The following is a 113,580-nucleotide window of genomic DNA, read 5'->3' on the forward strand; positions in this document are numbered from 1 at the left end:
AACTAAAAATTCCAATTTTCAGTAAACATACATCTTCAAAGGAGTTCACATCAGCGCCCCAAGATGCCTCACAACACATCCCAATCGTGTATTGGAAACATCTCCCGATGACAAGTATAGGAGATATTCTCAATGCACACTGAGATGTGCATGTGGGGCATTGATGTAATCTCTCTTCGTAGATTGTTTTAGATGCTGAAATGAGGACTTTAATTTTTAAACAAAAAACTATGTGGGATTGAGATATTAGTTGGAGTCAATGATTAAAGTATCGGCATTCGGTATCATATCGGGCAACTCAGATACAAATATGGATACGCGTTGAAAACACATGGATACAGACAAAAAATATGAAAACACATGGATACGCTAGGGAAATACATACAAATTCCACAAACATATTAATAACACTAAACTTAAGATTAAAATAGTCATAAATAGTATTTAAATACATAAAGATGTATATTTTAATGGTATATATGAAGAAATATATTACAATTAATACACCAAGATATATCATATAATTTTATTTATAATTTGCTGCCAAACACAAACAGGGCCTAAAATAAATTAAAGTGTTGCTTGGCACTAGGCCACATCACATTTTCAAGTTTCAACCTCGAAATGAATTAAATATGAGCACATCAGCCCTTTTGCTAAAATGAAAAACATCACATTATTCACATGATCTGCTTTTTTACATTCATCATTGGTGGATCTACATTTAATGAAGCAGGGACTCTTTAAAGCTAAAAAACGGTGCCAACACCTTGAAAGCATGGTATCAATCCACTCATTAGGACTATTTCCCATGCTTGTATGTTAAATTGATGGGGCGATATTCCTGATGTGTGGTTGAATCCCCTGCTCTTAGGATGTTCACACGGCTTTTTCCATGCTTTTCAAAACCGGACCAGACCGGATGGTCGGATCAAAAAAATCGGGAACTGGTCAGGTGATCAGTTCTGTTTTTACCCAAAACTAGATTTATTCTAAAAAAACATTGATTTGGTCAACAAACCATATACCTGGGCGATTGAACCGTTCAATGGTTTTGGTAGTTTTTAATTTTTTAAATTTTTAATATTTTTTTGTTAGAACGGGCCAACTGTTCGACCCGGAAACCAGACCCTTGACCAGTTCGTTGTCCGGGTTGGTTTTAAAAACCTTGGTTTTTGCTTTTAGGAGATCCCATCTCCATTTAATTGGAGGTTTCCAAGAAAGTATTGTCAAGAGTCTAAGACACTAAACATATGCACCTATTATATTTTAATTATTATATCAATTATTTTTTTTATTTTACTATTTTAATTTTTTAACATTAATAAAAATTTAAATAAATGTTAAATTCTCAAATGCAAATTAAAATATCAATTAATAATTTATAAAATTATAATCTTAACTCAAAGTATATCAAATTTGTTAAAATTTCTTATATATCATATAAAAATTCATAATTTTTAATTACTAAAATAATTCTTCTATTATTAATATTTATATTTATATAGGTTATATGAAATAAAAAATCATTTTTTGAAATAAATTAAATTAGTGGATTTGATAGATTCTATTTAATATTATATTTTTCAATATTTTTATTTTTTGTAAATAATAAATATGTTTTTATTACTTATTGATGTAAATTAAAATATTAATTAATAAATTGTAAAAATGTATAAACATTTTAAGATGCATACCATCTGCAAATTTATAAATTTTAAAGATTTAAAATAATTATTCTACTATTAATATTTTATTTGTATAAATTTCTTGATATTAAAAGCCATAATTTTATTAAATTTGGATTTTATAGTTTATTTGATATTAGTTTATAAAGTACTATTTTTGAATATTATTGCTTTGAATAGTTTTTTTGGTAATGGCTTTGAATAGTTAGAGTTAAATATAAACAAATGTTCTTTTTAAGTTGCATTTAGATACAAACTTTATAAAATGTATTTTATATCACTAATTACCACAAGATGAAGTGTGGTTGGGTGGTTTAAATCGCTGCGAAGGGTTAACGTGCTTTATTGATGCATATCGGTCGATACAATATGATACCAGTTGATATACATCCATATCGATTTGATATGAACAACATATGGGATACATTTCTATTCGTAGCATATCCCGTACTGCTACTGACCGATATTTAAATCCTTGGTTGGAGTTAGGAGGGAATTCCAAGACGGAATACATGCATAGTGGTAGCAAAAGAACACAACATAGACTTAGGAGATGGGGGGCGGGACCATCCCGAATTAGTTGTTGCAAAAAAGACCATATATCCACAATTTCTAATTTCTTCCCCTACTCTTTGGAGAATAGTAAAAAGGTAGTTAAAAAACCTTGCAAGCTTGGGATTTAGAGCAAAGTAGGAAGAGCATAGAAACCTGCAATCTCATCATCTTACAAATGCTTAGTTTAGGTAGGGGTGAGCAAATGGGTAGGTTATACTCAGAATCGAATGGAACCAACCTCGAATCGGCCTTGAATTAATTCATGGAACCGACTTCCATCGAGGTCGGCTACAGGGTCTAGAGGTTTACCCTACCCGAACCGACCTTGAAACCGAACTTGCTTTGAAATAAACCCCAAGTATTTTTAAGGATGTGAAGATTTGAGCCCAAACACTCATGGTTATAAAAGCCATGGTCTCACTTGGCCATCAAGTTACTTAAGTGATTTGATCATTTGTTTTCATTTTAATATTTGTATGTATATAATAAATAATGTAAAAGGTAATATTTACAAAATTTAAATTATAATGACAAATTTTCAACCATATATTAATATATTATGATAACCTACATATTAAATTACTCAATTTAATCAATAAAGATAATATAAGTTTTAAACTATATATTATCATTATTAGAAATCAAGTTTTTGAAGGACATGTTTCATTTTTTTTTCTTGAAGGCCGAGAGTAAAGAAAAAACAGGTTTCACCGGTAGACCTTGAAACCAACCCTAGAATCGCCAAGGCCAGAATCAACCTTCATAGGGTAGGTTACGGTTCCAAAAACATGGAACCTACCCTATAAGGCTCAATTCTAGGTTATGCCATGGAACCGAACCGACCCAACCCATGCTCACCCCTAAGTTTAGGGTCTTGATTTGATTGGCTGCACTTTGTAGACCGGTTTATGGGTCAGGTAGCCCAATGGGCTAGCCCAACCAATTCATTCTTTATCAGGTTTGGACATAATTTTAGACTTATGGGTTTGGACTCAAAGCATTAGGCTCGACTATTTTTTTTTTTTCAAGTTAGGCTTGATAGTTCTTAATTAAGCCCAACTCAAGCTTGAGCCCAGCCTAATAATATCATATATATATATATTAATAATATATTTTAGGGGTTTTTATAGTTCAGTCCACCCCTAGGGTGAAGCTAAAATTTCTAGGGGTTTTTATAGGGAGCTACTAATAGACTAGGGGGGGCTGCAATTCAAATTTCTGAGATAGATTGCAGTCCACTTATCCCTATATTTATTTTAATATATTTGCTAGCCCTAATCCATTTCCTTCCAGCGGCTGATGGTACCCATCCACAGCGACAAGCACCTCACCCACGCTACCAGCAGCACTTTACCCATCTCTCCACCATAGGTGGATGAGTTGTAAAAATGAATTCTAATGTACTAAAGAGATTATGTACTTGAATTGTAAGACATAGTTGCATTTATTATCTCCATTCACCAAAGATATTTCACTGTGTATGAAAGAAAACAACTCAGTTTTGCATCATGACTGATTCGACCAATATTTCTAAGATTTTGATATTTATATATTAGCAAGCTATCTTGTGACGTTATCACCCTAATCCCTAAAGCTTTTATATAATCCTTCTTAGTTTTCCATTTTCCAGTTCAATGTGATCATGGTTTGGTTCTTTAATTTCCAAGCTTTAGAATCCTCTCAAATCAAGCTATCTTTATACCTCACCTTTGAAGTACAAATGGTACAACAACAAGCATAATGGTCATGTTGCCAGTTTTGAGAGGAGAGTCACTCGAGGATTGTTTGGTCATGACAAATGTATAGATACCCTTTGAATCCATCATACCATGGTTTTTGAACTGCTGTTGACTCAAAAGGTTGAACCATTTGGCTTGAGAACTGTTTAGGAAATTGGTTCCGTTCTACCTCAAATCTGGTCCTTAGCCAAAAACTATTGAATTGGTTAACGATCTGTTGATTCAGATAGTCGAACCATATCAACCTGTTCGATGATTTTTAGCCATTTTTTATTTTTTAATTTTTTATCAGAATAGGCCATTTATTCGAATCAAATGGTCATACTGTTAACCCAAAAACCGGTGGCCAGAATAGTTCTGGACCTTTTGGTTTCGGGTCGCTTTTTAAAACATTGCACCATACTGTATGTCACCCTTTGAATCAGGCATGGATAAAAAGCACAAGGAGGCCTCTTTTGGGCATCATACTGAACCTGGTAACATGAAGAGCAAACAAAGTGTTACAAAAATGCAACTCTTTTGGTGTTTTGCATCAGCTTCTATACGTAAGATACTGTCCTCCAACTTCATGGGACAGGTCTTACTCCGAAACTCATATCCTTGTTGCACTCAGATTTCAAAATGGTTAAGCAAATGATACCACCCAGATTTTGGGTGCTTTTAACTTATTTCTTTGTTTTGATACAAAATACATATACTGCACTAAGATCATGGTTTTTAAAACCGATTCAGAGATCGAATCGGTCAGGGGTTCGTTATCGGGTCAAATGGTTCAACCGTTTGAACCGAATGGTCGGTCCATTCTGACAAAACAATAAAAAATTTAAAAAAATAAAAAATAAAAACAGTCAAAACTGTTCAAACAGTTAACTGCCCGGGTCAGCGGTTTACTAACCAAAATCAACGATTTTTTTAGAAAATCCGATTTTGGGGAAAATCAAAACCGGTCACCTGACCAGTTCTTGGTTTTTCTGGTCTGGTCGTTCGGTTCGGTCCGATTTTGAAAACCACGACTAAGATAGTTGCATTATGTGCACCGAAATGCAGCAGCTGAATACTTCTTTAGGCTGTTTTTGGTTATAATGCAATTTTATTTGTACTATTATATTATAAATGCATGGGAGTGCAAATATAAAAAATGCAAATTTTTGTTTAATTTTATTTTAGATTTTATTTTATTCTGCTTCATGTCTTAATTTACTTCATCAAATAAAATAAGTTAAAATTTGAAACAAAAATAGATTAGAATTTACACTCAAATCACTTGTACTGTTATTGTTTTGCATCAATGCAAAATTATTTGCGTTGCAACCAAACACAGCCTTAATGGTTGATTTGGTTCAGTTATCTCAAAGACGATCATTTGTTCTTAAAATGGTTGTAGATTTTCTGTAGTGAAACGACATTTTGGACATGTAATACAAAATTTATATTCTATAACCAGTATGAACCTCTTTAATTGTCCAGAGAGCAGGTTTTTGGCCAAATGTGACATGCTGTCAGTACTTGCCTTGCATTAATGTATTTAGGTTGTCCAAGCTCCAGTGGAAGCTTCATGGCTCCTTTCAAGTTTCAAGCATCCCTCGTCACTTTATCAGTAACGGGACAGGTTTATTTTATTTTATTTTTTGTTCAGATAAATAAAACAAGCACACTACTAACAGAAAGAGGCAATAAATGGTTCAATACAGCGAGGTCTGCTCCAACTAAAAGACATAAGATGAGAAGTTCTTAACTAACTGAGCTATACAATGAGAAAAAAAAAAAGAACTCCCCGCAAGTGTTAATAACATCTATACAGTTAAAACAGTCCAAGAGAGCTGAGGTGATCCAGTATCCAAAAAAACCTATCAACAGATTTCACATAAAAAAGGATCAGAATAGAATTCCACTTATGATCTCTAGCCATCTCCAACGCCGATTTCACACCAAAAAGGGATTGCCTGAGCAAAACATCTTGCCACCTGCAGCCTGAATGAAAGATTTATCCGAATTAAAAACACATAAACCAAAAGAGATCCCCACTCCCTGGATCACACCCCCATCACATCTAACGGTGGCTTCAAAGAAATTCATAGGACAGATAAACCCAATTGTCTGAAGTAATTGAAGTAGGGGCCTGGAACTTCAGCAACAAATCAGAAGGAGCAGTCAATTCCACAAAAATATTTTCCTAACTGGAGATAGAATCCAAAGCACAGACCTCAGTATTATTAAAAATTAAATCATTTCCAACCATCCAAATGAAATAAAAAAGCTATAGCCAACCAATTTAAAAATCTTTTCAATATCTTAATTTGACTTAGCCTGTTCAAGATCTTCGTAAAAAAAAAAAAAAAATCCATAAAAAGAGTCACATTCCAGATGATTTAGAGCCAAACCCCAAGGAGAAGCAAACAACAGAGCCTTCACAAAACGGACAAAAACAGAACAAATGGAGGATAGACTCCTCTTCAGCCTTGCAACACAAGCACACTCAATTATCATTTAAACCAAAATCAGCTAACCTAGCTTTAGTACAAATAAAACCCCTGGTTAATCATCACAGAAAAGTTCGAATTTTGGAGGGATCAATTTCCATATTTTCCTGCCAACTCTCAACAATTTTTCATCCAGACTAGTATTAAGGCTATGTTTGGTTTCCCTGTATTTCCCTTCCTTTCCCTACCTTTTCCTTCAAACCAAACATAGCCTGAGTCTTCCAGACACGTTGGGCACATGTTTTCATTTGGCCTTGTTTGGAAAATGTAGAACCAACAAAGGGATCTCAGTTTACCAGAATATGAGAATCAATACATCACTTTCATAGTTTAAAGTTTAAACTTTAAACAAGTGAGACCATATCTGAACTTACCTGTAAATGATCTTGTTGACATCCTTCCTCATGTCAGTTGATTAATTCTGTGTCTTGGTTGGTCTTAGGGGCCACCATGGTTCTCTGAAACATCCCAGTATATGCACAACTACATCCAATAACATACGTTTCAACTCAGCTTCTAGGAAAATTGGTGATAGGATCTCAGTGAAATGTGAACAAACCAGTGGTGTGTTTGCATTTCATCCAATAGCAGATTTTTCTCCTGGATATGGACCTATCCTTAAGCATTTTTTTGCCAAGTGGCTGCTCTCAGACGCAAACCCGTTTTCTCAAATTTGTACTTTACCATTACACCAAGCAATGACCCCTCGTTGTGTTCATGTTCAAAAGAAAACTGTAAAAATGTAGGCAGGAAATGATCTCTATTCTCGGCTCAGATAGGCTAAGATTTCCTTTTCAATCAGGGCACGAGTCTTCGTTTTCCAATTTTAATAGTATATCTCTCAAGTTCCATATGAACCCGTATCGATTCTGTACCTATTGATCAAGGGGCTATTTGATTATGGCTTAAGTGGCCGAAATAACTCTTCCTCTGTTTCTTCGGTACTTTCTTCAGAGATAAATTATTAATGATTTGATGAATATAACTTGCAGGTTGATAGGATTTTATCAAATGTCAAGATCATCACAGAACTTGGACCTACAAGTTTTATTCCTTGAATTCGCCGTTCTGAAACTAGAAACAAGATAAAGTGAAAATATTTCTGTATTTATGTTTCTTATGGTCCTCAAATGGTTTCAACTTTCAACTACTTGTTTGCTTACTAGTGGTCCTTTTTATTTGTTTTGTCATTCTGTAGATTTTGGATTTCCAATCGGCAATTGCAGTTTGCAAAAACAGAGGCAGTTGAAGAATATGAAACGCTTGCCTCTTGTTAAGAGTTAAGAGCTGCACTGGGACCTTCAAAGTTCGTGACTGGATCAGGTGAGATGCTCTTCTGAAGTTTGTTCTCTGACAGTGGAAGGTTCGGCCTAGCTAGAACATACAAATGTTTCGGTTTCTTTACTAAATTTTGCACTCTTAAAATTTGGTTGTAAGACAACACCACCCGTTGTATATTAGTAAAAAGGAAAAGAAAGAAAGAAAAAGAAATAAGAGAGGAAAAACAAAAGAAGAACATGGTCGCCGAATGAGGCGAACAATACAGAGCAGATAAGCCTAACAAAAGACAAGAAACAGAAATCCCGGTCTCTAACAGATACAAATCAATCAACAGCAATTTTCAGCTGTTTGTCGTTGAATATCTTAACAAGGAGGAAGATCAGCTGGAGGAGGCTCTAAAGACTGCAACTCCCCGACTCCATTCTCTACCAGGAAGGCCATAGCCAATCCCCAGGTGATGTGAATGTCCAAGTGACAATGCATCAGCCAAACTCCTGTTTTTTTTTTTTTTTTCCCAAATAAAATAAATGAACACATCAGATTGGTGGAACTATAATTGAAGATACAGAGGAGGTAATACCAAATAAGAACATAATTAGAGTTGGTGTTTTACCTGGATTATCAGCAACAAATCTGATCACTGCCCATCCATTCACTGGAACTGCAACAGTATTCCTCATTGGTGGATCGACAAGATTGAACTTAGCCGTGTCAGTTTGCGGATTGAAATTCCCAAAGCCCTCTGCAACAATGTAGAAATCATATCCATGGATATGAATTGGGTGGTTCTCGGCTGAGAAGATACTTGTACCCTGTAATACAAGTTGCACCCTCGAACCAAACTTGAGTTTGTACACCTTGGTTCCTGGAACAGGCTGCCATAGCGCTCGGCTGACGTTGCCGGTGTAGTCGAACTGAACTGGTGGGACAGCAGGGAAGTCGGTGGTGTAAACTCCTGGGATGCCTTGTTGGTAAGCTTGCAGTATAGAGAAGTTGGATGGGAGCACGAAAGAGACATTATTCATGCTAGCAGTAAAGCGGGTGCCATTTGGGCCTTGACATCTACTCCGGCTGAACCTGGGTGGACAGTTGAAGAGGCCTAGGCCTACCGTGAAGAAAAGGTTCTCATCAATGTCGGTGGGGACATCAACCTTGGATGGACTCTTGAGTCCGGCTGCGAAGGCGGTGGCTGTGGGAGTGTCGTTGTAGGCAGGCAACAACGGGAAGACGGGTTGCACGGACAACCCCTTCTTCGGGCAGGGGGCACTCTTGTACTCAAGGATGGCAGTGGGGGTGGTGTTATCGAATGCTGCATTCTGAGCACTCTGGTAAGCACGCGCAGCTATGTAGTATCGGCCGGGTGGCTGATTGGTGTTGATGAGGACGTCAGTGGTCTGGCCCGGTCCCAGCATCAGGACCGAGGTGGTGAAAGGTTTTGTATAGGAAGCATCGGCGGCAACGACAGTCATCTGGTGGTTGGCAACGGTGAAGAAGAGCTCTTGATTTAATGCCGCGTTAATGACTCTGAGAAGGTTGGTCTCGCCGGAGTCCACCGGAATTATCACAGTATCTGCATGGTAATCACTGGTCAGATCAGTAAGCTTTCGTTTTGACTTGCTACCCACAAAATTCTTAAAAACAGCAGCAACAACAATAAGTGGAGCAATGGATGTGTGATCCACCCAGAGGGGTACCTTGCTGACCTCTGGGTGGGGGCTTGGATTGGCCACATCATCCTTCCACGTGGTAAAATATGGCAGGTAATGTCATGAAGCTCCTTAATTACTTAATTGCTCGGACTAGAGATATAGAAAAAGAACCCCAATCAAGTCATACCTTATTTAGGCCATATATATATAATATGAAGGGATGATATGGCAGATTTGAACTGCCCTAAGGGAACTTTTTTGTATTTGCCAACTGTCAAGTCTTTCGGTCCACGTCAGCTTAATTTGTGCTCCACATTGTATAGGTGGTGTTCCCAACAAATATTAACTCTTCAAAGTTTGAAACAAATTAATTGCCTTAACTTTTTGTTTCTCTACTTTTTATATCTTTTTTCCCCAAACCAAACCAAATCCTATATAGTGACAAATGAGCTTCAATCGGCCCCCAAGCCAGTCTATGAAAATGAAATATATTATTTTATGAAACAACTGCAAAAGGTCTACGTGTACTTAGTACTCACTAGTTACTAGTTACTACTTAATATAAAAAAGAAAAAGAAAAAAAAAACGTCTACGGGGTCAGTAGCTGGTTATTAGTTAGTGAGAAATTAAAAACAGACCTTGGGCGGAGCAGTTGTAGAGGTCACCGGGTTGACCATTGATGGTATATGCATCAGACACATTTGGAGCTGCTCCTGTTCGGGTTGCTTGCCGCACGACGTCAATGGGGTTGGCATCCCACCATTCACCTGCTCATCATACACTCAATTGACCACCCTGATCACTTCAATTATCATTTCAGTATGAAATTAATTATGAAATCCTAGCTACTTATCTCTGTCATCAGTCCGAGCCCATCAAAGTTATAATATAACCAGAGTGATTAGTTCCTTTAATATGAGAACCAAATAGAAGATAGAGAATTGAACTACATATATGTTACGTACCAAGAAGAATGGGTGCTTCACGCCTGGGCTTAGTGAATGGGTAGGAAGAACCCAGTCTGGGGTAGATAATTAGAGCTCCATAAACAGTGGCTCTGAGCCATGAACTATGAGCATGCCACCACAGTGTTCCTTCTTGTCCCTCGATCGTGAACCGATAAGTGTATCGTCCTCCTGGTTGGATGGGGCACTGAGTAACAAATTCTGGCCCATCCGCCCACCCAGTTCGCATTTGACGAATGCCATGCCTGAAGGAGAAGAAGAAGACAGACAGACAGACAGACAGAAGAATAAGAAATAGATTATCACTGTGATTATATGTGTATGAGTACTTATGCAAGGTGGCATTTACCAGTGGAGCGTAACATTGTATCTGGCTCGGTTTACAACGTTGATGACTAGTGTGTCCCCATTTCTTACTTCCAAGGTTGGCCCTGGATATTGTCCATTAACCGTAATTATGTTGTGGGTTTTGCACAGCCTCTTCACTGGCGTTGCTTGAACCTGTTTCAATTCAATTATCAGAAAAATACTATGTTTTACTGCAACAAGAAGAAGAAGAAGAAGAAGAAGAAGACATACAACGAAGTCATGGTAATGAGTTTCTGGGTTCGCCAAGGACACGGGCTCAGAAGCAAAGAGGAGTAGAAGGCCTAGAAAGAAGCACCATGGCTTGACACTGATGTAAAATTCCATCCTTTACTAAGTCCTTGTATTGAAGGAAAGGTAAGGTGGTAATGCAGGAGAGACTAAGAAAGGCTCCTTTATATGACATTAAAATAGGGAGGAAAGAGAGTGGTTTTGAGGTTGGCAGATTAGGTTTTGATTTTTAAGGCATGGTTAAATCCTAGGGGAGTTGGTGCACCCACTAGCCTATCAGAAGTTGAGAATTTCATTAGTTCTTGCCTCAGAAGTCTTCCAAATGGGTTGGATTTCAATTTTCAACAAAACATAATTATTATTATTTTTTATTCCATTGATGTAGGTATAGTCTTTATTTTTGGTAATTGATGAACAATATTTTTTCACTTGAGCCTTCCTTTGGTCACAGACAAAAGAATGAAATCTTATTCATCACTTTCTACTCTTATGTCAAGCAGAGAATATATATATATATATATAGTCAAAGTCATTTTTCATTTTTAAAAGAAATTAACCTCTCCATTCTCACACCTGCGGTTTGTTGAATTGGATGTGGTTGAGGTGATATCTGGTTAAATTAATAAGGGAGCAAAAGCAATCTTAAATTAATTAATTTTTTTTTCTTTTATTTTTGCTTTCAAGTGCCATTTTGGCCTTTTCATTTGCATGGATGGTATAGATTAAAAGAGGGAGAACCTCCAAGGTCTGAAGTGAAATTAAATCCTCCACACATTATAATTTGAGTCTGATCTGATGCCAACCATCATCAATAGGATTAGGTTTGAATTGATCATGCATGGCCCACCAAATCATAGTTGGGACCGTCCAACCTACAGGCATCTAAACAGGAACAACTTCATAAACTCAACTTAGCTTTATCGTGTTGAGTGTTCATATTGTTAACAAATAACAACTTAGCTTTATGGTTGCCTTTCAAATGATAAGTCTAGTGGGTTAGGTTATACGTAGACCTAGCACAAAGCTTGGACTAAAGACTCTCCGTCTATATTAAACAATAGCCGCGTCATTGTCTCGACCTTCATCCTTTTATTTTGGTATATACATAATTATTCGGTTACAGGTAATTAAGCAGTTAAGCTAACAACTTTTACATTGATTAATTTACCATAAACACGCTTAATTAATACGCTAAAAGTCTTAAGATTGATGGAATGCGTTAAGTCAATAGCACTTTAACATCTAGGACCATAATAGATAATTTATCGACTGTCATTAGAAAGTTGAAAACTTTGTTCTTTATGGAGATTAACATATTTGAACAGGCCAATCTGAACCAAGCTTCAATGGGTTGTATGACCTTATGGCATTGTGGGCTACATTATTTTACCTTCCATGGTTTAATTTGAGTTCCAACGAGTTCACATCTGTGCCCGCTCTGTATTGGAAATATTTTTCGATGATGACATTATCATTTTTGATACTATCATCGGAAGATATTCTCAATACACGGCGGGGATGTGCTATAGAACACTGTAGGGCCCTTATGGGGCATCTGAAATCGGCTGCAACATGAAAGCCACTGATCTCATCCATATCATTTTGGGCTATCTAATAGAGTTGAGATCTGCAACCCACAAAACATTACAGTCCCATATCAGAAACATTTCTTCATGAATGACTACATATAAAGTCGGCGTTCCTGTGGGCTTTAAGGATGCTTGAATTGAAAAAATGAGCAATAAATTCAAGCCCAAAGAGATTTTTTTTTTTTTCAGGCAAATGAGAAGCCCCAATTGGTCTTTAAAGTCAATACGCCATACGTTAAACATGATGGTAGCAAAATTTCAAAGGAATGATAAGAAGAGAAATCGAAAATTCTGATCTTAAGTTTCTTACAGCCCAAGTAAACATGATTTTCTCTTCAAAAACTGCTTTAGGGTGTTTCTGCAAAGTGAGTGGCAACCGTTAAATCTCTTCCCTTGAAAGGAAGTTTAGATTGAGAGAGAGAGAGAGAGAGTTAGGATTAGTTGGGTGAACAAGAATAGAAATAAATAACAATTAGGTAAGAAAATGAAAGTTCGTTATCGACTTGAAATTGAGGTTCTGAAAAAGGAAACAGTGAAAATGTGATGTCTGTCTTGCAACTTTTTCCACTTATCTTTCCTTTCTGGTGGTGGTTAGGCTCCCATCTCGCATGCTTTATTTTTCTAACAATCTACTTCACAATTTCAAGATAAAAATCCACAACGAAGCACCAGAAAAGATTTCCTAGTTTGCTAACTTAACTAACACACACACATTCATTAGCTAACAATATTTTCATCCGTACAGTGTTTTTAAGGGTCCTACCACGCTACCACCATGATGGAATATGGTCATTAGGTCATGCTTTTTAGGTTACAATTTAGTGAATAGAGGAGTGCTAACTTAGCAAGAACGATGATGAATGTTTAGAGGTAGCCATCCTGTACTTAAATCCCTCAACTTTGTTTGTGAGAAACACCTCTTTGAACTTTAAGATTACAGTACTTTGCCCTCTTACCAATTAATGGGATTGATTTGAAGATAAAAATTATGAAACGCATTCAAGATTCTATGTACTGATAAGTGATAACAACACATATCTAAGTGATGAAAATAACCATTCTGAAATATAAATCGTTGTAATGGTGTTGCCAAACCCACCATTCTCAAGGTTTTTTCAAGATGAAAGGAAATTTGAAGGACATCAGAGAAATAGGATTTTAAAATAACCAAGTTAAAACGATAAAATGATCTCATAAATTAATATAAGAGTAGTTTGGAGTTTTTGATACGTCTCCGTATCAGTTTTGCACAACTTCGAGCGCGTGCGGACTCCGGGAGAAGAAGAATAGAAGGGAAGGGACGAACAACGAATGAAAGAGGGAAGGAGATTATTATTATTATGCTAGCTTGATCTTCCAATACAATCATAGCTATTTAAATACTTCCACAAAGCATCCTTCCTTAATTAACTCACTGGTAATAAAAGTAAATCTCTCCTAAAATGTTTCTAACGACTCTATGATTGACAAGGGAATCTTCATTGCTCCTGATTATTAGCTAGCCATCCATGCATAGTCCATTCAGTCATAAATATAATTTCCATCCATCCATTTCATGCGGCCTGAGCGTCTGACTTGGGGATCTTCTTGTTGATTGAGTTCCTGAATGATTGGCGTATCATTCTCCTCCTCTAGTGAAGCCACCTTGTCCTCAAGGTGGAGGGTCAGATAGAATCGCTTGAGTGACTCGAGAGGTTTCCAGGTAGCGTCATCCGGCGAAGCATCACTCCATTGCACTAGTGCTTGGTCTTCGGTACGGTTGCCCTTCAGGATCTGTCTTCTGGCGCAAATAGCAACCGGAATCGCAACCGGTTTACTGTTGTGGGCTTCTGGTGGAAGCGACCGCGGGGCCTTTGTGCCTTCACCCGGAACGGTTTTAACGCCGAAACGTGGAAGACATGATGGATTTTGGAGCCTTCCGGTAATTCCAATCAATAAGCTACTCTACCAATTCGCTCAAGCACCTTGAAGGGACCATAATACTTTTTCGCAAGTTTATGTGAGTAACGTTGCGCTACTGAAGTCTGTCGGTAGGGTTGGAGCTTAACCAAAACTTGGGTGCCGAGTTCCAAGAGTAATTCACGTCGCTTCCGGTTGGCTTTTTGCTCCATGCGGTGTTGTGCCTCACGAAGGTTGGCTTTCAAGGTTCTAAGTAACTGATCACGTTCTTCCAAAAGCTCATCTAAGGCATGAACTGTTGTCGAGTGCTTTACGTACCGAGGAATGACCGGTGGTAGATGACCGTACAAGGCTTGGTATGGTGTCATCTTGATGCCGCTGTGATAGCCGGTGTTATAGCTAAATTCCGTCCACCCCAAGAACTCATACCATGTCTTCGGTTGGTCTTGGGTGAATGCCCTTAAGTACTGTTCCAGCCCCCGATTCACAACTTCGGACTGGCCATCGGTTTGCAGGTGGTAGGTAGTGCTGTGGTGTAACATTGTCCCACTTAACTCAAAAGGCTTGCCCCAGAATTTGCTCATGAAGATGGAGTCACGGTCTGAGACAATAGAGCTGGGAAAACCATGTAACTTGACCACCATGGTAGAGAATAACTCGGCTGCCTTTGCTGCCGTTACATTTGTCGGAAGAGCTCCGAAGTGGGCATACTTCGTTAAACAGTCCACCACGACCATAATGACGGTGTAACCATGCGACAAGGGTAGGGCAACCACAAAATCCATTGTTAAGTCATCCCAAACTTGTGCTGGAATTGGAAGGGGTTGGAGTAACTCGGCCGGCGCTTGCGTGGAGGTCTTGATTTGCTGACACACAAGGCACTCCGCAATGAAGGACTCGACATCACGCCGCATCCTGGGCTAGTAAAAATTGGCCGACAACCTGACCCAGGTCTGTTTCACACCGGTGTGCCTGACCATCGGCATTGCATGGAATTCGTGTAATAAACCAGACTTGAGAGATGATGAGGGACTAATGTAGAGCCTGTCTTTGTAGAAAAGAATCCCATCTTTAACGGTAAAGCTAGGAGGTAGTGAACCAGCCGCCATTTGTTGGTGTAGGTGTACCATATCCGGCAGTGTATGGTTTTCACTTCGTAATGTGTTGAGGAACTCCAGGATGGGGCTGCTTGCGATCATCATTAGCGTGGATGGTCCATCGGTTGAGGGCTCATCTTCGTGCACCCTTGATAGTGCATCGGCAACCTTATTGGCACAACCCGGTTTGTATTCAATTTGGAAGTGGAAACCGAGTAGCTTACGGACATAAGCCTGTTGGTTCGGCGCTTGAACCACCTGTTGCTGCAGTTCTTTAAGGCTTCGGTGGTCTGTCCTGATAATAAAAAAACGGCCCAACAAGTATTGTCTCCATTTTTGCACGACTTCAACGATCGCATGCAATTCCTTGTGGTACATTGATGCCGCTCGCATTCTGATTCCCAGCTTCTTACTAAAGAAAGCGATCGGACGGTTTTCTTGCATTAATACAGCGCCCACACCGGCGTTTGAGGCATCCGTTTCAATGACAAACGGTAGTTCAAAATTTGGGAGTCTAAGAACGGGTGCACTGGATAGAGCATTCTTCAGTGCGATGAATGCTTCCTCGGCTAACTCAGTCCAACAGAATGCGTCCTTCTTAAGCAACTCTGTTAACGGTGCCGCGATGCTTGCATAGCCCTGGATAAATCAACGATAATAACCGGTAAGTCCCAAAAATCCACGGAGTTGTTTTAATGTAGTGATAGCTGGCCATTGGAGCATGGCTTCCACCTTCTTGGGATCGGCATGGACACCCCGACTGTCGACAACGTGGCTTAAATAGTCAATTGACTCCCGAAAAAAATGACACTTAGATAGCTTGATGTAGAACTGTTGAGAGGCTAAACAGTCCAAAACTTGTTGGAGATGGAAGACATGAGACTCCTCATCAATGCTATAAATTAGGATGTCATCGAAGAACACCACGACGAACTTTCGCAAGAAAGGGGCTAGTGTCCGGTTCATGGCGGCTTGAAACGTTGAAGGAGCGTTAGATAGTCCAAATGGCATCACCAAGAATTCGTAATGGCCCTCATGAGTCCGGAAAGCCGTTTTGTAAATGTCCTTGTCGTGAATCCGAATTTGGTGATAGCCGGCTCGCAAGTCCAATTTAGTAAACACAGTTGCGCCTCCAAGCTCATCAAATAGCTCATCAATAGTGGGAATAGGGAATTTGTCTTTGATGGTTGCGGCATTTAAAGCGTGATAATCCACACAAATCTGTATGTACCATCTTTCTTCTTGACCAAGAGGACTGGTGATGAAAAAGGGCTATGGCTTGGGCGTATAATCCCCTGGTCTAACATCTCGTGCACGAGCTTCTCCATCTCTGTTTTTTGGAATTGCGGGTACTGATAAGGGTGGACGTTCACTGGGCGCGAGCCCAACAAGAGATGGATGCGGTGAGCTTGAAAATGATGAGGGGGTAGGCTGGTGGGTGGTCTGAAAATGTCTTCATAATGCTGCAAAACCTGGAGGACAGTCTTCGGCAATCCTTCTGGGAAGGATATATCTGATGCCGCCTTCTCCTGTGTACTGTCCTGTTGCAACTGGTACAACTCATACGCAACGACGATCTTGTCGTGGGACACCAAAGCTTGTAATTGGTTGAAAGAAAGTCGTTTCGGAGCTAGCGTGGCATCTCCTTGTAAGACCACCGTTTGACCATGCCATTGAAACTCCATAGAAAGGGCTGCGAAGTCCTGAGCAACAATCCCTAATCCTTGCAACCATTGTATACCCAAGACGATGTCCGACCCATGGATCGGTAAAACGAACAGGACTACCGGAAAAGAAAAGCCTTGCATGTGAAGTGGAACCTCTGGGCATTGGCGATCACAAACCAAAAAGTCCCCATTGCCAATATAAACCTTAAATGAGGAAATGGGGGTAGTGTGCAACTGAAGTTTCTCCGCCAATCGGGGTTGAATGAGATTGTGCGTGCTGCCGCTGTCGATGAGGACATGAACTCGATGACTATTAATGTCGCCCCATATCCGCAAAGAACGAGGGCTTCTTGGGCCGGCCATGGAGTTGAGGCTTGAGAGGTCACTGGTTATGACGGGGTCATCTTCCCTCGTACTACCGTTGTCATCTTGAGCATCTGGCTCAACCTCCTCGTCTTCAGAGATTAGAAGCATAAAGGATTTGCCGTGACATTTATGATTAGCGGACCACTTTTGTTCACAATTAAAGCACAAGTCCCGTTGACACCGTTCTTGCATCTCACTGGGGGTTAACCTTCGAATGGGTATATTCGGTGTATTGGGTGGTGTTGGACGGTTGGTGTTTTGCCTCGGCGGTGGAAGCGCTGGTAAGGCAGGAGGTGGTGGAGTGGGTTGTAACGCCGGCTTTTGGCTCGTGGATGAATCTGTGATAATCTGTATCGGTTGTGAGGACCGTTGCTGCCAGCGTGGGCCTGAAGGGTAGGGTATCTGTGAACCTTCATATTAATCTTCAAATAGGCAGGCTAAAGAAAAGGCCTCGTTCAAGGATTTTGGTCGGGCGATCAACAATTCCTGCTGCAGCAATGGTTTTAGTCCAGATATAAAAAGTGAGATTAACAAAGACTTCGAGATACCCGCGACACGATTCATAAGTCTCTCAAATTCTGCCTGGTATGCACTCACCGATCCACGTTGAATGAGTTTTGAAAGTGCCCCCTGATAATCCTCAAACTGAGACGGGCCGAACCACTCCGAGGCCATTCCTTCAAGATGGAACGCCACAATCTGAATCCGTTGATCTTCTGCGGTACCGACGAAGTAATATTGTTGAATACGGAAAATCCATGTGAAGGGATCAGTGCCATCGAAACGAGGAACGTCGAGTTGCAACGATCTGTTGGTGTCGTGAGCATTGGTTGAGAGCGGCCGGGATGGATGGTGTGTTGACAGAGGCATGGGCAACCTGCTGGAAGAACCGCTGCTGGTGGTTTCTAGTTCCTTACCACGGACTTGAGATTGTAGTTGACCGATCTGTTGTTGCATGGCATCAATCGACGCTTTCTGAGATGCGTATTGGTCCTGCATGGACTGTATCTGCACATTGAGCGAATCAAATTGCTGTTTCATAGCAGCCATAAAATTTTCTTGCATGGTTTGAAGGATTTTGGTTTGATCAAACATGGTTTCGGATGTTCAGGTTTACGCCCTCTCAATGAGAGCACCAATTTGATACGTCTCCATATCAGTTTTGCACAACTTTGAGCGCGTGTGGACTCCGGGAGAAGAAGAATAGATGGGAAGGGACGAACAACGAATGAAAGAGGGAAGGAGATTATTATTATTATGCTAACTTGATCTTCCAATACAATCATAGCTATTTAAATACTTCCACAAAGCATCCTTCCTTAATTAACTCACTGGTAATAAAAGTAAATCTCTCCTAAAATGTTTCTAACGACTCTATGATTGACAAGGGAATCTTCATTGCTCCTGATTATTAGCTAGCCATCCATGCATAGTCCATTCAGTCATAAATATAATTTCCATCCATCCATTTCGCTGGTTTCCTTATGCGGCCTGAGCGTCTGACTTGGGGATCTTCTTGTTGATTGAGTTCCTGAATGATTGATGTATCAGTTTTATAAATGTTTAAACGAATGTTTCATGAAGTTAACGAACGAAATGCCAACAATAGGGGCACCCGTCTAAATCAAAATCAATTTTTTTGGAGTGATTTGATTTAATGGATCTGCTCCTCACAGATGAGCGCCTCACAAGCACATCCACCTTTGCATTGGGAACATTTCCCATGAATAATAACTTCTAAGTACGGGAGATGTTCCCAATGCATGGTAGGATGTGCGTATAAGATCGGTGTGAGGCGCATTATGTGAGGAGCAGATTCAGTCTCGTTGAATTGAACCAGAGTACCCATTGGATTGGGTTGGATTGAACCAATATCCAGCCCATTGGTAGAAGATAAAAATACAGGTGTTAATGGACCAGATTTTGGCTGGAACCAATCTAAATTAAACTGAACTTGAACAAACTGGATGGTCCAAACATTGATTTGAATTGGTCCAAAATGGTCCAGAGTATTCACCAGATTGAATTGGACCAGGTCCATCTACAATGATTTCATATTGGACCAGATCAGATTGGACCAAATCCAATGCAATTGACACCCCTAACCTCAATTATCTTCAATACTCGGTACATTCTAGACTAAACCTATGCAAGAAAGGGACATTTTGGTAATTGACCAAACGGTGCAGGAGAATGCCATCTCCATGAACTTTCCTCTTCAAAATCTACTTATTGCTTGTGTCGTCTACTGATACTGGATGGTGGTGAATGATTGTGAGTTGTGACAAACTAATAAGAAGGTATTTTGATACTCTTCTAGAAGAAACCATAACCCAATCTAAGTCCTGTTTTCTATAATGTTGGCTTAAATTGGAAATATATCATGATGATGCAGCCATGTAGGGCGTGTTTGGCAACTTTGAAAAAATTGGGCTCTGTACCTCAAGAACTACTTTTTTGTTTTAAAAAATGACTGGAGTCTGCAGAATTTTCAATTTTTCCATTCAACATCCTGTGATTAGTTAAAAAAAAGGATTTTTTTTTCTGAAAAAGTAAGCATCCTTTGTGATTTTAGAACTGTAAGGCATAAAGAATGATCAAAATATCAAAATGTATTAATACCATACATATTTATTTTTGAGATATAATATAAAGGTTTTCTTGGTTTCAATTGTTCTAAAAGTAACATTACATGATATGAGATTTAAAGGGGGTGTTTGAGAACATGGTTGGTTCTTTTTTTTTTTAAAAACAAAAACAACTATTATATCAGTAAAATTATTTTGTATTTATAGACCATGGTTTTTAAAATCAACCTGATGATCGAACTAGACAGGGGTCCAGTTACCGGTTCGAACCCGAACGATCGGCCCATTCTGACAAAAAAATTAAAAAATTAAAAAATTGAAAAACAGTCAAAACCGTTCAAACGGTTTGAATGATTAACTGGCCGGTTCAACGGTTTATTGACCAAAATCAATGACTTTTGGGGAAAAAGCGGTTTAGGGAAAAAACAGAACCGGTTCCTAGCTTTTCCAGTCCGGCCATCCGGTCCCCAGTTTTGAAAACCATGTTATAGACCCCTTCCGTTACTTTTTAGTGGACAGTAGCCTTAAATAACTATTATGCCCATACTAATTTCTCCAATGTAGATTTTTTTTTTCTAATTTCAATTTTACCCTTGAATATTTAATATGAGTAAATATGTTTTAGTATTTCATTTTTTACCACATAAACAAACCCATTTTCGGGTAAAGAGAGGTTTAAGAGTTTTTTTTAAGGTTTAAAAGTATTTTAGTCTATATGAGGGTATAATTGGCATTATAACATGTTTAGGTTCTTGACATCAGCAGTTGCAGTTAGATTTTTGACGGTGAAGTAACAGGAGTCTATAAGTCCCTTTATCCCCAAAAGTCAGGGTAGGTAGGTTTGAGTGCAGGTCATAGTTGAGGGAAGTTTTCTATCAAACAAACCAAGATAGCTTTAAGGGACTTACCCTACTTTTTATGCAAATGCTAGAGTAAATCTCATTATACACAATGGTGCAAACAGCAAATCTGGGCTTATGATCTTACCCAAAAAAAAAAAAAAAAAATTCTGGGCTTATGAATTTCATAGTTTGACATCACCCGACTCACTTCCCTCTCTATAAGATTTATGCTTCTCCTACATTGCAGTGCTTTTCTGTAATAGGTTCATCTATTGGCCCAGTTAGGAAGGAGTGTAAAAACAAATATGTAAATTAGGAAACCTTGTATTTTGTATTATTTTATATGTATTTATACAATACATATTTGTATTGTACTCTATCCAAACTGAGCCATTAGAATTTAGAAATGGTTTGTTTTTGGATGCCACTCTTCTAAATAGTAAATATAACCATGGTAATAACTAAGGGGATGTTTGGAACCGTGGCCGTTTTTCAAAAAAATGGTGCCACGTCGGATCCACATAAGCGTTTCAACAAATACCCATGTATCTCATTGTTTGGTTCAGCCGATTATTAAAAAATCAGGCATGCCTCGAAAATCGGGACCCCACCAATGCATGAAAACCATTTCCCCCAACGGTTGATTGATGTGTATCCTATGTGGTGCTTATCTGTTAGCACATAAATGAAAAACGGTGATGAAAATCATCTTACCAAACAGCATAGTGTTGGAAGCATGAACATTTTTTGTGAAAAACAGGTCTTGGAAGCATGAACATTTTTTCTTGAAAATTGGTCCCAAAAAACACCCACACTTCCAAACACCATGTAAAATGATGAAACTTTGTCCCTCTATTCTCTTTTGTTTGAAAGTTTGTTCTCTTTATTCAAGGCATCACAAATGACTCCAGTTTTCCGAGACATATCATCTTGGCAATGAGTGTCAACGAGTCAGGCTCTCTCTTACACCAAGACATGAAAACGGTTTCCAGCCACCAGTGTGGCCCGAAGAAATATGAAGCAATTGACTTTCATTAGTTCTTCTATAGAAGGGATCTAATAAAAGCTCGTTTAGAACCCATTTGAGAGGGCTACAGTTTTTATAATTGATTGAGCTGTATTGACTTAGCCGCAAAATATTTACCACCTGAACCAACATTATTCATGGGAGATGTTCCCAATGCACGGTGAGATGTGCATGTGAGGTGGTCGGTGTGAGGCGCCCTGTGTGTGGAGCAGATCCCAATTCCTGCGTGAAAGCCCTCCCAAACGAGCATTCAATGAAACTTGAATTTCTGACGACCCTAAATTTTAAAATATATAAAGCGAATGATTTCTATAGAAGGGATTTCCTTGCCTTGGGCATAGGCCACGCCATAGTAGGTGAAGCAAGCAATTCATCACCGGTTTTCCTATCCTCAATAATCAGTAATCAGCATTGTATTTATTGCAGAGTAAAGTCATTTCCTACCCAAGAGTAGCACCAGCCAGGGCTGCGAACGCACTGGGCCGGCAACCACTAAGTAAAGTTAGATCCACTCCGATCTCTGATAGAAACCATTCGTGGAAAGTGAAAATCAGGCTCTACACAATGGACACACCAAATCAGAGATTCAGAACTCAGAAGCAAGCACATCGGTGAACCACCATCTGACGCGAGTTTTTATTCATAAGATTTCGTCTGTCTCGACTCCAGGACCCCAGGTTCAGCGGTGGTGTGGAACGGTGGATGAAGAGCGAGGACATCTCCCGTCCAAGCAGCACGGCTGATCTGGGCATCAGGTTTCCGTGTGCTCGAACCTGATCTTGCCATCATCCATTAAAAAGGACACAAGGGAGAAAATAGAAAACACCTCAGAAGTATATGCAATAAAGTAGAAAGATGGTTCCACCATGAGTATGCATACTTTGCCCGTAGAGAAATCCCTTCATCTCCACAAAACGTGGGCCTGATCTTGTACGTTGCACATGGTCATACTTAACGACGAATTTATTCTTTCGAATCCACTAGAACAAATTAAAGGCCCAAACTTCAACAAAGCCTCGGGCTAAATTTTATGATGAACAAATCCTTCACAATCTTCTCGAGTTGGAAAAATGCCTAAACAAACACATTGATATTTATTTAGTATATATTTTCTCTGCAATCTAGTGGAACAAAAAACGCCGAGAAATCATTTGGAGTGAACAAAATGAAAAGAAATAAGGCACCACCAATCTAATCAACCTCAAAATTACAATGAAATGTCCTGATGAAAAGCAATTAAAAACAAAATATGCAAAAGAAAAGAAATAATGGAACACAAATTACACAACTCAAATGGCAATGCCCACTTTGGTGGGGGAGAAGATTGCAGAACCAGATTTGCCACCCTGAAGTTGCGAAAACATTGGTGGATCAAGCTGTAAACTGGATAGCTCTTATGAACACTAGTGAGAATCTGCATTCATGATGTCATTAACTATATTTGTTGTTTCAATGCCTCCAACAGCTTCAGCTTTGATTCACATATTTTAAGAAACTCAGAAAGTACTGTACATTGGCCAGTTATTATTTTCCTTGCAACATCAACCGGACTCCATGATTGCAATGCCTGGCAAATCCGATCACCAACTTCAAGGTTACCTGCAGAAGAAGCCAAAGACTCTAGAATCTGGAAAACCAGCCCAGGTCCTTCACCAAGTCCTTTTCTCTGGAGAGGAGATAACAGAGTATCCAGATTTTCATCCTCTTGCCTGTGTATTTGCTCCTTCAACCATGTTGTGACCTCCTGTATTGCATCATGCAATGATAGAATCGAACTATGTATTGCCTGACACATTGGAGAGTTTACCTGATCTGCAGGACCACTTTTCTTCTTTTTCTTGCCAGATGGGAGCATGGATCGAACACAAGATTGAATTACAAGACTGTACCAAGTCAGTGGTTCTGTTACCATCTGTACCAAAATTGGTAAATCAACTCCAGGAGATTTTCTAACTGGTTGCATCATTCTCAGCCCCTCGAGGATATATTTCTGAACCAGGTTATTGACTAGGTGCCATGAACTTGGCAAGGATCTCTCTCCAACTAGCACCTCAAGCTCTTGGGAGCTTAAGTTCCATGCATGCAAAAACACCGCAAAGTTCATCCACTCAACCACGTCCAAACTAAATGCCTGTCTCAGATTACACCAGTATAAAAGTAAATGTTTGTTAAATGAGAATCTAGATCATTGCTCTGAAAGCATTTTACTACCAAATGATCTACTAAAGCACATTCTGTAAATAAGAACCAAGCAAAGAATAAAATATCAATAAATTCACAAACCAAATTCCATAAAAATTAATAAAGAATGGGAAAGACAAAAACTTGGAAATCCATCAGAAAGCAACTCAGAAATTAAGAAAATATGGAAGAACAAGGTGCCAAAATTTCTCAAAGCTTTGACATACATGCAACTAAACAGTGTTCAATCAATTAAAAAATTATGTTATTATATTATCAATTTAGAGAGCAACTGTAAAATTAAAAACAGATTAGTTAAAACATGTTTTAAAATGCAGATGTGTGACGCGAGGCATTCCACTACCTAGAGGTGTGAGGCGTAGATCAGGACGTAAGAGGCTTAGCACTAGTTGAAAGGGGGGGTCTTGTCAAAGCGTAGGCGAGTGAGTGAGCCGGGGCGGGACTAAGTCCACGAATAAGCTTAAAAATTATCAGAAAACATCCCCTAAAGAAGCAGGTGGAAAGAAGAGCTCTCATCCTGAGTCCCATCTCCACTGGCCCTGTAAAAGCTTCCCAAGCATTGGCCTTGGATTCCATCTAAATGAGTTTATCACTTTAGAAGCTAAAGCCCTAACCTCTGCAATGTGATTCCAATGTGTCCAGATGTGTTAGAATTTGGAATCATTATGCATCTATCCTATAACAATCTGTCATAATGAATCTATCAAATCTTATGCATAGAAACATCCAGCAAAAGGCTTAACCATTTGATACAAGGTAGGTCGATGTCATGTAGCCAAAGTAGGATAAAAAAAGCATTGAAACAGCTCCACGTTTTATCGAGAGAAAAGAAAGCATTTCCCATAACTATCATCGTTACTATTGCCCAGTAAAACCAAAGCCCACCTGTAATGTTGGCACTCCCATAGAGTTGTCAACAGTATTCCATTGTCAAAGCCTGAGACTAAGATCTGATTCAGTTAAATCAGATTAGGATATCAAGTATCAGATCTGTCTTTAATCACATCAGACAAGGATTTCCCCAATCCAATGTTTTTAAAATCGTGTGATTCATATCGAATCGGCCCCAAAACGATTCAAATCGTATGTCCTAATTATTTTTTAAATTAATCGTGCGATTTATGTTCAAATCGTTGTATAAAATCGTAAATCACGATTCAGAACCGATTTTAACAATTAGAACCAAAACATAATTTAAGATAAAAAGACTATTTAGTCCTCTACTCTTTTAAAAGCTACACATTTACATCAAGGGGCAGCATTATCATTTTGTTTTTATTAACTTAAATAGCCTCTTTAATCAATCAAAAGATGCTTACTACTTTCAAAGGAAATTCTTGGGCGGAAGACTGGAAGAGACGAAACCCTCAATTGAAGCTCCAACCCTCATCCCCTTGTTTGCATAAAGGTAAGGCGTTCTCTTTTTTTTTTTTTTTTTAATTTCTTCTTCTTCTTCTTCTTCTTCTTCTTCTTCTTCTTCTTCTTTCGACACAACGGGCTCTCTGCTCCATTTCTTTCTTCTTCTTCTTTTGACGCAAAACAGGGGCTCTGCCCCATTTCTTTCATTCTTCTGGTCCTTTTGCATGGAAGGTTTTTTTTCCTGATTTCTATTATTTTCTTAGTTGTAAATGAAACGGGTAAGGTCCAAACCCTTCTTATTTTGACGCAAAACATTTCTTCTATTCTGTTTTTGCATGAATTTTTTGCAATGAAAACAGGGGCTCCGCCCAATTGCATTTTCCTCTTTTTTTTGCTTCATTTTTTTCCTTTTTCTTTTGTACACAAACACAGGGGCTTCAACCCTCTTATACTTTTCTCTTTTTCTGATGCAAAACAAGGTCTCACCCCCATTTTTCTCCATCTTATTTTTGACCCATGTTATGTTTTAACTATTTCATAAGACTTGATTTTATCTATGTGTCATATTTTAATTTTTAAGTTGTGTTCTTCTTGTTAGGTGTCCTTTTGTTTACAAATGGTTGGAGGCAACGAAAGAATAGGGCATCTTTGCTGAACACTGAAGAACTATATATTCCTTATTGATCAGTGAGATTTCTTTGTTAGCATCAGTGTATAAGTCTTTATTTATGTTGGTTTAGTGGATATGGTTAGGCTTATGATTTGGCTATATTTGTAATTTATTATACTTGTCCACATAGCATCTCTTTGGTTGCTTAGCTGTTTATGTCAATGGATGTTCTTATGAGTTATGTCCAATTATGCAATGGTATTAATTACCAAAAAAAAAATTAGATTTCAGAATTTAATTTCTTTAATTGCATTGTTTCACTATTGTATTCTTGTATTGATGATTTGGCTTAAATTATTGAAACTTGAAAGACATGAACATGAACATGATGTCATGTAAAGCTCATATTTATATAATAGTATGATCATATCAAATAGCAATGCAATTAAGGATATAATTGTTTATTGCTTAAAATTGAAGTTGAACTTGATCATACCCATGGCATCTATTGAATTATGATTTATGAAAGTGGTTTAAATGTCACACTCACTACCAGTCTACTACTATAGTACTACTACTACCTATTTATGTTATGTCTATAAGCTAAAAATTAGTACAAAGTCATTCATTTTCATAATTTTGAAGGGGTTCAGGTATTTTTATAGTTTTTTTGACAATTTTTAGAAAAATCAGAAAAAATCTTACAATTTACGATACGACTACGCTTTTCAGAACATTGCCCCAATCCCATCAGATTATATATGCATACCTTTAAATAATTAATATATATTTTGGCAAAAGTAGTTTAACTATTGTAAGTGCATAAAGGGTCATATACTCAAATAATCAATAACATTTATTTTTTAGCTTATTTTTATTAATGACATGATATCTAAATCCCATCCATGACCAATCTGAATCCAATACATTGACAGCTCTATGGACCCAACAGCCAACACTCCCAGTAGAAAGAAAGTGGAGGATTTCAACGTGAAGCTGACCAGCACTCAGAACTATTATGAGATGCGTCCGAACATTCCATGAGGCTCAAACAACTCCTTCAAAACCTCAAATCCCATCCATGACCAATCTGAATCCAATACATTGACAGCTCTATGGACCCAACAGCCAACACTCCCAGTAGAAAGCCAATAGAAAGAAAGTGGAAGATTTCAACGTGAAGCTGACCAGCACTCAGAACTATTATGAGATGCGTCCGAACATTCCATGAGGCTCAAACAACTCCTTCAAAACCTCAATACTCCAAAACTTGCCTCAACTTTAGGCAAGTTTTTATGTCATTTAGTTTACTTTGATTCGTGTAGTGGAGAACTGAGTGGTTTTGCGTATGTTATTAATATTAGCATCAGACTCGTCAAAGTCAACTACTATTAGTTTTAAGCTAATTAGGAGCTGCACTTTCTTATTTGTTTGAATCACTACAAGTTCTGAAAAAGCTGGTTATTCAACGCTACATTATGGTAATCAGATAAACTTTTCAGAAAGTAAAACTGAAATTTCTTTCATATTGCAATTAGGGGGATCCTGTTGGGACCCGTCCACCCCATCCAGAGGGAGGCCCAAGATTCACATCCACCTATCTCTTACCTATTCAATACAAGGAAGAACCGCTTGACGCCCACACAAGATTCCCTGTCAGAAGTCATTGCTGCAGCTTCTGAAGTTACTTATACACTCATATAATATCTGAGCGTACTATATAAAGGCCAGATAAGGGATTTGCATTAGGGCATCGAGTAATCAGACCTATCTTCAGCCTCTCTCCTCTCTCTTCCCTCAACCTTCGTTTCAGGAGGACATGTATCCCTTGAAAAGGCTCCTGTGATGAGCAGTTCTCACCAGATCCATAGGTCAATTTGATTGTCAATGCCCAAGGAAATGATGCCCAGAACCTTAAACAGTAAGTGATATCTGTAAACCTCCTATTTCCGAGTCTACCATCTAGATATATGCTTTAATTGCTAAAAATTAAGCTTCTGCACTTTAGTTTCAAAACACAGGCATCCTATCATAGAGTTTTTTTCTATTTTCCATCCAAACACCCATTGGCCAAAGTTGGGTGATTTCTGTTTTATGTTCTGAGTATAGAACACTCTACTTTTGCACATCCAGCCCTCAAATCTCAATCCAGCTTTGAATTGCCCTTACACAAAATATTTGACAGACCATTAGCTGGCTTGCTAAACTGGGGTGTTCTAATTCCAATCCCTTCAGTCATACCCTACCCTATCCAATGACCCACCTTACTTGTAGCTCTTCATAGATATCATTTACCATTGCTAAACTGTCAAATCAATGTGGATCTACCTGCATTTAACCAAAACCATATAATCTTGGCATGACACCAATGAAGGTGTCCCTAGAGAGTAAAACAGGCCAATGCTGCACTTTCGAATCTAACATGGGTTTCCACCCACATTTAGCCAAAACCAAAGAATCTTGGCATGACACCTGTAAGGGTTTCTCACTAGAGTGCATAGGTCACATAATCAATCTTTTCCAGCTCTAATGCCTGACTCACCAGCAAATGAAATGAAGTAAAATAAAATAAAGACCCTTACAAAACAAGATTGAATGTGGTGCCATAGATAGAAGAATGACTAGAATAGCAAGAAGACACAGATTTCATACCTCAAAACAATGTTGGCCATTTGAAACTTCAACAATCCTATCCACTGCACCAGTGAAAGAGTGGCCAAGACTTTTTGCACAGCGTTCAAGCAAACACTTCAGCTCTAAGGAGCTATTAGTATCGGAGATAGAGCCAATGGCATCTAGGTTATCCTTGAGCAAAGAGGAAGCACACTGGATAGACAGATAGATCAACCGGGGAAGAAGTGATCTCCTCTCAAGCACTTTCCATGCATTTGCTTCCCTCTCCTTAATTTGTTCTTGCTGCCAGCGGACGTAAACAAATTAGAAATATTTAGATGACATCGAAGTCCAAAACACTAAACCACAAGTTAGCAGATAAGAATCCTATGGGAACAAATTTATGCAATCAACATGAATCTTAAAACTAAAAAAAATTATGCATGCAAACATAAGGAAACATGACTTATCATACTCAGTAATCTTAGGTTCTTCCAACTTACTAATTAAGAAATCATTACTGCAAATGACATGCATATAAACAACAGATTCAGAAGTCACAAAGACAGAAGCATGTCTAGCCAGATCTGATTGTACACACCTCTTACTAAAAATTAAATCATTACTGCAAATGACATGCATATAAACAACAGATTCAGAAGTCAAAAAGACAGAAGGATGTCTAGCCAGATCTAACTGTACACACCTCTTAAGGAGTATTCTGGTTTCTATAACAGACTTAAATTTTATATGGATGCACATTTTTTAATCCAGATCAATCAAATATATAACATCTGGAACTTTTGTGATAAACCAAGGCCACTAAATGCAGGTAAGGAGCAGGGTAGATCCGGGATCTAAGCTCCATCAATCCTAGCTGCAGGCACTACATGGTGTGTGTGGCATCTAGACCTGTTCATGGGCCGGGTGGCCCGACGGGCCGGCCCGACCCCCGGACGGGCTTGAATATGCTTATAGGCCCGCGGGCTTAAATTCGGGCCAAAAAGCCCGACCTACAATAAATTCGAGCCGGGCTCCGGTTTTGTCAAAATAGCCCGGCCCAAGCCCGGCCCGGCCCGACCTAATATTAAACTTAAAATTAGTTATGTGATTATGTCCATTTGAATAATTTTTTTGATTTAAGAATGTAAAATTGTGTTCTAAAATATAAAAGAAAGGGAAAAATATCAATAGAAAAAAAATACTATCTGAATTTTTAATTCTAATTTGAATAGGGAAAATCGTTTTTTTTTTTCAATTAAGTCGGGCTTCGGGCTCGGGCTCGGGTTTCGGGCTTTTTACCAAGGTCGGGCTCAGGCCCAAGTTATAGGCCCGTTGGTCGGGCCGGGCTCGGGCTCGGGCCTAGTATATTTTCATTAGTGACAAGTGAAAGCCCGGCCCGGCCCGGCCCATGAACAGGTCTAGTGGCATCTAATTAAGTTCTTCCAACTAAGAAAAGTGTAGAATTTGAACATCATAGAGAAAAGTAGCAAAGTACATGCATATAGAACCAATAGAAAAAACAGAAATCATTACATACATGCAGACAGACAGAAAAGTAAAACTCAGTAAACATTACCTAGAAAGAACCATGCTACACTCAAAACTGGGGAAACATTCTACATGCTTCTCATTTTAATTGGCAAATGCATTCTATTGAGCTTGTGAAAGCAAATATCATCATTACAAGATGGTTATTTCATGTTCCACATGTTTTGCATCCAATTGACTGAATTAGCAGAACAAAAATTCAAGAAAATCCGTCTACACAGAAGCAGGTAGGTACAGTTTATGTGCCTATTGCATTAATGCAATATCCCAAATGCAAGAAAGTTATCCAACACCTGTTGATCTTCCATGAAAGTAAATCACCTATACCACACAAAAAAGTGCATGCATGCAAAAATAAAAGTTGTATGAATCTCTCGTACAATATCAACACAATCATTAAGGTGGTACTATGGCTCAATAAAGCGTTGAGTGTTTCAATCTACTGGGCCCCACTGTGGTGTAGTTGCAGTCACACCACATTCTATCAAGGCATTCTGCACTGTGATGTGGATGCTTTGACAAACAAAATTTTCAACAAAATACCTCAGTCAGTTATCGCAACAAGACTTTACAATAATGATTGCATCTACTATGGTGTGGATCAGTGCATGAGATTTAAATGTGCACAAGAAATTGTGATATAACCCAGTCCAATCCACACTATAGTGTAGACTGAACTTAGATACACCTCAAATGAACAATTTTTACACCATCACATGGATTGGAACCTGTTAAAATAATCTAGTTGCTGATGCTAGGGTCTGTTTGGCTAATTAAAGTGTTTTTTATTTCGTTTTTTTCTTTCTGTTATGTCTGTTATTGTACTCAGGGGCACAAGGGTCTTTTCCCTTGTTATTTCTGCCGCCTTATATATATTAAAATAAAGGCTGGCGCCGCCAGCACTGTTACATTGCAAAACCCTTCTCCTTCTCTCCTCTCTTCTCTTCTCTTCTTCTCCTCTTCTCTTCTCTTCTACTCCTCTTATTTCTGGCCGGCCATACTGTCAAGATGGTATCAGAGCGGGAATACTGATTAAAGAGAGCAGATCGAACAGACTTGCTGAACCTGGGCGGAACAGAAATCTGATTTTGGACTGAAAAAACAGCTCTACAACTGGTACAGTTCTCCCTGTTTTCTCTTCTTCACCCTCCTTGGTCATGTGCCAAGTGAACCCTATGAGTTTGGGCGGCTGAATGCTGTCGAATCTGTATACCCCTGTTTTTCTTGGATCATGTGATCCTGATCATGTGTTAAGACAACTGTAGGTCAATGATGACCTGTCTTCTCAATGATTTGATTTGACTATAAGTAATAAGGATCTCTCCTGTTGATTAGTGGCGGTTAGACATTCTAGAATTCTGGTAGGTTGGGACTGTTAAAACTATACAGGTCTGAAATCTGCCGAATACTACCTCTGTTTTGTCCTGAATTTAGTACTGTTTGTGCTCAACCTGGTCGTTAAACCCAAGTGTGTGGGTGTGGACTGAGTGGAGCATTGTTTTGTGGAGTAAGGAGGGGTCCTAAGTCCGGTGTTTGGGACTGATTATCTGTTTGACCATGTCGACTGAGAATTCTGCTACTTCAGAGATTTCGGGGAGCCACAATGGAGTGAGTGGGGGAATGGATATGAGCTTTCCCATGGCTGTTATTCCCTTTGATGGTCTGAATTACCTTGAGTGGTAATTCAAGGTATGGTGATGTCACAGCTAGAGGAAAAATAGAATACATCAATGGGAGAGCGAAGGAACCGAAGTATGGAAGTGTTGAGCATGATAGGTGGAACCAAGAGAACAGTATGGTGATGTCTTGGCTCTTGGTTTCAATGCTGCCACAAGTAAGGAAGACTTTTATGTGGGCTGAAACTGCTTGTGAGATATGGGAACAAGCGAAGTCCACCTATTCAGAGCAGAGACACAATGCCAAGATATATCAATTGCGAGCTGAATCCTCGACTTGCAAGCAGGGGGAGAGGAGTCTCTTGATGTACTATTCTGATTTGACATCAATATGGAAAGAACTTGATCACTCTCAGAATGTGAATTGGAAGTGTGATGAAGATGCAAAGGCCTATAAGTCACTTGTATCTCAGCAACGAGTGTTTGCCTTCCTCCAAGGGCTGAATCCTTCGTATGAGACAATCAGGGTGCAGATCTTGGGTAGTAAAGACTTGCGATCAGTTCAGGAGGTGTCTTGGTGCAGTCAGAATAAAGCAGAAGTGTGATGAATGGTGTAGAAGGGGAGTCAGTTGCCCTAGCTGTCCGGGGAAATTTAGATACAAATGTTGGAGGTGGTTTTAAAAAGGGTGACACTCAGAAAAAATCAGATGATAAGAGCAAACTTTGGTGCACTCACTGCCAGAAGACACGACACACAAAAGATACATGTTGGGATCTCCATGGAAAACCTAAATAGGCATAGGATTTGGGTAAGAAGTCAGCACCTGATCAGGGCAAGAAACTAGGCCAACAGAATAAAAAAAGGTATAACTCAGCTAATATGGCATCGACAGAGACTAGTCCTTTGGTAACTCAGGAGAGGCATCTCAGTTCTGACCCTAAGGAAGATATTATCAACTCCTTCTGTGAACATTTGGAATTGTATGGTAGGACTCTCCGCCAGATGGATTCTGGTCCTACTCCCTCTACCTCGTTTGCGTCTACATCAGGTAATGCCACACCCTTCCATGTGTCATCTCATACTACTGATTCTCCTTGGATTATTGACTCCGGAGCCTCAAACCACATGACTGGTAAGTCAAATTTGTTTCAAACATATAACCTTCTCTCTGGGAGAGATAAAGTAAGACTGGCTAATGGTTCTTTTTCTACCATAATTGGCCGAGGCACCATACCTCTCCCACTTGGCCACTTGGCCGAGGCACCATACCTTCTCTATTAGTAGTCTAACTCACTCCTTGAACTACTCAGTCACTTTTTTTCCGTCTTCATGTGTGTTTCAGGATTTGACCTCGGGGAAGACGATTGGTAGAGGAAGCATGGTGGATGGTCTCTACGTGTTGGAGAATAATGCTGGTCTAGTGGCGACAGAGTCCATGAGTTCATCAAGTGAAAGTCAAGCCTATTTATGGCATAGTCGTTTAGGTCATCTTTCTTTTGAGTCATTAAAAGTTATGTTTCCAAAGTTGTTCGAGTCCTTGTCAGTGAGTCAGTTACAGTGTCAAACTTGTCAGTTGAGTAAGCATTGTAGAAGTTCTTTACCTTTACGAAATAAAAGATCTGAATTTCCATTTCATATTGTTTATTCTGATGTTTGGGGCCCTGTTACTCTACCTACTGCGGCTGGCTATAAGTACTTCATTACCTTGATTGATGATTATTCTAGATACACTTGGGTTTACCCTATGCGATCTCGAGATGAAATGCCACAAATTGTGAAAGATTTTCAACGCAAGGTGTTCAGTCAATTCCAAACAGAAATCCATATCTTCCAGTCAGACAATGCGAAGGAACATTTCCATAGTGATCTCACAAAGTTTTTTGCTTCGAGTGGGTCACTTCAGCGAAGCTCTTGTGCCAGGACACCCCAACAAAATGGTGTGGCTGAATGGAAGAACCGTCACCTTCTCGAAGTCGCTCGTGGCTTATTGATTCATATGAATGTGCCAAAACGGTTTTGGATGGATGCAGTCTTGTGTGCGACATATATCATCAATCGCATGCCCTCTCGGCTACTAGAGTATAAGGCCCATAATCAGCTCTTGTTCCCTACAACCCCGTTGTCCACCATTCCGATGCGTGTTTTTGGGTGTCGTTTTTTGTCCATAACCTGTCCCCTACTCGTGGTAAGGTTGATCATCGGGCTATTCCTTGTGTTTTTCTTAGTTACCCTTTATCTCAAAAGGGGTATCGCCACTATGATCCCATTGCTCGCAAGTACTATGTTTCCATTGATGTCTCATTCTTTGAGAATCAACCTTTTTTCTTGGTTTCTCCTCGGGGGGAGAGTAGGGTTGAGGAGAAACAGGCGACGATTCAAATTCAACTACCTCCTTTACCCGATCCTCCTCCATTTCGGGTTTTTCATCGTCGCCATAAGAGCCAACAGAGTTCAAGAGTCATGGAGCCTGACACTATGCAACCAACATCATCGGATTCACCCAAGGCAGATCCGTCTCATCAGCCAGGTACACTTGCTCCCATTGATATATCTGTTCCTCTAAATGTTGATTCACCTGTCACCAATGATCTTAATATTCCTATTGCTAAGAGGAAGGGTGTTAGGTCTTGTACCACTAATCATCCTATCTCTAATTTTGTGTCCTATGAGCATGTTTCGCCGTCATACCGTGCCTTTCTCTCTTCTGTGGACAGTGTCCCCGTTCCTAAAACTGTGGCAGAAGCTTTGTCTAAACCTGAATGGACAGATGCAATGCAAGAAGAAATTGATGCTTTACACAAAAATGGCACTTGGGAGTTAGTAGACCTTCCTGAAGGGAAGGAACCAGTGAGGTGCAAGTGGGTGTTCACAGTGAAATAGAAGGTTGATGGAACTGTTGAAAGGTACAAGGCTAGACTGGTAGCAAGAGGCTTTACACAGGTATATGGAGTGGACTATGCAGAGACTTTTGCTCCAGTATCCAAGATGAACTCTATCAGGATTCTTTTTTCCTTGGCAGCAAATCTTGACTGGGATCTTCACCAATTGAACATAAAAAATGCTTTCTTGAATGGTGACTTGGAAGAGGAAGTGTACATGACCCAACCCCCAGGGTTCTATGCCAAAGGCAGTGAACAAAAGGTGTGCAGGTTAAAAAAATCTCTATATGGGTTGAAACAATCACCTCGGGCTTGGTTCAGTAAGTTTCATTTAGCAGTTCAACAGATGGGGTTCAAACAATGCCAGTCATATCATACTCTATTTGTGAAAAGAGGTTAAGGTAAAATTACAACTCCTATTGTGTATGTGGATGACATGGTGATCACAAGAGATTGGGAGGCTGAAATCCGGAGACTGAAAAAATTCTTAGCCACTAAATTTGAAGTGAAAGATCTAGGCCCCTTACGATACTTCCTTGAAATTGAAGTCGTCCGCTCTCACAAGGGCATCTTTATTTCCCAACGGAAATATGTACTAGATCTACTAGAAGATACATGCAAGTTGGGGGTAAAACCATTTGATTCACCTATTGAACCTAATCACCATTTGGGAGACAGTCAGGGAGAGTTTTTGAAAGATGTAAAGATGTTCCAGAGACTCGTGGGGAGACTTTTGTATTTGTCTATGACCAGGCCTGATATTGCCTATGCAGTGGGTGTCCTTAGTCAATTCAAGCACATCCCTAGGACAACTCACTTTGAGGCTACAGAGAGGATCTTGAGATATCTCAAAAAGTTTCCTGGAGCTGGTTTGTTGTTCCCGAAACACAATCACTTAAAAGTGGAAGTATATACTGATGCAGATTGGGCAGGAACAGTCAATGGCCGAAAGTCTCCCAGTGGGTATTGTGCCTTTGTAGGAGGAAACCTTGTCACATGGAGAAGCAAAAAACAAAGTGTGGTGGCTAGATCCAGTGCTGAAGCAGAGTATAGAGCGATGGCTCATGGGGTTGCGGAAATCATGTGGATAAGAAATCTGTTAGGTGAACTAGGTTTCGAAGTGAGCAATCCTGTCACTCTACTGTGACAATAAAGTTGCCATCAATATTGCTGCTAATCCAGTTCTGCATGATAGGACGAAACACATTTAGGAAAAATTAAAGCAACTGATGTAGGATAGAAAGGCATTTCGAAAAGAAAAAAAGTAGGATAGGAAGCACACAAAATTTTCAGTCAATGTAAAAAATGAATGACCAGAGAAATGTCATACCATATTTTCTCTAAAAGCAAAGAAGCCACCTTCAAATGGTCCTGTTTATGGAAAATTAAGCAATCAATATACAAAAAAGACTTTTACTAAATGCAAAAAAAAAAAAAATCATAAATGTCGTACGTATTTATTGTTTGTTTGAAAATATGTGTACACTAATTAATTTTCTGACAAAATTTAGAAGAAAAACTTGCCAGAACAGAAAAACATGTTCCTTTTTTGTTTTTGCATAAATTCTAACACTGTTAGAGAAATGCAGGCTTTTCATAGAAGTTTGTGTAATTATTTAGCCAAAAGTTTTAACTTTTTTTACAATACATTTTCCTTTCACTTTCTCAAACAGAGCTTTCCAACAAGTTGCTTCTACCAAAAGAATGAAAGGTTTAGGAGAAAAAAGGACGCATGACCAAATTAATCAGTTAACTAAATGCCAAGTGATTATGCGATAATTAGGAGGCAAAGGCTAACGGATGTAAAGAAGGCACATATTATACCAACCTAACAGATAATTTTTATCTGGTGTAGGTGTCCACCAAGGTCGTGACTGCATGTCTTCATTGAAGGTCAAAGATTTGCACCCATCCCTATTCGAAAGATCAAGTGACTGAATACCGGAGTTCATGCCTTCAAGAATACACTGAAATAGAGAATAAACATTTTAATATATAGGAACTGTTAGACATAAGAGAACAGTAATATATGAAATCTTATTTAGAAGTTAGAACTTCAGAACATTTGGGACCTCTTCTTCTTCAATGTTGTCTGCTTTCTGCTTCAGTTGTAAAATAGGATATTCAACCCTCACCATCAAATATTGGTAAGAGTGCTGCAATCGCTCTTTGAACTGAACAAACTCAATTACCTAAAAGACAATAAATAAAAAATATTGTCATTTCATATTATCATCATCAATATCCATACCCTATTCCACTTTTATGTAAGGTTAATAGGAATACATTAATACAACACCCACAGAAGACAATACATTGCTAATACAAGGAAAAGAAACACTATAGTGACTGCATTGAGCAAGGGATTCTACCCAATACAATTCAGCTCTCAACTCCTCTAGCTACATTGTCAGGCATCATAAGCCAGGGCTCTCACCTCTTATAAAATGCTGGAGGACCCACAGATACTTGATACCTAGTCTAAACCAGCCAACAAAAGTCACCCCCTACCACAAAACACCTTACATCAAAAAAATTTTATCGACCTATGTGCTGAATATATTGTTTAATGCATGGAGAAGCATGAATACTAAGAAGTATCTGTGGGATCATTGTCACAAGAAGACCTTCAATTTTCTATCAAAGCACACGAGAACTTTGCTCTAAGGATCATGGCCACAAGAAGACCTTCTGACATCATGGACCATTGTAAGCCTTGTTCCACAGGATACTTCTGGACAATAAGATTCAAGTTTCATGTAATTTGATGCAGATTTGAGACTTTACTGAATAATTTTCTTCTCATCATTCATCACTTAGGCCTAGTAAACTTCTGTTTCATGCAGTTTTTTTATGCTGAAATGGTTTTCTTTTTCTTTTTCTTTTTTTTTTTTGAAAAGTACAGACTTCATGTATCATATGGCAAAATGATTACAAAAAAGTTAGTGACCATGTACACCAAGGATTTGTACATTGGGGATATACAGTAATATATATCGTAAGTTACAATTTATAAACAGGTTCTGAAACACCAAAAAAGCATTGTATGGAATTCCTTCAGAAGCTTTCTGAATCAACAGCAAAAAAGAAATGGAATACTGTCCACATCTTATTTTCAAATAAATAAAGATTTCTCTACACCCCCAAAGACTACAAAATTGCCAATGGAAGCTTTTACAGGTTATTTGATCCAGTGGTTATTAATTCTTCCAATTCTCTCATAATTGCTGGCTTGCTGCCCCCTCTCAACCATGTAAAAGTCTCTTGAGGGTAGTTTTTTCAGTTGCAACTAAGGTAGCCAATTGCAGATGTTTTAGAAATGTCAACTAATCAAGATTTGTAGAATATGAGAGAATTGGATTTCAGAAAGAATACTGCAGAAATAACACTTCAACCAATTAAAACACCAATTGACCATAAGCTTAGTGCTTAGAGGCGACCAAGAAGCGCTTGCTAGCAAAGGTGTTTCAGATGTTGGTTGGAAGACTTTATTGATTATGCTTGACTTGGTAAGCTTCTTCTTTCCTTTTTCTTATTGTGCTTGCATGTGTGCACATATTAGTGTAGCCAGTCAAGGCACCATTGCTTGGTCTGGTGGTAAAATCAGGCTGACAAGAAGGATTTTATTATGGTGAAAGTTTCAGAGCAAACTAATTTAGATTATTATACATTTGTTAGCGGTAATCTAGTATCATGAATAAGAAAACACTCTCCTGGGATAGTTGGGAATTGTCCTTGATGGTCCTACAGGACTATACCATGACAAACAAACAGCAATAAAAATTGCACATAATCCAAAGTACCATAATAGGAGTACAAGTGCACAACAGCAAGCATATTTTAGTGGATTGGTTTTATTATGGCAAACGTTAACAGGTAGAGAAATCCGTTCTCCTTTCATAACATCTGAAAATCAACCATCTATGTTTGTCCTATTCTTACTGCCCAATGCGTCTTTGCTTGCCTTTCCTATGTTCTCCACTTCTCTCTCATAACTCTCTTCCTTCTTTCTCATATTTACAGGTCCAAATCTCAAAGTCCAAGACTCTGATGGAGGGCCTTTAAGACAGCACAAACCAATCTACCAGACTGACAAACTCTGTTAGACCCAACACCCAAGTAGGTCAAAAGATATTTCTCCTACCACTCGTATGAAAGCTTTATCCTCCTGAAAGCCCAGTATTCTAGGGAGTGTACATCAGAACTTCAAAGCACTACTTAGTATGAGGACTGGGGAATAGGGGATAAATTCTCTAAATTCACCTGTAGTAGAGGATCATAGTATATCGGACAATTCTCTACCATCTTCACAGAAATATCATCGCACAAGGAGCAAGATACATTACGTATGCAGGAAAAACTTTAACCACAACAATGGCACCTTCATCCCACAAAATACAAATATTATATATGCAGGAAAAGTTTTTTCTTGAACAGACTGAATGGATGCAACCATGTGTTTATATCATATAGAACTAAAGATATAATAGATCATCAGTTTAACCAGGTGAAAGAAGGCATAAAAGAGTCCCTTCCATTCTCAGCCTAATGCATTTCTTTCCAGTATTAATACAAGTCTAATTTTTGGAACTCAAAATATTTAAAAATTTTAAAGAGACAAAATCCTAAAAGAACGAGCAAAATACCCTTATGCTGTATATGTTTGAAACAGTGTTTTAAAAGGCGTGGGAGGCGAGGTGCCCCCAATACGCCCTGAAGCGTATGCCAGAGGCGATGACACTACTGAGGCGTGCGCACGCCTCAGGTGCAAGAGGCATGCGTCACATATGCTTTTTTCATAAGGTGTGCTAGAGGTGTACACCTCATGCGCCTCATTCCTCTTCTTCCTCATCCCCCTCCTCTTAAGGAGGCTTACGCCTCTTGCGTTCTGAACTACCTCACACCTCTAGGTAGTGGAATGCCTCGCATCACGCCTCCATGTTTTGAAACATTGGTTTGAAATGGACTCAAGCACTGGAAGAGCACTCAGTGATACAGAATTGGATAGTACCTCAACTCTCTTGTCCATTCTTGATGGGGTATTCTTGGAGCCTACAAAAACAGATAGTAGGATTTGGACTGTCTCCTTCCGGATCTTTTTACTTGTGTCTCCCTCTTTAAAGCCCTAATACAACCGGAAATTCCTATTGGCTTGTCATTCCCTGTCAAGGAAGTGTGGTGTCAACCTATACCTCTGAGGGTTGGGAGTTTCTGTTGGGAAGCTTTCTTGGAAAGTTGCCGGTGAGTCTAGTTTCTGTTGGGAAGCTTTCTTGGAAAGACCCAATAGTTGTTTATCTCCACACTGATGTGTTCTTTGCAAAGTTGCCGGTGAGTCTAGTTACCACTTACTAATATCCTGTGTTTTGGCAAAAAATATTTGGGAATGGTTTGCTTCTTTGTTTGGGTGCAGGTGGATCTCCCCAACAAATGTGCAAAGCTTGTTTTCCTCTTCTCTTGACTGCCCAACAAAAAGATCAAGAATCATGTGGAGATGTGTGAGAGCTGATGTTCATTGGACAATATGGGAAGAAAGAAATTCAATGATCTTTTCAGAAAAGGAGAGAGGTTTGGCAACTATGCTAGAAGTGATTCATATAAGAGTATTACACTGGCTGAAAACAATGGATGAGTTCACAGATTTTTCAACAGATGATATGTTAAGAAAATGGAAAGAAATTGCTAGGTCAGTCTCAATTAAGAAAACATCGAATCTCACATGGAACCCTCCACCTCCTGGTTTTATTAAACTGAATTTTGATGGCAGTAACATGTGGAATCTAGGGTCTTCGGGTACTGGGGGTGTTAAGAGATGAGAAAGTAATGTAATAGTTATGTTCTCTGGCCCAATTGAAGTGGGAGACTCTTCGAGGGCTGAGAAATTGATTATAGAGGGTGATTCTGTGATCGTAGTGGACTGGCTAAAAGAAGACACTTCTAAGATGTGGAGTTGCAGTAATGCAAAGAGAAAGTTCAAATGGCTGATCAAGAAGATGGAAGTTCAGTGTACTTGGGTAAAGAGAAATGCAAACTCCTTTGCCGAAGGATTAGCTAGGCAAGGGGTTAATAGGGTTTCTGGGTTCTGAGCTCAGTTGTAATTGTTGTTTTTATCAGTTTGGGTGCATTCCCAACTTCTGGGGAGTTAAGATACCTTAGCTCCTCTTCATAAAAAATTGGATGATAAAAAGGCAAATATGCCTTAGAAAAGCCTATAACCTCATAGTTCTTTAAGAGCATTCCTCCCAAGGGGGCACCGCATTTGGAAAATATCATCTTTTAGAATATATATATATATAGGATTTCTTTATGTACTTTAATCTTTACATGCATTTCCCGACCATATCCATGCAAATCTGTATACTTTTTTCAGGCATATATGTATCCTTTTTACTCTCACAATATTACTCATTCCTTATATTATTAGCAGTGTTTTCAACTTGTTCATAGACCCATCTTGTCAGACCGATAACCTAGTCACAATCAGTGTTTTAAAAGCGTAAGGGCCAATTTGCACTTGAGGCGCAAGGCGAGGCACACGCCATTTTAAGAAAGGCGCAAAATCACAAAAAAAAAACTAAAATGAAAAAAAAGTCAGAAAATTCAAAAAAATGCCAAAAAAAATTTAAAAAATGCAAAAATTCAAAAAATATAAAACATAATGTTAATAAAAAATATAAACTTAAGTTTTAAAATAAATGTTTTAAAAAACCTATTATCTAAAACTAAAATACATAAACATAAGATGTAAAGCGTATTCAAATGAAATTTTAAAAATAAAAGCAAACATATAAAGCATTTTCAAGCATGTAAAACCCACAATCTCTTTTTCTCCTTAATTGCATTGCTTCAAGTAGCTAATGTGATGTAAAACCCAAAATGTGCCTCGCCTATGCGCCTAGGCAAGCCTTTTAAATCATTGGTCAAAATTTCAGCTTGGATCAACCTCTAACCTGCAAAACCAGATTGTTGAACTGTTGGCTAGCTTTGTATTACTTTACTTTTCCAGATTTTTATTGTTATGGACTGATAAAAAATTATTGTTATGGTATCACATGTTGGCCCATTGACCAAGGAGGTTTAACTGCTGACTAATGTTGTCAACCCATCACAACTCTGGGTTCAGTTAACTTATGGCCCATTGGGTTTTATATTTATATTTTTTTAACATTTTTGTTCGTATGATATCACGGGGTCAACCTGGTGATGCAAATGGTTGAACATGGCCCATCCACCTAGAAGGAAATTTGGTTCATCCTCTGGGACGGTTTTTAAAACATTGCAACAGATCATTTACCAAGGGGGAGAGCAGTTCAGCCTCCAGACCAGGATTCAAAACATTAATTATGAGATATGGATGGAGTGGCAATAGGCAATGCATAACCCATAGTCTAAACAAAATAGCAATAAGAACAAGCATAATATTTTAGGCAATCCTGGAAAATGGCAATGAAGAAAGTATAAGCAGATCCTGAAGAACACAACACATACTTTTGAGTAATTACGATGTCGATAAGCAAGGAAGGTAAGGTCAGCAGATTCTCTGAAGTGATCATCCATAAATTTGAGATAATCCTTTAGAAGGTCAGTTAGCTCATTCCAAAGAGGAGATACTAACATCTGGGGTAAAATATGGTGAGAAATTGTTTCCAGCAGGATATTCTTTATCTCCAGTGTTTTATACCTACAGAAGAAGAGGTATTTAGTGATAGTCAATAAGGCCCAACTAGGTATGGTTATATAATCAAAATAGTCAAAGAACTGAAATTGCATGTAGTGATAGATAGCTAAAAAATAACAGTTAATGAACCAAAAAGAATATTTTGACAGTATTAGATTGAAGTTACCATTCATAGGCTAATCGAAGGGCACTCAAGTGCGAATATAAGTGCAACAATAGAATCTTGTATTGCCACATATTTCTGCTAAAAAGGACCAGATAAACAGGTGTCATTACCTTCAGCAAGAGACAACCTCTGGAAAGAAAGAAATGTTACAGACAATTGAAGAAAAAGAATAGTTAAAACTAAACTTGCAGAACATTAGTAGTACTGTTTTTAGACAATATTGCTCTTTAGTTAAGCTTTTCATTGGTTAGGGGGTATTTTTTGTATTTCATCTTTTATCCTCCTCTCTCTGTTCATTGTCTTCTCCATGCAAACACAACCTTCCTTCATCCAATCTAAATAAAATCAGATCCTAGAGGCGTAAACCCTACCAGTGTGAACTTGTCTTAACTGCCAATTCCATGCCCAGATAAAGGAGTGTCGTTCCAAATTGGCATCTGGCATTGAAACTTTTGCCAACTCTTTTGGTTATTTAGCACTCATCATTTAACAATGGATATGGTACTAAACTGAACAGAATTCGATGAAGAGATCCTGGAGGCTTACTGTTATATATGTAAACTGACTATCTACTTCTGCATGTATTGCTAATGAACTTCTTCTCTAAAAAGAGGTAATGTAGAGTAGTAAGAAATGATTTAAGCACTAATAACTTAACAGTAGATATGGTTTTAAATAGAACGGATTGGCGAAACAGGATTCATGTAGCTGACCCCATATAGTTGAGGTAAGGCATGGACGATGAGGATGATGAGGTAGAGAAAACAAGATAAACATAAATAAAGACAAGAGAGCAGATATCACCCTTATTCCGCCATTTATCTCTCTAAGTCACATCCTTCATTCTTTTATACACTTACACCAATTCCAACATGATTCAAATATCTGCAAGAACCTATCTCCCTTATTGGGCAAACTCTTTCACCATTTCTAGACTTCCACCATCCCTTAAGAGATTCCAAGATCCAAGAAAGAGCTCTATATTTGCACAAATGGTCTCAAGTTTTTTTATAGGTAAATTAAGTTCTTATTTCCGTTTATAAAGAATGTTTATGTACATATTATTATATATCCCAATATATAGGAAGGAAGAATTCCACCTTCGCTTTTTTATCCAATGCATCATCCATATCATTTGCCAACCTTTGAACCCACTGGTATCCTATCTCCATTACCCTCACCAACCACCTAATCTTCTAAATTGTTCGCCATCTACTGCCAAATCACCTCGCTATTACTGTTCTACAAGGCTTGAAGCTGACATGGTTAATGAGTATTTAACTTATCCAACGCATCATCCATACCATTTGCCAACCTTTGAACCCACTGGTATCATACCTCCATTACCCTCATCAACCACCTAATCGTCTTAATTGTCTGTCATCTACTGCCAAATCACCTGGCTATTACTGTTAGCCCAACTGGCCACCACCTTAAAATCACTTTCTATCACCACTTTGTAAATACTCATTAACCATGTCAGCTTCGAGCCTTGTAGAACAACTGTTAATTTTGATCGTAAAGAATCCTGGCACCAGTTCGTCCATGATAAAATTGCTAGGATCTTGCCATTTCCATCCCTAAACACCCCGCTCACACTAGAACGGCCCAGATTGCCAATGCTGCTACCATCAAAATTCCACCCTCAAAGAATCCCCAACTCAAAGTGGTCTCAAGTTGTACAACTCGCAAGTCAGAGCCCCATTACTGGAAGATATTTCTTCTAGTGCCTTTAGTATCTCTAGATTATAGCTTGAACTAGTCTCCTTGGCCTTAACTAACTGTACAATTCTATTAAAAAAAACTCGAGGCCTCATTTTGTTCGCAAGAATAGGGGTCTGGAATCGGAATCAGAATGAACTATTCCAATTCCAACTGTTTGGTTGGGCGGAATTGGAATCCCATCTCCATTCCTGGTGGAATGGCATTCCCCCATTAGAGGGAATGGGCATTCCCTACCCCTTCCTTGGGAATGAATCCCAATCCTGCTGATTCCAATTCCTATTCCCATTCCTGTCTGAACCAAACAGATTATGGGAATATACCATTTTGATTCCGAATCTGATTCCAACTCCGATGGTAAACCAAACGGACCCTGAATTTATATTCACCTCTGAGTCACTGGCATGAACAGAAGTCCGTGGTGGTATGATGTAGGAGATATATCTGATTGTAGTGCAATCTTTTGCTAGTAACTTCAGCTTCCACATATAGACACTAAAATGGTGTAACAATCTTTGGATTGGATGTGATGTTAGCTCCATCTTTGGCCTCAAAATTCCCATGAGGACAGAAAAAATAAACAAATTTTCCATGTTAGACTGGATACCGATCTAACATTTAGAATATTTTGGCATGAAATGGCCTCTCTCAAACTCAAACCCACAATTTCATGCTTGCAAAACTGAGATATTATCTTTGAACCCAAACAGCGCTATTTCCACCCAATCTAAAAAAGAAATTTCGAAAAATAAAAGTACCTGAACTTGGGTTGAACCATAAAAAAAAAAGATAATAAGAATTTGGTGAACTAAAGATAACAATAAATTAAGGAGAAAATGCCAGTCTAGAAATCTGACCTTCGGATTGTCAAACCAAATTCCAGAACCATAATTGCCTCTAGCAAATAACCAAGATTCCGGGTCCGCCAGAATAACTACAGAATAAGTCAACTTGAAGATGAGAACTAAACCCTTGATTGAATGACAAAATAAAAAAATAAAATAAAAAGTAATGGATAAATAAGGGCATAAATGCACGAGTACTTAGAACAGACAAAGAGAACAGCACAAAAACAGAATAATTTTCCAAAAACATACAGAAAGACCCAACAAACATCCATTACATGCTAGTTCTTAGTGACAAGAGCAAAGAAAATATATGTGCTGGAAATACATTATCAACAGCAGGACTTCTGCATGAAAACTATCACAATGACTAGAATAGACAAAACCTGCACTACATAGTACATACAAAGAAGAACCATATAATCCAGGGCCGGTGTACAAACAGAATCACACACATTATCACCAACAGAATTTTACATAAATGTTTTTAAAGCCAACCCGGAAACGGAACCAGAACCGCCTTTCCATCCACATGGCGGGTCAGCGATTCAACCATCCAGGTCAAATGGGGTCAACCTGTGACATCATAAATTAAACAATAAAAATATAAAATAAACATACAGAAAATTGCAAAAAATGGGCATGTCTCTAATATTATATATACATTATATTAGACAAAAAGTGCAAAAAATGAGAATTACTGTTAATGATGATGGAAAAGACTAAAAATATAACCTATGACCAAATAACCAGGTCAAACAATTCAACCAGATGGGTTCACCAGATCGGTTACCAAGTCAACAGTTTTTTGCAGGTCAACAGTTCGGGATAAAATGGACCCAGAAATATGGACAGGTGACGGGTCAATTAGTCCAACCAGCCAGCTTGACTGCAGGTTGGAAACACTGGTTAACACATGAAATAGAAAAGTAGACACGGTATAAGAATACACACACGAAATATTTTGATTATACACACACACACACACACATATATATATATATATTTCTTCACCTTCTTGAGGGACTCAACTAAATTCAAAAGACAATCTAAGTGAGGGAGTGGACCCTACAGGGTGATGTATCAAAGTAGAACCAACCCTAAAATAAGTCGAGCTTTAAAGCTGTCAATGAGACAGGTCTTGTTTGGGACAAGGTAGACCAGTCCCACACCAATTATTAATCAATTCCATAAAATAGGCCTATAATCAAACCAATTATTAAACGGAATAATCAGGTCTGACCCAACTAGACCCGAATATAATTGACATATACAATTCTTCATGATAACAACAACTTGGAACTTCATTTTTTATAATATAACCTTAATAATTGATTAAGTGATTTAAGTGAAATTATATCAATACTGTCTATGAAATTTACCCTTTTACACATAAAATATAATAAAAATTATAAGAAAACAAGGAGACCATCATATGTTACTAACTATACAATCGGCTTGGAACAGCAAGAACAGGTCTGGACCCAATAATTAATCGGGGCACAAACCACAGAACCAGAAGGTCCAGAACCGATATAATTGGTTCAGTCAGTTTGATAACCAAATGCAAACAAAGAACAAAGCAGTTGAGGCTGGCTAAAATTTTAGAACAGAGACAAAAGAATGATAGGAAATGGAAAAGAATGAGAAGCAGCATAGGATGGAAAGGGTAATATAAGAAAAAACCAAGCAAAAAAGAATCCCTCATCACAACAAAGGAGCTAAGAGTTTTCCCAAACCAAGGAAATATATATCCATTAAAAATTTGAGAAAATGTCACCCTAAGATCAGGGGCAATACAAATGCCATACCACACAAAAAGAACTGATCTGTTAGACAAGAGTAATTAGTTATTCTACCTCTCACTTTTTCTATCACAATCTGAGAATCTACCTTAATGAAAATATTCTAATGGATCACAGCTACAGAACAGATGCTCTATGCTCTGGAACACAGAAAGTAGCTGTTGCCCAGTCAACAATTCAAACAAGTTGCACTAGATTTATTGGCCAACCGTTATTTCTGGAAATTCTTCCAAACTCAATGGCAGAATGCTTCCTAAAGAAAATACATCAAAGTTTAGAATTGAGAAATTCCCACTAAGAAAAGCCCATAGCAGAATTGTCAGTAAGCCACGAGCAAAGATCTAATAATTATGATTCACATTGATGGACAATTGAACTGTATCCACTTAGAGTATTTCTGACATCAGCACCCAAATGAAACTCTCTCTCTCTCTCTCTCGAATTCAGGAGGTTGGCTCCCTCGAAGAGCCCTATGTTGGGCAGGTTGACCAACACAAGGACAACATCAGTAGATGCCCGGGTGGATCAGATGGAGGTAGAGATCCATCGAATGTCATCAGACCTCATAGAAATGAAGGAACGTTTCACCACTCTCCTCAATCAGCTGGAGGAAATGTCAACAAAGCGAGCAGCAAGAATCGATTTCCCCATCTTCTCAGGCGGCGACCCGACCCCCTGGATTCTCAAAGTCGAACGATATTTCGATTACCATGAGACACCTAGGCAAGATAGGGTGCACCCTCGTCAATCTTGGGCAGACTTCACCAATGCCTTGACCATCTGTTTTGGGTCGTCTAGATTCGAAGATTACGATGAGAATCTTGCAAAACTGTGGCAGATGGGATCGGTTAAAGATTACTAGATGGAGTTCGAAAAACTAGCCATGCGAGTCCAACGGTGGATGGGAAGCTTCGTCAGCGGCTTAAAGGAAGAACTACGACTGGAAGTAAAGGCGATGCAGCCTACTTCGGTTATAAACGCAGCAGCACTAGCAAGGCTGTGTGAAGACAAGTTCGCTCGAGCAAGAAGGATGCATAGGCCAGGGGGTTCTGTAACCAGACTAGCAGCACTGGACAAGGAGGAAGAAATATTGGGTTCAGGCCCACCCGTCGTCCCATTCAAACGACTGACCTAGGCTGAAATGCAAGCCCGCAAAGACAAAGGCCTCTACTACAATGTGAAGAAAAATTCAGGTCGGGCCATCGGTGCAAGAAACAAGAAGCATTTCTCCTTCAGACAAAGACTGAGGAGGAAGATGGCTTCACCGATTACGGGGAATCTGACCTCGGGCGGGAAATACAGACCAATGGGACACCTAAAATATCTCTACAAGCCCTTATGGGACTTGCGTCCCCACAAACAATGAGAGTAGTTGGGTTAATCCAAGGGCGTCACGTGTCAATCCTCACAGACAATGGCAGTTCCCTTAACTTCATAACTCAAATTTTGGTGGATAAAATGGGACTCCCAGTTCAACCAACAATGGCTTTTACAGTACATGTGGCCAACGGTAATAGCCTATCTTGCAACAGTATATGTCTGGGCCTACCGCTAAAGGTTCAGGGTCACCAATTTTCGATGGACCTATACCCCCTTCATCTCAGTGGAGCGGACATGGTGCTAGGCATTCAATGCTTAAGAAAATTAGGCCCCATGATCTGTGACTGGGCTGGTCTCACCATGGACTTCACGTCGAGGGACTTTACAGTCCATCTACAAGGGCAAACATGCAAAGGCCCAAGGCCCATCAGTCTTGCAACATTAACAAAGCAAAATGGGAGATCCGAATCAGCCCCTATTCATGCACATGGACTAGAATTGGGTCAGTCCATTCTTAGCTAACAGCAGCTCAAATGGGCTTGGAGACTACCACAGCCGCCTACAACAACTCCTCCAGCAATATGACAGCGTGTTCAAAGAACCCCAAGAGCTTCCACCACCCCGAGAGCATGACCATCGCATTCCTCTCATGCTAGGAGCCGCCCCAACCATGTAAGACCTTACAGATACCCTTATTTCCAAAAATTTGAAATTGAGAAGCAAGTTCATGATATGCTTGAGAAAACAATAAAACGACCCAGCCATAGCCCATTCTCCTCGCCAGTGTTATTAGTCATAAAGAAGGATAGGACTTGGCGATTTTGTATTAATTATAGGGCCCTTAACAATATCACCATTAAGGACCGATTCTCAATACCGGTCATAGATGAATTACTTGATGAACTTAGTCGGGCCACCATATTCTCAAAATTAGATTTAAGGGCTGGTTATCATCAAATAAGGGTACATGTGGAGGATGTTCACAAAATGGCTTTCAAGACACATGATGGCCACTACGAGTTCTTGGTCATGCCAATTGGGTTGACCAACGCCCCAACAACATTTCAAGCCTTAATGAACGACATATTCCAGCCATATTTACATAAGTTCATTCTTGTTCCCTTTGACAACATATTAGTCTATAGCCCCAACTGGGAAGAACATCTGAACCATCTATAGGTCACCCTCGCAACACTTAAGGCCCATCAGTTGTTAGCTAAAGAGTCCAAGTGCTCCTTTGGACAAACCCAAGTATATTACTTAGGACATGTTGTAGAAAATGGAACTGTAGCAGCAGACCCGGATAAAATCTCTTGTATAATGGGTCGGCTGCAACCCAAGAATGTGAAAGAATTAAGGGCCTTCTTGGGCCTGGCAAGTTATTATCGCTGCTTCATCAAAAGCTACGGCCTAATAGTTGCCCCTTTGACCCAATTACTGAAACAAGATGCCTTTCACTGGTCAACCCAGTCCAACAAGATTTTGAGCAGTTGAAACATACTGTTTTGACACCTCCAACATTAGCACAGCCCGATTTCACAAAAGACTTCATCATTGAATGTGATGCCTCTAGTCAAGGTGTTCGGGCTGTCCTCATGCAAGGAGGCCGACCACTAGCCTTTTTCAACAAGGCCTTGACATCACAGAAGTGGGCCAAATCAGTTTATGAATGAGAATTAATAGCAGTGGTCTTAGCAGTGTAGCTTTGGCAAGCCTACTTACTCAGTAGGCGATTCATAATTCGGACTGAACATCAAAGTCTGAAGTTCTTGTTAGAACAAACCGTCCTATCACCGGAACAAGAACGGTGGACGTCCAAAAAATTGGGGTACGACTACACAATTGAATACAAAGCAAGGTCTACTAACCGCATTGCTGACGCCCTCTCACAACACCCACAATCGTTTCAGCTACTCGTGTCATCCCCAACATCTCCACTCATGGATCAGCTTCGAAAGGAAGCCCACTCCCATACAGAGTTACATCAATTAAAGGCCCAAGTATTGGCAAATCCATCACAGCACCCTAGGTATACCGTCAAGGATCATCTACTCTTCTTCAAGGGATGCTTGGAAATCCCAGCAAATTCTGCACATCTCAGGAAGCTCCTTGAATTATTTCATGCCTCACCCAAGGTGATCACTCTGGCATTCTACGAACGCAAAAATGCATTACCACACAATTCCATCAGAAATTCATGCGTACCTCGATTCAAAACTTCATAGCCGAGTGTGCAATATGTCAACAAAATAAGGCAGCTACTACAACACCAACAGGCCTCTTACAACCACTCTCAATCCCAACCCAAGTTTGGGATGATATATCAATGGATTTCATCACGTGGTTGCCCGTTTCTGCCAGTAAAACCGTTATTCTTGTGGTGGTTGATAGATTGACGAAATAAAGTCATTTTCTACCTCTATCACACCCATTCACAGCAATAGCAGTTGCTGAACTGTTCTTTCGGGAAATTGTGCGCCTTCATGGGCTCCCAAACTCACTTGTGTCTAATAGGGACTCTATTTTTATGAGTCGTTTCTGGGCTGAACTTTTTCGTCTGCGTGGGGTTAAACTCTTTAAATCAACTAGCTACCAACCCCAATCTGATGGGCAGACAGAGGTGGTTACCAAGAGTCTTGAAACATATCTAAGATGCTTCACGAGAGATCGACCAAGACAATGGGTGAAGTGGATCCACTGGGCTGAGTGGTGGTACAACACCACTTTCCATAGCGCTGTCGGGATGATGCCCTTCAAACCTCTATATGGTCGGGACCCTCCCCCTATTTTTCCTTATGAAAAAGGGACCACTACAGTAGCAGACTTAGAAGAACAATTGATACAGCGAGATGAGGTGTTAAAAGAGTTGAGAAATCATCTCTTGCAAGCACAACAATGGATGAAGCGCACTTATGGATAAACATCATAGGAATGTCCAATATGAAGTCGGTGATTGGATGTTTCTCAAATTACACCCCTTCAGACAAATTTCAGTAGCAAGCCGAAAGTGGAACAAACTCAGCCCGCGCTATTTTGGACAATTTAAAATCCCTGAGAGGATAGGGTTTGTGGCATACAAACTGCACCTCCCTGCATCATCAAAGTTGCATCCTGTATTTCATATGTCTTTACTGAAGAAAAGGCTGAAGCCAGGAATCATTACAAGTGCCACTCTTCCCACATTTTCATATGAAGGACTAGTGCAAACTGAGCCAGCCCACATCATTTATTTCAGATGGGTGCGACGTGGCGAAAGAGTCATTCCAAAAGCACTGGTTGTTTGCTCTAAACTTCCAGAAGAGGACGCAACCTGGGAATCTTACTTGGATCTGGCAAACAAATTTTCCCAAATTAGACCTTGAGGGAGGGATTGTTAAGGCCACTGAAACAGAACAACGGAAAACAATTAGTCAGTTTTACAAGAGAAGGCCACGTCAGCACAACAGCTCAGCTAACTGACCGTCCACTTGCAGCGGTTTTAACAGAAAGAAATTAAAGAATGTAAGAAGAGGAGCTCTGTAAACAATATAAATAATCAAAAACAGGAGAAATAAGGGCATCATTCTTTGCCTCTCTCTTCCCTCCCTCTCCCCTATCTCTCGAATTCAGGAGGTTGGCTCCCTCGAAGAGCCCTGAGTTAGGCAGGTTCCTAACAAGTTCCTGCTCCAGCAGCCCCAAACAAAATATCCAATGTATATTCTTGAATTTTCATCAAGTTTATCTTGCTGTCCAGAAATTCTAGCAAGCAAAGACAGTTTACTGGTGGGCATCTTCTCACCCAATATAACAACAGACAAAAACAATATCATTCAGGCGAAACTCTTGGTAAAAGAATAAGATTGCATCTTGTAGAAAATAAAGTAATGTAGTAATAAACTTTAAAAAAATATTGATGAATATTTATAAGAAAACACATCAAATACCTGAACCAGTACATTGCATGCCATAGATAGAAGTTCTTCACCATTCATATTTTCTTGGGGATCCAAGTTCTTTGAAAGTGGAAGATTTTTACAGTAAATTTCTGTCATTGATACAGCAGTGCCCTCAAGTTCTGGGAGGAAAACAGTTAAGTCAATTAGTTAAAGAGCCAAATAGAGAAATGAATGAAGTGTGAGAAATCAATTTCACGGATGGTTTCAGAAAAGAAGATATGTCGGGATAACATAGAAACACAAGGAACAAGAGGCAGGCATCTCACCAGCCAAAGGAGAATTGAAAATATTTCTAATCAGTTCTTGAATCTTAAATATGGTTATTGATTGCCCAAGTGTTCTTGTTGGAGATATCAATGATGAGTCACAACTTTGCTTCAATTTTTCCAATAATTCCATTTTCTCATCATGATTTAACACTTTGAGGAAAATCTCAACATCAAATGTGAAGTTAGGCAGGTGACCAAATCTGCATACAAAAGAGAAGGTCCAAATGATAAAACTACACTCCATAACATGTACTTTTCAGGACAATAACTAACGGAACAAGGCCGTAAAAATATTATATACAGTGAATCAAAGTTAACAACCTCTTTTGAGTAAGAAAACTTCAAAGTAAAATCTAACACCAAGATCACGGGATAAGCATAAGAACAACAAAAAGATGCATTCCAACAACAGACCATGGAAACCTATAGTTAACTTTGAATCTAAGAACAAAATTCAATATTTGAATCATTACTGGATCAATTGCACAAAACGCTGTATGAGCAGACTGAGAAATTAGCATACAAGCTCATGAAAAGACAGATGATATGTATTAGAAAACCAGATAATAAAGATCTTAAGCAAATATCAATTGAATATAAGATTCAATATATAACAATTTTTACAAATGTAAGAAACAATACATGAGTTTCATAGATACGGCAATATGAAACTCTTAAATATGCAAAATTGTATTACTTAGCAAATCATATTACCTAAAAAATTTTTAAATGTTAGAAGTTGGATTAAATTTGACAAAGTACTGAGTTATCAAATTTAACTTCAAAAACTAGACATAGAAGGATGATAAGCATATTACATAGGATACTTGTACCTGTATCCAACTATCCATGTTAGGGACCTTGGAAATGAAGAGTCACATCCCCATTCATTGCATTAATATATCCACATCAGAGTCCATATCAGGGTATGACAGGAAATGTGATCTATGCCAAGAGACATTGTAAATTTGCTATGGACTTACCAAACAGTCATTCAAGAAACACTGGAAGATCATGTAAAGAAGTTTGCTATTGGCTATTCCAAAGATTCTTGGAGAAAAGAAATCCCAGGATTTTTCTAGGATGAGCGCATACTGTACAGGTTGCCATTGATTCAATCACTATTACAGTAGCTCATTACACTTCCATAATCTATGCCAAGAGACATTGTAAATTTGCTATGGACTTACCAAACAGTCATTCAAGAAACACTGGAAGATCATGTAAAGAAGTTTGCTATTGGCTATTCCAAAGATTCTTGGAGAAAAGAAATCCCAGGATTTTTCTAGGATGAGCGCATACTGTACAGGTTGCCATTGATTCAATCACTATTACAGTAGCTCATTACACTTCCATAATTTACTTTTTCAAGTATGCAGCTATTGGTTCATTCTCTCCTGATAGTACTTTATACCAAAAACATGGAAGGTGTAATCTTGATGGACCATTCTACACCAAATGCTCTAGAAAGGGCATAAGAGCTCAGAACATTTTGGTAATTGGCTTTAACAGAATAAAATGCCACCAACCTGTAAAGATTTCCTAGGGTGTATAACTTTTCAAGGCTCTTGACCAATCTCCTCAACCCTCTCAGAATTTCCCATTGCAAGGCCCTTGATCAGACCCAACACCCCTAAGGCCCTAATGTCTTTCTCTTTGGAGGTGAATACAAAAAAGAAGGCCTGCCTGGACTCTCTCAACCTTCATGTGCTTTTTACGTAAGAAAGGTTCCAATTCACTTTCCATTTACTAAGCTCCTACATCTGTTGCTAGTTTTGGGGGCAATTCTTTTCTTTACTTAGTGCCAGGTGGACTCCACCACAAGACATGCATACACACTTCCAATTTTTTTCTCCCCAAGAAGGAAAAGATGACTGGTCCTTTATGAGTACATTTGTGAAGCCATTTTATGGATAGTGTGGGAAGAACACAATGCTAGAATTTTTTCAAGCAAAAAGCAATCACAGTAAGCAATGAGGACTATTACTTTAAAAGTCATGCATTGGGCAAAATACAAAGATACATTTTTTCTATGTTCACTATAGATGATACACTTCATGGGTGGACCGTGGTGGCAGCTACTTCTACTAGAAGGGAGAGAAGGAAGGCAGTTTGGGCTCAACAAGCATGTGACCAAGCTGGGTTTTCTCTCTTTTTTTTCTGAAAAAAAGTGAAGTATACTTCATTAACTATATAGCAAAACCAGTCATAAAAGATTGTGGTTCTTCTGGAAACGAGGGGTTGAAATTGCAATGGTGTACTTATGCCCAACAGAAACCTTGAGCTTTACTCTAAGGGCTAAGATTGGCCAAATCTCTAGGTTATTGGAGATTAATTGTTGAAGGAGACTCAAACACAATCATCAGCTGGATGAAAGAGACTGCTGGACCTTGGCAAGTAAAACATTTAGTCACAGAAGCTACATATCACACATCCATCACTGATGTAAACTTCCCCTGGATTCCACTGTCTGCAAATTCACGAGCTGGTTCTCTAGTAAAGAAAGGACTCAGTAGTAAGTAGACAGAACCTAATGTCAGAATCCTGCCCATCAGATTAAATTAGAGAGTACCACAACACTAACGACAGAATCCTGCCCATCATCCATTGGATTGTTTATAAATTAGAGACTACCACAACACCAACACCATATTCTTTGTGCAAAAGAAAGACCTGTTTTACCATCAATCTTCTTAAACAATTCTTTGTTCATTATTAATAAAATTAATTACCAGTTAACAACCAAAGAATGTAACAGGATGACAGATCTCAAAGGTTCATCAATGCATAAACAGTGGGGCAAACAGAACTCGGTATCCCAACACATGATGCTACCAATATCAACTTTGATGGCAGTCACTACAAAACCCAAGTGCCACAGCAAGGAGAGGTCATGGGTGAGATTATTGTGGTCCACATGTATCCAATAAAAAGAGAACTTCTTTCAGAGCCAAAATACTATAACTTCTTTGGAATCTCAAGCTTATAGATTCCTTTTTCTTTGAGAGGGTTGAGATGGAAGGGGGTTCCAACACCATTACAGGCAGGATGCACAATTTTTTTATCAGTAACCGAAAATTTAATAATTAATTGAAAGGTGAACATGTACAACAAGGGTAGCCTCAGTTACCAACCTGTAAACAACACTATGATCCCAAGAAACCTTTTGTTTTTTATCTTATAACTGAGTCCAGAAGTAATTTTCCCTAGTGACCCCTTGTTTTGCTAACTGATCCACTAGACTGTTAGCCAATCTTGGAGTCCACTGAAAAACCATTTAAATGCCTCTTGAAAACCTCTTAACCTTTTTTAATCTCTTTTCTGAAATACCAAGGAACCTGCTCATTCTGCTTCAACCAGCTGATAATTACTTGGAGTCCCCTTCGGTTACCATCTTTCTCACTGCCAACTCCATTGCCTTTTGCAACACAAAAACCACTGCTGACAGTTCTGCTTTTATAGTCACCCAGTCCACTAGGGCCTGAAAACAGCCCCACTATTTCCCCGTTTTCATTTCTTATTACCCCTCCCATTCCAGAAGGACCAGGATTACCAAAGCTGCTTCCATTAAAATTCAGCTTAAGAAAACCCAAATCAGGAGAATGCCAATCCCTTATGATTTTCTTCTTGGAGGAAGGTAGATCTGCAAGTTCCCCAATTCCTTATTAGACCATCAAAGGTAATATCTGAAACCAAACTCAATGACTTTACCCAAAGTGCCACCTTTGCCATAATCCCTTCTATCAGTGAACATTCCAAGCCCAAGGACAATTTATGTATTGACTAATAGCATGGGTAGGGTTACTAGTAACAGAAAGCTGCTTTATTAGGGCTAGGATGTAGAAAGATAATTGTTGCACCAATTTATTTATGTGATATTCAGCTAGCCACATGGGTTTCCTGGTTCCTACTGCCTCTCCTTTGGAGTAGACCTTCTACTTGGGTTCCTTTATTTCCTTCTAATAGAACTTCCATTATCAATTGTATAAAAAATATGCTTACGACAAAATACAAAGTAGTATAGTAATGATACAACAATAAAGTTCAAAGAGAGAAAAAGTTGGAAACAAGACCTGCAAAAATACATAGATAATGCTTCAATTAGTTTAGCATTATCACCCTTCCCATATAGGTGTTTCCTCCTTTCAATTTCAAGATTTGCCAAGTGAAGACCTCTTATAGAATCGTAGCCCACCTGCACTTGTAACTTTTGTACAAGACAGGATGCTTGGGATATGCGCAAGTCAAACTGCAGTCCCAATTTTCACAAATTAAACTCCATGCTGAGAAACTACAGCAAGTTTGTTATTTAACACATATGTGCATGGAAGGAAGTATAAAGCAACACAACAACAGCAGCCATGACACAAGTTGTAAACATGTACCACTTCATCTGTCAGGTGAAACAACTTGCAATCAACAGATTTTGGTGGATGGATTATATCATTGATAGAACCACTGCACCAGCTGCTGTCATCCTCCAACAAACAGCCCAAATAGTGTAGGAAACACTCCCAATCATCAGGGCTGCAAAGAGAAAATAAAATTAAGCATGGAAGCAAATGCAACATCTAAGCATGAAATTCTCCACAATTTCACCGCAATGGGAAACACAAACATTTTCTGAATACAGATGCTGATTAACTAAAACTAACAACTTTTTCTTATTATTAATTTATTTTTGAGAGAAAAAGTTAACTATTGAACTGGTTATATTAAAAAAGGAGAAAGGTACATGAGGAGATGTACATACTACAGCTAAACCAACAGAAGAAAATTACAGAGGCAGATTTCTTTCACTGTACATAATTTCCCTAAAGGTACCCGATTTAGCTAAACCATCAGCTGTAGAATTTATTTCTCAGGGAATCCAGATTAGATACAATTGTAAACAATACCAGCTAAGTAGAACAGAAGATACAATTCCCACAATGATCAATTCATGGGTAAAAGTTAACAGAGATAAGGGGATCCAAACTCCAAACGCATACACACTGAGAGTAGGAACAACAGTCTGAAATTTTCACAAAAGTGAACTTTCAAATAAAGGACAAGAATAAAATCCATCCATTCAGTAGTACAGCATTTGACCTCTTACACCAGAGATCCAAGTTGATACCATGCACAGCATTGTATTTGTGGACTTAAGCCCGGTACCAACAGCACCAGCCTAGGAACTTGATGGCCAAGCTAGCGGTTGAGAGCCCTGCTCAGTAACTTATATCCAAGCAGAAGTTATAAAAGAGCAACAGGCCATGCCACAGTAATTTCCATAGCCTATTCATTAATTGATAAGGCAAGCAAAACAGAACTTGGCAGAAAAGGAGATTAAGAGAAACATTTCTATACCTGTCCCTTGAAGATATTCAAAACAACTTGACTGCAATCAAGTTTTGAAGTCTCCAAGAATTTAAAAAAATGGGGAAAAAGCATGAAATATCAAGCTTCAAGGTTTCAAACATTAAAAATTCTCTACATCAATATTCAACAGAACAGACCAAAGTTATCATCAGAAAAACATTTGCACAGATGCTCATCCCAAGTACATATTGGAACACAGCCTAAATGACCCAAGAATCTTTCATGTTGTAAATTAGTTTGGAACAGCCTAACCTTCCAAATTTTGATGGTCATTTTAGACCAAAGGTCTTTTAAAATTATTACAAAATCATTTTTTGGATCCTCTGGTTGTTATAATTAGTTAATAATTATTTTTCATTTGCCTTCGGTGGTTGTGTAAGGATTAAGCAAACTACTAGGGAGATTTTAGTATTTGTTGCAAAAGTACTTGGAGGTTTAAGTGTTTACCCCTGAAACATAATGAAATCTTGCCAAATTTTATCAATAAAGGTCACACTTAATGGTAAAATACTATCAGTCTATTTTCTCCACTTAAAAATTAGTTTTTTCTTTTTTGCCTTTTTTTATATGAAACAGTAACTTTCATTAAATAGAAAATCAGGAATTACAAACTGTCACCTACAGAAGGACAAGGTGACCCCTGAAACAAAAATCATGTTACAAGACAGCGCAAAACAAAGACTCTCAATTCACCCCTTGCTTTGCTGGTAAGTCAGCTAAAGCATTTGCTAACATCCTAGTCCAATTAACAACTAAACCCAACTCCCTTGTAAGGCTTAATAATTCTCTTATAGCTTGTCTTAGGGACCAAGTTCCCAGACTATTTGTTTGCACCCACCCTACTACTAACTTTGAGTCTCCCTCCACTTCTAGCTGTTGCATACTCAATTGCTTAGCCAATCTGAGACCCTGAAGGAGGGCCAACACTTCTGCTCTAAGCGAGTCCCCCACACCTATTGGACCGGAGTACATAGCTAAGATTCTTCCTCCCCCATCTCTAAACACACCCCCAATTCCAGATGGTCCAGGGTTCCCCACAGAAGTGCTTGTAAGGTACAACAAGCATCTGTACAGAAGTGCTTGTAAGGTACAACAAGATACTGAAGACCCTGCTATTATACTCCGTCCTCTAGTCAAGTCATCTGTACAGAAGTGCTTGAACAAATCTAGAGTTTTCAGCCAATGTATAGTCTTGATGGTGATCCCTTCAATAAGTTCAGGAGCTAATTTACATTAAAACAAAATTAGATGGACCAAAAAGCAATATGAAGGAAATAATAGCTGGAGTATTTCTTTGTAAAAATTTTTATACTCATTTTACAAAAGAACAAACATAGCATTATTTACAACTTTGAGTCGATTTAAGTTAGAGAACCCTTGGACTGGCCCAGATTTACCCAAAGCCAGTGTAGGGCCCAATTGGGAGAACTCAATGTCTGATTGAGCTGCTTTAGTTGATCTGCTTTGAAGAAGCCATTAAAAGAAGCTACTATGGAGAGACATGTAGATTAGGGGTTACCACAGGTCAAACCATTTTTAACACCTATGATTAAGAGCATAGCTCAGATCTACAACCTTAAATGTATTTTATGCATTATATATAATATTTTGTATTATATAATACATATAACACTACCAAGTTTCAATTACTTGTCTTTGTTACATGGATTCTGATAAGGATGTATAAGATATATGATACAAAGCCTTAGAGGGAAACAAGAAACCAGGGTGTGAACCCATCAGGCCCTGGGGCCTTGTCTCCCACTAAATACATATATATATAGTATGTATAAGATATATGGTACAAAGCAAATAGGATGTATACCTACCACAAAAACAGAATTGTGAACCTATCAGGCCCCGGGGCCTTGTCTGCCTCTAAATACACATATATAGTATGTATAAGATATATAATACAAAGCAAATATGATATATTCCTACCAATGACAAATCAGTAATCCCATTAACATACCATGATTCCAAAACTTTCTGGAATATCTCTGCAGCAGCAGAATAGTCACAGGCACGAGCTAGAAGCCTCCCCTGTCAACTTAAAGTCAAACATTACAAAGCAAGCAGATAACTTAGAACCATGAATTATAATTTAGTCCCAGAAATAGTATCTTAATAACAAAGAAAAAGAAAATCATGTCAAACCAAACTTTTTTAGTAAATCATATAATTATAATATAGACCCATTAAGACAATAGATATTCTAAGGAAAAAACTGGAAGGCAAAGAAAAACCCCTTAAGCTCATCAATGAAATATATATTTTAATCTGTAATATATAATATAGATAAATTCAGCGACCAGTAATGCACATGATGATTCTCAACTAAATGGCATTAGAGGTGCTTTGCCAAAAAAAAAAAACAAAAAGGAGAAGAAAAAAGGGTCTATATTCTATTTTTGGGTTTTCTTGATCACATTTTGAGGTTCTATCAGAAAGAAATTTGGGTTTTACTCTGTTTTCTGGGTAATGCCAGCTGTTGGCCATGAAAAACATTTAGATAAAAGTCATAAACAAGGTTTAAAACATCAATACAATACGCCCCATATCGAACGTATCGTATTGGTATTGATACACACGGATACAAGATACACTACGAAAAGAAGTGTATCCCTTGAGTCAAGCATATTGAATCGATATGCTTCTGTATTGTCCCGTATTCTGTCACATTGACCGATACGCAACGAAATGGCACAATACAAACCAATACATACACGCCTGTGTGTCACATCTCTCATTTAAAAAAAAAATACTGTGGCTAACAGAATGCGAACTCAGGTCACATAACGCTCAAAGTCTTATGCTAACTTGTACCACTAAGCCTTCCTCTATTTCATGATAATAAATGAAATAAGATAATGTTATTAACTTAGCATCCACATGCAATCCAAAGTTCAAACAAATAGCATATGTCAATGTTCAACAACTTCAATGAAAAACTAAAAAGAACAATATTCAAAATTGATATTTTATATACTAATAGAATAAATAAGCTATCAAAATCACATTTATATCAAAAAATGGCTTTTAATATCAATAAATTTATACAAAAATATTAATAATAAAATTATATTGGTACTTAAAATTTATAAATTTACACATGACAAGAATCATAAAATATTTATATACATTTATAAACTATTGATTATTATTTAAATTTACATTAAATAACAACATATTCATTATCTAAAAAATATTGCTTATAAAATATTTGAGAAAATAATATTAAGTTCAGTTTATGAAATCCACTAATCTACACTTATATCAAAAAAGATTTTTTTTATTTCAGAAAAACTATAGAATAAAAGTATTGATAATGAAATAATTATTTTATATAATTAAAATTTATGAATTTACATATAATATGTATATTACAAATTTTAACAGATTTAATATATTTTAAGTTTAGATTATATATTTCTATAAATTATTAATTAATATTATAAGTTGTAATTTATATTTAGTTGAGTTTTTGTTAATGTTAAAAAGTGAAAATAGTAAAATATAATATAATTGATATAATAATTAAAATACACTAGTTGTATATGTTTTATGTCTTGGACTTAAATAGAAAATAGCATAATAATGGTTTTTTGTATGTCTTAATTTGTAAAAGTTTATATAATATGTATCTTGGACTCTTGATTGATGCATTGTCAATTTCTATGCATCCCGCTGTATTAATTGTACTATATTTATCCGTATATACATTTCATATGTACTTATGTATTCATCATTCATTGCCATTTTGACCATAAATTTAGTGTTATTAATGTATTTATAGAATTTGTATGTATTTCAGTAGTGTATCCAAGCATTTCCATAGAATTAATATTATAAGTTGTATTTTATATTTAGTTGAGTTTTTGTTAATGTTAAAAAGTGAAAATAGTAAAATATAATATAATTGATATAATAATTAAAATACACTAGTTGTATATGTTTTATGTCTTGGACTTGAATAGAAAATAGCATAATAATGGTTTTTGTATGTCTTAATTTGTAAAAGTTTATATAATATGTATCTTGGACTCTTGATTGATGCATTGTCAATTTCTATGCATCCCACTGTATTAATTGTACTATATTTATCCGTATATACCATTAAAAATATACATTTCATATGTACTTATGCATTCATCATTCATTGCCATTTTGACCATAAATTTAGTGTTATTAATGTATTTATAGAATTTGTATGTATTTCCGTAGTGTATCCAAGCATTTCCATTTTTTTCATTTGTATCCATGCATTTCCAAAGCATATCCGTATCCAAATATCCAATATCGATATTTTGATCCTGGCCATAAATAGTGAAAAAAAAAATTGATCAATATAAATAGTGAAAAAATTAATTAGAGAGTTATTAGTTTTTCGGAAAACTGAGGTTATAGGCTCATGACTCATCACATCTCTTGCAGTTTGTTTTTTAGGGTGAAATTTTACCCGTGTAGCTTGACGTTAGTGTTGACAGGAAAATTAATCTAACTATTCAAATTTAGCAAGATCACATGAACTGAATGCTATATGTGATTCTACAAATTACATGTTATCAATTAAAGAGATTCAGTTAATCAGGTATTTCCATCTAATTGGAGATACCTAAACATAAGTACTTACTAATAAAAAGTTGTTTTACAAACAGAATTAACACAAGCTATCTTATTTTTAGAATCCAATTCAATACTGAGGCCGTGTTTGATAACTCTTTCCAGAGGTCTGAAGTCTGAAATACCTGCTTTTCAAATGTCCGGCTCATTTGGTATTGCATCTGAAAGGGCGATCTGAAATGCTTTTTCAGATCTGAAAAGGTAAGACGCAGGCCCGGCCCTTAATGCACTCAGACACGTTTTAGACGTGGCCTAAAGTCGAAAATGCCCCAACATTATTTGGAAAAGACGTGTTACGCCCCTGTTTTAAACCCAACCCTAAAACATCTGTGTTCTTCTCGTTTTGCTATTTTGTGGTTGCAAATGCAAGCTCTCACCTTGCTTTACCGTTTTCTCGATTTTTAGGGTTTCAAATCAGACACCTATCCAGCAGTGAAGCAGCGGCAAAGGAGAGTTATTCTTCATCGTTTTTATTCCTCTGTTTTCGGTTTGGTTTTATTCTTCATCCTATTAAGTAATACGTCTTGGGTTGCTAATAGAAAACAACTTTGAATCCTTAGGCATAAGGATATTGTATTGCAGGGTTTTTGAACTTATCATTTTCCACATTTTTTTCTCCATTGTTGTGATGCCATTAATTTGCATTGTGTTCCTTATCTTATTCGACAGAGTTAGGCTCCTAATGGGTTCCTAATCCCATTTCAAAAATAACCGCATGATCTTGGGAAGCTCATCCCATGAACATGGCTGAATCTTTGAATTGCGGAGTTCCTAGTAATTAGTAATTATTAATTTTGTTAGCTTTTATTAAAAAAATATATAAATAATTATTAATTATTAATAAGTGCTATTTATTTTAATATTTGTATTAGTTGTTAAGTATGTTTTTTAATTTTTATTTATCTTAATTATTAATTTCATTATTTTTATTAATTTTCATTTGTGTTATTTATTAATTATTAATTATTTTATATATTATTAATTATTAATTACTATACTAATTTCTATTCATATTATTTCAATATTATTTTGAATTTGATAAATTCTTTTTTATGGGATAGTGCAAATTGAACTCAAAATTACAAAATAGTCTGTTTTGGGGGTAAAATAGCAAAATCAAGGAATTTCAGATGCTGAAGGTTTGATCCAACACAAACAACCTCATCTATTCAGGGCCTCTAAAAAGTAGAAAAGCATACTTTTCAGATTTCAGATTTATCAAACACCACCACCTGAGTGTCTTCATGGGTTACATATGGGTCCCTCTTAGTTTTTCTTTTCCCTACAAGTGACAAGATCTAATTGATCATTGTAACAATATATCACATATTAAGGAGGAGTCAGTTCTTAGAGCAGTTAGGTTGTGTTTCTGGTCAATTCTTGTATCCCAAGATTAGCTAAACTAACAGCTGCCTTGCTTCCCAAAGTTAGAGAGAATAATTACAGTTAGTTGTTACACCTTTCTCCAGGTCTAGGAATGCAATCTGCACTAGTGTGTATCGTTTTTTCCCAAAATAAGCATTTCATTATTCACCAAAGAAAAACATACGAAGTTCTTTGTTAATCCAGGTAATAATAATAACGAGAGAGAGAGAAATAGCATAGATTTTTCCTTGTAATAACAACTTAGCCTAGAGTAATTATAAAACAGCATTAAAATTTGGGACAAAAGAATACAGGTGGGTTCCAGAAAGTACCTGCATACGTAGCCTATCAACTTCAATTGATAGAAGAGATCCCAATTTTCCAGACAGAATTTCATTAGCAGCCCCATACTTGGCTTGTTGCTCCAAAACGGAGATATAAACAAGAAGGGCTGCAACAGATTCCAGCTGCTTATAGAAAATAACAACTGAAAAGGCAGGTAACATGCATGCATGAATGTTCGTGATAAACTGGTGAATTGAAAATAAAGAGCAAACCTTCTGGTTCATGCAAGCTATGAGAGGCAACATGCTTCTTAAGCAAACCTTCTGCTAAGACTAACAACTTCCCTCCCCCATCACCACAGAATACCTAGAAGACTCCAAAAAACCAGAAAAAAAAATAAGAAAGAGTTATAAAGATCTTTTTTAAAAAAAGAAAGTATTTCAATGACAAAAGGAAATGTCTTTGTTGTGTAGGATAGGGTACAAGTGCAGAGGAATAACTATTTAGAGACTTAGGCAATTTAAGAATCATCAACCCACATACTTATCTCAATAAGTATGAAAGAATGTATCAGGGTTTTTTAGTTTTCTTATAATTATTTTAAAATAGGCCCCTTATAATTAAATTAACTCCTATCATGTAATAATTTTTTTATAGGAAATGGTAACTTTCAGTAGTTAAAAACTACAAGTACAACTGTCACCTACTAGAGTGAAAGGTGACCCCTGAACAAAAACAACTTACAACACTGCCCAAAACAAAACCTCCCAATTCACCCCTTGCTTTGCTAGGTTGTCAGCTAAAGCATTTGCTGACCTCCTAGGCCAATAAACTTGTGCACCCAACTCCCTTGTGAGGCTCAATAATTCCCTTACAGGTTGTCTAAGGGACCACGTTCCCAAACTATTTGATTGCAGCCAACACACTACTAATTTTGAATCTCCCACCACTTCTAGCTTTTGAAAGCCCAATTGCTTAGCCAATCTGAGCCCCTGGAGGAGAGTGAACACTTCAGCTCTAAGCGAGTCCCCCAAACCTATTGGACCAGAATACATAGCCGGGATTTTGAGAAGCCAAGCGACTGACTTGATACCAATGTATATAACTAATGAGGAATTTTCTATATGTTCTTATATTATTAGATGTGGATTACTTGCGTGTGTATTCCTTTTTCATCCCCTTTTGATAAATATATTAAATATTATTAGCTGGATAAGGGTAATCTACAACAATAGCAACTTAGTTAGGAGCTCAAAAAGAGCCTCTATGTTCCCCTCCCCCTCCCTCCCTTTAATTCATGAAAAAGAACTTTCTTGAACTAACATCCATTCATGGAGGAAAAAAAGTTACCAGTGTTCAAAATAAATCCTCTATATGGGCAACTATTATGTTGAAAAAAATATGTATTTAAAAGCTATTATCGATGGGGAAAATCTCCAAATTCAAAGCTGGCTATTACGCTTGTAGACTGAAAAATTGTGCAGATGACCAATCCAATGGTTCAGCTATCTGGCAGACAGTATGGAATTGGCCATGAGATTCCTCCCCATAGCAAACAAAGGTGAGGTCATGTATTAGGAAAGCTAACTACTACATTCAATTAGGAGCACTTTCACAAATCAACTCAACTCAACACATTAAGAAAGTTCTCATGAATACATACATTTATACATGCTGAAAAAGATAATGGATGGCTTTCTTTCATTGCAAAAGATTATAAAAGTTAGCACCAATATATAAATAAATACATATAAAAGATTATAAAAGTTGCATTGCAAGTGATTTTCAATTCATTTTGTTAATTAAATACAACATTAAAGTCATTTTGATCCATTTTATTAATAATATATAATAGTTAATTATTTTAAATTTCGAATATCAACGAATCAATTTTGGGTTTTCCTATCATCCGTTTGCAGCCCTGCCCCAAAAAATAAAGTCTTCTTCATGTTTCAGTAATACCTCACACAACAGAATGCAAAATGTGCTGTGGCCATATCAAATTAAATCACCCGCAGTGTGGTGCACCCAAATCATTTTTGGGCATGTCAACAGGATGCAGTTCAGTTGCATGGTTTGGGCAACATATTCATAGTATCCTGTCACCTAGGTGTGCCTTTTAAACTACTGGGACAATGCAACAGAAATGCATCCTGTTGAATGATCTTTTATACGTTATTTTGCATTAAGAATAGGTGTGGAACATTCTTTGTCTACAATAATATCTGTTTGGACTTGTTGAAGATTTCAGAAAAAAGCAATCAAAGCATTCAAAAAATTAGAAAAAAAAAAGGGGGCAGTCTTACCCCTGCACATACAGAGAGGCTGTTTCCAGGATTCGAACCCTGGTCACCCAGGTCACAATGGAGCAACCCAACCATTGCATCAAGGCCCACCCTCATTCAAAAAATTAGAAAAAGAAAACACATAACTGCTCAATGTCTCACCAGTTTTTCTCACATTTGAAGATGTCATATTCCTTATTGAACTTTTTTTATCAAGTCAAAAAAATTATTAAGCCAAAGAAGAATACTCTTGCCAGTAAATGGTTTTGCTGATATAAACAATCCTCTTCACGTGGCAAATTCTGTGGCCACAAAGGAAAATAAATTCCTTTTGAATCCAAATGCAACATTCTAAATAATTTAACTATTGAGCAGAAAGCAATAAACAGCCTATGGTATGATCAGCAGGTTAATAATAATAATTTGCAGAAAAGGAAAAAAATAATGAATAAGAGAAGGAAAACCTGTAACTGGATGCTACAAACAGCCCAGAGCAGAAACCTTTCTTCACCAACAAGTTTGTACATTTTGATGGCTGTCTGCAATAATAACAACAGTAAACATGACAGCATTATACATATGTGCACCATGTTCCTCTTTCTGGCCACTAAGAGAGGAAAAACATTTTTTTGAAAAGTAAAATGAAATTTTCTTCAAAAAGAAAAGAAGAATGCAAAAGAAAGGTGACATAGAACCTCCACCAACTACAAGACTCAATTAAAAAGGAAGGATAACACCTCTAGGATCATAACAGACAGCTTCACTAGTGAAGCAACTGTGACACGAGCACAAACAAGCCTAGCGGAGCCAGGGCCCTAATCCTCCCCATCAAACAACTTCTCTTGACTGTTGTCATCTCCCACCTCTGTTTTCCTTTTTCTTCAAAGTTCAACTCATCGAAGGCTTTCCTAGCAAATTCCTCGCCACCCCAGAAGAATATACCCAGGCTTTTGCCAATCTCTACATCTTTTTTAGCCGCTTCCTCAATGGATATACCTCTGGTTTTCTCCACCTTCCTCTCGATGTTTTTATCAAACTCTTTCTGTAGATTCAGAATTGTTCTCTAATGCTTCTTCCTGCTGTCAAGTCCCCAAATGATTACCCTGGTTAGAATCAATCCAGGAACCCTTGCCAACAGCATCTTCAATTGCCAACCTTGTAAGACTACTGCCCCTACTCTTATATACCATACCTTCTTGCAGTTCTTTGTAGGACCAGTCCCAACCTAACCACATTTTAGTCAAGAAAAAGTTTTGGTGACGTGAACAGTATGAGAATATCTTACTCCAGGTACTCCTTGGGATTTTTTGGAGTTCACTGATTCAGCCATGTCTGAAACATTCTTAGCCCCCTCCTACCCAAATCCACACCTATCTTTCCAATCACCACCTCCTCGAAGTGATGATGATCATCCACTACGCTTTCGATTTGGGGCAAGACACAATGGTTCTCACCAACAATTCCACTTTCATCAACGCCAATAACATGATCACCTCCTAAATCAGCATCAACGGGGTCTCTTAAATCCACCTCCCTCTCCTTCAAACCATTCTCATCTTCTTTATGAATCTCATTTGCACCACTCAAACCTTCCTCACCGTAGGGTTAGAATCCGAAGGCGACTTACCATCAAGCACCTTTTGATTCACAACTTCAACACCCTTCATAGGAGCGCCCCTGTTCTGAGCACAGCAAGCAAGAACTTCCATGCTATTCTTAAGACTTTGACCTATATCACAATTAGCAGGAACCTTCCCAAAATTCTTGGTAGTTTTTTCCTTTTATTGCCTCTGAGAATCTCTCGTTCCCCTCTTAGCTCTTTCCCTTTTCAAGCCTTATCCCAAATAGATCTGCTCGATCCCTTCCCACTAATAGTCTTTGAATGTTTTAAGTTCACTACATGCTTTCTATCGACCCCTAGCCTAAGAGGGACAACATTCTTCCTGCTTTTTGTTAGAGACTTTGGAGGGAGGGCCCTAGAACCATTCCCATTCCCATCACAGGACACCACTTCTATACACGACGAAGGAAACTTTTCATCTCCCTCGTAAGACCCCATTCCTTTTTCCTCTTGGCATGCAAGGTGCCCCACATCCCCTATCCTTATTGTGTCATCAATAGTCATTAATTCATGCAGGTGGTATGCCCCAACCTTTTCTTTAGCTGACCTCGGGTGGGCCCCACACCTTCCTCCCTTTCTCAAGCCCCTACTCTCCCCTCTTTACCTTCCCAAAGTCTCAAGAGTTCAGTAAGCCCATAATATCAACCCCACTATTAACATTTACTCTATTGATTTTTTAATTCCCAAACTGCCCCCATATTCAACCTCCTGCATTTCCTCTACAACCAGCCCGTTCGACTTCCTGTTCGAACCAGCCAATGACTGAAAACCATTATCCTCCTTCCCAGAAAGCAAGAACCAACCACCAAGATAAGTTCCTTCTACCACCACTCTTAGATCAAAAAATTCATCGCCAAATTGAAGTAGAGAGGCCACTAGGACAAGATGAACTTCCTTCACCTCAATTAAAATCCGCACACAAACTAAGTTCTTCCACTCAATGGTTCTTGAATCTCTGAACCTAAACTTCTCACATGCATCTCAAATATCTCTAAATATTTGAAAGCACCAGGCATACAAAGAAATGCCAAAAACGTTTATCCAGACGAAGCTCGATGACCCCATGTTTCTCAACGCTTCAACTAGAGGATTCCATCTCCCCGGCCTTAAATCTAGAAGCCTTATTTGATCTTGTTCACAATCTAGGATGTCGAGAGCTTCCTTCTCACTGCTAAGGGAAAAAAGAAAGAACCCTGCACTAAGTCTCCTCACCTGAAAGGACCTACTTGGTTTCCATTTACCATTACCCAAGCCCACACTTCTTCCACGTCTAGTTCAGAATTTACAAAACATCCAACCAAGCATTTGTTTAACAGCTTAAGCCTACCAAAAGTTCCTCCAATTGAGCTAACAACAACCTCTTTCATGGCCTAGACCTTGCCAAGAGACCAATATTTAACAGATTAGTGGGGATGCTCCATGTCCAACCAAGCATTTGTCCTCAATGGACACTCAAGAAGATGAACTTGATATTGTACAATTTTGCAGTAAAAAGGAAGTGAGGAATGCACCTTCCTCAATGGACACTCAAGAGAGGAAAAACTTGTGGAAATGCACAAGAGTGGCATTCAAGAAGCGAGGAATGCAAGAATGTTCATGTCAAGGAACAATAGAGTGATATTCTTAAAGAGTTGATAACAGTGACGGTAGCATACTTGTCCTAATAAAAGAACTCCAAGGGATTTCAATGAACTCAATCTTATGAGGGTGCGCTGGGTATTGAATTCTGCTCCAGGAATGCACACTTTTCATTGATAAATAAGACTGATAAAAGAAGTTTTGTAGAAAAAAGCAGGCCAAAGTTTACCAGACACTGAATTAGCAATCCAGGACTCTCAGGTTTTGGAGAGATTTTAGAGGACATATAAGGTAAATGTTGACCTACTGAGGAATTCTATACATATTCCGCTATACTATGAAGTCTGAAATAATTGGAGATAGAGACTTATCTTAGGGCAGAAAGGTTTTAATGATTGAAAGTTCTGAAACTATTGCTCTCTCTTGGGTTTGATGGATATTTGTTTGGCATGTAAAATTTAAAAAGGTACCTATTTGAAAACCTCATAATTAAGGGTGCAACTTGGGGAGACTTGGGTTGAGAGTTTGTTAAAATTTGGTTAAACACAGCCCCAATGCTGTGTAAATTCTTCAAATTGCATGCCTGACTTGCATCCCTACTTATAATACAGTTACGAGGTAAGCTTTGAGAGAATGCAGAATTTTCAGAATAGAAAGTGATGCAAGAACCAATGAGTCAAATCCAGAACTATCTATTTTTTATGTGTTTAATATGATAATAGGGAATATTGCTGTAAATCTTCAGTATCTGTTTTTGGTCTTGGATCATTAGTAGTTTTCTTTTTTGCATTAGGAGTTAGTTTTCCTAATTGCTATAGTTTGTTTTCCTAACCGGATTAAGAATTACTTTAGTAAATTGGAATTATATCCGTAAGTGTCATAGTCATAAAGCAGGATTTGTCTTACCTTTGTCCTAATAAGTCTCAGTCCTAGTCTGTCAACTAGGACTTGTCCTATTCCAAGTTAGTTTGTGAATGGTATTTCTTAGGGCTGGGTCATCCTCACTTCCTTGCCTATAAATATATGTAAGGCCTAAGTGTTTTTTTTTTTTTGATAAATGTAAGGCCCTAAGTGTTGTCCATTAAACATTAATGTTTGCTCTAATTATGAAGTTGGAAAGACTTCAGATTTGGTGACTGTTTTTTATCAATAACAATAAAATTTTACTAAAGAAATGTGAAGAAGCTCAATGTAAGAAATCACTTTTAGAGATAAAAAGTCTTATTTCTACCCTTTACGTTTCCTTTTATCTTTCTTACAATTTTTTCCAAGACAAATGTTCCCTTTCCACTTTGCCAAAGAATCCACCAAGCTGTTAGCCGCTCTTGAAATCCATACAACCTTCACTTCCATGTATCTAGTTAGCCACCTGAACCTTATTTTCTTCATTCCTGTAGCACCACAGACCAGCCTCTCCCTTCTGCAGCCACCCAGCTACCAACTTTGAGTCTCCTTCAATGATCAGATTTTCACATTCATCTCTTTCGCCCTCTGCACCCCACACCAATCAGACCTGAAAGCAAGGCAACAATATCACCTTCCTCATTTCTAAAGGCTCCCCCGACACCTGACTTCCCTGGGTTACCCTACCACTTCCATCAAAATTGAGTTTCAAGAGCCCCCTATCAGGTGGCGTCCAACTTCTAAAGGCTAGTTTTTTTAGAGGATGTGCTTGCCGCTTCTCTCCACTTTCTGATGATGTCATCTGTTGAGAAGGAATTTTTTTGCCAGTGTTCATTCCTTTTTTTGAAAGGTATTCCAAATTTACTGACAGTATTGATTCCTTCAAGATGGTATTAGGTGTCAAATTCTAATAGTGCCTCTAGGTGTTCTCCTAGAGATGATCTTTAGACATACTGAAGAGTCAAACATTTAAAATTGTTGGTGAATTGCTTGTGTTTTAAGTCAGAATACTGAAGAGAAAAAATCTCTAGTCTATCTCTGATGCAAATATGAAAGCAAGGAAAACCTACGGAAGAATAAATCAAGAGTTATTAAACCAGCGGAAATTGCACAATTTTTGGGATATTAGATTTAGTACTTTTTTAGAGTTATTAAAATTTATTTTCTGATTTTCTGGTTTCTTAGAAATAGAGACCACCAGCACCTAATTTTGTGAAACTAACTTTTGATGAAGTTTTATGGGAAATGAAGGGCAGGCTGGTTTAGGGGGTGTATTTCGAGGTACAGAAGGTGAGGTACTAGCACTTTATTTGGGTCCTGTAGAGCAAGAGGATCCACTGACAGCGGAATTAATGGACCTGCTTCAAGGGCTGAAACCTGCAAAACAGTTTGGTTTTCAAAGGTTAGAAGTGGAAGGGGACTCTCAGGTGGTGATTTCCTTGACAAAAATTTCAAAGCCAAATCCCTTGGGTTTACAGGCAAAGGATTAGGGAAATTGAAATGATAACAAGGGAACTGAGTGTTACTTTCAAGTGCGTGAGAAGAACTGCTAATGGCATGGCAGATACTTTAGCTAAACAGGGGGCAAACATGCCGCACTTATTTTGGGCTAAATTGTAAGGCTGATTTTTGGGGATTGCAACTCTAGTTGTATTTGTTTACTCCTATGGGTGTGGGCAAACTACCCACAAATTTGTAAGCTCAATTTCAACATAATGCTTAATAAAACATACCTTTGCTGATCAAAAAAAAAATAGTAGTTTGTGGGTTACAATCAGTCGTTTGTTAAGACCAGAATTGGGTAGTTTCATAAATTCTTCTAGAAAGTTTATAATCATTTGTTAAGACCAGAAGTCTGTTAAGCTTGCATCCATAAATTTGGTATCCATCATTTCAGTGGTTTTGGATTAGGATTAGAATTTAGAATTATCATTAGAGTTGGGACTATTTTGACAAGGCAGCAGATTTGTCTACATGCCTATAGAGGCAAATTGTAGAGAACACTGAACACACAAATATATCAATTCTGTTCAAATTGTATTACTTTTAGAAGTTACAAATTTCTATTCCCCTCAATGCAGATTGCTGCTGTGTGATTGATCTACTGTTTTTCATCTACTGCTTTTGTCCTCTACTAGTTCTATTGGCAAATCCCTAGAGCCATTAGTCACTCTACATGGAGAAAAAATGGGGTGTCCAAATCTGCTCATTTGGCTAGATTTTGGTGCCATTAGGAAGATAATTCAATGATTCATGCAACAAATCCAAGATCATACAATCTGGACATGAATTAAGCAAGATACGACAATTTATTGGCAGTTGATGAATATATGAAGGGATTATTCTTTAGATTGTTTTGGATTTTGAGTTAAAGTTCTAGTAGTTTTAGGATTTACTTTGGTATGTAATTGCTGCAGAGATTGTTTCCCTCTTAGAACTTTGTGTAAAAATTGTAATTAGTCAGAAATTGATATTTAGGTTCTTTAAAAGTTCTATTCACTTTTGAAGCTAATCAACTAATGATTGGAGAATGATTAGGAGTCATTAGATTAGCGAAATAAGTTTATAAGGTTGCATCATTGCTACAAAGGAGGACCATAATTAAAATATTGCCTTTGGTTTAGTTTTCTTTAGTGTTGATGTCAAACTTTCTTTTTTTAGTGTAAGGAAAAGTTTTTTTTTTATCAATAACACCAGCTTCATTAAATTAAAAGAAAAGAGGGAATATGCATGCAAGAGGGGAGATAAATATCTTAGCTCCCCAAAAACAGAAAACAAAAGGAGTGCAAAGAGAAAAGATTAAAAACTAGCCCAAAAACAGACTCCCCAAAAACAGAAAACAAAGGGAGTGTAAGGAAAAGTATTTCATTAAGATCAAAGAGCCAAAATACAATGAAGCCTCTGTACAATGAGAAGCTGAACAGAGGGAAACAGATTTACCAATATAGCCACCCTTCAGGAAAAAAAAAAGCTATTAATTCCTTACAAAAAACAATTGTGGACTGCTAAAGGAAAGGGGAAGGAGTCTCTTGGCACCTAAGGAATGGCCTTAGGAGATTCAAAAGGCTCTCCAGGGATATGCTGATTCAAATTAATTGGGTTAGAAGATCAGCCAACAGTTTTGCAGATAGTTTGGCTAAACAAGGGGTACAAAGACAGTCTATGTTTTGGGCCTATATGTAATATTTGGGGGTTTAGAAATCTGGTGTCCTCTTTGTTTCCTTCGCAACTTGTGGTTGTACTGCTTTATTTAATTTTGATGAAATCAATTTTCTGAGTTATTGATCAAAAATAAATAAATTCCATACAAAAAGGAAATCTGAATCAAAAAAGGAAGAAATATGTCTATTTTTGAATAATGGATGGATTGTCAACCAAGAATGCACCATCCCTAAAATCCTGTTGAGAACTTCTTTTGAGGATTGTCTTCCTTTGAATAATCTACTATTTCTTTAACACCATACTGCCCAGAAAACTGCTGCAGGGAGGATGCTCCAAGCTATCTTTCCAGCCCTAGATAAACCTCCAAGTGCCCATGCCCCTATAAATCCCTTCACATTGGCCGAGAAGCACATTTAACCCCAAACAATCTCGGCAGACTCATCCAAATCCAGTAAGAAAAATTACAGTGAATCAACAAATGACCAGAAGGCTCCACATTTCCAACACATAGTGTACAAGCCATATCCTCCACCTCTAGACCTCTTCTAACTAAATTTTCCTTTGTTAAGATCTTAGCCAGCACTTCCGACCAGACAAAGAAAGCCAGTTTAGAAGGAATAGATCTAATCCAAATCCTGTCACTTGCAAAAGAAGAAGGCCCCTCTCCCTTGTCAAGCTGTTAAAAAAGGATTTCACTGAAAAGGTGCCCAGTTTCTCTCAGAATCATTTCCTTTTATCCTCCCCTACTCCAGTTGTCTTCGAGTCATACAGAATTTGGAGCAAGCTGACCAAAGAAGCCACCTCCCAATCATTTAAAATTCTCCTGAATTGGGGGTTCCAGATACACTGTCCATTCTACCTCTCCAAGCAACCAGCCACTGTTGCATCCTTGTTAACAGAAATCTCAAACAGATAAGGGAAGAGAGTCACTGAAGAGCCATTTCCACACCAGAAGTCCTTCCAAAAAAGTACGCTGAGGCCATTTCCGACTTCATATTTTATTCCCTTCAAAAACTGAGGATGAACTTTCTGAATTTTCTTCCACAGAGAGCATCCATAGGATGATCTAACTTCTTCAGTCTCCCACTCCCTGCTGCTTGAACCATATTTACACACTATTAACCTTCTCCACAGACTATCCGGTTGCTCATTGAATCTCCATAACCACTTCCCTAGCAAGGCTGTGCTGATATTTTTCACTGATCCGATCCCTAGACCCCCATTCTCCCTGGAACTGCAGATCTTTTCCCTAGCATGTCAAACTCTCTTGATGGTACAAATTCTTCCAAAAACATATTATTAAAGTTCTGGTTCCTAATGTTTCCTCTAAATGTTAATTTCAGGTTATTTTATATTTTTTGTTCTTATTTTGCAGACTCATCCTGCAACGATTTTGTATCAAAGCTAGGTTCTACATCAAAAAAAGACAATAATTACATATTTGACCACAAGGCCTGTGCCCACAGGAGGAGATTAATCCACTGTGAGAAAATTGAAAAATACAATCAGCACAGCCAATCTTTCCCTTCACTCCCTCAAACCCTAAATTATCTCATACTTCAAATTAAATTGGTCCAAAAGACCATAAATTTCTAGTAGTCCTGGCTTATGTCAAAGGTTTTATGGGTGCTTGACATCTGAGAGGTTTAAGCATGGCAGGCCAGGAGTCATGGCTGCAATGTTCTGGACAGTATGAAGTGAAAGAAATAGCAGAATATTTGAGGGGAATCAGTGTTCAGAAGAAGAGGTTCTCAAAAAGTTTTTGGGCATGGTCTATTCTTGGTCGGCAAGCAACTATTCATTTAGAAGTAGATACTCAAATACTTTCTTTTATTGGAATTTTCTTTTTGTAAAGCTATAGAATGATCTTCCTGATGTATTTGGGAACTTGTAAAGGGTCAGATACAGTTATATCCTTGTACAGAATCTCATTGTACAGGGGAGATCTTTGTATTTTTTGTGGAATTTTCAAATGAAATACTTTACCTTAAGGTTTCAAAAAAAATACCACAATTACAAAATTATAGATAGGCCCTTTAAACTCCCAAAACTACATAATAATCCTTTTTTTAGAAAAAGGTTAAGAAGAATGACAGTGAGGTTGCAGAGAATGCTCAAAAAGGTCATTCACAGGTATTAGTATCTGGATGCTCCTTCCTTACTTTCTGATGGCCCTTGGTCACTCTGACCCCTCATAAGAGAGGAAAGATCATAAACATCCGCGTTGAACAACTTGTTAAGATGGGTTCCTAGATCCACAAATACTAAGGCCGATGCATCAGCAGGAGATGATGTGGAAAGAGCACATATTCTGGAGCACGAACAGCCCACACAAGAGATCCTCTGTCTCTTCTTGTATATGATTGTATTATTTGGTCGTGTCACCATGCTCCACTCATCTGTCTTTCTAATTGAATGTAGGGTGTCTACCCCTATCCTTTTTACTTATAAAGCAATAATATATGATTCTCAGATACATGGAGGACAAGGCATCAGATAATGGACTTTACACTAAAAATTTAAGTATCTGACACAATACGTTACCTTTTTTTATTGGAAACAGTAACTTCATTAATACAACTTAAGAATAACTTTCCAGAGTTAAGTGCAGCTGTCAACCCCTAAACAGGTGTTAAGCCCCCAGTAATCTTTCTTACAAAACTGCCCAGAGCATTCTCTCCCTCACAGTCCCTTGTTTAGCCAACGTGTCAGCTAAACCATTAGCTGATCTCCTTGTCCATTTGAAGCATGCACCGATCTCCCTTGTTGTGTTGAGGATTTCCCTTATGTGTTGCCTATAAATCCAAGCTCCCAACTTACCAGATTGCAGCCACTCAATCAACAATTTAGAGTCTCCTTCTATCTCAATTTGGTGTAACCCCAATAGTGTGGCATATCTTACACCTTGAAGCAAGGCCATCACCTCCGCTCTCAATGAGTCCCCCACTCATATTGGTCCTGAAAACATAGCCACAATTCTTCCATTTTCATCTCCGAATACTCCTCCTATACCTGAAGGGCCTGGGTTATCTCTGGAACTCCCGTCGAAGTTCAATTTCACTCTTTGTTGTGTTGGTGGAGACCACAATTCCTGCACAGTAGGTTTTATGGAAGTTGTAGATGCCACCACTTCCCAATTACTGTAAATGTCTTCAGCTGAGAAGACCTTAAACAAATCCAAAGTTTTCAACCATTGAATAGTCATAATGATTATCTTTTCTACAATTGCCTCCTTGGATTTCTCCACTCCTTTAAAGATTCTATTGTTCATTTCTTCCCAAACTGACCATAAGATAGCTGCTCTTGTGGGTCTCCACATTAATCTTCCACACCTCTTCAATTGCCTGAAAAAGCTTGGGTCAAAAAGGCACATCTAGGGGAGGTGTCCACCTACAACCGAAGATAGAAGAGAACCAGGCCCAAATAAAGCACACAAATGCCCAAGAAATTAATAGGTGTGTGATCATCTCAATAGAGCCCAAGCAGAAGCTACAAACATGGGGTGATGGGCATACATTTGGCCTTTTTCTTTGCAGCATATCTAGAGTATTATTTTTTGGAGAACCACCTCCCAACAAAAACCCTGAATTTTTGGGGCTACAAGTTGACACCAAATCTCCTTTGAAGGAAAGCTCCTTGAAGGGTTTGATGATTGAATGAGGACATCAAAGAAGGAGGAACAAGTGAGAACACCATATGGGAAAGGTTTCCAAATTCTACTATCCAAACAAGATTGATCTAGGTAGGTTGACCCTAGAAGGTTAATTAATTCATCCACCATTGCCATTTCCGACTCCCTTAGACCTCTCCTCAAACCCAAGTCCCAAGAAGTATCAATAAAAACTGAAGAGATCACTTTTCTTTTATTTTTTGATAGTGAATAAATAGAAGGGAACCTTTCACTAAGGGGAATGTCTCCAACCCAAACATCTTCCCAAAACAACACTTTATTTCCTGCACAAGCATCAATTTTGACGTAAGGAAGGAATGAAGGTAAAATACCATGAATAGCTTTTCAAAGAGAGCATCGAGAAGCCCTAGGGTCGATTCCTGCATCCCAACCATTGTCTGCCAATCCATGAATACTAATAATCACTCTATGCCAAAGTCTGTCTTGTTCCAACAGCAATCTCCATAACCATTTCTCCAATAATGTTATGTTTCTTAGCCTAAGATTTCCTATTCCTAGGCCCCCTTCATCTCTACTTCTAGAAACCACCTCCCACTTCCCTAGGTGGTCTTTTTTGGTGTCTCCTGGTTCCCAAAGGAAGTTTCTCATAATCTTCTCTAGATGGTTTGCCACTTTCACCGGTATCCTAAAGGTAGATAGGAAGTACACTAATAAGTTAGCCAAAGTTGACTTTATTAGGGTTATCCTACCTCCCAAAGAAATATAGTTTCTCTTCCAATTCACAAGTCTCTTTGTAAATCTCTCAATCACTAGATACCAAAAACTACCTATATTAGGATTTCCTCCGAATGGTAGTCCCAAATATTGTAATGGCCAATCCCCTACTTCACACCCAATAGTCAAGCTAGACGAATCACCTCTTCACTCCCTAAATTTACTCCTGCCACACAACTCTTGCCCCGATTAATCTTAAGGTTGGAGATCTTTTCAAATTTCTGGATTATCCTTTTTAAGTTCATAAGTTTTTTTGTTTTCCCTTCACAAAACAAAATAATATCATTTGCAAATTGTAGGTGTGTAACCACCACTTCATCCCTTCCAACTCTCCAGCCTCTAACCATATTGTTGGCATCTGCCCTTATGATCAATTCACTCAACACATCAGTTACCAGAGTAAAAAGGAAGGGAGATAGGGTATCTCCTCGTCTAAGGCCCCTTTAGGCAGGAAAAAAATCTCTTGCTACTCCATTTACCAGAATTGAAAAATGACATGAACAAATGCAACCCTTCACCCATTTACACCATCTTTCGCCGAAACCCCTACGCTTAAGAATTTCCAACAGAAACTCCCAATCCACCATGTCATAAGCTTTTTCTAAGTCCAACTTGCAAACCAGTCCCTTTTGCTTTCCTTCTAAACTCTACGCATTCATTGGCAATGAGAATTTGACCCATTATTTGTCTCCCAAACACAAAAGCCCCTTGATTTGGAGAAATCATCGAGGGAATAACATATTTTATTCTTAGGGCTAAAACCTTGGAAATGATTTTGTACATGCTTCCTATCAGACTTTTGGGCCTAAAATCCTTCGGCTGGATTGCATATCAAAGCGATGAAAGTTGCATTGGCACCTGAGTTAAATTTGCCCCTCATAGAACTCATCAAAAACCTCCATCAAGTCACCCCCAATTATTTCCCAACAATCTTGATAGAAAGCCATTGTAAAACCATCAGGTCCTGGGGCTTTAGATCTCTTCATTGAGAAGACTACATTTTTCACTTCCTGAACCTCAAATTTCCTTTCCAAGGAATCCAACAACTCTCTATTTCCAACCCTCCAGTCCAAGCCCTCTAAGTTTTCTCTTGACCTCCTTGGGCCCTCATAGAGTGTTTTGAAGTGATTCACAAAGGCTTGGGCTATGTCCTCATCTCTTGTCAATACTTGCCCATTCCATTCCAATTTCAACACTGAGTTTTTCCTCTTTCTCCCATTTGCCAACATATGGAAAAAGACTGGCATTGTCATCCCCTTCCCTGAGCCATTGACATCTAGACTTTTGTCTCCAAGTAACCTCCTCTTTTCTTAGAATTAGATCCTTTTTCAACCCCATCTCTCTTTCCTCTCTTCTGAACTCAAACTTCTCTCAGCTTCCTCACCATCTAGCTCCTCTATTCTACTGAGAATTTCTTGTTTTCTTTCCTCAATCTTTCCAAAACTCTCTTTATTCCACATCTAAATTCTTACTTTCAGCAATTGCAATTTCTTATAGAATCTATAACCCTTCCATCCGAAATCCACTTGATCTTCCTCCCACCACTCTTTACCTTTGGCAAGAATTCAGGGTGCAGAAGCCACATATTCTCAAATCTAAAAGCACAGGGGCCACCCCCAACCTCTCTTGGGTCAAAGTCATTAGGCAATGGTCTAAAACAGGTCTTGGCAGTGCTGTAACTACAAGCCACTTCCCAATCAGTTGTGAATAGAAATCTGTCTAACTTAAGTGGGAGCTGCTCGAATAATTTGCCCTCTGAATAGGTAAGTCCCGCAACTCAAAGGTCTCTATGAAGAGGTTAAACTTCCTCATACTCGTTGTAAACCGGTGATTTGGGTTGTTTGATTCACTCAAAAATCTTACAGGTATCCAAGTACCATAGGTGTTTGGGAGGATATTTTAATACATTACCTTTTCACAGGTATCCAAGTATCATAGGTGTCAGTATCTCTCAAATGACATTACTTTAGCAAAAAAAAAAAAAACCCATATCCCTCCAGACAATTGTTATTAAATTTTATCATGACTTTTATTATTCTTTTATTAGTAAATTTATATTTTCTCTTCTCTTCTTTTGTATGAAATACCACTAGGACTTCAAAGGCTCCTCTCTAAAAATTAAATTGCTTCACTAAGTAAAACCTGCATGTCAAGTTAACCAACACTGTTTTTCTGATCATTTGAACATTCTTTTAAGTCACTCGCCAGATCATTCCCAAAGAAATTGCTTTTGATTCTGAAATGCACTTACCATACTGACAATGTTTCCCAGCAAAATATAATTCAGTAAAAGTTAAGAGGTCAACATTATATAATATGAATAATAATAGTTCTTGGATAGAAACCAACCTGTTGTTGCTTAACAAATGAGTATTCACGAACGTAACAATTAAAGAGACCCATCATCAGCTCCAAGTTGTTAGGAAATTTGGAACAAGCATACTCATAACAACTAGTAGCCAGATCCACTAGTAAATGCAGCAGAACCAAAAATCAATACATAAATAAATAATAAAATAAGTGGAAAAGAGCACATAAGTATAATGCAAACTAATATTTTGAACATTGAAGCAGAATAGTAAATACTAACAGCGGTCTAGACGTTGGAAAACAATCTGTAGGGTGCTAAGGGTAAGATCATCAATATGAACAACATTATCACAATATAATTGCTCTTTGGCATTTAAGCAGATGGACAGTGCCTCATCAGGTTTTCCCATCCTCTCCAAAATAAGAGACTTGAGTGCCTATGAGAGAAGATGAAAGCATCAGCTGTCAAGATTGCCTCTTGAAGGACCAACACAGCACATGAGCATTATATTCTCATTCTTCAAAAGTACAGCTACAAAAAAAAAAAAAAACATTGCCCAGTATCTGCAAATTATATGCCAATAACATAAATGCACATTTTCATGAAGAAATATGAGCAAAAACAAGCCTAATTCTCCAATCATGTTAGCTTAACAACTTCTTTCTTGAAAGGACAGTTGTAGAACCAAGCCTTTGGGGAAAACAGCCTAGAGCTGTTGTATCTGTCTCATGTCCCCCCCCCCAACAGGATGAGAGTTTTAACACGACATTTGTCAATAAAACCATATTCCACTGTTGCTCATCAAGAAAAGAAGAAAAGGTGGCAAAAGTTAATATTAAATATTATAAGATAGTGCAGCCAAAAAATATATTATATATGTACATCATACATACCCAGTTAACCATATTAAATGCATTGTTTCTACTAATAACGCAAGCAAAAGGAAGTAAAAAGGACTTATCCATTTGTCTTAAAGACAACAGGCAGCAGGCAGAAAGAAACAGAACATGAATTCATCCTTCGAGAAACAAAACATGCAAAGCTCAATAAAAAGGACCTGAGGCACATCTTAGGGCTAAACCTTCTAAAGTTCAGACACCAAGGTAGGGCTCATGCCTTGCACCAGTCCACCCTACACCAAGACTGCAACTTAGAATTAAATGTTCCATCAAAGGATTAAGGTGTAATGAATTTTTTTTCCTTTTATTGTCCATCATTTCCTTTATTATATTTAGTATATCAAGGCTTGTATAAAAATCCTTTTTGACGCTCCAATTTAAATACATTTCTATAAAGTTGAAAGGTTTTGAGCAGCTGGCCTACAATATAGTTTTTTCATCACTCACAGGAACCATCCATTATCATCAAAATCTGCAAGTGCATTGTTATCACTTCCTATGAATTCTCTTAATGCAACTTTCCCGATGGAATTGTTACATGTATTTCCCTGGGTTCACACTTGCCTGAAGATGAACATGCATAAATATATTGATAACTAGAAATACAAATCTCTTGTTACTTTTTCCAAAATTGTAATTCTTTAATAACATTCTGACTCAAAAACGAGGTGTGAGTCTTATATTTCATGCACTTATAGTCTTATACTCTTTCAAATGAGAAAACTCATCACACATGACAAGTTTTTCTAACACAAAATGGATATAAGATATCATGTGTCCTGAAATGCTAACAAATAGGAAAAAATGGACCGCTTTTACCAACATTTGCCCTTCATTGCATAGGAGAAGAGACAGGAGGCCCAACTCTATTGTCTGTTCTAAACAGTACATAATAATTGTGCTAATGGAAAAAATAGGTGGAATCGCAACTCTAGGAGGGTTGGGCTGAGCACGGTGGGGGTCTGCCTGAAGGGAAGATGGATTCCTTCGGGAATATAGAGAGCTTGGGCAGAAGGGAATGGGTAAGCTTAGGGTTTCTAGAGGGCAAGGTGATACTTCATGGCCTTTCCCCTCAGTGAAATCCTGTATTTATAGATATTTTTTTATTTTTTTGCATGGAAAGGCCATCATACTTTTTCTTTCTTTTTTTTTTTGCTTCATGGGGCTAGACAACAGAGGGTCGCCCATCCCCCATCCCCTTACACCCCCCAACCCTGGTGGCAGCGGGATTTGATCCCAGGTCTCTGCTACAACGAGTCAGAGATCCTACCAACTGAGCCACCATCTTTTGGTATTTATAGATATCTTTGCATGGAGATTATGGAGATCTCTGATCTCCTATCCACACAAGGCTTCCATTTTGTAATGTGCCAGAGAATGAATCCAAAAGGTTCGAAATTCTGACGATTCACTGCGGCACAGGTTGGTCAGGATGTCGCCACGTGTCCTCTTAGGGCTTTGGTACTTGGGTATCCCCTTTCCCAACATGTGTCCTCGAGGATGTAAGCTACCTTATCCTTTGCTTGTCCCTTTTTTAGGTAAAAAATAAAAAATAAAAATTTTATTAATGAAAGAAAAAAAAGTACATCGAATGATCCATAATGGTAATGAGATATCACCAAACGATCAAAACTCCCCACAACAAAGAATAAAGCAATACAACTCAGAAAAAAGGTCAGTGAATTAACTTCTAATCTCAAGCTCTAATAAGGACCAAAAACCACTTCCAAGATCTTCTTTGGAGACTCCCTCAACTCCTGGTAAGATAAAATCCACCGCATGATTCTTTTACTGCAAAGCAAAACTATTTAATCTTTTCTTTTTTCTTTTTCTTCAAAATCCTTATATTTCACTCTTTCTAAACTTCCCTACATATGGTAAAAAGAAACAAAGCTCCAAGCAATCTTCCCCTTGATATTTCCTCACATTGAAGGCCACCTAGCAAAAACCTCTCCCAAAGTTCTGGTGATCGGAGAAGCCAGATTTGAAAAGAACAAAGAAATATCCCCAGATGTATTTCATGAAACAACGATTTATACACAAGTGTTCAGAAACTTCCCATAAATAACATCTTCCTGCCCACTGCACTCCCCTCTGATTTCTCCACTTGAAGGCCACCTAGCAAAAATCCACCCCAGAGTTCCGGTGATCCAAAAAGCCAGAATTGAAAAGACCAAAGAAATACCCCCAGATGTATTTCATGAAACAACAAGTCAACAATCTATACACAAGTGCAATACAATCTCTTCAGAACATAAATAACATCCTCCTGCCCACTGTACTCCTCTCTGATTTCTCCACTTGATTTCTTGCAATAGCATTAGAAAACAATTGAACAAAGAGAAAGCCATTTTTAGCTTCCTTCCACAATCTTAAGTTCCTTCTTCCAATTTGAACTTAAATTAGCTGCAACTTTGACAACAAGCTCACACATTCCTCCATCTCCCAATGGGGCAAAGGTCATATAATCAAAACTATCCGCAATAGGTATGTTCTTCCTACTTAAGCTGTACCTCCCTGGGCAAAAAGATCACACAATTACCAATTCCCACCAAATCATCCTCCCAAAATTTTATCAATGAAACATCACCCACCTTTTTTTGGAAAACCATCACCCAGCTCATCGAAAAACAAAATTCAAGAAAGCTAATTGAAAATCCATAATTCCTTTCCATGCACAAACCCCATAAGCTGATTTCATCTCCTTTGTGCCTCACCCGAAAACCACTACATCATCTCCATGGAGCATCCCTCTCAATATTTTTATATTTTTGTAACCAGCAGGAGCTTCCTTAGTCGGTAACATGTAATTTTCCTCCAATTCTTGGAACATTCTCCTTGTAAAAGATTCACCACCCAAGACCAACAGACTAAGCGCTTTGCCTATATCCAGCTTGGAACATTCTCCTTTGCTTGTCCCCTATGGCATTCACGTGCTTCTTCCGTATGTGACGAAGCTATTAGCCAATTGCATATCTCGTCTAATAGGGTTGGGTGGTTGAATGGGATGCCACAGTGCCTTTATCGCCTCACCGGTTTGCAGATCGCGGCCTCTGGAAGTGACATTTAGTATTTGCTCCATCACATAATGTGCAATGGGCCTTTTCTAATTGCTCATTCATAAACCAACATTACAAAGAATTCATAGAGATCGGATACATATCATACAAACACAGGGACAGGGCTTCCATTCAAAACCAAATCAAACTACAGTACACTTCTACATTAATCTCCAGTCCTAGAGACCCCAAACTAGCATCTTCCTATTGACTCCTTCCTGGCTAGAGCATCAGCACTCTCATTTTCCAATCATGGAACCAATTGAATGAGTAGTTCAGGGAGGATGATAAATGTCTTACTTCTATAGTCCAAAGTCCAAATGCTGAAATCTGAGAAGCAATGGATCTGCCTATCTAAAGGACAACCAGCGGCACATGACAGTCACCTTCAACAATCAAGCCAGCAAGGCCATAGAGTATGCTTGTGTAAGGCCTTGGACAAGTGCAAGGAGCACCCCTGCAAATTTCTACAAAGTTGCCAATGAGAGATGATATTTTTTTTGTTGGGGAGAAGGGGGAGGGAGGGGAAGGGAGAGGGAGGAGATCAATATTACCTTAATATTGGTCCCCAATTATAGAACTAATCTAGGGCCCGTTTAGCGCGTCTTTCCGCGTGGTCTTTCAGTTGTTTACAAGCCGGGAAGACCGATTTTCAGTCTATTTCCATTTGGCACATGGAAGATCTAGCCACCAAAAGGTGGAATGCCGAAAAGACGCGAGAAGCCCATTTTGGGCTGATTTCGGGAAGCTCCAAATGAAGCTTCTCACGTTTTAATCTCGCGTAGAGAGACGCACGTCTGCCAAATGTGCTTCGGGCTGCTCAGATCTTCATGCAAAAGCTCAATGCACCTTTTGCATGTCAAAGCTACCAAAAGATCTTCCCAAAAAGACACGCCAAATGGGCCCCTAGTTTGTTCTAAAATATAGACTCATGTAACCTTTCCTCCAAAACAATAAAAAATATCACAAATTCCATGTTTGCCATTTCTTTTTTTAACTCATAATCCATTGTCTAATTAGAGCAATACCAATCTTAGCCAACAAAGAAAAAGAACAATTACCAATACAAAACATTCTCTTCCACAGTTTTGTTAATTGCTACTATTTAAGTTACCTAAAAGGAAAGAATTCAAGATGCCACAATCATTATCTCCATCAATGGAAAATTTACTTCTGATAAAAGAATATAGTTAATAAAAGAAAAGAAAACAGGAAAAAAAAAAGAAAACATCATCTTGCCTCTCTCTATGAAAAAAAATCAATGAAAAAAGTATTTAAATATTCAATTTATTTTTCTCTAAAAAAGAAATTATCAAGGCAGAGAGACAAAAAGAAATAAAGAAGCTCCATCTTTCTCTAACCAACACTATATCAATTAATTCATTAAAGGTTTGCTGAGATGGACCAGGTTCATCTCATATAATCTTTGTCAAACTCCGTTAGTCAATTTATATTAGCTATTATTTAATACAGAGTATTTGTTAAGGTCCTCCAGGCCCATCTTGGCAAATTTTTTAGCCAAATGAGAGGTTAGCATTTAGTAAATATGAACTGTTATGGGAGCTCCAGGCCCACTATTAGAGTTCCAAAACTAGAAAGCATGTAATTTTGCATTTTTTTGCTCTCTCAGTTAATGTAGTTTATGTGTTGTTCCCTGCTATATTTAGCACTTAGCAGGTGTTGGGACTTCTTTTTTTATCAATCAGGGGCTTAGACTTCTTATTAATAAAATCTCCTTGATCACATTAGTATCAAAGAAGTTATTTAAAAAAACACTTTCCAATATTGGTCCAAGCTATCTGGGATCTTGGGAGCAGTAGACTGGATATGGTCCTAATCTTAGGCATTTTTTGCACAAAATGACTGGTCTCAGACTCAAACCTACATTCTCATGCTTGCTTAGCCCGAGATTTTACCATCACACCGAGTAATGCACCCTGTATTAGTGATCATAGAATAATTTATTTTTTGATATGCTTGTTTATAATCATATTATTTAATAGTTTAATACCGATGACGTTATTATTCAGAATCATTGTTCTTCGCTAGGTTCTTATTACATATTTAAACTGTTTCATTTATTATTCTGTGATTCTGATTTTTCTCTGTTTATTTAAGACCATATAAGTAGGTGTTATATTGATGACATAATAATTGTATTTGATAATTAATTGATGAAAATAAAATTGTTCTTTGATAGCTTTCTGTCACATATTTAAATTGTTTCATTTTTCTACTAATTGTAATACGGGTTCAAAGTGATGAATAAAAGCACTCAATCATTGCATGCATTAATGCATTAAGGCTGCATCTGCCGTCTTTTCCGTTCATTAATTTGATGAATTTTGTGATTCCAAGAATCACTTTTAAGTTTGAATTTATGAAAACTGTTGGAACTAATTCCTTTTTCTGATCTCCGAGAAAACATTATATTTTTTTAACAGAGAAAAAACATTCTAATTATTGATTCTGTGAAGCTAAAAAAAAATATAATCAGAAGAGAAATATTTTTGGCTGAAACCCCATTCTTCAAATAGTAATTCTTTGAAGAATTTTAACCACACATAGCCTAAACGGAATGATGAACATGTTTTAGGGGGAAAATAAGCATTTTCCCTTATTTTAGTTATGCACTGGCCCTCTCAAGAGAAAACTTCCAACACTGCCTACATTTCTAGGAGCAAAGGTCTCACGTCAGAAAAATGCAAACAATTTCTTATACTGGTAATAGCATTAACAGCCTATACAATAAACATAAACAAACCATCCGGCTCTTCCTAATAAACGATATTGGAATCAAAAAAGCATAACATTAAATGTACAAAAAAGAGAATCATCACACTGTAACTGAGATGTTAAGTCAGAAGCACTTCAAAGTGCCACTTATTGGCATTGCATCCACCTTTAGAGTGATATGGTAGCAGGATTTCACCTCTCGTATAGTGAAAATTTTGTCTAACTATGAACAAAACAAGAACACGTGCACATGACAGAATTATGCATGCTTCAATCTTTCCTAAAGTCAAACGCAAGCTTGCTTATTCTTCTTTTCAATAGCAAAAGGAGTAATAACAATTAGTGCATCAAATAAAGTAAGTAATAATAGTTCATTGTTAGACTCGGAGCTCCAATGACAAACGAAAGACGACAAAAGCAGGTTCCAAATGAAAGTTTTCTGAAACAACTTTCATGATGAAAGTACTCGATAGACACAAGTAAGAAATGTATATGGATAATGTGAAGTGAAGGCACAATATTCCACTGTTGGCGCAACGTTCATATATATTGAACAGTGGAGGACAACTTACAAGAGCGTAGGGAGAGTTGGGATACTTAGAGAGCAAAGCAGTTGAAAGCTTCAGTGCATGCTTGAATTGGCGAGAGTCAACGGCGTCCCATATCGGTCGAACCCGACGCTCCGGAATTCCCCCCGCCATGCCGAACTTTGACGCCATTACAGTTGCCGTTAGGATCTTAGGGTTTCGTTGGAGTCGTTCCTCTCTCTCTCTCTCTCTAATCTATATATTCGTTCATTTGCGTCTGTCTATGTGCGTTAGAGAGATACCCTCCTCCGATGACTGCTTCAGGAAACAAAAATGGGGGTGAAGAGAACTAAGAAAGGGTTTTAGGCGTCGGCTCCGTTGGATGGATTACTCGGATTTGCGTGTTGGCAAAATGGCGCCCTTTAGGTACACCAAACTCGGTGTGTGAAAACCTAAATAGGATGTTTGGTGACGAGTAATATTTCGATCAATGTTTTGGAACCGGATTCGGGTTTAGGACGATAGGAGTGAGTTGTGACTTAAGAGTTATGACCCGAACTGGAGTTTCGTATTTAACTTTTGACCCGTACCACCATACGTCCATACACCCACACCGCTTATCGCAAGAACCTGGAAGGCTTCAGCGTTTGGATTGAGCTGTTAAAAAGCGGCTCATGTTAAGCATCCATGTTCCGGAGGGCTTCTGTTAAAAAACGTGTGGAGCCACTCGGCACACCTTCTTAAAGGACATTTAATCTCGGTTTGGTTTGTGGGATGGGGATGATAAAAAATGGAATATTCCAAAAATATTTTATTTTCTCGTATTTGTTTTGAGGAAAAGAGTGGGATGGGGTGAGAAAAATGTGGGATGTCAGAATTCAAAATCAATGATTTGGGGTCACACCAAACCCGTGCAACCTCGGTGGAAAAATTTGAGAAAATTCAGAGTTTTCATCTCCCTCCTCCCGTAAACGACGACGCCGAAGGTCCACGTGCATTAACAACAACACAGTCCTTGCTCTAGAGCGCATGCTACCACCAACATAAACCAAAGAAATCCGATTCAGATAGAAGAAAACCACCAGCATAAACTAGAGAAATCCGTAGCGACCACGCCAAATATTCCAAAAAGTTTCTACAAAATGAATTTAACATAAACCAGAGAAATCGACGATGAGAGTCCCATATGCATCTTCTCCAGCAAGTTGGAATCCTTAGAAACTACAAAGACACCATTTTTTTTCTTTTTGAGTCGGAAATAATACGGGCATATTGAAATCCTCAAAAAATGCCAAAATTATCATAATTTCCCATCAATATCAACAAGTTCAATCTCCATAATTCAACTGGAACATGCGGAGCAATAAGGTAAACGAAATGCAACTAGTGGGTCCATATGAACGAGCTTTCTATTTTCCATTGAAATGGACATTGAATAAAACCTCTTAAGTGATCAAAAAGGAAGAAAAAAAATATTGTGAGCATCAACAAGCTAAAACTAATTATTAGATAAGAATATTCAATCGAGCTAGACGGAACGACAAAGTTAAGTAACAAGGAGAGACACACACTCAGCGTTTCTTGGTTCTATTATGCATTTGTCTCAAAAGAGAATAGGCACATCGTGTAATGGGGCAGTGTGCATCATGTCTAAGGCCGGCAACAATGATGCGCCGCAGGTCACGCCAGTGCCAGCTGTTAACGATTTAAGGGAAGGCCAGACACCATTAACGAGACTGAAGTTATATGAGGTGGAAGAATTTTTTACCCTCGAGTTTAAGCGTGGGTTGTCGGTGTATAGGTCAAGGAAACAAATAGATTGAAAGAAGAAGAAGAAGAAGATAATAAGAAAATAAGAAGAAGATAGGAGAAATAGAGTGCGAGAAGTGGGAGATGAAGGGGTAGCCGTCGCCTCTGTTCGTCCGAAGATGAATGTGAACAGTGCCATTTTTATCCCCTTTTACACTTTCTCATCCCATCCCAACAACCAAACAATGGAAAGTTTAATTTTTACACTTTCCTATCCCATCCCATCCCACTCAAATCTTCCCACAAACCAAACAGAGCCTTAGATCATTTATTTGGAGTGCATTGTATTAACTAAGCGGTGGTTGAGTGTCCGTGCTCCATAAAGTAAATCAGAGTAGCAGTATATATATTTGAGCAGTAGTTTGGGAGTTCAAGACTAGCTTCTGAAACTTTTAATGCAGACAAATTTTGTCATTCCTAAGTGGAGCCCAACTTGAAATGCCAAATGTCACATCCCGAAAGCCCTTCCAAACATGCACAAATCCTTTTGCGAAGATTTTGACTTCTATGTACCATAGTGTCGCTTTTGCCTAACACATCCCTAGGAATGGCAATAGGGCGGGGTCGGGTTTTGCTTGCCCGATACCCGACCCTGAATTGAAATTCCTCGTCCCGTCCTTGCCCCGAATCCCTCACAATGCTAAAAATCTTGACCTCATCCCCATTTCCCGCCCCCAAATTTGCCCCACCCACCCCGGTCATTCTTACTTTTATATTTATAAATTTGTTTTTTATTTTTTTGAAACATATGTAAAACTATTTTATATTATGTAATATATTATAATATAATATATATTAGCATATATTAATAATTTTGTATGTATTGTGCTATATAATATAGTCGAGGTTGGGGTGGACAAATACCGTCCCCAACCCCCAGAGTTTCGGGTTTTCCTTGAACCCGCCCCAACCAGGGCTGGGCAGGCCCCACAGGGACAGGTCAATTTGCCATATTTACACAGTCCCACATATCTTATGAGCCCATTTAGAAGGGCTTTTGTGTTGGAGGTGATCAGTAGGGGTGCTCATGGTTCGGTTAACCGAACCGTAGGGTATTTTTTCAACGAACCGACTTGATTGGTTTTTTAAATATCTAAACCAAAACCGAACCGATGCAATCGGTTAACCGTGGTTCGGTTTTTCAGTTTTTTTATTCATTTAAAATAAAATAAAAAAAAGACTAAAATTATCGGTGACTCGATGGTTGTTGTCGGTGTCGGATTTTTCGAAGATGGTGGTTGCTATCGTGTCGGCACTAGTTGGTGCCGGTGGTTGCTGTTAGAAGTCTGGCGGAGACGCCAAGAGGAGAGGTGAGAAAGAGAGAAGAGAGACAGAAGTCTGTTTGATGGGCTTGGTGCTGTTGTTGGTGCTTGTTTGCTGGTGAGGCGACGACCAGTGTTGTCGCTTAGTGCTACAGCTGCTGCCATGCTGATGGTTTGAAAAGTAAAGTTAGTAAACCGATGGACAATTAATGGAGACTGTCACACTGCCCAACTTTAAATTGAAAGTTTACTTTTCCAAAAAAAAAACAATTGAAAGTTTCAAGCCGAACTGTGACACTCAAGATTGGCAGTCTGGCACTGTCAAACTAGCAATGCCAATAGTCTCTTAGACTGTCAAACTCCTTTGATCAAATTTAAAAAATATGCATATATCGATTGGTACGATTAACAAATTTTTTGATTCAGTTTCGATCGGTTTTTTTGGTCGGTTCAATTTTTCGTTTTTTTTTGCTCACCCCTAGTGATCATGTGAGTTAGGTTGATTGAACCATAATTGTTGTGATTGTTAATGGTTTTTACCAAGCACAACTTTATGAATATCGTAAGCCACATTTTAAAGGCATTTCCTAATTGATGAAGGAAAATTTGGCCCGACCTCGCGTTCGCCCGACGCGTAGCAAAGGCAAACAGCTCGGGACAGTAGAGCACCCAAAGCGAACATCGGAAGCAAGTCAAAACTCACTACCGAACCCCAACTCCAGATCGCTGTGTTTAGTCCGAGCTCCTTGTTAAAAGCGAACTCCCTGTTAAAGGTCCCGGCTCCCTAAAACCCGAGCTCCCTAAGTCCTAGCTCGGTACCAAGAGCCCGAGCTCCCTAAAGAACCCGAGCTAAAGGACCCAAACTCCCTAAAACCCGAGCTCCCTAAAGAACCCGAGCTAAAGGACCCAAACTCCCTAAAACCCGAGCTCCCTAAAGAAACCGAGCTAAAGGACCCGAACTCCCTAAAGAACCTGAGCCTCCCAAGTCTAAGCTCCCTACTAGGAGACCGAGCTCCCTGATAAGAGCGAGCTCCCTGCGAGGAGCGCGAACTGTACTGGGCCCCAAGCCTCACGAAGCTGACCCGGGCTGACCCATGGCAGCTCGAAGCATTCCAAACCGAACTCAAGGCACCTCGCTCGCCACTCCAACACCACTTCCAAAACACCAGGCCCGCCAGACGTACCTGATGCCAAGGACGTCCCCATCCAAGGGCGGCGTACCCGACTGATTCGGGATTTGACGCCTGACAGCCGCATCTCAAACAGCTTCCTGCCACCGCCACCTGCAACCGTCGTCACTAGCCGGAGAGACGGCTCCGACAGAAGGAACAGTGGCGGTTCTGCCCGACCAGAGGAAGTGACACCTGAACTGGCAGGAGTTCAGAAGTAATCATGCCCGACCTGACGGAGGCCTGGAAGTGAGTACGCGAGGTGGTTATAAAAGGATTCTACCCCCCCCAGGGAGGAGGTATGCTAACTCTCGCGCTATCTGGTTATTCTTGCCTCTGAAGGATTCTAACTTGAACTTCGGAGCCCTTATGCCGGGTTCTCCCCGGAGCTTCTCTTCTCCCATTTCAGGTTCCTGTTACTCACTCCAGAGGCAAAATCGTCAACAGCTAAGACCGGCCAGATTGTGCTTCATCAATTGGCACCGTCTGTGGGAACGCTTCAAAAAGCCTCCCTCCAAACTTTCATATCCTTTCCTTCTTCTCTGAAAAACTCATTACTTATGGCCTCATCCAGCAACGCCGGACGCGGCACAGAGACAAACACCATCGGGGAACAGCTCCAAGTTCCCGTGGTGTGTGTAGGGCAGTTCACCATCCCCCTCACGGTGGATGGAATCCCCAATCTGACTACGCCACAAGCGGTGGCACCTGTAAGCCTGCCCTCCGCAAACATCTCCTTCCCTCTTCCCATCGAGACCACCTTCACAGAACCGACCGCCGTCCCCCTGGCAGCTAGCCAGAATCGGTTGGACGACTTAATGCAATGCATGCGGGCAATGCAAGCCCAGATGCAGCAGTTCCAGCAACACCAAGTGTTGCACAACCTCTCCCAATACCACTATCAGCAGCAGTTTCCCCAACTGACACCAAACCAACCACCGCTTCCACCTTGCCACCCTGCCCCGAAGCCAGTAAAGGCCTATCCGCAGGATGGGCGCCTTCACCAAGGAAAGGCCTCCAGGCCCCAGAATCCCCCAAACAGCCAGGCCTCGTCCCCAGGTCGGAGAGAAAGAAAAGTCGTCCCCGCCTCGCGGCTTGCAGGCGGATCAGGAACCTCGCCCGCGAGGTCAGCACCTCGGGTCTCAAAACTGGAGTCCCCACTGGTGGAAAACCGATTCGGCGCACTGGCAGCAACGGACTACCAGAATTCCGAGCCCATCGAGCTCGGCAACACGGAGGCCAGCAGCGCCAGCACAAGGCCCACTCAGCAGCGAAGACGCCGTCGAAGTCGACGGACCGCCACCCGCGTCCTGTCCGAGCTCAGAGGCAAAGGCGAGACGAGCTCGGACGAGGTAGGAATCGCCCCGATTCTCTCAGTTCCTTCCCCCCTCGCCTCAGAACTCCTGGCAGTCCCCTTGCCTAGAGATTTCAAGCTCCCGCCCCTAGACAAGTACGACGGATCCTTCGACCCCAACGATCACGTGGACGCTTTCCAGTTCCAAATGCACCTCGCCAGGGCCAGTGAATCATGCATGTGCGTGGCCTTCACCACCACCCTCAAGGGGGTAGCCCGCACTTGGTACAGGAACCTAGCCCCCGGATCGATAAAGTGTTGGGCTCAGTTCGTGCAGGTCTTCACTGCACACTTTGTTACCAGCAAACGGTGCCCCAGAGCAGAGGAAAGCATCTTTGGGGTAGTCCAAAGGGAAGGAGAACCCATACGGGGCTACATCAAACGATTCAACGAGGCATGCTTACAGATACCTCGGTTAGACCCCGCGGTACAGCTCGCCGCAGCAAAAAGAGGGGTGACGCACAAGGAATTCAAGTGGCACATGGTAGCTAACCAGCCCGCGACCGTGGCCGAGTTCCTCAAGCTCGCGGACAAGTTCATGAGGACGGAGGAGGAAATCAACCAAAGAACCGAGGGCGGAAACGAGAAAAGAAAGAGGGACGGCGAGCCCTCTAGCTCGGCCGACCGGAAAAACACGGCCTGGGACCCGAAACTGAACCAGTCGTTCCGAGCTCCCCCGCTAGCTCGGACGGATTACACGCCACTGAACACAAGGCGGACCGAGATCCTAATGACGATCAAGGACGCCCCTTTCGTGAAATGGCCACCTCGCCTAAAGGGAAATCCGAACGAAAGAAACAAGAACTTGTATTGTAGTTTCCATAGGGACCACGGTCACAGTACCGAGCAGTGCAATAACCTCCGAGACGAGATAGAGGGGCTCATCCGTCGCGGATACTTAAGGAACTTTGTACAGCACAACAATAATAGCAATAAAGCGGATCAGCCGGGCGAGCACTTAAAAGACGCCCCGGAGACTAGCAGCAGGCCTGCTGAACCGATGCAGCGACAGCCTCCGGCAGAAAGGCCAGTGCGGGGAACCATCCATGTAATTGTGGGAGGTTCAGTGGTGGCGGGGTGCACATCAGCGGCAGCTCGGACCTCAGTTCGCGAAGCGGTCCTCGAGGAGCGGAACCCCCCGAAGAGCCGATCCTTTTCACAGAAGACGACGCGCGGGGAGTTCGCTACCCTCACGACGACGCACTCGTCATTAAACTCAGGATCAGCGACTTCGAAGTTAGGCGCGTACTCGTAGATTCAGGCAGCTCGGCGGACATCCTATTCAAGTCGGCATTTGATCAGCTACAGCTGCCAAGGAGCGAACTAAAACCTGCGAGCACTCCCCTGGTGGGCTTCAACGGGGAGGAAGTCAGGCCCCTTGGGAAGATAACGGTGTCCGTGGAAGTTGGCACATGGCCTTGTGCGGCCAGACTCAGCCACGATTTTCTGGTGGTCGCGACCCCCTCCCCATACAACGCCATAATAGGACGGCCAATCACGCATATCCTGCGGGCGGTGGTCTCTACCTATTATTTGGCAATGAAGTTCCCTACGGACTTCGGTGTGGGGGTAGTGCGGGGCGACCAGCTCGAGTCCCGCAAGTGCTACGTCGCCGCCCTAAAGGGCAAGTCCAAGCCGGCCGGCGACCTCGACCTGGAGTGGCCTACGGAGCAAGGCGAAGAACGAGCCTCGCTGACAGAAGAGACAGTCGCGATCCCGACCTTACCTACGGACCCATCTCGCGCACTCCAGATTGGTGCTTCTGTCAAGGAACCCCTACGGGCCGAACTGGTAAGTTTTTTACTCCAAAATTTAGATATTTTTGCGTGGTCCGCGGCCGAAATGCCCAGTATTGACCCTAGTCTTATAACTCACAAACTCAACACTGACCCTTTAGTCAGACCCGTTAGACAGAAGAAACGGAACTTAGCCCCGGAGCGCTGGAAAGCGGTCGACGAGGAAGTCGAAAAGCTCCTCGCGGCAGACTTCATAAGGGAAGTCCATTACCCGAGCTGGGTGGCCAACCCTGTGCTGGTGAAAAAGGCGAACGGCAAGTGGCGCATGTGCGTCGACTACACCGACCTGAACCGAGCTTGCCCGAAAGACTGCTTCCCCCTTCCTAGGATCGACCGTCTAGTGGACGCGACCTCGGGACACGAATTGCTAAGTTTCCTGGATGCCTACTCAGGCTACAACCAAATCCGGATGGACCAGTCCGATGAGGAAAAAACCAGCTTCATAACCGAATTCGGTATATACTGTTACAAGGTCATGCCCTTCGGGTTAAAAAACGCCGGGGCGACCTTCCAAAGACTTGTAAATAAGCTGTTTCGGCCCCTGATCGACACAAAGATAGAGTGCTATGTAGACGACATGGTCGTCAAAACGCAGTTTTCACAAGAATTAATACAGGACTTAGATTCTGTCTTCCAAATCCTGCGTCGGTATAACATGAAATTAAACCCCAACAAATGCGTCTTCGGCGTCACCTCGGGCAAGTTCCTGGGCTACGTTGTCAATCGATGTCCTATCGAGGCCAACCCAGACAAAATACAAGCTATCCTAGATATGAGACCACCCCGGAAAATAAAAGAAGTCCAAAGGCTGAACGACCGCATAGCCGCCCTAAGCCGCTTCATGTCCAAATCGGCAGACCGTTGCCTACCCTTCTTCAAAGCGATCAAAGGCAAAGGGTTCGAATGGACCCAAGACTGTCAGCTCGCATTTGACGAGCTAAAAGGCTACCTCGCCAAAGTACCAACCTTAGCTCGGCCTGAGGAAGGCGAAGTCTTGGAGCTATACCTCTCGGCCAGCGACGAGGTGGTCAGTTCGGTACTAGTAAAGGAGGCAGACCGGGTCCAACAACCCATATATTATGTTAGTAAAATCTTGCAGGGAGCAGAGACAAGGTACTCGCAGATAGAAAAGCTAGCGTATGCTCTGGTGATAGCAGCACGGAAACTCCGCCCGTACTTCCAGGCCCACATCGTCATCGTCCTGACCGACAAACCTCTGAGGCAAGTCTTACTCAAACCCGAGGTTTCCGGCCGGCTGACGAAGTGGTCCATCGAGCTCAGCGAGTACGATCTCCAGTACAAGCCAAGAACTGCCATCAAGGCTCAAGCCTTGGCAGATTTTATCGCAGAATGCACGTTTAGCCTCGAAGCCCTTGAGCCGGTAGAGCCCGAGATCCCCAGTTCGGGCGAACTCGGAGCTCCCGAGCCAAACGAGTCCGAACCCCGCGAAGTAGCAGCCAGTATGGCATCCCTCCTGGTTAGACCAAGCGCGAACTGGGAGGAGGAGCCCTGGATCCTTCACGTAGATGGCTCCTCGAACCAACAAGGCAGCGGGGCTGGAATAGTGCTACGCGGCCCAGGCGGAACAAAACTGGAATACGCACTACGCTTTGAGTTCGTGGCATCCAACAACGAGGCAGAATACAAGGCACTGATAGCCGAGCTAAACCTAGCGCGCAAGGTCGGAGCAAAGCACGTGGTTATCTGCAGTGATTCCCAGCTCGTGGTCAACCAAGTTACAGGCGAGTACGAAGCACGCGAACTCACTATGATTGCGTACTTGGCAAAAGTAAAGGAAGCTCTGCTCAACTTCCAATCACACTTCATCAAGCAAATCCCGAGGTCAGAGAACGCTGAGGCCGACGCCCTGTCCCGACTGGCTAGCACGAGCCACAACGCCAGGAGAACCGTGTACATAGAAGACTTGCCTCGGCCCAGCATTCTCGGTGGGGCAGAAGAGGTCGCTCCCGTCACCGAAGCTGAGCCGAGCTGGATTGACCCACTCGCGAGCTTCCTGTTAGACGGAACACTCCCCGCGGACCGCAACACAGCCAAGAGGGTGCAGCGCCAGGCAGCCAAATACGTCATGATAGACGCGGTTGTACAGACGATCCTACACGCTCCCCTATCTGCGATGCTTGCGCCCAGCCGATGCCGAGCTGGTACTCCGCGACATCCACGAAGGCTTGTGTGGCGGACACCTGGGGAGCAGAGCCCTCGCCCAAAAGGCACTTCGACAAAGATACTACTGGCCAACGATGAAGGCGGAGGCAATCGAGCTCGTCAGAAAATGCGGCAAGTGTCAGAAGCATGCCAGCATCCACCATCAGCCCGCTGCCGACCTCAAATACCTCACCAGTCCTTGGCCCTTCGCCCAATGGGGCATCGACCTCCTGGGGCCATTCCCACCAGCGACAGGCGGGAGGAAATTCCTAGTGGTGGCAGTAGATTATTTCACAAAGTGGATAGAAGCCGAACCCCTGGCAATAGTTACAGCCCGAAACATACAAAACTTCTTTTGGAAGAACATCGTATGTCGTTTCGGGCTACCTCGGGTACTGATCTCCGACAATGGCAAACAGTTCGAAGACATCAAGTTCCAAGAATGGTGCCAAAGTATGGGAATTAGTCAGAACTTCACATCGGTCGCACACCCGCAGGCAAATGGCCAAACAGAAGTAATGAACAGAGCCATCCTCCGCGGACTAAAAACGCGATTGGACCGAGCCAAAGGTTTATGGGCAGACGAACTACCAAGTGTTTTATGGGCACACCGAACCACGGAAAAGACCGCCACGGGTGAGACCCCCTTTAACCTCACCTATGGCACCGAAGCAGTGATCCCGGCGGAAATCGAAGTGCCTACGTTATGACTGGAAGCGTACGACGAACGGACAAACGAGGGCGAGTTGCGCACCAACCTCGACCTACTGGACGAAGTGAGAGACCTCGCGCAGATCCGAACTACGGCTTACCAACAAAAGGTAGCTCGGTACTACAACGCGCGAGTAAAAAAGAGGAACTTCCGCGTCGGCGACCTGGTTCTCCGTAAGGTCATGGTGCCCGAACCCGGCGTAGGGAAACTGGGACCGAACTGGGAAGGACCCTACAGAGTAATGAAAACACTTGGTGGGGGAGCGTACGAGCTCGGAACCCTAGAAGGGAAACAAGTACCCCGAGCATGGAACGTTGTCAACTTGAGAAGGTACTATCTATAGGCCACCAAAGCAAGTACGCCAAAGTCATTTCATTAAACAAACTGACGGACCGAAATGGTCAGTTCGGCAAAAAATATAAGCTCGAAGACACCAGTACATGAACAAAAAGACGTTTCATTTCAAAACAGATGTGTACATTTCATTTCATTTTATTTTACAAGCCCGGAGCTACTTCATCGTTATTAGAAGCATCTTCGACAATGCCCGAAGGACCTGCCTCCCCCTCGGAGTCTGGTTCGGCATCCGCGGCATTAGCCATCTCCGGAGTGATGCGCGAAGTGGATATGGCGCTGGTATCGAGGTCGGGGTACGTATTCTGGATCATCCACCGACTTAGCTTGAAACCCCTCCTGTAGGAGTCTACCATCAGGTCATCGAAATCCGGCGAAGCAATGTAATCGCTGACAGCCTTCTTCTTCGCGTCTTCGATGCCCTGAGAGAAGATCTGAGTCCTCTCCCTGATATCCTCCTGAAGATATTCGACCTGGTGCTCCAAGTCCAGCTTCATTTCCACCATGCGCTGCACCACCACCCCCATGGCCTCGGCATCCCTCTGAGACCTCGCCTGCCTAGACCGCGCACGGCGAGCAGCAGCATCAGCAGCGCGAGCATTCTCCTCAGCAGTCCGAGCATTCTCCTCGGCAGCCCGAGCAGCCTCCTCGGCAGCTCGCGCCTGCCGCGAGCATTTCTCCACTTGGTTCGCCAAGGTGTGAATGGAGGAGTTCACCTATCAAAGGAAAAGGAGATCAGAGAAACGAATGAAAAAAATAGAAGCTAAACTCGGAGGCAGGCCACTTACCACCATGGCATGAGTAACGGCACGGCAGGCCACTTGGTGCAGAGGGAGCTCGGTCCACGCCGCGACTTCCTCAGGAAACGTCGCCTCCTTACTCCGCTGAAGAGCATGCACGGGCGACAGCACGCTCCGGAAGTCCCCCGGGGCCTTCGAGCCCGACGGCCCAGCTCGTATATGAGTGGACTCGGAATAAGCGGGAGCCCCCGTGTGTGTGGTTTCAGCATAAGGAGCCCCCGCCGGCCTCTGCATGGGAGGAACCATCTCGGGCTCCTCTGCCGGACAGTCCGGCACCTCGGGCTCCGCAGCTCGGGATGGCTCGGCGCGAGCTCGCTTGGCCACCCACTTTCTCCTCTTCATCCCCTCGAATAAGCGCGCACCTCGTGACCCTCGTGAATCCATTGTACCTGCGAAAAGGAGTTCGGCATCAGTAAGACGTAAGCAAAGAACAAGACAATATCACTAGGGAAAGAACCTACCCGAACTCAGGCCCGCAGCAATAAGCTTGGCCTCCGTCAGATACCATTGGCAATCCAGCCCAAGCCGCGCCCATTGCCGAAGGCCCTCCGCCGTCTCCTCATCAAGTGTGACGCCGGAATCAGGAGCGGCCACCCCCCAGCCGGTTTGAAACGGCCACCCCATCGCACTTTGCACCCCGAAATAGTCCCGCTTCCACGCCGGGACCTTATTGGGGAGTCCGTGTAAGAGCTTGAAGCCCGGGCGAGGGGACAGGTAGTATGCCCGCCTACGCCCAGGGAGGGGACCCACTTGCTTTTTCAACATCAAGATAGAAGAAAAAATCTCCAGATCCAGAGGGAAGTTCTCGTCGCAAAATAAAGAGATCATTCCCACTAAGTTCCTAATAGAGTTCGGGTGAAGCTGGCCAACCGTCACACCGAAGTGATTTAGGACCTCGACAACAAGAGGGTGGAAGGGCAGTCGCAGCCCCGCGGCGAGCTGTTCCCGGAAAATCACCATCTCATCAGGGCCATGTTCCCAAGGAAAGCTCCCCGTAGGGATAAAATAACCGTACTCACTGGGCAAATTATAGTAGTCTACGAGGGTTTGAAGTTCCTCAAGCGTCATGGTCGAAGGGCCGAACTGATCTACAACCCGGCCACGGCGGGAGGTGGATGCCGACCTACCCGAAGCACCTCGGGTGATAGGCCCAACCCCTCCCTCAGGACCTACATCGGGCTCGCTTGAACTACCGTGGGACGCAAACTGGTTCGTAGAACCCACATCAGACCCGCTTGAACAGTCTGAACCCTCCAAACCAGACATCGCGAAACGGAACGGGATTCCAAAAAATACTCACCCGGGAAGAAGACAAGCAGACCACGAGAACTCGAACAAGCAAGACCTGGGACGCGAGCTGAAAAGCCTGGACGCGAGCTGAAACTTAAGGCGCGAGCTCAAGATATACGACAATTGCAAGAACGGGCCCCCCCCTCTCGCACTATTTATATCCACAGCGTACGGAAAGCGACGGCCCAGATCGAAGCCAATCCAACGGCCCACAGCCGCGTTAAGGCGCACGTCTTCCAAAACCAATCGGCGCACGTCTTTCAGAGACTGACGGAGCGTCGCGCACGTCTTGTCAGAGGACAGGTGTCGGCCCGCGTCTTCCCGAAACGGACGGAGCAACGGCGCACGTCCCCTCGCAATAAAAGCGTCTGCAACGCAACTCCCGAATAACTGACGTCACGACTTCCGAACGCGCGCCCCTTTTTGAAAATCAAATTGGAGTGAGCGCTCAGCACGGACCAAAACCCTCCCACTACCTTGCAACTCCCCGCGCCAAGACGGAACCATTGTCACAGGGAGTGGGGGGCAATTGATGAAGGAAATTTTGGCCCGACCTCGCGTTCACCCGACGCGTGGCAAAGGCAAGCAGCTCGGGACAGTAGAGCACCCAAAGCGAACATCGGAAGCAAGTCAAAACTCACTACCGAACCCTAACTCCAGATCGCTGTGTTTAGTCCGAGCTCCTTGTTAAAAGCGAACTCCCTGTTAAAGGTCCCAGCTCCCTAAAACCCGAGCTCCCTAAGTCCTAGCTCGGTACCAGGAGCCCGAGCTCCCTAAAACCCGAGCTAAAGGACCCGAACTCCCTAAAACCCGAGCTCCCTAAAGAACCCGAGCTAAAGGACCCGAACTCCCTAAAACCCGAGCTCCCTAAAGAAACCGAGCTAAAGGACCCGAACTCCCTAAAGAACCTGAACCTCCCAAGTCTAAGCTCCCTACTAGGAGCCCGAGCTCCCTGATAAGAGCGAGCTCCCTCCTGAGAACCCGAGCTCCCTGCGAGGAGCGCGAACTGTACTGGGCCCCAAGCCTCACGAAGCTGACCCGGGCTGACCCATGGCAGCTCGAAGCATTCCAAACCGAACTCAAGGCACCTCGCTCGCCACTCCAACACCACTTCCAAAACACCAGGCTCGCCAGACGTACCCGATGCCAAGGACGTCCCCATCCAAGGGCGGCGTACCCGACTGATTTGGGATCTGACGCCTGACAGCCGCATCTCAAACGGCTTCCTGCCACCGCCACCTGCAACCGTCGTCACTAGCTGCAGAGACGGCTCCGACAGAAGGAACAGTGGCGGTTCTGCCCGACCAGAGGAAGTGACACCCGAACTGGCAGGAGTTCAGAAGTAATCATGCCCGACCTGACGGAGGCCTGGAAGTGAGTACGCGAGGTGGTTATAAAAGGATTCTACCCCCCCTAGGGAGGAGGTATGCTAACTCTCGCGCTATCTGGTTATTCTTGCCTCTGAAGGATTCTAACTTGAGCTTCGGAGCCCTTACGCCGGGTTCTCCCCGAAGCTTCTCTTCTCCCATTTCAGGTTCCTGTTACTCACTCCAGAGGCAAGATCGTCAACAGCTAAGACCGGCCAGATTGTGCTTCATCACTAATATTTAAGGATTAAAGTATTTGTTGATAATCCATTAATCAAGAGTGTAGGACTTTAAAATATATATATATATATATATATATATATATATATATATATAATTATTATATTTTAATTACTATTTTACTATGTATGCTTTTCAACATTAACAAAAAACCAACTAAATATTAAAATTTGAAATGTTTGATAAACAATATATTTATTATTGTAAACAAAAAATATGTCATTATAAATTGTAAATTATCAATTGATAATTTATAAAAGCATATAATCTTAACTTAAATATATCAAATCTATTAAAATTTCTAAGATACATATCATATGCAAATTTATAATTCTTAATTACTAAAATAATGGAACAACCGTTAACAATTTTAGTTATGTCAATTTTTTGAAATAAGAAATGATCATTGATATAAAATTAAACTAGTGGATTTGATATATTCAATTTAATACTATATTATTGAATGTTTTGTAAAATATTGTTTTTGTAAATAATAAATATATTGTTTTAAGTGTAAATTAAAATATAAATAAATAAATATATTGAAATTTTAAGATACATATCATATACAAATTTATGAAGTATGGGCTTTAATTTATTAAGCAAAATTGTGGAAGGAGCTACCCTATCTTAGCCAAATTAAAGCATTATTCTTTAGGTTATGTTTAAGGGATTATAACTGATAATAACAACTATTGGGCTCTAATATCAATAAAAATAAGGGTAAATCTTTTAAACTATACATATTGTTCATGAAACTGACAAATTATACCCTTATTATTTACATATTGACTTAAAATACCCTTATTGTTTCTAAACAGTGACATCATCGTTAAGTGCTAATGGAAAGAAACGAAATGTCGAATTTGCCCTCCAGTATTCCTCAAAATGTAAAATAAAACACAGCTGAAATAAAGAAATGATGTTTTGAATATGGATCGAATTGGTCTCTAATTGGAATGCAAACCCAAAAACTAAAAACTCTACCATCTTGTGTCATTATCAACTGGTTTCAAAACCAGGTGGGTAATCTGAAAAGCCAATGATGACGAGGGTTGCACTTGTTGTCGGCATTACCCATCATAAATACCGTTCTTCAGCATAGAGAGGGGAGGAAACTAATCTCCGACTGAACCTTCTCTTCCTATGGTTGGCTATTAGTGGTTGTCAGAGAGAATGCAACGGCGATGATGTGCTCACTGAAACAGGGGAGAGATTGGTGGGGTTACTATTGACAACACTACAAAGCTTTGCCTTCTCCGTGGCCTTTCCCATTATCCCAACAGGTGCAACTGCAGAATTCGCCTTACTAGTGGACTCTGAGCACAAAGCCAAAGTCTTCAAGATCTTCTCCTGTGCTGTTTAACACACTCGGATTTCATAGTGGTAATTGAAAGATAGCACGCACGACGGCGGTGTCATATTTCTCCTTCTTTCTCCATTCTCAGACATCTCCCACCCCATTTTTTTCATGTTTCTTTTTTTTTCCATCTATTCAGCTTGACCCCTGCTTCAAGTGTATACCTTCGGCATCGCCTCTTCTACTAAGGGAGTGATCCACTGCCACTGCAAGTTTTTCATCATCACCCTTGATGATGTTCTATCTACTTGTAAACGTTATCAATGTTCCACGCCAATAGCTAAAGCTACCTGTGGGGCATGGAAGCTATGGGTGGGACCAACATTTGTTTCCGCTTAAGCAACCCAGCCATATTTTAAAAGAAGGGCACCACCTCTTGCAATGGTGTTGTTATGGACTAAGTCAATTAGGTTTATAGTGAATCATGGGTACAAATTAATAGAGATTGCAATACTCGTATAATGTGCTTGGAAGTCGTAGTGGAATCTCTTTCCTGCAACTGAGTGAGCAACGCTAAAGGCTATACAAGGAGTGAAGATTATTGCGATGGTGGAGATGAACATGATAGATCCCGAATTAGGCACTGGTGTGAACGAGATGGGTCATCCCTTTCTTTCTCTCTCTCTCCTAATTGAAACAACAATATGGACTATACAACTAGTTGTAAGCAATAAAGGCGTTTTGATCATCGACAATAAACCCACCATTAGAGTACTTTGTAAGACTTGGGTTTCATAAGAATTTAAGCCTTACCATCACGGGAACTTCAAGCATGACAACAAAATTAGACCACTATGCATTCATTGGCGTTTTAGTGTGCTTTTCTTGGCATTTCAGAACGCAAGGTTCATCTTTAATTTTTTACTATAAAGGATTCAATCTCGGTGGAACCATTGCGATGAACACATATGTGAATGAAGACGACGTCTTCTGGGCGCCAAGGCACTTTCCGTGCACAAGTTAACTGATAAGTGGATTCCGTGATCATTGGAAACTTGGTGTCTCTGGTGTATCCGATCCTTATGCCTTTTTTTTCTTCTTTTTTCAAGAAATCTGGTGATAAACGGTTGGAATGGCTGTTATTACAGTTGAAGAAGATTAATAAGAAAGAAGGAAGGAAGGAATGAAGGAGACAGAGAAAGTGAGAGAGAGAGAGAGAGGCAGAGGGGAGGCCTAATAATGAAGAGAATGAGAGTGGGGGCTCAGGACAAGGGTAATATTGGGTTTTGAAAAAAAATATAGGTCACATGGAGTCACATGTGCATAAATCGTGACAGAGCATTAACAGATGCTGACGATAGGGGTACAACTAGTCAATTGTCAAAAACAGAAGGAGTAACATTAGGCAATATGTAAATAGTAAGGGTATAGCTTGTCAATTTCGTGCATAGTAAGAGTAGTTTAAAAGATTTACCCAAAAAATAATCCTTTTAATATAATTTATAGAATAAGTTAAATTTTTAAGAAATATATTAAATAAAAACAAAAGCAATGTTCATCTTATTCCTCCTCCAAACAAACTAGTGATGAGTCGCCTGAACCTAGAGGGTTTTTGACGATACTAAGCACCCGGTGGTTGGCATTGTTCAACATCGACCCGTGACTCACCACTAAGCACCTGTGACTCGGAGGTGCTTAGTTACCTGAACCCAAGGATTTATAATGCTCCCATCTCTCTTGAGATTATGGCCAATCTTGTAATCGTATCCACCGGGCAAACCTACAATCTCTCATCGATTCAAAAGTGGCTAAGGGCCGAACACAACACCTGTCCCAAAACAAGGGAGAACCTAACGAATACAAAGTTGATTCCCAACATGGCTCTCAGAAAAAGCCCCATCTGCCCCCCAACCTCAATGATGAACTCTCCTCATTACAACTATAGCCAAGCTCCCAAGCTTATTTAATGCCAATGTAATGCTCAACTACGTGTCGCCCTCTTAAATAAACTCGTTTTTTTTATTGCAATTGATGTATAGAACCATTAACCAACCGAGGGTTGGCTCATTGGTGCCTTATTTGGATTGTTCCTGTGTTGATGCGGAATCAAATCCCACAACTAGCACTTTGGAGAAAAAGGGTTCGGGGGAAAGTTATTAATGGTGCATAGCACCGAATAAACAAAATATATATATATATATATATATATATATATATATATATATATATATGAACCATTATAAAGAGCCCATGTCATTGCCATCAATGAGGCATCGTTTATAAATATGAGCAAAGATCCACTGATACCTCTCTTATGCTCCTCGATTTTCATTGTTGTTTTTATTATATGTGTTTGGTTCGGTTTACGTTTATTGAGTAAACGTTGTCACATAAGCGCCCCATCAGCAAATACCTTATTAATTGCATCCATATGTATTGATGTTTGCATCCGCCTCTCCCATTTCAGTAAGCTTCATGTTTTAGCTTCCCGAAACAGGTAGGAGTTTATTGACACTTTGATGATGTGGTGCCTATGTGTCAAAAATGCCCTCGTTAATTGCTTATCTTGGTTTTGCAGCCACAGAAATACAAAATGTTTACTCAATAAACATAAACTGAACCAAACACCATCATTATTGTCTCACCTTGGCTCTTCAATCACCTCAACTAATTTAAAAGTCGGAGTCAATGCCCCCTATACCATACTTCAAGGCTTCTAACTTCTTTTTGTGCGACCAAATCTCCTCTGTAATTTACAATTTACCCTTTATATCTTCAATAGTGCCATTACCTAAGATAATAAAATTATTTTTGAAAAATCCTAAAATTTTAAATCAAAGTTTATACATAAAATCACAAAAAGTTTTACTAAAATCTCTCTCTCTCTATTTCTATACATACATATATTACATCTATACTATTTATAAAGTGTGAATCTTTTTTTTTGACTAAAATTACCCTATATTTATTTGGTTGAGAAAGGGTATAAAAATAATTTTATTATAGCTTTAATGGTTAGTATAATGGTCATATTTGTGTATTTAATCCATCTCTAATTATAAGAATTGAAAATATAACTTCAATTATTACTTTCCACCTCATTTAATCCCCTCTCATTAAGTATTATACCAAAGGTATTAAATCCCATTTTATCTTGTTAAATCATATTTTAAGTTATTTTTAACTAATTAATGCTACTAGTTAGATTTATGTCAATATTTTTAACAATATAAATCCATATATTTTAAAACTAACTCAAAAAATAACATTATTCTCTATTCAAGTGGTAGCTAAGCAATTCAACCATCCAAATCAAATTGGTCAACCTATGAAGTCATAGTTAGGTAATATTTTTTTAAGAAATAAATATAGAAAATTACAAAAAATGTAGAAAAATTTAGACACGTTAATGATATTTTTATTACTCAAATAAAAAATAAGTGTAATAAACAATAAGTATCTTTTATTGACAATGAAAATAAAATACATAATTTATAACTATCAAAAAATGAAATATAAAATTTAATAATAAATAGTTTAACTTTTGGATTAAATGTGCTAACCTTTAATGTCATAAATAAATAATAAAATGTAAAAATACATAAAAATTGAAAAAAAAACAATTAGGCACATGTATGATATCTTGTATTTATCATATTGATAAAAAAAGTAAGTGTGACATATTAGAATTATTTTTACACATAAAAATACAAAAAAAAATTATAACACATATATAATTCTATATTTACACTACTATTAAAAATATAAATAAGACTATGAACTTTCTTTTGACTAAAATCAATGTTTTAAAAATCGACCCGGAAATATAACCACTTTGGCTTTTGTTTTTCAAGTCAATTGTTCAGCCATCCAGTTTGAGTGGGTCCAATCGATAAAGTGTAAAATACAATGCAACTTTTTATTTTGACCCTTGGGTTGGGAATATATTAAAATCCACCGTATGTATACATTATTATGCGAGGGGAGTGTGAAATTTCAATAATGAGGCATCTGGTTAAAGTTGAGAAGTGGGAAGAAGAATAAGAATAAAGCATCACTGTAAATGGTTGTGATCATGTTCATCGAGCATTGTTGCATAAAAGTTTGCCCTGAGAAAAAAAAGAAGGAAACGTCGGCAACGACTATCTCCTTGTTCATCATCATGCCGCTACAACACCACTTGTCCTCTTCTTACATCTCTCTAAATATCTCTCAAATCCCATATCATTTGGTGCATGTATATCAGATTTTAATATAAGATTGCTGTTTAATCTACCATATCCTTCACCGAATTTTTCAATTTCTTCATTGGAGTTACACTTTTTTTGTTGTTACAAAAAAAAGATTTTGAGATATTAATTTTTTTTTTCTAATTTATATTTTAAAGTAAATAAAAAATTTAGAATTAGTTTGAAAGCAACCCGGGAACCATTAATCGGGTCTAACATTTTAACGGTTAAACTGTCTTGATCAACAGTTCCTTAACCATTTCAATGTTTTTTTTTTGGTAAAATAGTGGTTTAGGGCCAAAACGGAATCAATGAACTGACCAATTCCCAGGTCAAATGGTTCGACATTATAGTTTGGTCCGATTTTTTTAAAACGTTCACTAAAATAGTCATTTTTTAATTTAGTCCCTATTTAATTGTTAATTAAACTACTACTTTTCACCTAATTTAATTCCCTATATATATATATATATTGATAAATGAATAAGAGGAAAAAAAAAGATCTATCTATACTATATGTAAAAGTGTAAATGTAGAGTGAAAGTTTTTCATGACTAAAATTACCATCTATTTCTTTGTCCGATAATGGGTATAAAAGTCATTATTGCAGTTTTAATGTTGGTTTTATTGACTATTAAAACTCCCATATTTGTGTATTTATTCCACCTCTAATTGCAATGGTTGAAAATGTATTTCAATTATTACTTTTCACCTCATTTAATCTCCTTTCATCAAGTCTTATATTTAAAGTATCAACTCTCATTTCCTCTTATTAAATCCTATATTTAAGTTATTTTCACTAACAAATGCTACTAATTAGATATATGCCAATATTTTTAATAATATAATCCCATATATTTTAAAATTAAGTAAAAAACAAAACCATTATTTATCCAAGTGGTAACTAGGCAATTTAATCATCTGAATCAAATTGATCAACATATGAAGTCATAGTTATGAAATAAATTTTTTAAAACTGAAATAAATATAGAATATTATAAAATGTATACAAAAATAGGCACCTTTATGATATTTTTATTAGTCAAATTAAAAAAATAAGTGTAACATAAAATAATTATTTTTAGGGTAAAATACTTAAACATACCTTGAGGTTTCATAAATGCACCTTGTGTTTTTCTAAAGTACTTAAATGTATCTTATGGGATGACCCCACTAGACTTAAACATACCTTCCATCAACCAAACTTCACATGTGAATTGATTCAAGGCTTTTAAAATCCTATTTTGCTCGTTTGGTCATGAAAAGGAAAAGTGAGGTGGAAGAAAGAGAATAAAAAACACTAGAATATAGAAGAAAGAGAAGAAAATAACTTTGTTCCATTTTCCTAACTTACCACATCGGCCCATTGTATTATTCCAATAAAAGAAAATATGTTTTGGTCAAGTGCAATACAACTGTGTTGGAGTGTTACATTTATTCCATCATTGGTCCATTCAGTCATGCTAGTAAGTTTTTATTAGCAAATGAAGTACAACTTTGAACATTTGATACCAACAGATATGTTTAGCCCGGAAATTAACCTTAAGGACGTTAGATGTTAATTTGGAGAGAGGAGTAAAGAGATCTGTCAAGTATGTCGAAAGACCCAAAATTTGAGTAGCTAAAGCCCAGTTGAGAAAGAAGAGGGGATTTAAGGAGCTGTAAAGGATCGGATAATAAATGACAATAGTTGTAACTATGAATTATGTTGAGATAATTAAATTAAGTCATATACTTCGCTTTGTGCAATCGATCACCCATTTCCATCCATCAATAAGATTGCCATGTAAATGTTGGGGGTTGGAGACTTGGTGTTTTTTTGATATTTTTTATTGTATGGATTATTTACATGAGTTTGAAATTTTGAAAGAAAAGTGAAGGATAAAAAAAGTCACAATGTATATTTAAGTATTTTTTGAAAAACTCAAGGTACCATTAAGTCAATTTATGAAAACCTATGTTATGCTTAAGTCTTTTACCTGTACTTTTATTGATAATGAGAATGAAATACACAATTTAAAACTGACCAAAATTAAAATTATTTTGCTATTTGGCAAAGATCAAAAAGTTCAACTTTTGGGTCAAATGTGTTAACATTTAATGTCATAAACAAATTATAAAATTTAATAAAATATAAAAACACAGAAAATGAAAAAAAACATAAATTTTGTAAAAAAAAAACATTTAGGCACATGTATAATATCATATAATTACCATATTAAACAAAAAGTAAGTGTGGCATATCAAAATTATTTTAACACATAAAAATACAAAAAAAAAAGAACACATCTATGATTCTATATTTACACTATTATTAAAAATATGAATAAGATTGTAGAACATTATTTTGACTAAAATATTTGTTTTTTAATTTAGTCCATATTTAATTGCGAGGCTTAAATTATAAATTAAACTACTTCTTTCACCTTATTCAATTTCCTATATTTAAATATTACATTTTTTTTATAATTTGACAAAAATAAGATACACAAAAAAAAAAACATTACGAAGAGAATAATCTAACTAACTGGGTAGGCCTATCAATGATACTTGAAATTTTACAACTCGATTCAATTATCATATATTTGGATGATGTGTATATGTAACTAGATTAATAATAAAAAACAAAAAAGTACATATTTATATACATTTTGGATATATAATTACTATTATTACCATCATTTAAATTTGACACGTATAAAGCACGTGCACACTTACTAGTACTATATACAAAAGTGTGAATGCATAGTGAAAATTTTTTGACTAAAATTACCTTCTATTTATTTGTTTGATAAAGGGTATGTAAGCCATTTTATTATAAATTTAATTATAATTTTTTATGGCTACTAAAATGTCCATATTTGTTTATTTATTACATATTTAATTGTAAGGGTTGAAAATATAGCTTTAATTATTACTTTCCACCTCATTTAGTCCATTGTACTTAAAGGTATTAACTCTCATTTTCTCTTATTAAATCATATATTTAAGTTATTTTTCACCAATAATTTATTTAAGTTATGTTAGTGTTTTTAACAATATAAATCCATATATTTTAAAATAGGTTAAAAAACAAAACTATTTTTTATCAAAGTGGTGGCTAAGCAATTCAATTATCATAATCAAAATGATAAACCTATGAAATTATAGTTAGGTAATAAAATAAAAAAATAAAAAATAAATATAGAACATTACAGATATTAATAATGAAAAATGAAATATATACTTTAAAACTGACCAACAACGAAATTATTTTACTATTTTGCAAAGAACAATGGTTCAACTTTTGGGTGATCAAATGTGTTAACATTTATTGTTGTAAATAACTAATAAAAATATAAAAACACAAAAGAAAGTAAAAAATACATAAATGTTACAAAAAAATAATTTAGACACATGTATAATATTAATTAATTATCATATTAAACAAAAAGTAAGTGTGACATATCGGAATTATTTTTAACAAAAAAAAAAATATATATATATATATATAGAGAGAGAGAAAAAATTGAATACATCTATAATTCTATATTTACAATTGTACGCTGCTATTAAAGATATAAATAAGATCGTTGAACTTTCTTTTGTATAAAATACTCATTTATGAATTTAGTCCCTATTTAATTGTGAGGTTTAAATTGTAAATTGAACATTCGAATTACTATTTTCACCTCATTCAATTTTCTCTATTTAAATCTTACATTTCATTGATAAATGAACAAAAAAACACCAAATAATAATAATTCCAATTTTGGATACACTATTAGTATCATTATCATCATTTTAAATTACCGTTTACTAATATATATATATGTATATATGTATGTACTAGTAAACGTAGGTAATTTTAAATAATGATAATGATACTAATAATGTATGTAAACAAAAAATAAATAAAAATATATATTTATAAACAATATTTCGATACATTATTAGTATCATCATCATTTAAAATTACCACGTGCAAAGCACATGCACATTTAATAGTATATACATACGTTTCGTACATACATACATACATACATACATATGCATGTCAACAACCCTCTCCTTTCAACATATGCACTGATATATTTTCCCATTTTTCATTTGTTTTGTTTGTTTTAAAATATAAAATAATAGTCATAGTCATTAATAAAGCTGCATATCATAATCATTCATAAAGTTGCACACTATTTCCAAGAGAGAGGGAGAGAGTTATAACTCATGATACAAAGCCCTAATATCAATAAAATAACAAAGTATTATTAAATTAATAATAAGATAATAGTAAAATAATAGTGCCATAATAAAATGTTAATAAAATAATAATAGCAAACAAATATATTAGTTATTAAGTATAATAATAACGTATAAATAAAATATTAATATAACTAAGTGATATTACTAATAATAAAATAATAAAATACAAATATTATTATTAATAATTAAATATTATCAAGCACAACTAATATATTAACATAATATATTCATTATAAATACTAAGATATTAATTATTAATACTAATAAAATAATAATAACAATAAAGTACTAATAAAATAATAAAATATTAATAATTTTGTTGGTTGATTCAAATTCAAACTCCAATTGAACTAAAGTACAACAATCATAATCTAATTTTGATTGTCTATGAACCAAATATGTGCCAATAATAGGTGATTCTAATTCTAATTCCAAATGATTCCAATTATGGTCCTATTCGTGAACCAAATATACCCTAAAACAGATTTATCTTCTAAAAAATATTAATTTAAAATCCACTAAATTTGTTGTTTTGTGTTTTATTGTTTAACCTCAACCTATTTAGATTGGATCAAAATTGGATATCTAGTTTCCTCAATGGATTTGGATTCAAATCATAATTTGTGATATCAAATTGAATCATATTGGGATATAACTCAATTGCTCCACTAATTATCTATTTTCTCAATTACTCCATTATATTGTTTTTTTTTTGGGGGGGGGGCTTCTCTTTTTTCCTTCATTATTTTTATTATATTTTATCTCTTATCCTCGTTAATAATATAATAAACCAAAAGCAATTTTAATATGTAACAATCTTATTGTGTTTTAAATGACCCAAAAACTATAAGGTAAATAAGATAATTATTTTTAAAATACACATGTATAATAAATGCATATAAATATAAAATATTAAATTTATTATTATAATTTTTATATAATTACACATAATATCTATATGTATACATAATTATACTACACATATATACTAATATTCTGTTATTAGAGGTGGAATTTTATCAAATCGGATGAGGTTAAATTTGCATCCAATTCAATTATTTATCAAGTGCAAGTTCTAACATCAAAAGCATGGATTATCGAATTCGAAGTCTAATTAGGTATTTGACTTTTGGAGTCCAATGATGGCCTTGGTGGATAGGGCCCAAGTTAAGCAACTCCCAAATTCAACGTGGAAGTTAAATGCATATATGGTAAATGTTATTATATAATATTTAGATAGTAAGTTTGTTATATATATATACAATACATAAAATTAAGCAAAAAAAAAAATCATAGTTTCATAATTAACATGGGTAAGCCTGTCAACATCTTAAGCCTATATGAATATTATTACGCTTGAGGTGTGGGCAAGGTTAGACCAGGCAACCTTAAAAACTATTAATAGACTATAAAAGTTAGATTGGAGGGGGCTTAAATCTAATTGAAAATGTCAAATTGCTCTTAGGAGTGCAACTTTGGAGGGTTGGGCCACGATGAAGATCAACTCAAGCCTAACTCAGTCTTAAACCTCGAGCTTGGGCTTAGATTAAATTAATTATGACTAAAAAAGTTAATTTATAGATTAATTTAGTTATGATTATAGCCTAATTTTATATGTTTACTAATGCTTAAGTATTTTAAATATTTAAATAATATTTACAAAAAGTTATAACATTTAATCATTAATAAAATAAAGTTAAAAAAGGAACACCAATAGGTAGTATGGAAAAATAATTATATTATTAAGTAATTATCAATACTAAATTACTAAATTAT

General features: G+C 38.8%; 2 protein-coding genes and 1 long non-coding RNA gene across 5 annotated transcripts; 1 reads left to right on the forward strand and 2 right to left on the reverse strand.

Annotated features, from left to right (window-relative positions):
- Nucleotides 1-7,887: 7,887 nt before the first annotated feature.
- On the reverse strand, nucleotides 7,888-11,105 carry LOC104597263 (laccase-12-like). The gene is made up of 6 exons (XM_010258719.3): nucleotides 10,937-11,105; nucleotides 10,707-10,858; nucleotides 10,358-10,602; nucleotides 10,031-10,159; nucleotides 8,357-9,313; nucleotides 7,888-8,237 (listed from the first exon to the last, which is right to left on the reverse strand). Exons 1-6 carry the CDS (start codon nucleotides 11,048-11,050, stop codon nucleotides 8,107-8,109), a joined length of 1,728 nt encoding a protein of 575 aa, XP_010257021.1. The 5' UTR covers nucleotides 11,051-11,105; the 3' UTR covers nucleotides 7,888-8,106.
- Nucleotides 11,106-23,100: 11,995 nt separating this feature from the next.
- Nucleotides 23,101-88,151, reverse strand: LOC104597262 (Tetratricopeptide repeat (TPR)-like superfamily protein). Of its 3 annotated transcripts, none has more exons than XM_010258716.3 (19): nucleotides 87,763-88,151; nucleotides 80,776-80,932; nucleotides 80,535-80,653; nucleotides 66,981-67,055; nucleotides 64,504-64,597; nucleotides 64,279-64,397; nucleotides 59,931-60,001; nucleotides 56,983-57,124; nucleotides 56,671-56,846; nucleotides 52,595-52,797; nucleotides 52,317-52,447; nucleotides 45,281-45,357; nucleotides 42,702-42,779; nucleotides 42,346-42,538; nucleotides 36,933-37,052; nucleotides 36,689-36,827; nucleotides 36,191-36,231; nucleotides 28,853-29,116; nucleotides 23,101-24,160 (listed from the first exon to the last, which is right to left on the reverse strand). In XM_010258716.3, the coding sequence occupies exons 1-19, from the start codon at nucleotides 87,907-87,909 to the stop codon at nucleotides 23,465-23,467; spliced, it is 3,042 nt and encodes a 1,013-aa protein (XP_010257018.1). In that variant the 5' UTR covers nucleotides 87,910-88,151; the 3' UTR covers nucleotides 23,101-23,464. The 3 variants fall into 3 exon arrangements, with proteins under 3 accessions (XP_010257018.1, XP_010257019.1, XP_088753726.1); XM_010258717.3 differs by having other exon boundaries at nucleotides 42,702-42,776; nucleotides 87,763-88,150; XM_088897600.1 differs by lacking the exon at nucleotides 80,776-80,932 and having other exon boundaries at nucleotides 87,763-87,902.
- Nucleotides 57,132-60,010, forward strand: LOC148801925 (uncharacterized). The gene is made up of 2 exons (XR_016082382.1): nucleotides 57,132-59,011; nucleotides 59,046-60,010. It is a non-coding gene; the product is annotated as an uncharacterized LOC148801925 (long non-coding RNA).
- Nucleotides 88,152-113,580: the final 25,429 nt, after the last annotated feature.

The sequence above is a fragment of the Nelumbo nucifera genome, chromosome 2 (genome assembly GCF_055504915.1).
Source record: "Nelumbo nucifera cultivar China Antique chromosome 2, China Antique-T2T, whole genome shotgun sequence".
NCBI lineage: Eukaryota > Viridiplantae > Streptophyta > Magnoliopsida > Proteales > Nelumbonaceae > Nelumbo > Nelumbo nucifera.

Coding starts and splice junctions, on each gene's coding strand:
- LOC104597263 (XM_010258719.3), bottom strand. CDS start 11,050: ATGGAATTTTACATCAGTGTCAAGCCATGGTGCTTCTTTCTAGGCCTT. Junction 10,859..10,936: donor CTCATTACCATGACTTCGTT/GTATGTCTTCTT, acceptor GAATTGAAACAG/GTTCAAGCAACGCCAGTGAA. Junction 10,160..10,357: donor TGAAGCACCCATTCTTCTTG/GTACGTAACATA, acceptor TATGATGAGCAG/GTGAATGGTGGGATGCCAAC.
- LOC104597262 (XM_010258716.3), bottom strand. CDS start 87,909: ATGGCGTCAAAGTTCGGCATGGCGGGGGGAATTCCGGAGCGTCGGGTT. Junction 64,598..66,980: donor TTTGTAGCATCCAGTTACAG/GTTTTCCTTCTC, acceptor GGAGTCTTCTAG/GTATTCTGTGGTGATGGGGG. Junction 24,161..28,852: donor ATGGCCAACATTGTTTTGAG/GTATGAAATCTG, acceptor AATCTGAGACAG/GCATTTAGTTTGGACGTGGT.